At 38.6% G+C, this 142,456-nt stretch overlaps 1 protein-coding gene, 1 non-coding gene and 2 pseudogenes across 2 annotated transcripts; 1 reads left to right on the plus strand and 3 right to left on the minus strand.

The window, feature by feature from the left end:
- Positions 1–33,232: 33,232 nt before the first annotated feature.
- LOC130707132 (60S ribosomal protein L32-like) lies at positions 33,233–33,671 on the minus strand (annotated as a pseudogene).
- A 12,364-nt stretch (positions 33,672–46,035) lies between these two features.
- On the minus strand, positions 46,036–51,520 carry LOC130707425 (protein FAM170A-like; annotated as a pseudogene).
- A 5,114-nt stretch (positions 51,521–56,634) lies between these two features.
- On the minus strand, positions 56,635–107,629 carry LOC130707133 (peroxisomal multifunctional enzyme type 2-like). The gene is made up of 18 exons (XM_057540366.1): positions 107,521–107,629; positions 105,529–105,588; positions 104,227–104,248; positions 104,080–104,126; positions 102,479–102,563; positions 101,201–101,388; positions 94,659–94,750; positions 92,021–92,045; positions 90,306–90,434; positions 86,975–87,078; positions 85,296–85,532; positions 82,761–82,812; positions 76,566–76,637; positions 71,838–71,941; positions 67,465–67,530; positions 59,391–59,460; positions 58,582–58,688; positions 56,635–56,736 (listed from the first exon to the last, which is right to left on the minus strand). The coding sequence occupies exons 1-18, from the start codon at positions 107,603–107,605 to the stop codon at positions 56,635–56,637; spliced, it is 1,647 nt and encodes a 548-aa protein (XP_057396349.1). The 5' UTR covers positions 107,606–107,629.
- On the plus strand, positions 73,543–73,651 carry LOC130707428 (U6 spliceosomal RNA). Its single transcript, XR_009007323.1, has one exon. It is a non-coding gene; the product is annotated as a U6 spliceosomal RNA (small nuclear RNA).
- Positions 107,630–142,456: the final 34,827 nt, after the last annotated feature.

A 142,456-nucleotide genomic window follows, 5' to 3' on the forward strand; every position in this document is an offset into this window, starting at 1 on the left:
TCATGAGCTTGTTTCAAATATGGTGCGTGTGTGTGTGTGTGTGTGTGTGTGTGTGTGTGTATACCAGGTCCTGGTATAAAATGCATTTCATACTGTGAATCACTCACTGTCAAAAGAGGTTTAAAACATGAGTGCTTTACTTAATTATTTCCATCAAAAGCAAAGTGTAAACAAAATGTTTTCCCAAAAACATAATCATTTTAGAATAAATATAGCTATGGATATAAAACATTTGGCCACCAATTAATACTAAAGATATTTTCTGAAAGGAAGCATGTGAATCCATTTTACAAATGGAGACGTGAAAATACGTATGAATTAACTGTCAGAATTCCACTGTTTGTGACTTCTAATATATAATTCATATTAATTCTGCATTAGGTCCATTCTAGGTATAAGGCACTACCAGTGGGTAATCAAAGGCCCATTAGGTCAAGATCCCTGCACTCGGAGATTACAGAGATCATAGACAGGTGGGAAATAGTGTAAAACCTCGCTGCAAAGCATCCGTGTGGGTATGAGTGGTTTGTCTTAAATTTCGTCCTTTAAAAATAGGGTTATTTGGGGGCTTCCCTGGTGGTGCAGTGGTTAAGAATCCGCCTGCCAATGCAGGGGACACGGGTTCGAGCCCTGGTCCGGGAAGATCCCACATGCCATGGAGCAACTAAACCTGCGCGCCTAGAGCCCGGCTCTGCGACAAGAGAAGCCACCGCAATGAGAGGCCCGCGCACCGCAACAAAGACCTGATGCAGCCATAAATAAATAAATAGAAATAAAAATAGGGTTATTTCACATAACCAATCTCCACTTGGCTTCTGAAATACAGGAAGATCTGGCCCACTTCTGAAAGGCCTCTGCTCTCCAGTTTCTACTGCCCCCACCCCACTCTCATTTTATTCCTCTATCGCCTGCCTGAGTCCTGCAGGCATTGGAGTTTGCAATCCGCTTGATAAACACACAAAGTCCAAAAAGGAGGACTCTTATCAGATGCCTTTTTTTAAAGAAGGCCCTCTCAAGAACTTAAAATCATCCGACAGAGGGAAAGATGACTGACTTTTCAAAGGCAAGGGACTGACATCTCTACTCCTGCGGGGGTGATTCCAGCCCCCAGGCGGCTTTTCCGCCACGTTTAAAACACTTGACAGAGGCCTAGGGAGTCTATTAACAGGAAGAGTCGCAATCGATACGCACAGACGGGCGTTGGGATGAATTATACCTAGTTTTGCAACCCGCAGCCGAGCCGGGCCTCTCTCCTCTCAAGACCTGAAGCATTGAGAAGCTCCCACAGGGTTGGGGGCGGGTGGAGAAGTGGGCTGCACCAGGAGTTTCTGGCTCCCCACTCAAGGCTGGCCAGCCCCTCCTCACCATCCTCAGCCGATTAGGCGCCCGGAGAACAATCGTTGTCCGTCCTCCCACCCTCAACCCCACCGAGTCCAGTCGCTCGCTCCCCAAGCCGCCCCGCCACCGCTGCCCGCAGCCCAGATGCTGAGATCGCAGCTACAGCTTCGTGCGGATCCCGGACCGCTGGAGGACGCCGGCCCTCTAGCCTTCGCGTACTCACCTCCCCCCGCGCCGGTGACCAGTACCACCCGCCCGTCGAACCTCAACGGCGAGGCCATAAGTCCAGCCTGCAGCGACACACATACACGAGGAGAACTACTGGAGTTCAGACTGCGGGACAAGGAGGACAGGAGGACAGGCTGGGGCAGGACGGCAATGACCTGCCTGTTTCTGCGGAGGAGAGAGACGCCGAGTTTTCCAAGTGCGCCTGCGCAGCGATCCCTTGGAACTCTGGGAAATGTAGTCCAGCATGCCTCCAGTCGCGGCGAGAGCCTGCCCAAGAGGCTTGGCTTGAAAGGGCCACTTCTGCGGCCGGAAGTAACGGGAGCTGCTGGGACCTGTGTAGTAAAATGATTGACTCCCCTAACTTCATTCATACTTTCATCCATCGTTTTGTCATTCACTCAACAAGCGTTTTCTGGATTTAGGCGAGGATGCAACCCCTATCCTTAAGTAGCTTTCAGAAATAGCAAGGGGTAAAAAAGATTTCTTAGAATGTAATCCTTGGACCTCTTGGATGGAAACCACCTGGAAAAATGCAGAGTCCTGGGACCCCAGGCTGACCTCCTAAATGGACTGTTACCAAACTGGTCAACTGGACCCTCACTAAAGTCCTAGCCAGGCGCCGACACCCAGGGAGGTTCTTTTTCCGCTCAGATTCGCACAGCCAATAATGAAACCTATGCTGAGACTGGAACAGCACAAGCTTTCATTAATGGCCAAAGAATGGAGAAGCGCAAATTTAGTTCGCAAATCAACTTCACAACCCAATTGGGACAGAGACACCATATGTTTAGGAGGGCCGAGGTAAAAGGGAGGGAATTGGAAAGAGTGGGAGGCATACTCACGTCTTATCTGAGAACAGGGTTGTGGTTTGGACACAGAACTGATGCAACACTCTTTTTCAGTCCTTGTATGGGCTTTTCCAGTTGTTGTCAAGGCGATCGTCACCTGTCATGGTGCTGGTGGATGGGCCCTTTAGCATGCTAACGTATTACAATGAGCGTATAATGAGGATCAAGGTCTACTGGAAGTCAAATCTTCTGTCATCTTGGGTCTAGTTGTTCTAACCAGTCCTTGCTTTTCTCTTTGCAGCTTCCTCCTGAACTTAGATAAGAACAACTGGTTTCCATTCGAGGGAGGGGCAGGGGTATGATTCTGGGGCAACAGCCTTGGTAACAGAATCTCAGGGGACAAAAAAATGTCAACAGGTGCTCCTAAACGATTTTTGCTTTTGTATGGTGAGTACAGTCAAATGATGTAGGTTTTCTCAATTTTGACACTATTGAAATTTGGGGTCAATAATTTTTTTGTTATGTGGGGTTGTTCAGTGCATTGTAAGATGTCTAGAAACATCCCTGACCTCTACCCACTAGATGCCAGTAGCACCCACCCCCAAGTCACAAAAATCAAAATTGCCTCCAGACATTGCCAAATGTCCTCAGTTGGGGTGGGGTGGGGATAACCCCTGAAAGAGAACAACTAGTTTATACTAAGATAAACTAAGCCTCAGAAGTAACATTTTTGGAAACATAATTTTACTAGAATAAATTAAAAAAAGACATAGTGATGATAAGTACAAAAAGAGAATTATAAAGCTAGGATCAAACAAAAATCTTTGTATTTCCAGAGAGTAACCCAAAGCAGAGAATGGGGCTATACTCACAGATCTATCCTCACAACTTACTGGAATCCAAGTGCAGAAGCAGGAAAATATACCTGGAAGGTAAAGGTGATAAAGAAGATTGGGGCTCAGCTCTCTGAGAAGTCATCAGTTAGTGTCCTTCTGTTTATAAAAAAAAAATTTTTTTTTTCCACACACACACACTGTATTTTATTTTTACAAGAGATAAATAGACTGACACCAAGCATTGTACATGGATGACCACAACAAAAGCAACAATGATTGCAATTACCAAACACGAAACAAACTCACACTATGTCATAATATTGACATTCAGTCCAGTAATCCTCCACTGTAACAGCTCCTTTACTTTGCAGTGAAAATTGATTTGTATATTCTTTGCCTCTGAGTCCTTGTGGGATTTTTTTTTTTTTAATTCAGACAGAAAGTCACAAAAATTATACTCATCCTCATCAGTTCACTCAGTCCCATGTAATTAATTTTTTTTTTCATCTTGATCTTTTGTTAGCACTTTTATGAGTTCATCAGTTTTTCATTAGAGTTCTGAAAATGCTTATTCATTCAGTTCAGCAGTACAGTCAGTTACCAGAAACCTGTAGTTTTCAGAGTCTTTTCCATGAATTTCTTGAAGATGAAACCCTTTTATAGGAACATATTTGCAAAATCATCAGAGTACACCCAGAACTGTCTGTAAATGACAAAAGACTTAAAAATGACCATGGTTAAAGATTTGATGAAAGTTCATAATAATGCAGTTGACAAGAAAATTAGTTATTTCTGAGATATACATTTTAAAGTAATAACTAGGATTATTACTTATAACATTATACCAGAACATATAAGATTTTTAGAAGTTTCCTGTAATGTCTGAAACATTTATATTAACATATTTCCATACATATTTCCATACAAATACAAATATAAGATTTTTAGAAATTTCATGTAATCTCTGAAACATTTATATTAACATATTTCCGTACATATTTCCATACAAATACAAGATTTTTAGAAATTTCATGTAATGTCTGAAACATTTATATTAACATATTTCCATACAAATAACCCAATGAAAGTTTAGTATTAGTTGTTTTGTTTGTTTTTTTATACTGCAGGTTCTTATTAGGCATCAGTTTTATACACATCAGTGTATACATGTCAATCCCAATCGCCCAATTCAGCACACCACCATCCCCACCTCACCGCAGTTTTCCCCCCTTGGTGTCCATATGTCCATTCTCTACATCTGTGTCTCAACTTCTGCCCTGCAAACTGGCTCATCTGTACCATTTTTCTAGGTTCCACATACATGCATTAATATACGATATTTGCTTTTCTCTTTCTGACTTACTTCACTCTGTATGACAGTCTCTAGATCCATCCACGTCTCAACAAATGACTCAATTTCGTTCCTTTTTATGGCTGAGTAATATTCCATTGTATATATGTACCACATCTTCTTTAACCCATTCCTCTGTTGATGGGCATTTAGGTTGCTTCCATGACCTGGCTATTGTAAATAGTGTTGCAATGAACATTCGGGTGCATGTGTCTTTTTGAATTACGGTTTTCTCTGGGTATATGCCCAGTAGTGGGATTGCTGGGTCATATGGTAATTCTATTTTTAGTTTTTTAAGGAACCTCCATACTGTTCTCCATAGTGTTCTTCTGTTTATAAAAAAAAATTTTTTAATAGCCATCCTGAAACTCTGCCTGGGGTTCAGTTGATATACAGAAAGAAACTTCTTCCATGAATGTCAGACATTCCTTATGAGATCATTTTACTTCTTCCTGAAGTTTATCCTTTAGAAAAGAGCTTCCCAGATGAGGTGTCATGAATGGGTTACAGATGTGCATGAAATATTGATATCCTCAACGCTTAGTGTGGCTGTGGAGAACAGAATGGCTAGAACCCCCTGGCTGATCTCTGGCCTGTGACCATTCTTATCTAGAGCTGACCCTTGAACAACATGAGTTTGAACTGTGCAGGACCACTTATGGGTGAATTTTTTTTCAATAGTAAATGCTACAGTACTACAAGATCTGAGGTTGGTTGAATCCATGGTGTGGCACCATGGATATGAAGGACCAACTATAAATTATATGAGGACTTTCAACTGCACAGAGGGTCAGCGCCCCAACCCCTGTGCTGTTCAAGGGGTTGTTCAACCCCTGTGTTGTTCAGCGCCCCAACCCCTGTGTACTTCTGTCAGAATACTGCAGGAATATTTTATATGTGTGATGCGATTTGAAAATATTTAGGAGTTAAAGTATTAGTACTTCTTATAAGAATCTTCATTAGCTTGCTAGGGCTGCCATAACAAATACCACAGACTACTGGCTTAAAAAACCGAAATTTATTTTCTCACAGTTGGAGAGGTTGGAAGTTTAAGATCAAGGTGTCGATTGGTTTGGTTTCTTTTGAGGCCTCTCCTAATGACTGCAGATGGCTGCCTTTCACTGTGTCTTCACATGGTCTTTTCTTGCAGCAGATACCCTGGTGTCCCTTTGTACGTCCAAATTTCCTCTTCTTACATGACACCAGTTAGATTGGATTAGGGCCCACTCTAACAGCCTCATTTTAACTTAATCTTCATTTTAAAGGCCCTATCTCTAAATACACTCACATTTTCTGGTCCTAGGGGTCAGGGTTTCAACAGAAGAATTTTGAAGGAACACAATGCAGCACCAACAGAGATTACTGTTGATAAACTCTTCCTATTTTACTTGAAAATATCTTCATTTCACCCTCAGTATTAAATGATAATTCAGTTGGATATAAAACTGTCAATCATAAACTATGATCAAGTGGGATTTATTCCAGGGATGCAAGGATTTTTCAATATCCTCAAATCAATCAATGTGATACAATACATTAACAAATTGGAGAATAAAAACCATATGATCATCTCAGAAAAGCATAAAAGCAGAAAAATCTTTTGATAAAATTCAACATCCCTTTATGATAAAAACACTTCAGAAAGGGAGAAAAAAGGGAACACACCTCAACATAATAAAGGTCATATATGACAAACCCACAGCTAACATCATACTCAATGGTGAAAAGCTGAAAGCATTTCCTCTAAGATCAGGAAGAAGACAAGTATGACCATTCTCACCACTTTTACTGAACATAGTTTTGGAAGTCCTAGCCACAGCAATCAGAGAAGAAAAAGAAATAAAAGGAATCCAAATTGGAAAAGAAGAAGTAAAACTGTCACTGTTTGCAGATGGGATGATGCTATACGTAGAACATCCTAAAGACACTGCCAGAAAACTACTAGAGCTCATCAATGAATTTGGTAAAGTTGCTGGACACAAAACAAATACACTGAAATCTGTTGCATTTCTATACACTGACAACAAAATATCAGAAAGAGAAATTAAGGAAACAATCCCATTTACCATCACATCCAAAAGAAATACAGAGGAATAAACCTAAGGAGACAAAAGACCTGTACTCTGAAAACTATAAGATGCTGATGAAAGAAATTAAAGACCCCACAAACAGATGGAAAGATATACTCTGTTCTTGGATTGGAAGAATCAATATTGTTAAAATGACCATACTACCCAAGACAATCTATAGGTTCAATGCAATCCCTATCAAATTACCAATGGCATTTTTTCACAGAACTAGAACAAAACATTTCACAATTTGTACGGAGACACGAAAGACCCCGAAGAGCCAAAACAATCCTGAGAAAGAATGGAGCTGGAGGAATCATCCTCCCTGACCTCAGACCACACTACAAAGCTACAGTAATCAAAACAATAAGGTACAGGCAAAAAAGCAGACATAGAGATCAATGGAACAGGATAGAAAGCCCAGAAATAAACCCATGCATTTATGGTCAATTAATCTATGACAAAGGAGGCAAGAATACACATTGGAGAAAAGACAGTCTCTTCAGTCAGTGGTACTGGGAAAACTGGTCATGTAAAAGAATGAAATTAGAACATTCTCTGACACCATATACAAAAATAAACTCAAAATGGATCAAAGACCTAAATGAAAGACTGGATACTATAAAACTCCTAGAGGAAAACATAGGCAGAACACTCTGACATAAATTGCAGCAATACTTTTTTGGATCTGTCTCCTAGAATAATGGAAACAAAAACAGAAGTAAACAAATTAAACTTAAAAGTTTTTGCACAACAAAGGAAACCATAAACAAAACGAAAAGACAGCCTACAGACTGGGAGAAAACATTTGCAAAGGATGCTACTGACACAGGATTCATTTCCAAAATATATAAGTAGCTCATACAGCTCAATATCAAAAAAACAAACAACCCAAACAAAAAATGGAAAGAAGACCCAAATAGATATTTCTCCAAAGATGACATACAGATGGCCAACAGGCACATGAAAAGATGCTCAATATTGATAATTATTAGGGAAATGCAAATCAAAACTGCAATGAGGCATCACCTTACACCGGTCAGAATGGCCATCATTTAAAAGTCTACAAATAATAAATACTGGAGTGGGTGTGGAGAAAAAGGAACCCTCCTACACTGTTGGTGGGAATGTAAACTGGTGCAGCCACTGTGGAAAACAGTAGAGAGATTCCTTAAAAAAATAAAAGTTGAGTTACCATATGATCCTGCAATCCTACTCCTGGGCATATATCTGAAGAAAACTCTAATTCAAAAATATACATGTACCCCAATGTTCACAGCAGGACTATTTACAATAGCTAAGACATGGAAACAACCCAAATGTCCATCAATGGATAACTGGATAAAGAAGGTATGGTATATATATATATATATACAATGGAATATTACTCAACCAAAAAAGGAATGAAATAATGCCATTTGCAGCAACATGGATGGACCTAGAGAATATTATATTAAGTGAAGTAAGTCAGTCAGAGAAAGACAATTATCATATGATATGACTTATATGTGGAATCTAAAAAAATGATACAAATGAACTTACTTACAAAACAGAAATAGACTCACAGACATAGAAAGCAAACTTATGGTTACCAAACGGCATAGCAGGGGGCATGGGGGGAAGATAAATTAGGAGGTTGGGATTAACATATACACAATACTATATATAAAATAGATACACAATGAGGACCTACTGTATAGCACATGGAACTATATTCAATATCTTGTAACAACCTATAATGGAAAAGAATCTGAAAAAGAATAGATATATATACATATGTATAACTGAATCACTTTGCTGTACATCTGAAACTAACACAACATTGTAAATTAACTATACTTCAATTTTTAAAAATTGTTTAAAAAATGTCAGCTGGTGTTATATAAAGTCTAACGTATTATATATTATGCTAGATAATATGAATATTATGCATATTATACTATATTAAAAACTTTAAATTATCTTTCACATATACATATATATTTAACATATGCTGAATATACATATTTAAGTATACTCTAGAATATATTATATATAAAATAATATACATATGAATATATATGTGTGCATGTGTATGTGTGTGTGTGTGTGTGTGTGTGTATATATACATATATATATATATATATATATATATACACACACACATATATATTCCAGCATATAGTTTTAAATGGCCAGGCATTTGAAGAAACAAGACAATGTGAACAAAATCCAGGAGAAAACAAAGGTTATAAAACAGACACCAAGGGCTTCCAGATAATAGAGTTACTGACATAGATTTCAAAATAATTATTCTTATTTCGTTCAAGGTAATAAAAAATGATTGAAAATTTAAGCCATGAATGGAAAATTTTAAATGATCTAATGGATTTTTTAAAATAATAATAAAAATATAATGACTAGATAAAGAATTTCAAAAATGTATTTACTATCAAATTACACATGATAGAATTAGTGACCTGAGATAGGTCAGATAAAATACGTGAAATAAGCACATGGAAAAAATAAAAACATGAAATACTGGAAAAACTTAAAGGTCAAAGAGATGTGTAAGAATTCCAAAGTAGCGAAGAGAGAACATGAAGAAAACGCAATATTTGAGAAAATAATGACTGACAATTAACCAAAAGTGATGAAAAATATATAAAGCGTCTAATTTTAGAATATTCAGGTAAGATAACTACAAACAAAACTAAACCTGACTACATAATGGTAAAATTACAGAATATTGGAGAAAAGATGAAATCTTCTAGGTAGCCAGAAAGAAAATGTTCAAATGAACAAATGTTTAATTTACGTTTGGTTTTTTATTTCTCTATTTTTTCCAGTTTTCCAATTATTGAGAAATAATTGACATACATCATAGTATATAACTTTATGGTCTACAGCAGGATGGTTTGATTTTTTGATTTGCATATACTGTGAAGCAATTACCACAATAGGCTCAGCTCACATATAGATACAATAAAAAGAAAAAATAAGCAAAAAGGAAAAAAATGTTTCTCCTTGTTACGAGAACTCTCAGGGTTTACTCTCTTAACAACTTACCTATACAACACACAGCAGTGCTAGCTGTAGTCATCAAGTTGTACATTACATCCCTAATATTTATTTATCTAATAACTAGAAGTTTGTACCTTTTAACCACCTTCCTCCAGTTGCCCTTCCCCCCACCCTCAGCCTCTGGTAACCACAAGTCTGATCTCTTTTTCTATGAGTTTGACTTTTGTTTTTTAGATTCCACATATAAGTGAGATGACACAGTATTTGTCATTCTCTGTCTGATTTATTTCACTTAGCATAATGCCTTTAAGGTCCATACATTGTCAGAAATAGTAGAATTTCCTCATTTTTCTGACTGAATAATATTCCATTTTGTGTATAGATACAACAACTTTTTACTCATTTTATCTATCAATGTACACTTAGGTTGTTTCCATCTCTTGGCTATTGTAAATAATGCTGCTATGAATATGGGAGGGCAGATATCTTTTGAGTTAGAGTTTTCATTTTCTTTGTATATATTCCCAGAAGTATTAGAATTGCTGGGTAATATGGTAATCCATTTTTAATTTTTTGAGGATCCTCCATATTGTTTTGCAGTGGCTGTACCAATTTACAATCCCACCAAACCCATTCTCCTCATCCATACCAGCATTTGTTATCTCGTCTTTTTTATAATGGCCATTCTAACAAGTGCGAGGTGATGTCTCATTGCAGTTTTAATGCATTTCCTTAGTTACTAGTAATGTTCAGCATTTTTTTCCATGTGCCTGTTGGTCTTTCTTATATCTTCTTTGAAGAAATGTCTATGCAGGTTCTTTGCCCATTTTTTCATTGTTTGGTTTTTTTGCTGCTGATTTGTGTAAGTTCTTTATATATTTTGGATATTAATCTCTAATCAGTTATAGGGTTTCATATATTTTTCCCATTCCATAGGTTGTCTTTTCACTTTGTTGATTGTTTCTTTTGCTGTGCAGAAGCTTTTTAGTTTGATGTAGTCCCACTTGTTTATTTTTGATTTTGTTGCTTGTGCTTTAAGTATCATATTCAAAACATTACTACCAAGACCCATGTCAAGGAGCTTTATTCCAGGGATGGGGGGGAGGTGAAGTCAAGATGGCAGAGTAGGAGGATGCAGAGTTCACATCTTCTCACAATTAGGGCACCTACCAGGCTCTGGTGGGGGACCTTGGACACCTAAGGGGACGGGAGGAACCCCTGCACAACCAGGTAGGACGTGGGGGTTGGGAAGAGGGAAGCAAAAGTGGAGGCAGGATGGGACTGGTGCTCCTGAGGGGCGGCTGGGGGAGGGGAGGGGTTCCAACACCCAGAGGGGCCCACTCACCACTAAGGGATCAGCGGGGACAGGGAGATACCTTCGGGGGATCAGAGGGGAATGCGGCCAGCATTTTCCTGACCTGCTCGGGCCCCGGCAAGCCTACTGGGGTCCCGGGCCTGAACCTCCATCCTCCAGGGCCCCCTCCAGCCACACTGAGCCTAGGCCCAGTTGCCCCTGCCTAAGCCCCGCACCCCCATCTAACCCCCATGGGCCTTTTCCGGCATTTTTTTTTTTTTTTTTTTTTTGCTGTTGTGGTTCTGTTTTGCCTTCTTGTTGTTGTTTCATTTATATTATTATTTTTTCTAATATATTTTTTATTTTTCTAACTTTATTTTATTTTTTATTCTTTGTTACTGTTCTGCTCCTTTTAGTTTGTTGCCTTCTTTTTTTTTTTTTTTTGCTGCACCGTGCAGCTTGCAGGATCTTGGTTCCCAGGACAAGGGTCAGGCCTGAGATCCTGTGGTGGGAGTGCTGAGTCCAAACAGCTGGACTAACAAAGAACTTCAGACCCCAGGGAATATTAATTGGTGTGAGGACTCCCAGAGGTCCTGATTCTGGCACCAAGACCTGGCTCTACACAACTGTCAGCGTTGGACTGCGAACTCCAGTGTTGGACGCCTCAGGCCAAACAACCAGTAAGACAGGAACACAGCCCCACCCATCAAAAATGTGAGATGACAAAAAAATATGTTACAGAAGAAGGAGCAAGGTAAAAACCTAAAAGACCAAATAAATGAAGAGGAAATAGGCAATCTACCTGAAAAAGAATTCAGAGTAATAGTAGTAAAGATGATCCAAAATCTCAGAAATAGAATGGAGGCATGGATTGAGAAAATACAAGAAATGTTTAACAAGGACCTAGAAGAACTAAAGAACAAACAGTGATGAACAACACAATAACTGAAATGAAAAATACACTAGAAGGAATCAATAGCAGAATAACTGAAACAGAAGAATGAATAAGTGAGCTGGAAGATAGAATGGTGGAAATAACTGCTGAGGGGCAAAATAAAGAAAAAAGAATGAAAAGAAATGAGGACAGTCTCAGAGACCTCTGGGACTACATTAAATGAACCAACATTTAAATTATAGGGGTCCCAGAAGAAGAAGAGAAAGAGAAAGGGTCTGAGAAAATATTTGATGAGATTATAGTTGAAAACTTTCCTAACATGGGAAAGGAAATATCCACCCACGTCCAGGAAGCACAGAGAGTCCCATACAGGATAAACCCAAGGAGAAACACACAAAGACACATATTAATCAAACTAACAAAAATTAAATTCAAAGAAAAAATATTAAATGCAGCAAGGGAAAAGCAACAAATAACCTACAAGGGAATCCCCATAAGGTTATCAGTTGATTTTTCAGCAGAAACTCTGCAGGCCAGAAGGCAGTGGCATGATACATTTAAGGTGATGAAAAGGAAAAGCCAACAACCAAGATTACTCTACCCAGCAAGGATCTCATTCAGATTCAATGGAGAAATCCAAAGCTTTACAGACACGCAAAAGCTAAGAGAATTCAACACAACCAAACTAGCTTTACAACAAATGCTAAAGGAACTTCTCTAGGTGGGAAACACAAGAGAAGAAAAAAACCCACAAAAACAAACCCAAAACAATTAAGAAAATGGTAATAGGAACACATATATCAATAATTACCTTGAGTGCAAATGGATTAAATGCTCCAAACAAAAGACACAGACTGGCTGAATGGATACAAAAACAAGACCTGTATATACGCTGTCTACAAGAGACCCACTTCAGACCCAGAGACACATACAGACTGAAAGTGAGGGGATGGAAAAAGATATTCCATGAAAATGGAAATCAAAAGAAAGCTGGAGTAGCAATGCTCATATCAGATAAAATAGACTTTAAAATAAAGACTATTACAAGAGACAAAGAAGGATACTACATAATGATCAAGGGATCAATCCAAGAGGAAGAAATAATAATTGTAAATATTTATGCAGCCAACATAGAAGTACCTCAATACATAAGGCAAATGCTAACAGCCATAAAGGCAGAAATCAACAGTAACACAATAATAGCTGGGGGGGAACTTCCCTGGTGGTCCAGTGGTTAAGAATCTGCCTTCCAATGCAGGGGACGCAGGTTCGATCCCTGGTCAGGGAACTAAGATCCCACGTGTTGTGGGGCAACTAAGCCCATGTGCCGCAACTACAGAGCCCATACACTCTGGAACCCATGTGCCACAGCTAGAGAGACTGCGTGCCGCAACTACTGAGCCCACTTGCTCTGGAGCCCTGCACCACAACTAGAGAGAAGCCCGTGCACCGCAACAAAGATCCCGCATGCCACAACTAAGACCCAATGCAGCCGAAAATAAATAAATAAATATTTTAAAAATAATAATAATAATAGTGGGGGACATTAACACGCCACTTACACCAATGGACAGATCATCCAGACAGAAAATAAATAAGGAAACACAAGCTTTAAATGACACAATAGACCAGATAGATTTAATTGATATTTATAGGACATTCCACCCAGAAGCGGCAGAATACACTTTCTTCTCAAGTGCACAGGGAACATTCTCCAGGACAGATCACATCTTGGGTCACAAATCAAGGCTCAGTAAATTTAAGAAAACTGAAATCGTATCAAGCATCTTTTCTGACCACAATGCTATGAGATTAGAAATCAATTACAGGAAAAAAACTGTAAAAAACACAAACACATGATAGCTGAACAGCATGTTACTAAATAACCAAGAGATCCCCGAAGAAATCAAAGAGGAAATCAAAAAATACCTAGAAACAAATGACAACAAAAACACGATGACCAAAAACCTATGGGACTCAGCACAAGCAGTTCTAAAAGGGAAGTTTATAGCAATTCAATCTCACCTCAAGAAACTAGAAAAATCTCAAATAAACAATCTAACCTTACACCTAAAGCAACTAGAGAAAGAAGAACAAAAAAAAAAAAGCCCCAAAATTAGTAGGAGGAAAGAAATCATACAGATCAGAGCAGAAATAAACTAAATAGAAATTAAGAAAACAATAGCAATAAATAAATAAGGTCAGTAAAACTAAGAGCTGGTTCTTTGAGAAAATAAACAAAATTGATAAACCTTTAGCCAGACTCATCAAGAAAAAAAGAGAGAGGACTCAAATCAATAAAATTAGAAATGAAAAAGGAAAAATTACAACTGACACCACAGAAATACAAAGGATCAAAAGAGACTACTACAAGCAACTCTATGCCAATAAAATTGACAACCTGGAAGAAATGGACAAATTCTTGGAAAGGTACAGCTTTCCAAGACTGAACCAGGAAGAATTAGAAAATATAAACAGACAAATCACAATTAATGACATTGAAACTGTAATTAAAAATCTTCCAACAAACCAAAGTTCAGGACCAGATGGCTTCACAGGTGAATTCTATCAAACATTTAGAGAAGAGCTAACTCCTATCCTTGGCAAACTCTTCCAAAAAATTGCAGAGGGAGGAACACTCCCAAACTCATTCTACGAGGCCACCATCACCCTGATACCAAAACCAGACAAAGATATCACCAAAAAAGGAAATTATAGGTCAATATCAATGATGGACATAGACACAAAAACATTACAATTTGCATTTCTCTAATCATTAGTGTCAATGTTTTTCAAGTTGCCTAGGGCAAACAGGAATTCACTGAAGGGCAGAAAACTCATGTCAGTTTGCCATTCTGTGTTTTTTTTTATATGTTGATCTTGCTGTTCCCTGAACATATTGTTCCAGAAGGCAATATTAAAGAACAATCTCATAGGAGGTTGTAGCACTATATTTTCTTCATCGTGAATATGCTTTCAGGGTTCACACAGATGCAGGTTTTTTTGTTTAAACAGAAAAGAAGGAAATAATTAGTCCTTCCTAGATGCAGAATATAGGGATTTTGATCTGAAAAGAGTGTGAAGAAGTTATGGGGTATCACCTCACACTGGTCAGAATGGCCATCGTCAAAAAATCTATAAACAATGAATGCTGGAGAGGATGTGGAGAAAAGGGAACCTTCTTGCACTGTTGGTGGGAATGTAAATTGGTACAGCCACTATGGAGAACAGTATGGAGTTTCCTCAAAAAACTAAAAACAGAATTACCATATGACCCAGCAATCCCACTACTGGGCATATACCCAAGGAAAACCATAATTCAAAAAGACACATGCACCCCAATGTTCACTGCAGCACTATTTACAATAGCCAGGTCATGGAAGCCACCTAAATGTCCATCAACAGAGGAATGGGTTAAAGAAGATGTGATACATATATACATTGGAATATTACTCAGCCATAAAAAGGAATGAAATAGTGCCATTTGCAGAGACGTGGATAGACCTAGAGTCCGTCATACAGAGTGGGGTAAGTCAGAAAGAGAAAAATATCATATAATATCTCTTATATGAAGAATCTAGAAAAGTGGTACAGATGAACTTATTTGCAAAGCAGAAATAGAGACAGAGATGTGGAGAACAAACTTATGGATACCAAGGGGTTTGGGGGGGGTGGGATGAACTGGAGATTAGGACTGACATATATACACTACTGTGTACAAAATAGATAACTAATGAGAGCCTACTGTATAGCACTATAGCACTAGGGAACTCTACTCAGTGCTCTGTGGTGACCTAAACAGGAAGGAAATCTTAAAAAGAGGGGATATATGTATACGCATAACTGATTCACTTTGCTGTACAGCAGAAACTAACACAACATTGTAAAGCAAATATACTCCAATAAGAATTCATTTTAAAAAATAACACTTTTTTAAAAAAGAAAAACATTAAGAAAAGAAATAAGGAAAAGAGACTCTGCCAACCAAATGTAAATTGGAAGAAAATCACAACGTGCTGGAGCTAAAAGCAATCTTAGCAGTTGAAATACATGGCATTAATGTCCTCAATTCTTTACCCTGCCCTTATCCACATCCTTCACATACCACCTGGCAGTACCTTCTCCCAGGAAAGAGACAGAAGATACTTCCCTACCCCTTGCTTTCGGGTTTGCCACATGATCTGCCTGGGTTAATGGACTGTTAACAGAACACTGTTTGTGCTATTGTGCCTGCTCTCTTTCACACCTGTCAGAGCAGGAGAGTAAGCCTGGGCTAGCTGAGGAGGAGGATTAGAGACCTACAGGGCTGAGCCAGCCAGGGATGTACCCAGCCTAGAACAGGAGACCCTCAGGTGACCTATGGATTTGTGATCTAGGTAAATGCATGTTGCTGTGGGATACTGAGATTATGTGGTGGATCGTGCCATATATTAGTTGATGCCACACCCAACAGCGTCAACTCCTTCAATTTATAGAGGAGAAAACCAGACCCCCAAGTGGAAGCAGATGGATAGTAGTGGCAGGGCTGGAAGTTAGGCCCTGAAACAGAACCTTGACTATCTGAATATTTACTCCAGGCTCAGATATGCACTGGCCACATGGACATTGGAAAGCCAATTAGTTTGTCTGAATCTCAGTCTTTTGTTTGAAAATGAAGGTAACATGTACCCTAAATAAAAACTAGAAATTGTCTGGTCTAAATAAGGTATTCGATGTGAAGACACTTTGTGAAAAAGGGATAAAGACGCTCAAGTGGTTAGTGTTGAATGCATGCCAAGTGCGTGATGAAACTTTTGCTTACTTGATATTATTTTATCTCATTTAATCTTTTAAATACCTACCTATTAATAAGGTAGGTGTGCACTCATTTGTTGAAAATCAGGTGATTACCATGTGCTTACAGAGCCAGGTCCTGTGTACATGTAACGAATAAACAAATTCATGCTGAGGGAACTTAACTTACCCAAGTAACTTAACCTCAAAGAACCTGGCATGTTTTTATTGATCAGTAGGGAGCCTGATGATTGTAGCTCAGGAAAACTGTTAACTATTGCAAAATGACTTTCTGCTACTCGTCACCCAGAAACATGCTACAAAGTTATTCAAATTAGAGTGTCTGCTTTTAGAGCTTTGATCTGAGAATTTTATTAGAAACATCTGTTTTTACTATCCAAATGTCATGATATATATGCCATGCCACCTACCATTAACAGTCACTGGGGTCTCTAATCACAACATTCCATCTGCTCTGGAAGATGACTACCCCTCTCTCTGGGGCACTCCCAAGGGCATAAGGTGCATTTCAAATGTGCCACATGGCCTATATTTTGATTCAAACTACACCCAACATACCTTTAAAACTCAACAATATGTATCTTAGGTTTAACTTCTCGGCATGAGAAGGACTGACTCTCTTTTAAGGTATCCCATAACACTTTTCAAAATTAAATACATCAATATAGGCCCCTGCAAATGTGGGGGGAAAAACATAAGAGAAAAACAGATTTGATTTGCACCAACAAATATTATTTGGGAAAACAGGAGGTCAGTGCCCTAAATTACTGGGAATGCTTATTAGCAATAGAGAATCTTGCCCTGAGTGAGACTTAAGAAAAGCCACAAAAAGAATGAAAATTGTGTAAAGGCAAATAAACTTCTTTTCTCAGCTTCAAGAGTACTGAGCTCAAACTCCATTCCTGGCTTCCTAATTGCAATGTAGTTTAACATAGGAGAATGTTCTCTGAGGTGAAATCTCATGTAATTTCTTAGGGTCTTCAGGGATTTTAGTTAATCCAGATTAAAGTAAATCGATCAGAATATGAAAGGGTTAAGAAAATATGCTTTTATTCCACCTCAAAATCTCTTTCCCAATAAAACATATTTGATATAGATTCTACTAGCAGGTCTTAAAATTTACAATATTCCAAAGAAAATGAGGGATGATGCTGGAGGAGGGCAGTGGAACCCCGCCAGCATTTGAGAGGACTTCCCTCTGGGCAAGGTTTCATTCTGATTATTTTCATTGCACTGACTCACAAATTTCAGGACACAAAGAAATGAAGGGGCAAGGAGTAAGGGCTTCCTCTTCAACTTCCTGCAAAGCTTTAGTTTTGAATAGAAACACCTTGAAGTCATTATTGCTGAACAAAAATGTGTTGCGGACAAGAAGTCTGCAAACATTTCATATTCTTTTCCTTGTTGAAATATTTATAATGGGTATTGTGGAAAGAAGCACACATTTGGAAAGAATCTCTGAAAACTTGCTTAATTGTGATAGCTAAATAGCTTAATAGTAAATAACTAGTTTAATAGTAAATCTATTATGTGTATAAAACCACATAAATATAATAGTATATATAATGATATATAATAGTATAATAATAGTAGTGTAATATTAGTGTGTGTGTGTATATATATAGTATATAGGGACAGTATTCCTGTTCAGAAAGGGAATTTTAACTTAAAAGGTCTTCATTAACAGGCAAAATGCATGGAATTTTCAGCAGGCAAATATTAATACACATTGTGAAAGACAACTGTGACTTTGTGGTAGTATCCTACTTGCATTTTGTAAACTCTATGAAGTGCTTGCTTATCCCCTGCCTGCATTTCAAGCAACACTTACCAGTGACTGTACCAGATTTAAATCATAATTTACAGTCACCAATACAAAAGTGCTCCTGAAAAAAAATTATTCTAGTTTTTAGCATTACTGAGGTATAATTGAGAAATAAAACTAAGATATTTCAAGTGTACAATGGGATGATTTGATAAAAAATATTTATTTTAAATGGAACTCATCTATGGGTAGGAAAGTGAGTTTTGTATTTGTTATGTTTAATCTCTGCCCAAATCAACTTCCCTTTTATTTGAGGTTAAGGAACATAAAAAGTAGAGCTTGGGCTTTTATATCTTTTAAGTGGGTTTCTGCTTAAAGATACTAAAAGACAGCATCTACACTAAAATGCCTTCTTCAGTCGGCATGGTATTTATGTGGTGGCACAATATTTTGAAATATCAGCAGAAGTTCTCCTCTTTTAGTCTTTTTTTTTTTTTTTTTTGGTAAGACCGTGGCCTTTTCACCATTCACGCACCTAAACTGTGAGACATTCATAAAGAAAATAATTTTATAGCAAAAAGAAGCCATTTGGGATTCTAAAGGCAAAATCCTGAGTCTGAATAGATTTGAAGACAGAGAGTTAGAGATAGACTTCCTACCATGACACCATGACAGCCAAAGATTCTCCTGATTTGATGGTGGCAGGCAGGGGACAGGAAGGGCAGTAAAGAGCCCAAATGGAGAGGAACTAGGAAGTAGAACTTACAGTTCCCTAAGAAAGGTGAGTCCTGTTCCCTGGCCACAGTAAGCTGAATAATTGAAAACCAGATTGTTTGAGGATGGTGATAGATGCACCTGGAGATCATTAAATCTATTTCTAGTTACCATTAAAGGCAGGTGGGAAGGCAGCAAAGTATTCTAAGGAGCCTCTATTCCCGAGGCCAGCATGATATTGAGATCTACTTAGGTGAAACCTGAAGAAAGAAGCACACTAAGGCTTGGCTGTTAGCCTGCGCTGCTCCAGAAATAGTTCTCAGCTACAGAGACCACAGCAAATAAAAAAGGAGAGGACACAGGGTAGAAAGTGAAAGGTTTTCAGTTCTTCTTAAGGTTCTTGGCAACTGGTCTGCAATCCACAGAGACCCACCTTGGTGTGGGGTGGGTGGAGGGATAATTTAATGAGAAAGGGAGAAGCAGGCATGAATCCTCAAATAGTAAAGGAGATATTTGCATTTGAAAGTGATCGGTAGGGCAGCAAGCACAGAGCTGAAATAGGTGGAAGCACTCTAGGCTGGTGTGTGTTATGCCTCCCTTGAGGGTGACTTGGAGGCTCAAAAGAGCCTGACAACCAGGAATGTGTTGCTTACTTATGCTAATTATGAGCAAGAGCTCAGAGTTCACTGCCCCAGAGAAGCTGCTGAATAAATACAATTCATTGCCTCTCATAAAGCACAGCTGTGTGAAATACCCTGCAGAACCAGATAGAAGTTTGGGGAACTAAAAGGGAACAACTTTCTATTTTTCAATCTGGTCTTTGAAAATAGTTTTTATATTTAAAAAAGAATCCACTAAGTACTTTTCAAATGATGCCAATAAAATTTACCTGGGATTCTCTGTAAATATCAGACAACCTGTCCTTTTTTTTTTTTATGATAGAGACAAAATAAGCCAGACTATCTAATAAATGGTCAAAGAATTTGACAGCTCAGAGGCACTTCATGTTAGGAGCATGAAATATTGTACATGCTTTAAGAGGGGTGTGAATAGAGATTGATATTGCAAAAAAAAAATGGAATTGTCAGTGTCAAAAAACTGGGACAGTGTCAAAGAAAAACTGCATTGATGGGGTTAAATAGGCAAGGAAGACTTCATTCAAGACTATTGCTTAGGGACTTGCCTGGTGGTGCAGTGGTTAAGAATCCACCTGCCAATGCAGGGGACACAGGTTCGAGCCCTGGTCCGGGAAGATCCCACGTGCCGCGGAGCAACTAAGCCTGTGCGCCACAATTACTGAGCCTATGCTCTAGAGCGTATGAGCCACAACTAGTGAGCCCACGTGCCACAACTACTGAAGCCCAAGCACCTAGAGCCCGTGCTCCGCAACAAGAGAAGCCACCACAGTGAGAAGCCCACGCACCACAGTGAAGAGTAGCCCCCGCTCGCCACAACTAGAGAAAGCCCGTGTGCAGCAATGAAGACCCAATGCAGCCAAAACTAAAAATTAATTAAAAAAAAAAAAAAAGAGTATTGCTTAGGGGTCAAGACTACTGCAATCACGGAGAGAAATTGAACTCAGCTCCGGAAACAAAAGGCAGGAGAGAACATTAAGGCCACCTTGATCAGAAGGTAGAGTTGAGTTTGGAGAGAATTCGGAAATATGTTCCCCTCCTAGCAGAAGCACAGTCATAGGGAAATGGGAACTCGGGACTTGTAGTGTCCTATTCTGTTATTTGGGAAAAGAAAAAAGAGGATTTTCTCTGTCTCTGCCTGGACTCTTGGCAGTGGTGTGCTAGTAAAGGGTTAACAATTTTTTTTCTCCCTCCAGAAGAAAACAGAGCCTTTTTTTGTAGTGTTTGTTAATTTCCACGCTATAAATTTTCCCAAGATGACCTATTTCAAGCTATCAATTTAATGACACTGCAATGTGAATTTGGGAAGAAAGGCTCACAATCAGGTCTTCAGAGGTAGAATCAGCCAACTCAACCACATCACACTGCTTTTTAGCCATACACACTGGCAAAAAACGAGAAGCAACTAGAAATAATAATAATATATTCTAAGGATCCAACTCCTCATTAATGAGGTTTTACACACGTACATAAAGAGAAGACGTTTAGGGTAGGAATAGCTTAAGAATTATAACACAGACATTAATTTATAACACCTTACAAATTGCAGCTGATTTAATTCCCATTACTGAATTCTGATGAGAAAACCGAGGGTCTCAGCTTCACATAACTAGTAAATGGCCAAGCTGGGAATGGACCAGAGGACTAACTGCTTCCCAAACCCTCTCTCTCCATGAGCTCAACTCTGAACAACATTCACAAATCCTTTTCTCAAGACCTACATCCTCAAAAATATGTCTTACCTAGAGCCCACAATTCTTACAGGTAGATATATCCTTTAAGGATAAACACAACCCAGGATGCTAAAAATATGAAAATTTGTCTGTGAGGGACATCCTTATTCCATTAGCATCCCTTGCACATAAGTGGGACATATTCTGACGTGATCCAATGGAAGAAGAAAGGAGTAACTTTTTGATTTGGAAGGAGACAGTTACAGAAACTTCAGTAGTTTGAAGCCCTGTTGTGATAGATGGGAAAGCAAATGTTAAGTCTAAAATGAGAAGAGAGGCAAAAATAAAAGCCCCTGGAAACAATAATCGGCTGACTTATTCATCTTTGTATCCCTCCGGGTCAGAATGTGGCTGAACTCAGAGCAGGTGCTGGCTACTCGTTTGAAGAAAGGAGAGAGAATTGGAGGGAAAGCCAGATGGAAGGAAAGGTAGAAAGACACAAAGAAAAAAGGGAAGGAGAAAATTCAGGAGGGAGCGAGGGGGACCTGGTGGGTGTACTTTTAAAAATGTGAAGAGTGTCCAAAAATGGAGTAGAAAGGCTGTCGTCACAGCTGGGAAACGTGGCCTGACTTTGACATTCACCTGAGCACTGGTTTCTGCAGGCCCACAATTGACTAAATGTTATTTGTAATCTTCACCTTGCCCACCTTGTCACAACGTGGCACTCTCTTGGTCACACCCATTTATAGGACATAGTTATTAAATATTGTGCAAGACAAAGTGGGTTCTCATGTTATGTCTTTATATTTGTCTATTTAATAATAATTAAAATGAAGTCAATAAAATATGTACATATTTTTATTTTAAATTGCATAGACAATGTACATGTGTTTTTTTATTTTTCTATGAAAAATAAGGGAAATTGTCTTATTTAAAGCACATAGCAATGAGGAGTGAAATAAAAATGCTATAAAATACTCTCTTTTTATTCAGTTAAGTAAATGAACTTTCTACCTGGAAGATGATACTCTCCTTGGCATCACTGTCATAGATTAATGGCAGATTTTTGGATGCAACCATTGATAAAAGATTTTTTCTGGCTTTTAATAAAGTACTGTTCCATGAAGGATATTATAGTCTCCCAACATGGTTCTTTTGTAGAGTGGTTCAGTTTTTTTCCACTTGCATAATTTTCATTTGTTATCAGACAATAAAACATTTTGCTCAGAATATTTCTCCCCTCATCTTGCTTAATTGCAAATAAAATTAATGGGGATAGTATTGGGGGGCAGGGAAGAGAACCAGAATGTGAATACTCATATCATAATTCCTGTTACACACATACATCTTGAATGTGATTATCTAAACTGACTGAGATAGTCATCCCTGAAGGGGTCTTGCATGTCATAGATGTTGAACGTGGATTTGTGGGGAAAAAAAATGAACAGAAAATAGTTCTGTCTAGGAAGAGTTCTCCATTCACTAGACACCTCTGCCCTTCCCAAGTTATCGGCGCTACGTCACACTGTGTAGTCAGCCACGAGCATAGTCAACTATCAGAACTGGAAAAGAAACATTAATGAGCCAAATTCCTTTAGACTCACAGATGTTTGTTGCATACATTCTAGAATGGCAGTATTTTTTCCTCTTTTAACTGAATCTCCTAGGATGATAGAGTTCGTGCAAAGCTAGAGAAAAAAAAGAGCATTATTAAATTCACTCAGTAAACACTTTTCAATACCTACGATGTGCTGACACTAAATCACTAAAAATCCTTTTGAGAAGTAGGTAAAGAAGGATGCACCAGGCACTAGTCAGCCATTAGAGATGCTAGACAGGCAACGACGACTATCATACAGTATTGATAAGTACCAAGATGGGGATAAATGTTTGGGTATTAGCTATCGGCACAACACAGCATGACAGTGCATGCAGGGATAGGGGACAACTTTGGAAGTTTTTTGGATTTACTGATGCTGAGCTGAGTGAGTAGCAGTGAGCCCCTCAAAGGGAAGAGGGAAAGGGTGCTCCAGGCAGTGGTGGTTTAAACTAGTTATAAAGGAAACAGGCTGTAAAGTTATAAAGGGCAAAGGAGGATCAGAGTCTGAACTCCCTGGTTTAATAACTATTGGGTCTGGGCAGATGACTTTTCTTCTACGCATCTATCTACTCATAGGGAGCCTTAGAGAGAATGAGAGAGTAAAAAAGAAAAACAAAACAAAAAAGAGTACTTGGGGACTGCCCTTGTGGCACAATGGTTAAGAATCCGCCTGCCAGTGCAGGGGACATGGGTTCGATACCTGGTCTGGGAAGATACCACATGCCACGGAGCAACTAAGCCTGTGTGCCACAACTACTGAGCCTGCACTCTAGAGCCCACGTGCCACAACTGCTGAGCCCATGCACCACAACTACTGAAGCCTACGCACCTACAACCCGTGCTCTGCAACAAGAGAAGCCACCACAATGAAAAGCCCGCACACCACAATGAACAGTAGCCCCCGCTCTCCGCAACTAGAGAAAGCCCGCGCGCAGCAACGAAGACCCAACACAACCAAAAGTAAATAAATAAAATAAATAAACTTATTTTTTAAAAAGCACTTGGCAGCATGTAATTACTTAATAAATTGTAAAATCATCAGAGTACACCCAGAACTGTCTGTAAATGACAAAAGACTTAAAAATGACCATGGTTAAAGATTTGATGAAAGTTCATAATAACGCAGTTGACAAGAAAATTAGTTATTTCTGAGATATACATTTTAAAGTAATAACTAGGATTATTACTTATAACATTATACCAGAACATATAAGATTTTTAGACGTTTCCTGTAATGTCTGAAACATTTATATTAACATATTTCCATACATATTTCCATACAAATACAAATATAAGATTTTTAGAAATTTCATGTAATGTCTGAAACATTTATATTAACATATTTCCATACATATTTCCATACAAATACAAATATAAGATTTTTAGAAATTTCATGTAATGTCTGAAACATTTATATTAACATATTTCCATACATATTTCCATACAACTACAAATATAAGATTTTTAGAAATTTCATGTAATGTCTGAAACATTTATATTAACATATTTCCATACATATTTCCATACAAATACAAATATAAGATTTTTAGAAATTTCATGTAATGTCTGAAACATTTATATTAACCTATTTCCATACATATTTCCATACAAATACAAATATAAGATTTTTAGAAATTTCATGTAATGTCTGAAACATTTATATTAACATATTTCCATACATATTTCCATACACATATAAGATTTTTAGAAATTTCATGTAATGTCTGAAACATTTATATTAACATATTTCCATAAAAATAACCCAATGAAAGTTTAGTATTAGTTGTTTTGTTTGTTTTTTTATACTGCAGGTTCTTATTAGGCATCAGTTTTATACACATCAGTGTATACATGTCAATCCCAATCGCCCAAATCAGCACACCACCATCCCCACCTCATCGCAGTTTTCCCCCCTTGGTGTCCATATGTCCATTCTCTACATCTGTGTCTCAACTTCTGCCCTGCAAACTGGCTCATCTGTACCATTTTTCTAGGTTCCACATACATGCATTAATATACGATATTTGTTTTTCTCTTTCTGACTTACTTCACTCTTTCATCTTCAAGAAATTCATGGAAAAGACTCTGACAACTACAGGTTTCTGGTAACTGACTGTACTGCTGAACTGAATAAATAAGCATTTTCAGAACTCTAATGAAAAACTGATGAACTCATAAAAGTGATAAGAAAAGATCAAGATAAAAAAGAAATTAATTACATGGGACTGAGTGAACTGATGAGGATGAGTATAATTTTTGTGACTATCTGTCTGAATTAAAAAAAAAATCCCACAAGGACTCAGAGGCAAAGAATATACAAATCAATTTTCACTGCAAAGTAAAGGAGCTGTTACAGTGGAGGATTACTGGACTGAATGTCAATATTATGACATAGTATGAGTGTGTTTCATGTTTGGTAATTGCAATCATTGTTGCTTTTGTTGTGGTCATCCATGTACAATGCTTGGTGTCAGTCTATTTATCTCTTGTAAAAATAAAATACACTGTGTGTGTGTGGAAAAAAAAAAAAAAAAAAAAAAAGACCCTGCACTCCCAGTGCAGGGGGCCTGGGTTGGATCCCTGGTCAGGGAACTAGATCCCTGATGCCACAACTAAAACCCGGCACAGCCAAATAAATAAATAGTGGGAAAAAAAATTGAGGGACTTCCCTAGTGGTCCAGTGGTAAAGAGTCCACCTTACAATGCAGGGGATGAGGGTTTGATCCCTGGTCAGGGAACTAAGATCCCACTAAGATCCCAACTGAGCACCCGGGCCACAGCTACTGAACTCCGGCACCTCAGCTAGAGAGCCTGCGTGCTGCAAACTACACAGCCCACATGCCCTGGAGCCTGCGCCCCACAACTAGAGAGAGAAAACCCACATGCCACAACTAGAGAGAAGCCCATGCACAAAGAGCCCACAAACCTCAATGAAAGATCCTGCATGCCTCAACAAAGATCCTGCATGCCGAAACTAAGACCAGATGCAGCCAAAAATAAATAAAATAATAAAATAAATAAATAATTTTAAAAATTGGATCTACCAACATATTTTACTTGGATCGCCATTTGCTTCTTTAAAATTTTTATTTTAACATTTGATTTTGGAGAATTTTAAACCCAAAAAAGTAGCAAAATGTACTTCATGCCACTAAACTGTACACCTCAGAATACTTCAAATGGTAAATTTTATATGATGTATATTTTTCCACAATGAAAAAAAAAAGTAGATTGTATAACATGAACACCAGTTATCAACTCAGTCTTGTTTCTTCTCCCCCCAGATTCCCACTTCCTCCCATCTGGATTACTTTGTTTTTGTTTTTGTTTTGTTTTAAGTGATATTTTGGTGAAATCACATACAACTTTTTAAAAATAAACTTATTCATTTACTTTTGGTTGCATTGGGGCTTCATTGCTGCACACAGACAGGGCTTAGTTGCTCCGCAGCATGTGGGATCTTCCCGGACCAGGGCTCAAACCCGTGTCCCCTGCATTGGCAGACGGATTCTTGACCACTGCGCCACCAGCGGAGTCCCTGGATTATTTTGAAGCAAATCCCACATGGTCCCTCACCTGTAAATATTTGAGCATGCATTCTAGGAGATAAGGACTTTTTTTTTTTTAATCATTTCTTTTTAAAACACCCATAATAGCATTATTATACTTTAAAAAGTTATTATCATCAAATGTCCAGTATGTGTTCAAATGTCTAATTGTCTCATAAATGTTATAATTTGTTTTGTTATCTTTTGTTTTATTATTTTAGAGATGTTTTGAATAAAGATACTTAAATATCAAAAATAAATAAATAAATAAATAAATAAATTGTATTTTATCTGCAAAATTTTGGTGATGCATTCAGGTAACTGTATTTCTATAAATCTGGAGTGAAAAATTATCAACTTAGATAATGATCATTGAGGCAGAAAAGAGAGTTGAGGGTTAAAGGACTTTCTGCTAGAAATTACTAGTTGTTGCAGGTTGTAATTTCCAGAAGCAGATACCATGTAGAGTATGCGGTACAAGATGTTCATAAAGGATCAAAACCTATGAAAGAAATGGTGAAACAGGATAGAGAAGAGGAAGAAGTCAACTGTGAAGCAAGCACAAGGAAGCCCTGGCCACCCCAGCAGGGAGTCCTCAAGTGAGCAGCGCCTCTCGGAGTTATGTGCATGGGCCAAAACGGCCATGTCTTTATCCCTCTGCCTCACTCAGTTACAAGTGGGCTACCCCAGGAAAGTCGTGACCTCAGACAAGGCAGCTCTCAGCCACTGAGACAGACAAGTTCTCTGAAATTGGGCAGCAAGCCCTTCCTTGAAGGGGGATCTGGGAGGCACATCTCTGGATCTATTACAATAGTGTTCCCTAAAAGTATGTCCTCCTCCCCTTCCGGGTGAATGCCAGATGGTGCTTCTCAGCCCCTTACAGATGGGCTGGGCACCCCACTCTTTGTGGGCAATGGAGACCCTACTTGGGAGTCTTCTGTTTCTCTCCTCCTGCACCAAGGGGACTGCATGTTCCATACGGCAGAGCTGAAGGACAGAGAGCCTCCCTCCACCTGCACTGAAGAACAACTACATGGACATGATCCTGAAGAGTTCAACCTTCAGATGTAATGCAATGAGGAACTGTGATAAGCTCTTAAGGAAGATGGTGACATGATTAGATCTGCCTTTAGAAAGATCAGTTTGGGGCTTCCCTGGTGGCGCAGTGGTTGAGAGTCTGCCTGCCACTGCAGGGGACACGGGTTCGAGCCCTGGTCTGGGAAGATCTCACATGCCGCGGAGCAACTGGCCCGTGAGCCACAGTTACTGAGCCTGCGCGTCTGGAGCCTGTGCTCCGCAACAAGAGAGGCTGCGATAGTGAGAGGCCCGCGCACCGCGATGAAGAGTGGCCCCCACTTGCCGCAACTAGAGAAAGCCCTCGCACAGAAACGAAGACCCAACACAGTCAAAAATAAAAATAAATAAATAAATTAAAAAAAAAAGTTTAAAAAAGACAGATCAGTTTGGCTACAATATGAAAAAATTTTGAAAATCGATGAGGCTGGAGGCAGACAACTCATTAGCTACCACTTTTTGAGACAAACAGGACGACAAGGGAAAAGGATTTTTTTTTTTTTTTTTTTTTAAAGTCATTCCAGTGTTATTTTTTTTTTTTTTTTTAATTTTTTATTTATTTATTTATTTATTTATTTATTTATTTTTGGTTGTGCTGGGTCTTCGGTTCGTGCGAGGGCTTTCTCTAGTTGCGGCAAGTGGGGGCCACTCTTCATCGCGGTGCGGGGACCGCTCTTCATCGCGGTGCGCGGGCCTCTCACCATCGCGGCCCCTCCCGTTGCGGGGCACAGGCTCCAGACGCGCAGGCTCAGCAGCTGTGGCTCACGGGCCCGGCTGCTCCGCGGCATGTGGGATCTTCCCAGACCAGGGCTCGAACCCGTGTCTCCTGCATTAGCAGGCAGATTCTCAACCACTGCGCCACCAGGGAAGCCCGGGAAAAGGATTTACAGTCAAGGAAAGAAAGTAAAGCTACAGCTAAGGGGTTAACTGTACTATTTGATGACAGATTGGATGGAGGTCAGAATACATAGTCTGGGGTGTGAGGCTGGGGTCTTCTATTGTGTTTCCCAGAAGAGCGGCTTGATAGGACAACAATAGCAGCTAATATTTACTAAATGCATTTGGGCACCAGCCACTCTGCTCATCACTGCGCATGCATTGCCCTCTCTTCTCAGCGGTCACAGTTATCCTTTCTGCTCTGCTGGCAGAAAGCCAGCTCTATTTAGGAACTAGTTTTTTGTGTATCTTTAAGGGGCTTCCCTACCCCCAGGGGTAGATGCTCATCAGTCTATGCCAGCCATTATAATTTCATTTCCCTTATCAGTGATTTGTTACACATGGTCAAGTATTAGAAAAACAAGACAAAGAGGAAAGTCTAGTGAGAGGCCTCTGGGATTGTTTTCCTCATAATTAAAAAAGGAGAAATAAAATAGGGACTTGCTTGTTCCTGCCTTTGACACTGCCACGTGAGGCCTTTATGTTAAGACCTACTTGTATTCTTTTTGTGCCCAAAAGGGGAAAGTCAAGAGACTCCCAGAGAGAGTGACCAGGAGCCCTCACATCATGGAGCTGAGGAGGTAACCAACTCTGATAGCGCCGACCTTGGGACTTCCTGTTATGCGAGGTAGCGAATTATTCTCGCTGTTGAAGCCACTTTTCATTTATTCAGCGACTTGCACCTAAAGGATCCTCGCTGATACACCTGTTTTAGTGTTATTATCTATGTTTGAAGGAGGTAGGAGAAGGAGTGAGGGGGTAGCCCAAGATCCGCAGATCTACCAGCAGGAGTAGGAGATCCTCTCACGACCTTGGTGGTCACCCCCGTGGAAGTACTAGCAGCTTAAATGCCAGTATTTGGGAAAATAATCTGCTTTTTTCACTTTCTTTTTTCCTGAGACCCGACCTCAGGCTTTCACAGTCTCAAGTTTTCTTCTCATTTGTAAGACATCCTTTGTTTTTGGGGATTTTAAAGTCACAGCTTTTTTCCTCACTTCTTGCTCTGGCCCTTAAGTATTTCATTAGCTCCATTCACCACATTAGATGAAGAGTGTCTTTAGCTCCGAATGATTATTAGTGGCTGTTCAAGAACTGACAATAAAAAGTCAACATTTCGGACTTCCCTGGTGGCCCAGTGGTTGAGTCCGCCTGCCAATGCAAGGGACACAGGTTCAATCCCTGGTCCGGGAAGATGCCCCATGTCTCAGAGCAACTAAGCCCATGCGCCATAACTACTGAGCCTGCTCTCTAGAGCCCACGAGCCACAACTCCTGAGCCCATGTGCTGCAACTACTGAGGGCTGTGCACTTAGAACCTGTGCTCCGCAACAAGAGAAGCCACCACAATGAGAAGCCCGCGCACTGCAACAAAGAGTAGCCCCCGCTCGCCACAACTAGAAAAAGCCTGCACACAGCAACCAAGACCCAAAGCAACCAAAAAAGAAAAAAAAAAAAATTCAACCTTTCACTAGTGACTGGCGTGCAATGGTGTATAATTTTGTGACACCTAACAGGGTTCTATGCTCTGTAGATCACAGGACTGGGAATGGCTGTTACTATGGCTGCAGATTTTTCAAGGACGGTATTCTTTTGAACAGAAGACCCTGCAAACAAATTCTCAGATTCTGTCTTTTGTTTCCAGTCTCATTTGTGGCTCAGGTGAAACTATTTTTTCCATCAGGATAAAACTGTTTAGAAGTTTTTTTCCTTCAATAAATACAACCTTAAATAGTATATAACCTTTAGAAAATGCTCTCTTTTCATTTTAACTTTAGAGTAGTTATCTAATGAAGGCAAGATATTCCTGAAGGATAGGCAAAACTGGGAAAATTGTGTGTTCCAAACCAAAAAAGAAATCACAGAATGTTAACCAAATCTTAACTTGAACCAAATCTTATTTTGCTAAGTCTTCTTTTTTAGTTCTAAATTGAGTATTAAAGCATAGAGCGCAATGACATCAATACATTCTCTTAGCATAATGCTATGTATCCCAAAATGAAGCATGGTATTAAATACGAATTCCTCCACTTGGGGTTTGCATCCCATGTTTTCTCAAAGACTTTCCTCAAACACCCCCTCTCCTGCTTCAACCAATTCTCAGTTCTTGATGGAATATTACCATCAGCATACAAACAAGCACTAATACTGGTTTTTTTCAAATCAAATCAAATAAAACCTCCCATGACTTTGACCTGAATCATCTTCCCACCACTCTTCCATTCCTTCCCAATTCATTGTACGTTTTCTTGACAAATATAGAGTCATGTCAATATGATCTTCTACATCCAGTCCAATCAAGTTTCCACCCCTTCTATTCCAGAAAAAGATCTTGTCAGGGTCACACACACACAAATTTATCCAGTGGTCACCGTTCTTTCCTTAACCAGACCTTTCCATTGCTTTCAACATAACTGCTCACTTTTCTTCACAAAACTCTCTCATCTCTTAATGTCTAGGACCCCATGTGCTTGTAACTGAGTGCCTGCATTGTTAGCTGCTTCATCACAGTCTCCTTCGCTGGTCCTTTTCTCCTCCTCCACCACTAAATGTCCTGGGCTCTCTAGGTGACATTTTTTCAAGCCTATGGCTTTAAATAGAACTTGTCCGCTATCACTTCCACATCTGTACCTTAAGATTCAAACATGCCCTAGAACTCCAGAATCATATACCCAACACCCTGCTGGATATTTGTCCACAGGTTTTTTAAAAAGCATTTTAAAATTAACACAGCCAAAATAGTACTCTTGATTCTCCATAGAACTCAATTACCAAACTCTTTTCTCACATTAACTGTTCTGAATAAATAACACTATCCAATTTTTTAAGCCAAACTTTCAGGGATTTTTCCTTATTTCTCACTGTCCATCAGAATCCCCACTCCCAAATGTACACATATAAATTATCCACGTATCATGTAAAATTTGCCTTCAAAACATATCCTAAATTTATCTTCTTGTTTTCCATTTCTACTGTTTAAACCATCATTGCTCAGATTATTCACAGCACTTTAGCTAGTCTCCCTGCTTCCATTCTTCTCCCTACACAATAGTTTTCTGTTTGTTTTTCCTTATTAACTTTATTGAAGTGTGACTTACATGCAATAAAAAAGCACCTATTTTAAGTTTGCCGTTTGATGAGCTTGTCAAATGTATACACCCATATGATCATCAACCCCATCAGGATACAGAATATTTCCATCACCCCCCAAATTTTCCTTGTATCCATTTGCATTTTACCCACCCTCACCTCTGGCCTAGGCAACAACTGATATGTTATCCGTTGTTGCCTAGGCCAGAGATTACTATAGATTAGGTTTACCTCTTCTGTAATAGTATATACATGGGTTCATATGGTATGTGTTCTTTTGTGTCCTAGGTAGCTCAGCACATTTTTTGAGATTCGTCAATGCTGTGTGTCTAGTAGTTTGTTTCTTTTTATGGTTTGGCTATACCACAATTTGTTTAAGAAAATATCAAAGAAAATCTTTGTGATCTTAGAGGATGAAAGTACTAAATAGGCTATAATAAAAAATTAACACCATCAGTTCATCATGATGAACTGCCCAAAATTAATGTATTAAATAACTTAGAGCCCAGGGAGATGATGCTAGGAAATCTACCAAATAAACCATCTAGTCTAAAAATCATATAATCATGAGGAAGTATACTTATAAGCCCATTCTTCAATGGGGAAGTACTAAGGTTCAGTAATTAAACATAAGAAGTACATAAATAGTGAGTTTGGGGGAAAAGAGATTGTTTTCTGGGATAATCACACATAGGTGACAAGCTAAAAATGGCATAAAGTCCATTGAAATTGGTTACATAAAATTACAAGGTATCTGAGGCATCTGCATTCGAGACAATATTCTCCTCCAGTTAAGGTATGGAAAATTAGACATAGGGCATTTCCAAGTAATGTAGTCAATACTACTGTAGTATTAAGTGGACAGGAAGTCCTGCTTTTAAACTGAAATTGTTCCTATTAGCTTTAATAACTGATGTGAGCACTTTTAAAGTCTGGATAGCCATTAAGGATTCATTTCCACAATATGCCTCCATTTAATGTGAAATCAGATGGAAGGTGTCCCAAACAACTGTTCAGTTTCTTTTTTTTCAGTTATTCATTAATTAATTTTATTTTTTGTTCCACCTGTTGAATGTGCTCTTTAAAAAGACTTTGTATGTTCCATTGTTCAGTGAATTATTCTATAAATTTCAGGTATGTCCTGCTGGTTGATATTTTATTCACATCTTTTATATCCTTAGTAATTTTCTGCAGAAATTTCAACTATAATGTGGATTTGTCTCATTTTGTTTGCAGATTTTTTGCAGTTTTTGCTTCATAGATTTATGAATCTCTGGTACTAGGTTCACAGGGATTCAGAATTGACACTTTTATTTTTATGAAATTCCCCTTCTCATCTTTGTCAATATTCCTGGTTGTGAGGACTTCTCTGTATATTTTCCCATTCTCTTACTGTTGGACTATCTGTAACTCCATATTTAAAATGCACTTCCTCCAGATGATATAAAATTGGATTTAGCTCTTAAATCCAGTGTAATATTCTTTGGCTTTTTTTAAGAAAGTTTAGAGCATTTATAATTAATCTAATGATTTACATGGTTGTTTCTAAGTGTACCATCCAGCTATTTGTTTTCAATTTGTCCCATACGTATACTTTTTTGAGTTTTATGGTTTTATTAACACGAATACAATGTGCACACAAGCTGCCTCTTCATTTTCTTCGCTGTGCAGCCTGGCATTGGGATTGGTACTGACAGCCAGCTAGGCTGCTCTTTCCACAATGGCTCTGTGGTTCTTAGAGGAGACGATGTGAGAAATCACAGCCCAGTAATATATGTTCCAGATCAGCAGCATTTCAAGCTCCTTGACATTGTGGACAGAAACTTTCAGAAGTCACTGGTCAGCAAGTGCTTTGTTTTCTTGTTGTTCCAGTAACCAAAGTTGGACATCAAAATCTGGCCCCTGAATCTCCTGCACACCCTATTGTCATGCCCCTGGGCTTCTGCCAGTTCTTAATTATGACATATCGGTCTGACTGGTGCTGGATGGATTTGTTGGTTCTCTTTTTGAACTTTGGCTTCATGAGAGGTCTGAGGGTGGCCATGATGCTGAGGAGGACGTGTCCCATATATTTTTTGTTCTCCGTCCCTGCATTTTGTATGACTATTTAAATATTTTCAATATTCAGTTTTTCTTTACCATGGTCTTACTAGCTATAACTTTTACGTTTATGCAGTAGGAGCTCTAGGGTTTGCAATACGCATCTTATCACAGTCTTTCTTCAAGTAATATTATGCCTCTTGAGTTTTAATGTAAGAAATGTATAACAGTATATTTCTATTATGCCCTCCTCTTATTTATACTTTTATTGTCAAATAATCTACATCTTCATATGTCATAAACCCCACAAATATATTATTTTATAATTTAAACAATAAAATACACTTTAAAGAAATTTTAAAATGAAGGAATTTTTAAAAAATTTACCTACATAGTGACTATTCACAGTATTTTTTATTTCTTAGTAAAACTCTGGTTTACTCTTTCTTCAGCCTGAAGAAATTTACTATAAATTTTCTTCTTGTGCAGATCTTTGGGTGATGAGTTCTCCAAGGTTTTCTTTTCCTGAACATATTTTTATTTTAGCTTCATTTCTGAAGAATATTTTTTCTGGATATAGAATTTTAGGTTGACAGACCTTTTTTCAACATTTTAAAGATGTTGTTCCAAAATATTCTGGTTTGCATTGTTTCCGATAAAAAGTCAACAACTTTCTTATGGTTATTCCCCTGCATTTAATCTCTCTTTTCTCTGGCTGCTTTTAAAATTTTCTCTTTAACAATGATTTTATAAAATTTGAATTATGTGCCTTTGCTTTTCTTTTTCTTGATTAGAATTTTTTGAGCTTCTAGGACATGCAGCCTTATAATTTTGAACAAATTTGGAAAATATTAGCCATTATTTATTCAATTCCTGTAAACCTCCTTCCTGGAACTCTAATAACACTATTGTTAGAGTTCTTAGTACCATCCCATATTTCACCAAAGCTAAATATATCTGTATGGATAATTTCTATTGTTATGTCTTTAAGCTCACTGATATGTTTTCTGTGGTGTTTAATCTGCACATAACGTATTTTGGGTTCTAGACATTCTATTTTGTTCCTTTTAATATATGGAATTTCTTCCTCACTATGTTCATGTTTACATCAAACCTTGAATGATCTGGACATTTCCCTTTTCCCAGTGCTGAGGCACCTGAATTAAAGTTCAGGGGTCACCTAGGTAAAGTACAGGGGAATTACTGTTATACATTTGTCACAGTGAAAAATGATCTTTCATCATAGGCCTCTCTTCCAGTCAATGGGTTCATGGTCTGAGAATCAGATCACATCTGGAATCTAGGGGGAAAAAATTGTGGGCAGCTTTTTAATGGGCAGCTTCCCTCTGCCTCCTTATCATTTATTTTTATTTATTTTGATTGTACATATTATGCAAAATGCTTGCTTGCTGCATATTCAGATTTCTGTAAGGACTAACATATCCTGTTAACCATTTCTATATCTCACTGTGAGTCAAGCTTCCTCATCTGCCACACAGATCTTGTTGCTCGTTGTGATCATTGCACTTACCTTGCTTTTCATTGCTAAGCACTACCATCTCCGCTTTGTTATTTTGAGATGCAATCAAATTAATTGCTATCAGGATTCCCAGTCCTAAAACAGCATCTTTTACTGTCATTCATAGCCTAGAGAGAACAGCCATCCCTGAGCTCCTAAACAATTTTTGTTCCCCTTTCACCAGTTACTTGCTTAGTACTGTCACCTGGCATGTCCTCTAGGCCTTCGCATGAAATACTGTCAGCTGTTTATCCAGCTTTATGTAATATATCCTACCTACCTCTCTTTCGGAATCCTTTTTCCATCATCAGCCCTGATAACTCCGACATTCCTACCTAATTTATTTTGTGTCACTATTTTTTTTTTACATGTTTCTAATAGCTATCCTAGGAGAGAATAGCATGATCTCCCACTGTAGATGCCAGAGTGTTAAATTCTATTTCACAGGACTATCTCCCATATTGATAAACTCCCCCATCCCCAACTTTCTTTTTTGTTCTGTTCCCCCTCATTCAGCATCCTCAACATATACAATCCTGTGCATCTACTCTTGTCTCCTCATGCTATATTGGTACATATTAGCCAAATCCTGCAGCAACGGCAGCACATAGTTTTCCTCATTCCTTAGCAAGCCTAATAGTTCTCCATATGGATGTTCTGGGATTTGTGCTGGTACTATCTTAGATCGGGTTTCCTGAAAATGGGGCTTTTTAATGGGAAAGTTAATGGACAATGCTCTTAGGAAGTTCACCTGGAAGAATGTGAGAAAGGCAGAATCTGGCAGAAGGAGAAGCTGAATCACAATGTACAGTTGACCCTCGAACAATGAGAGAGTTGTTGAACAACCCTCCACACAGTTGAAGATCTGAGTATAACTTATAATTGGCCCTCCTTCTATGTGGTTCCTCCTTATACACAGTTCTGCATCCATGGATTCAGCAACTGCAGATCGTATAGTACTGTAGTACAGTAATGACCTATTTCTGGATCTCAGTGCTGGTTACACAGTATGTTTAGTGTAAGAAAATCCACTGAGTTTTAAATTAACAATAGATGGAAATTAATGCAGCATATTGTAATTCAGTGAGTTTTTTTTATGGGTTAGAGGTTTAGAAAACAGTTTTTAAAAATCTTTATTAAAAGATACTTTTCAGAGCCAATTGTTTTCAGAAAAAATAGTTTTCTTAAATGAAAATAAAGATGAAAAGACAAAACTTTAAATACTCTAAAAAATTTCCCCAGAGTTGGATTTTTTCAGTTTATATAATGCAATCTGCTTAAGCTGATCTATTCTAAACAGTCTTTCACCACTGTGACAGTCCAAAGTTAACAACTTTTATTTATATATGTAAGGTCCTTCCAGGGTACATTTGAATCATCAAAGACAGACAAAGATGTGTTTAATTTCATTTAAGTCTATTTGGTTAAATTTTCTCTCTTTGAACATCAGTAGAGCCATGTGTGATATCTAATGGAAAATATTTCAGATTATTTGCTTAAGCAGATGGTCATGTGTGAGTCTATCGTCTATTATTTATATTTTAAAGTCATTTAATTTTAGAACTATATAATTTTGTTCTCTATTTTCTTCCTTCCTTCTTAGGTGTACACCTAATACATAGATGGATTACAAAAGTATAGGAACTAGAATGTTTATAACATCACTGTTTATAATAGGCCAAAACTGCCAACTACACTATTAATGCTTATCAGCACTAGAAGGGATAAATAAACTGTGGTATATGTCCATAATCGTAGTATGTAACAATGAGAATAAAAATCAAAATCCACGTACAACAATATAAATGAAACTCACAGACATATCAATTGAAAGAAGTTCAATTATTCATGAAATACTCATGAATTCAAAGTTCAATAATTCATGGCTGAATAATATTCTGATGTGTGTGTGTGTGTATCAAAATTTGTTTATCCATTTAGCTGTCAACACTTAGGTTGTTTCCATGTCTTGATTATGAAGTAATGCTGCAATGACCATGACACTGCAGATGTCTCTTCAACATAATGATTTTGTTCTCTTTGGATATACACCCAGAAATGGAATGGCTGGATCATATGGCAGTTCTGTTTTTAATTACGTGAGGAAACTCCAAACTGTTTTTCATAGTGACTATATTAAAACACTTCCTGATGTGAAATTCCTATACACTAGCAATGAAAGATCAGAAAGAGAAATTAAGGAAACAATCCCATTTACCATTGCGACAAAAAGAATAAAATACCCAGGAATAAATACCTAAGGAGGCAAAAGACCTGTACTCAGAAAACTATAAGATACTGATGAAAGAAATCAAAAATGACACAAACAGAAGGAGAGATATACCATGTTCTTGGATAGGAAGAATCAATATTGTGATAATAACTATACTACTAAAAGCAATCTACAGATTCAATGCAATCCCTATCAAATTACCAGTGGCATTTTTCACAGAATTAGAACAAAAAATTTTACAATTTGTATGGAAACACAAAAGACCCTGAATAGCCAAAGCAATCTTGAAAAAGAAGAAACGGAGCTGGAGGAATCAGACTCCCTGACTTCAGACTATACTACAAAGCTACAGTAATCAAGAGAATATGGTACTGGCACAAAAACAGAAACATAGATCAATGGAACAAGATAGAAAGCCCAGAAATAAACCCACACACCTATGGTCAACTAATCTATGACAAAGGAGGCAAAGATATACAATGGAGAAAAGACAGTGTCTTCAATAAGTGGTGCTGGGAAAACTGGACAGCTACATGTAAAAGAATGAAATTACAACACTCCCTAACACCATACACAAAAATGAACTCAAAATGGATTCGAGACCTAAATGTAAGACCGCACACTATAAAACTCTTAGAGGAAAACATAGGAAGAACACTCTTTGACATAAATCACAGCAAGATCTTTTTTGATCCACCTCCTAGAGTAATGGAAATACAAACAAAAATAAACAAATGGGACCTAACGAAACTTCAAAGCTTTTGCACAGCAAAGGAAACCATAAACAAGACGAAAAGACAACCCTCAGAATGGGAGAAAATATTTGCAAACGAATCAACGGACAAAGGATTAATCTCCAAAATATATAAACAGCTCATGCAGCTCAATATTAAAGAAACAAACAACCCAATCCAAAAATGGGCAGAAGACCTAAATAGACATTTCTCCAAAGAACACATACAGATGGCCAAGAAGCACATGAAAAGATGCTCAACATCACTAATTATTAGAGAAATGCAAATCAAAACTACAATGAGGTATCACCTCACACCAGTTAGAATGGGCATCATCAGAAAATCTACAAACAACAAACGCTGGAGAGGGTGTGGAGAAAAGGGAACCCTCTTGCCCTGTTGGTGGGAATGTAAATTGATACAGCCACTATGGAGAACAATATGGAGGTTCCTTAAAAAACTAAAAATAGAATTACCATATGACCCGGCAATCCCACTACTGGGCATATACCCAGAGAAAACCGTAATTCAAAAAGACGCATGCACCCCAATGGTCATTGCAGCACTATTTACAATAGCCAGGTCATGGAAGCAACCCAGATGCCCATCGACAGATGAATGGATAAAGAAGATGTGGCACATATATACAATGGAATATTACTCAGCCATAAAAAGAAATGAAATGGAGGTATTTGTAATGAGGTGGATGGAGTTAGAGTCTGTCATACAGAGTGAAGTAAGTCAGAAAGAGAAAAACAAATACAGTATGCTAACACATATATATGGAATCTAAGGAAAAAAAAAAAAGGCCATGAAGAAGCTAGTGGCAAGACAGGAATAAAGACACAGACCTACTAGAGAATGGACTTGAGGATATGGGGAGCGGGTGGGTGAGATGTGACAGGGTGCGGGAGTGTCATGGACATATATACACTACCAAATGTAAAATAGGTAGCTAGTGGGAAGCAGCCACATAGCACAGGGAGATCAGCTCAGTGCTTTGTGACCACCTAGAGGGGTGGGATGGGGAGGGTGGGAGGGAGGGAGATGCAAGAGGGAAGAGATATGGGAACATATTGTATATGTATAACTGATTTACTTGGTTATAAAGCAGAAGCTAACACACCATTGTAAGGCAATTATACTTCAATAAAGATGTTAAAAAAAAAAAAAACCAAAAACACGCATGCACCCCAATGTTCATTGCAGCACTCTTTACAATAGCCAGGTCATGGAAGCAACCCAGATGCCCATCGATGGACGAATGCATAAAGAAGATGTGGTACATATATACAATGGAATATTACTCACCCATAAAAAGGAACGAAATTGAGTCATTTGTTGAGACGTGGAGGGATCTAGAGACTGTCATACAGAGTGAAGTAAGTCAGAAAGAGAAAAACAAATATCGTATATTAACGCATGTATGTGGAACCTAGAAAAATGGTACAGATGAGCCGGTTTGCAGGGCAGAAGTTGAGACACAGATGTAGAGAACAGACATATGGACACCAAGGGGGGAAAACTGTGGTGGGGTGGGGATGGTGGTGTGCTGAATTGGGCGATTGGGATTGACATGTATACACTGATTTGTATAAAATTGATGACTAATAAGAACCTGCAGTATAAAAAAACAAACAAAACAACTAATACTAAACTTCCATTGGGTTAACTGTATGGAAGTATGTTAATATAAATGTTTCAGACATTACGTGAAATTTCTAAAAATCTTGTATGTTCTGGTATAATGTCATAATTCATAATTCTAGTTATTACTTTAAAACTTATATCTCAGAAAAAACTAAATTTCCTTATCAATTGCACTATTATGAAGTTTCATCAAATCTTTAACCATGGTCCTTTTGAAGTCTTTTGTCAGTTACAGACACTTCTGGGTGTACTCTGATGCTTTTGCAAATATGTTCCTATAAAAGGGTTTCATCTCCAAGGAATTCATAGAAAAGACTCTGACAAGTACAGGTTTCTGATAACTGACTGTACTGCTGAACTGAATGAATAAGCATTTTCAGAACTCTAATGAAAAACTGATGAACTCATAAAAGTGTTAACAAAAGATCAAGATGAAAAAGAAAATTAATTACATGGGACTGAGTGAACTGATGAGGATGATTATAATTTTAGTGATTTTCTGCTTCAAATTAAAAAAAAAATCCCCACAAGGACTCAGAGGCAAAGAATATAGAAATCAATTTTCACTGCAAAGTAAAGGAGCTGTTACAGTGGAGGATTACTGGACTGAATGTCAATATTATGACATAGTATGAGTGTGTTTCGTGTTTGGTAATTGCAATCATTGTTGCTTTTGTTGTGGTCATCCATTTACAATGCTTGGTGTCAGTCTATTTATCTCTTGTCAAAATAAAATACAGTGTGCCTGTGTGAAAAAAAAAAAAAAAAGAGAGGCGAACTCATAGAAACCGAGAGTAGAAAAGTGGTTGCCAGTGGCTGGTGGTGGGGGAAATAGGGAGAGGTTGGTAAAAGTAAAAGGGTATAAATTTTCAGCTATGAGATGAATAAGGCCTGAGGATCTGATGTAAAACGTGGTGACTCTAGTTAATAGCACTGTATAGTGTAATTAAAATTTGCTGAGAGTAGAGCTTAAATGTTCTCCCACACACAGAAAAGGTAAATATGTGAGGTGATGGATATGGTAATTAACTCACTGGGGGAATCATTCCACAATGTATATGTATATCAAATCAGCACGTATGCTTTAAGTATCTTACGATTTTATTTGTCAACTAGACCTCCTTAAGGCTGAGGTGGAAAAAAAGAACAGACACACGGGAGGAAGCCACAGGTGAGTGGGGGAGGAGCCTTCCAGGCAGAGTCCAAAGGTGCTCTAGGTAGAGGCCTAGAGGGTTTTGAGATAAGACGTGAGAGATAACGAAGGCATCAGCCATGCAAAGAGCCAGGGCAGAGGGCCCTGGGCAGAGGGAACAGCGTGAGGTGTGTTCAAGGAACAGAGAAGGTCCAACCAGGAGAGCAGCGTGGGCAGCTCTTGGTGGGGATCCTCCTCTGCCCTCTCCCCTTGGGCGGAAAGACTCGCTCCCTCTCCAGAGTGTCCTCACTGACGGAGCTCCAGCCACATTAAATAACAGTTAGTCTAGTAAGAAAGACAGTAGTTTAATATCCCCAGCAACCGCTCAGTGCCTGGAGCTTAGCAGGTGTCTGTAAGATGAGTGTTTGTTGACTGACTGACTGATGGACTGACTGGTAGATGGCAGGCTACTTCTATCTGACTACAGACAGCCTACGAGGAATAATGTCTGGCTCTAGCTTTACTCTCTGCTCTTGATATTTTCCCTTGTGAGAGCCTATTCCCCTGAGGCAGAAAGCAGCCAAGACACCAGCATATTCCTCCCTTTGAGCGTCCTGCCCGTGGCTGGAGGAAAGGCAGCAGGTGTACGCACTCCTGTGTGGAGTTTCTCTCCTGCCCAAGCGGCAGTCATGACCCCACCTCAGTCCTGCCCTTGTTCCAGGGTTTTCTGCCTTTTCCGGTCCTACCAGCCCTCAAACCGCCAGCTCCTGCCCCTTCCCTGCCTCTTACTGGTGACCAGCTTTTACTGCACAGAGGAGGCCGAAGCCACTGGAGGGAAGCCCACAGCCCCTCTCCCGCCCCCTCCTCTGCGCTCTGCCTCAGTCCCCTCTCCCTCTGGTACCGGAGAGGGACCTCCGGCCCGGGTCCCCATCTCCTCTCTCAGTGCTTAACACACCAGCAACTCTCCCCTCTCCACTGCAACCTTCCACCGCCACACAAACATGGTCTTATTTCTTCTCTTTAAAGGACAACGACCCTCTCCTAGCCCACTTCCCTCCCAGCTGTTGCCCCATTTCTCCTCCCCTTTGCAGCCCCGTCCTCGAAAAGCTGCGTGTAATTCTGTGAGGGAACGAAACCGCCCGCCTCGGCCCGGCACGACGATGACCACTTGCCTGAGGCGTCTCACAACAGGAGGTCCCGACACGGAACACGGTGCTGCCGAGGAAAACTAACCAGCAGGACTCGGGAGGGGCCAGAAGACGGCGGAGACGACCAACCTCGCAGAGCCCTTCGCACTGGAATCCATCTTGGCTGAGAGATGCGCGCGCCACCCGGAAGGACCCTGAGGCCGACTACAGGCCAAGCGAGGTGATGGGCCGGAGGCAACCCGGAAACTAACCCCGTTACCGTGAAGCCCGAGACTGCGAGGCACGTGGCAGAGCAGTCCGCCTGGGTTCCCTAACCCTGCTGCTCTCCGCCCGGGCGCTCCTTCCCAATAAAGCCTCTTGCTGTGTCAGCAATTAAAAAAAAAAAAAAAAAAGTCACAAGACCTATATAAATTATTTAGAGTTAAGCATATGTAAAAGTAAATATAACAAACTGAGTATGACCAATTAAACTCTGCCCAACCCAAGGATTAAAAAAAGACTGTTCTTACTTTATGAGAACAGACCCTCTTCTTAAGTAGCAGATCAGAAAGTGAGAGTGAATCAAAGAAACACAGCATTTGAAAAGTCAGCTAGTCCAAGCCTCTTGATCACGCATACAGAAGCTGAAGCCCACATAGGTTGAGTTACTTGGTAAAGGGCCCAATGTCCTGACTCAAGGACTAGCATTTTTCACTAATTCATAAGACACAATCAAACTCAGTACCTTGGAAAGAGATGGGAAAAAATGAAGAAATCAATCATAGAGTTACTCATCTTTAAGTAGAGAAATAGCCATGACAAAATTACAGGTATTGAGGGAAAATTGAAGTGCAGAGTTTAAAATGTCAATAATCCACAGGGAAACGGGAGACTATTTAAAATATTAATATTAAATCCCTATCTAAAAGACATTAAAAGATCTCCAATCAAAATGTTAATTTTAGAATAGATATGGTATGATACAATTTATAAATCAAAAATACTTAGAAGAAACACAATCTGGTTAACAGGTTAAGTCACAAGGCAATTGCAGGAGAAAAAGAGTATCTTTCTCGAAATGTCCATCAATAGGGGAATAATTATATTATGATTTGTCACTAGAAGTAAATAAATAACATTGGCCTAAAAAATGGGATAGACCTACAGCAAAGATTTTTTTTTTTTTTAATTTTATAGCTACTTTATTTATTTATTTATTTATTTATTTATTTATTTATTTTTTTGGCTCTGTTGGGTCTTCGGTTCGTGCGAGGGCTTTCTCTGGTTACGGCAAGTGGGCGCCACTCTTCATCACGGTGCGGGGACCGCTCTTCATCGCGGTGCGCGGGCCTTTCACTATCGCGGCCCCTCCCGTTGCGGGGCACAGGCTCCAGACGCGCAGGCTCAGTAGTTGTGGCTCACGGGCCCAGCTGCTCCGTGGCATGTGGGATCTTCCCAGACCAGGGCTCGAACCCGTGTCCCCTGCATTAGCAGGCAGATTCTCAACCACTGCGCCACCAGGGAAGCCCTACAGCAAAGATTTATACTAAATCTCTATATTAAAGACATCAAAATATCTCCAATCAAAATGTTAATTTTAGAATGGACATGGTATGATATAATTTATAAATAAAAAATCTCTGTAAAGCTATAAATCACATATAAAGCACCTACATATGTAAATTCATGGACCAAAAGTCTTGAAATCAGACAGCTAGTGATCAATAATCTCTACAAAAGGAAATAGTCTTGACAGTGGGGTTGGGGGGTTATGAAGGGAGAATTTTATTGTACTTTTATACATTGTACCCTTTAACATAATTGTTTTTTTAATTAATTTATTGATTTTTGGCTGCTTTGGGTCTTTGTTGCTGCTAGCGGGCATTCTCTAGTTGCAGTGAGCGGGGGCTACTCTTCACTGTGGTGCACGGGCTTCCCATTGCAGTGGCTTCTCTTGTTGCAGAGCACAAGCTCTAGGCATGCAGGCTTCAGTAGTTATGGCACGGGGGCTCAGTAGTTTTGGCATGGGGGTTCTAGAGCGCAGGCTCAGTAGCTGTGGTGCACGGGCTTAGTTGCTCTGCGGCATGTGGGATCTTCCCAGACCAGGGCTCGAACCCATGTCCCCTGCATTTGCAGGCAGATTCTTAACCACTGCGCCACCAGGGAAGCCCAATAATTCAGTTTTTTTATAAAGAGAACATTCCTAATATTATTCCTAATTTTTAAAAATATATAGTTGGATAACACTATGAAAAATTAACTGATATATTTTTTATTATTTCTCTTTGCTCCCTGGATTTTTTTCCCCCATCCAGTCAGCTAGGCACTCTGAGTTCACTGCATTAGGAAGGTAAAGACTCAGCAGAAATGAGGGAGAAAAAAAGAAACTTCTCAGCTTTGGAATGTTAAAAACGGAGGCCACAGTAGAACAGGTGAGAATTCTGTGAACAAAATATAAATCTCATCTCAAATGTAAAAAGTATTCTCTGCACTAGGAGGCAGGAGAGGGAGGGAGGGAAGGACTGAAGGAGGGAGATCAGTGTGGCCAGGGACATGGAAACTGTGCTTGAGGACGACATGCCCAGGAAGAGAATCAGAATCTGGAGGAGATCCAGCCTGCACGTGATCATTGCCTCCAGCCAGCACCCCCATCTCAGGCCTCGGGCAATTCACAGAGTGAGTGGGAGTAAGTCAGGAGGGCCACGCACATAGTCTGTGTGGCAAGGGTTGTGGCCATTCCCTATTTGTGAGAAGTCCCCAGCAGTTTTCAGGCCTCCTTCTGGAAAATGCTGGTGGACGTCCCTAGTGCTTATGTGAAAGCTTGTTCACGAACCCTGAAAGATACAGATGTAGATGACTGATAGATAGATGCATAGATAGATAAATGTAATTAAATGAAACATCCAGGAAAGGTTTGGAAAATGCCCTTTATTGCCTATGATATTTAGACTGTCATATGATGTTAGACTGAGTGCTGGGCCCTTCATCCTCCTTCAGACCACTGGCACTCTGTCTGCTACTACTATCCCGAGGGTCCTTTCTTCTCCCTGGAAGGGATAAAACAAATGAGGCAGAACAGGAAGAGACAAGAAGCACTATAAGCTCTGCTGGTCGGGGTTACCCTCCAGCGTTGCCTTAAAGCTCAGAGCCACACACACCACAGTGAGCTTGGCTCCAGATCAACTACCGCACAACGAAGCTTCTGGAACATTTCCATATCTCGGGGGACCTCATTTCCACCTGACTCCCTTTCACATTTCCCTTTGTCCCAGAAGGCTAGGTACACTGGTCAGGGTGAGATCTCAGCTCAGGCCACAGGCTCTCAGACCTCAAACTTCTGGTCCTGCGGGGCCCCCTGTCCTCTCTTCAGACCACCCCTGGCTCTCTCTGCCGAGAAGGAGCTGCTGGCAGTACGTCCTCTTAAGAGCTGAGGTCCATCATGCAGACCCTGAGAAAACTCCTAGTCAAAACGCTCCACATTCTTGTTTAAGTCAACAGAGGTCAATTCCTTTGGAAGTGCTGGGTGTGTCCCAAGTTGATGCAACTGCAGAGCCATTAGATAAACCAGCACATCTCTGCGGCCCCTTCCCTTACACTCCTCGGGGCCCTCGTGACATAGGCTCAGAAGACTGTGCCAGCCTCAAGCCTTACCTCTTCCAACAGAAGGCCACACCGTCTTCTAGGATCTTGTCCCATGAATCTCAGTTGCTGTGTGGAAATCAAAAGAGAGAAAAACACTTCTTCGCTAAAGAGAATTTCCTGTGGAAGCTGAAAAGCTCAGGATCAATTCCCACTTACAGTCATGACTTTATTATTACATGACTGGGCCAGAAGCACGGGAGCCGGTTATCTCCCCTTCAGGTCCCCCTGAGGTGCTAAAGCCCCCAACTCTCCCTTTTGGAAGCATGAGTCTGGGGTGGAGAGATGGGACTGGCTCGGAGAAGGTACAGCTCCCTCCGCAGCCCCAGCCCCTGCTCACTTCCTCTCCTTCGGAGAATGTAACACGCAGCCTGGACATTGGCTCCACGGTCTCCTCGGGCTGAGGTCTTCCCCCGTGGGCTGCTCCTCCTCATTCTCCTTTGCTCCTTGCTTCTCCTCCTCCTCTCCTCCTCCTCCACCTCCTCCTCGGTGGTGCTCTCGGATTCCACATCGCCCATCATCTGGGCCATGGTGAGATGGAAGACATGGCAGCTGAAGCCCTCCTGGACGCCGTACCGCACGTGCTGCCGGAGGATCTCCAAGGTGGGGAACACCCGGCAGCAGGCCATGCACCTGAAGCCGGCCTCCATGGTCACCAGCCAGTCCGGTGTCTTGGCCCTGGGTCTCTCCTGGACTGCAGCTGACCCTGATGGGCTGTATGGCTCTGCCCTTTCCTCACACTCTTTCTCCGCCCCAGTGGGCTCACTGTCAGACAGGCGGTTTCTGGTGGACACAGCAGAGCGGGGAGAACCTACCCGCACATCCTCAGGAAGGGTCACTTCTTCTATCCTCAGCCGCTTTTCTAGCAACCCCAAGGGTTTCTCTGTCTCCCAGGAGACAGCTACACCCTTGATCGTTTTCACCCGCATGTAGTATATTTTCATGCCTCTTTCCTCTTTGTTTGTATACAGAGAGGTCTTACTGAATGAAGGGGATGAGAAGGCGACACACTGTGGTGGGGGAGCGGTCTCCCCTTGTTCCTGAACCCGGGCTAGGGCTGCTCTAGGCCGGGGAGTGTCTCGATGTAATCTCCAGATTCCTGGGAAAGGAAATTAAAAACATAATAACATGCGCGGGCCATGCTGGAAGCTGAGGGAGCAGGTGTGGTAGATGAGAGAGGGACATTTGCATGACGTAGCTGTGTCATGAGCTTGGTGTCTGTTGGCCGTAGGATGGAGTGGTGTATCTGGTGTCATCTGTGGGCTTTTCATCTGCGTGTGGGGGGATACTGGAGCGGTGTCTGTATACAGGGGTGTGGAGTATGGTGGTGAGGGCTGTGGTATGTGAGGGATGTGGGAGGATGCGTGTACTACGAGGAGTGTGAGTTTGGGAATATCGGTGGTGCATTACTTGTGGAATGGGGGTGTAGGAGAGGAGCACTGTGGATCACGTGCTTGGGGTTTACGTGTGCACTGAGAATGGCTGTGCCTGGAGAGCGGATGTATGTGTGAGCTGGGTGGACCTCAGCTGGATGGTCCTGCTCTCAGGCTGGAGGTCTATGATGAAGAACTCTGTCCTTCTCAGGAAGCAAAGGCAAAGGCAAACCCTACATTTTCCTCTGAAGATGCTTAATCTGGTCCCTCTGCCCTCCACCTCAAGCCCAGACCTTTCCGGCCCCTGCTCCTTAACTTCCCCACCATGGTGGTACCAGGATTCACACGCCCCCCGACTCAGCTGAGATCCACGCCCTCGTACAGCTCAGCCATCCTGCTCAGGCTCCTCCACAGAGCCCTCAGCGCCTCTGATGACCCTGGGTTTCCTCTCAGCCTCCCTGGGATCTGTGTGCCTCCTGCCTCCCAGCCAAGCAGCCCCTCACCTGAGGAGCCCCGCGCCCTTACCACCACGGATGAGCTTGCGTGGAGAAGAAGCACAGAAGTATTCAGAGGCAGAGGGGACCTCCCCTGCCCCTGGGCTGCAGCCTTGGGCCACCACAGGAGATCCAAGCTGAGGGGGATCCTCTTGTGACTTCGAGATTCCTGAGGGAGGAATGAAAGGCTCAGGGTGGGTTCCTCAATCCTCTGTCCACAAATATTTACTGACGGTCTGACATGTGTCAGGTGCAGTGAATACACACAGTTGAGAGTGTGGCTCCCAGTGGATACTCCAGTATTTAATTAAAATCAGTACTTATTCTGTCAGTGTCTTGTGGGTAATGTGGGCCTAGGTGGTGACTGTGAGTATGTGTGAAGAGTGAGTGATGTCTATCACTTAAGTCTGTGGTAAGTGTGGGGTTGGCGTGGGGAGCACAGTGCAGATGTGTGTATCTGTATCTGTGGCCTCTGTGTGCATGATTTCTGTTCACAAGTCAGGAATTCTGGGACATGTAACTTTTCCTCATCACACGGTGTGGCTTGTATTTATGGTGTGTGTTCATTCATTCATTCACCAAGGTTCAGTAAGCAGCTACTCCTATGTATCCGGCACTCTTCCATTGTTCTAGTCTCTGGTAAGGCTGCACATTCTAGTAGAGGAAGACAAACACTAAACAACAATACAATCAATATAACACATCAGCTGGCGGTAAGTATATAAGGGTTGCCAGACTTAGCAAACAAAAATACAGGGCACCCGGTTAAATTTCAATTTCAGATAAACCCAGAATAATTTTGTAGTGTAAGTATTCCCATGCAGTATTTGGTCTTACTTATTTTTCGTGTAAGTATGGCCCATACAATATTTGGGACATACTCATACTGAAAAATTACTTGTTGTTTATCTGGAATTCAAATTTAACTGGACAGCCCATATTTTATCTGGCAACCCTGACATGGGTTAGTGAGACTGTGCTTTACTGTGGTTTGTACAAAGCGGGTCTGGCATCACTAAAGAATGTGTTAGAAGTGTGGTGTGTATGACATGTGACTGGTTCTTACAGAGGTATTTAGAGATAGCTGAAGTTAGCTGTGTTTGCGAGAGTTGAGGAGATACATATATATATAGTGTGTGTGTCATATATATATAGTGTGTGTGTCTATATACATATCTCATCTCCAGCGTTTGGTGTTGGAGGAGAGGATTGTGACACAGGTGGGTTGTATGAGAACGTAGTTCAGGAGTGATGCGTGTATATACCTACATGTGCTGTGTGTGGTTTGATAAGGAAGTTATATGTGGGGTGTGTGATATATTTGCTGTATCAGAGTGTACATGGGTGTATGAGTTACTGCCTCATAAAACACCCCTAACAAGAATTCTGTACACACTCTTACATACACCGAGTGTCACCCAGGTCCAGGCAGGGTGACAAGAACTTTACCATGCAGACTTTATATCTGATGAGCACTCTACCCCCATTCATCCCGCTCTTCTCTCCACTACCACACACACACACACACACACTCACACTCACACACACACACACTGGAACATAGAGAAAAATATTCTGAATGGTGAGACAGGGGCAGTCATTGCCTTCCCCAGCCTGTCCCAGCCACTGCCTGAAAATCTGCCTGCTGTCTAGACCTCCACTCCCAGGGCCCATCCTAGTCTCCAGGACCCTAGGCCTGGTAGGAGCTACTGGGCTCTAATCTGGGGCAGAGGCCTCCAGCTGGAAGTCTGGGGTAGGCTCCACTCTGCCCCACTTCCTCACGTGACCACCCCTCTCCCAGGGCAAGCTACTCGCCTACGTTTAAGGCACGCAGGCACCAGGTGGCCCGTGGCTCTCAGAGCTCCCCGCAGGACCCTGAGGACATCTCTCACCCCCGCCCATGCGGGCTCAGTCTCTGGAAAGCCCTTCCCTTCCCTTGATCTCCTTTGAGAAATTCTTCCTGTCGAAGGAATAAAACCTCCTTGCTTTCAATGACACCATCCCTAGACAAACAATCTCCTTTCGAACTGCATTCCACTTCTCAAGATACTTTTCAACAAGGCCTTCAACTCATGGGGCTTCTCTTTCCACTTTGGGAAAAGGGGCCAAGCAGCTCATGGGTCTCTCTCAGCATCCTTGCATCCTTCACACCCCCCACCTCGTGACCCCAGGGGAAGATCAAAGAGAATAAGAGAGAACTCGGGGACTGAGAAAAGCTGCACCTCTAGGTCTGTGCAAGCAGGATGCAGCCTGCTGTGAGTCCGACAAAGCTCCAGGCCCGGCAGCCCCAGGAGAGGGTCCTCAGACCAGCGGAGCTGACCTCCCATCTCCCAGGGGCACCTGGCCGTTCTGTGCCGTCTCACACCACAGGGACCCTCTGCGTGGATACGGCAGCATCAGTGAGACAAGGTCTCTCGCACCCTGCTTCACAGGTGACACGTTCTCAGTACCCCCCTTCCTAGAGAAGGCTCAGTTTGGCAGAAACCCATGTTCCCCCCACAAGTTGCCCCCCACATACCTCCTCCCTTCTCGGCAGTTTCCTGGGACTCTTCACTTTCCAGATGTTTCCTCTTTTGTCGCCGTCTCATCGTACCAACTGGAAGATTCCCTTAGAAGATGCCTCACGTCCAACTCCTCCTCTTCCCTACAGGTTGGCCCTTCTTGGCTTTTGGGAAATCCGTTGAAATGATTCAATACAAATAAAAATAGTCAAGTCTCCTAAATGGCTGAACAACTTGGACCACTTAGTGAACAAGCAGTACTGCTTAGTGCTCACCAGGGCTGTTAAGTTTCAAAGGTTGCCAGGCCTACAGCAGAATTCTCTAACCTCAGTGATGACATCAGAGCATTCTGTGGACCTAGGTTCAACAGTCTCTGCAACAGCACAGACCCCATTTTCAAGAACAACTCCTTTTTCCCAGCAGAACCTTTCCCATGAATTCAACTCTCACATCTTTCAAATGTGGCAGGATACTTTGAGATGTTAATCTGTTCCTGTTCATTTTTTTCCTTTTCTTCCTTTATTTCACGTTTTCCCTTCTGCATTCAAGTGGGTAGCAGACCCTATGTTCACTGGCCAGTGGAAGAGCCCGGCAGGGCATAGCAGAAATAGCATGCTGATCATCTTGGCTTTTATTTCTAAAATCGCAAACTCCATGGAAAAGAGAGGATACTTGAGCAGAAACATAACAGAAGCAGGTTTTTGAAATTAGGTACTGTCTTGTTTCCCTACTGGAGTGTTGAAATGTGCTAATTAAGTCAGAGAGAGATGTCTGTAAATCCTGGAGGAGAAAAGGCCTCTCAAGTGTGGCTGGAGGGGTAAATGGAGCAAAAATTCCAAAAGGAGATGGCTGTAGTGTGCATACAAGCAGAATCATGGCAACCTGTCCCACGCATGGCACAGGAGCCACCAAACCTACAGGAGGCACGGCCCCCGAGCTGATGGGCATCTACACTTACAACTGTGGGCTCCAGTCAACAATGATCATGCTTCCACCCACTCTCTCAAAACCTTGGCCCTGTATGACTTCCAAATAGGGATGGCGGAAATCCAAACAGGACACCAGCAGGATCAAGGCTTCAAATACAAATTACATGGAGTTATAAAAAAATTTTCGTACTATTTCTTGCACACCTCTGCTTGTGGGCTGTAATTTATACCAGTTATAAGTGGCAATGCATCTGGATCCTCCTGATTCCACTCTAGAATTAGAGACACCTCATTTTGAGGTAGTGGCCAGGATGATCCAGTGGGAAGATTGGTGCACGGGATGAGGTAGCCTCCCAGAAGTCACTGCTTTCATTAGAAATACCACATGGACTGAGGCGGGTCCCAATTTGAAAAGGCACTGCAGAATGACTTAAAGTTTCAGGCACCGAGAGAGTGAAGAGAGGACAACTTCAGCCTTGTGAGGGTTTGCTGATGAGATTCAATCTTCCTGCTTCTTGGAAAATCTCTAGAAAAGAAGGGACAAGGAGGATTTTTTTTCTTAATTTTTTTGTGGTAGAAATTTTCAAACATACACAAAGTAAAGAGAATGATATAAAAGGAATGCAGCACCATTTACCCATCACCCAGTTTCAACAATTATCAAAAGTCTGCCATTCTTCTTCTGCTACACACACACACACACACAAACACACTCACTCACTTGCACACTTTCATTTCTTTGTGTATTTATTTTGGTTTAGGAGTTTGGGGAGGGTGGGGGAAGTGCTGTTTTTTATTGTAAATCTCAGACATTATGTCATTTCTCCTTACATGCCACAGTATTTACCTCCAACAGATAAAAACTTGTTTCTAACATAACATCATTCTCTCGCCCAACAAATTTAATCATCATTTCTTTTACCACAATAACTAAGCCATACTCAATTGCCTCCAAATGTGTTTAAATGTCTTTTTTATACATGATCTATTGAAATCAAGATCTAAAGAAGGTCCACGCCTTGCAATATGTCCATGTGTCTTTTAGTCTACAACAGTTCTCCCTCCCTTTGATTTGGCACCGATTTATTGAAGAAACTAAGTAATTTATCCTGTAGAATTTTCCACAGGAGTCTGTTGATTGTATTCCTGTGATGTCATTTAAGATGTTCCCTATTACCTCGATTTCCTTATAAACAGGTAGTTATAGCTAGAGAATTAATTAGATTTAGATTCGATTTCATGTTACTACAAGATTATTTTATAAGTGATGCTGTGTACCTTCCTATTGCTTTGCAACAGTAAGTACAAAAAGTTGTCCGGTTTTTAATGAAGTTAAGATTGATCAGTGAGCTCAGGTACTGTCAGCTTGGTCCCTCCATCCATAATGATGAGGAACCACAATGCTCCTCACCAACCATTCAACAAAGAGTATTAACAACCGGTGATAATCACCACTTCCTTAGGAGCTGAACTTTCATTAGAAGTTCTAATGCCGTCATTCCAAGGAGGATGATTCTTAAGGCATCTTTCTTAGACCCTGAATTTCTGAAAGAAATGAACCTCTCCTCAGAAAAGGAAAGATGATTCCAAACGTACCAGCTCAGGTTCTCCAACCTAGAGCCAATGGGTTCATCACAGCAAGCCCCAGCTAGGTTGGGACATACTTTTGTCATTCCTTCATTTCTCTGTCCATTCTTCATTATAGAAACCGTTATTTAGCCCCTACTATATGCCAGGCTCTCTAGATTCTGTACTTGAACATTTAAGAACAAAAAAGATGCAAAGAGTTTCTCTCAAGGAGCTTAATTCTAGAGGAGAAGATAGACCATTTTTTTTAAATAAGTAAAATACCTAGTAGGTTAGATATTTTCAAGTACCATGATGAAAAAGAAAACAAGCAACTGGATATGGGACTATAGGAAATAGGGCAATTTCTATGCTGAATGGGAGATCATGGAAGGCTTCACTAAAAGGGCCTCATCTCAGTAGTACCTGAGGGCAATAAGGGAGCTTAGAGCCAAGGTTACATTTTTCAGGCAAAAAGAGACTGGAGTCTGGGTCAGGGGTTGCCTGGCCTGTTTGAATACCAGGAAGAAAGCCAGTGTGGCTGAGGGAGGGAGAGAGTGGTAAGAGGGGAAGTCAGAGGGATAATGAGGAACCAAATTATATAGGGTTTTAGAGGCTACTGCTCAAACTTTGGCTTTTACTCTGAGTGACATGGGAAGCTTGGAGAGTTTTAAATGAGAAATTACATGTTAAAAGATCACTCTAATTGCTTTGTTAAGAACAGACTTTTAGGAGGCAAGGTCAGAATCAGAGAGAACAGTGGGCCTATTGCAATAAACCAGGAAAGAGATGAACCATAAAAGGAAAAATAGGTAAACTAGACATTATCAAAACTAAAATCATTTGCTACGTGAAAGATTCTTTTAAGAGTATAAGAAGTCAAGCTAGAGACTGGGAGAAAATATTTACAAACTACATAGCCAACAAAGAAGTAAGTCTATAACATATAAAGAACAGACATATGGACACCAAGGGGGGAAAACTGCGGTGGGGTGGGAATGGTGGTGTGCTGAATTGGGCGATTGGGATTGACATGTATACACTGATGTGTATAAAACTGATGCCTAATAAGAACCTGCAGTATAAAAAAACAAACAAAACAACTAATACTAAACTTTCATTGGGTTATTTGTATGGAAATATGTTAATATAAATGTTTCAGACATTACATGAAATTTCTAAAAATCTTATATTTGTATTTGTATGGAAATATGTATGGAAATATGTTAATATAAATGTTTCAGACATTACAGGAAACTTCTAAAAATCTTATATGTTCTGGTATAATGTTATAAGTAATAATCCTAGTTATTACTTTAAAATGTATATCTCAGAAATAACTAATTTTCTTGTCAACTGCATTATTATGAACTTTCATCAAATCTTTAACCATGGTCATTTTTAAGTCTTTTGTCATTTACAGACAGTTCTGGGTGTACTCTGATGCTTTTGCAAATATGTTCCTATAAAAGGGTTTCATCTTCAAGAAATTCATGGAAAAGACTCTGACAACTACAGGTTTCTGGTAACTGACTGTACTGCTGAACTGAATGAATAAGCATTTTCAGAACTCTAATGAAAAACTGATGAACTCATAAAAGTGCTAAGAAAAGATCAAGATAAAAAAGAAATTAATTACATGGGACTGAGTGAACTGATGAGGATGAGTATAATTTTTGTGACTATCTGTCTGAATTAAAAAAAAAATCCCACAAGGACTCAGAGGCAAAGAATATACAAATCAATTTTCACTGCAAAGTAAAGGAGCTGTTACAGTGGAGGATTACTGGACTGAATGTCAATATTATGACATAGTATGAGTGTGTTTCATGTTTGGTAACTGCAATCATTGTTGCTTTTGTTGTGGTCATCCATGTACAATGCTTGGTGTCAGTCTATTTATCTCTTGTAAAAATAAAATACAGTGTGTGTGTGTGGAAAAAAAAAAAAAAAAAAAAGAAACTAAAAATGCAACTACCATATGACCCAGCAATCCCACTACTGGGCATATACCCTGAGAAAACCATAATTCAGAAAGACAAATGTAGCACAATGTTTATTGCAGCACTGTTTACAATAGCCAGGACATGGAAGCAACCTAAGTGCCCTTCGACAGATGAATGGATAAAGAAGATGTGGCACATATATATAATGGAATATTACTCAGCCATAAAAAGAAACGAAATTGAGTTATTTTTACTGAGGTGGATGGACCTAGAGTCTGTCATACAGAGTGAAGTAAGTCAGAAAGAGAAAAACAAATACCGTATGCTAACACATTTATATGGAATCTAAAAAGAAAAAAAAATTGGTTCTGAAGAATCTAGCGGCAGGAGAGGAATAAAGATGCAGATGTAGAGAATGGACTTGAGGACATGGGGAGGGGGAAGGGTAGGCTGGGACGAAGTTAGAGAGTGGCATGGACATATATACACTACCAAATATAAAATAGATAGCTAGTGGGAAGCAGCCACATAGCACAGGGAGATCAGCTTGGTGCTTTGTGACCACCTAGAAGGCTGGGATAGGGAGGGTGGGAGGGAGACACAAGAGGGAGGGGATATGGGGATATATGTATACGTATAGCTGATTCACTTTGTTATACAGCAGCAACTAACACAACAATCAAAAGCAATTATACTCCAATAAAGATGTTAAAAAAAACAAAAAAAAAAGTTAGGGCCTAGGAAGGAAGCCTTGAGCCAGGCAGGCCTGGGTGTCTATCCCAGCTCCACCACTTTCTATGTGACCATGAGCAAGTTATTTAGGAGACCTGAACCTAGATTTTCCTAAATTAAATGTAGAGCTGTTACGCATAGTAGAAATAATGGGATAGCCTGCTTATAGGTACTCGACAACTTTAAGCTGTTATTATTGTTGGTGGTGGTATTTAAACTGCTCGACACAAACCATCAATGTAGTACAAATGATCAGGCCAAAAAGTGTCACCCTGGTCAATTGTATTAACAAAAATAATCTGTAAAAAACTTATAAAAGGCTGATTGCATGTCCTTTTAGTATTTTACTGGAGCACTGCTAACAGCCTCACCCCAAAATTACTTAACTCTATAGGGAGATATACTCTGTCTTGTTACTTACTATTAATTAAGCCCAGACTCTGTGACATAAGATGTTAATTTGTGTCACATTTTCATTTTATATCTGTCTGAGAGTCATGCCTTTAATTTTCTGAAGATTATATTCTGACAACAACTTGAATGATGGGTTGAGCCAAAAAGATATGGTTGGTTGGGTTTTCAGAAATGCTATGTAGACAGGCACCAATTTAGCTGAGAATAAAAAACAGAAAATAGCTTCTTTTCGGCCAGAACCTCCATCTTCCAGTAATTCGCCAAAATGACCAACACAAAGAGAAAGAGGAGGGGCACCCGCTACATGTTCTAGACTAGGCCTTTTAGAAAACATGGAGCTGCTCCTTTGGCCACATACATGCAAATCTACAAGAAAGGTGATATTGTAGATATCAAGGGAATGGGCACTGTTCAAAAAGGAATGCCCCACAAATGTTGCCATGGCGAAACTGGGAGAGTCTACAATGTTACCCAGCATGCTGTTGGCATCATTGTAAACATACAAGCTAAGGGCAAGATTCTTGCCAAGAGAATTAATGTGCGTATCGAGCATGTTACGCACTCTAAGAGCTGAGATAGCTTCCTGAAACGAGTGAAGGAAAATGATCAGAAAAAGAAGGAAGCCAAAGAGAAAGGTACTTGGGTTCAGCTGAAGCGCCAGCCTGCTCCCCCAGGGAAGCACACTTCGTGAGAACCAATGGAAAGAAGCCTGAACTGCTGGAGCCCATTCCCTATGAATTCATGGCATGATGGGGGTAAAGAAAATAAAAGACCTGGACTGTAAAAAAAAAAAAAAAAAAACAGAAAATAAAAAACAAGGTACGGAGGCATCTTATTTTCAATTAAAAGTTACCACTGATTTTTTAAAAAAAACCTTCTAAGTTTTATCTCATATCCATAATATTAACCAAAACAATGCTAGGATGGAACATAATTATAGGATACAGTGAAGAGGGTAACGAAACAATGTACCTCTAACTACATTATCCATACCTTGGTTTGGAAATGGATTCTATTTCCTTCCTTCCACATCTCAGTTTGTAGAGTTTGTCCTGGATATACTGGTTTTGCAAAACGAACCTTTCAAAAAAATGTGTTTTAGGGTTAAGAATGTTTTAATATGAAACTTTTCCACTTTGCGGGGGGGTGGTATTTGGGGGGAAGGTTGGAGAGCATAAAAGGAAGAAACAGAGACTGGACTATACTTAAATTCATAAAAATAGTAATATGATAAAATTAGTAGAGATATAGTTAGTAAAAGTTAATTCTTTGTCTTTCAAAATATAGAATCAATAAATAGTTTAATCTTGACAAATCAAAACACAGAAGAATAATCATATTAAGTAGAGTTATATAGGTAACCACCAGAACAACTTAAGAGAAGCAGTTAAAAGTAGCACTAATTGGGGGCTTCCCTGGTGGCGCAGTGGTTGAGAATCTGCCTGCTAATGCAGGAGACACGGGTTCGAGCCCTGGTCTGGGAAGATCCCACATGCCACGGAGCAGCTGGGCCCGTGAGCCACGGCTGCTGAGCCTGCGCGACTGGAGCCTGTGCCCCGCAACGGCAGGGGCCGCGATAGTGAAAGGCCCGCGCACCGCGATGAAGAGCGGTCCCCGCACCGCGATGAAGAGTGGCCCCCACTTGCTGCAACTAGAGAAAGCCCTCGCACGAACCGAAGACCCAGCACAGCCAAAAATAAATAAATAAATAAATAAATAAATAAAATTAAAAAAAAAAAAAAAGTAGCACTAATTAAGTCTGAGGAATAAGACCTGGGGTTGTTGTATAGGACAGAATAATTACATTTTTTATTTCCTAATTTTCTCTACTATTTTATTTGCTCTGTGTATATATTATTGGCTGGTTTTTTAAATAATTATAATAATAACTATAAAATAGTTATAATAATGAGAATAATCAGTGTTATCAAAGGCAAGACATCAGAAAATAAATTTCTACTGCTGCATGGAGCACAAACTGATAAAAGCTTTTGGAGCTATTTGACACTGCCTTAAAGTTTTGTTTTGTTTTGTTTTAAGTGTATGTCTTTCGATTTATGCAAAACTGTGCAGAGTCAGTTTTCTTTGCAATTTATAATGGATGAAAACTTGAAGCTAACTTAAAAGTGCAAAACTAGGGCTTCCCTGGTGGTGCAGTGGTTAAGAATCCGCCTGCCAATGCAGGGGACACGGGTTCGAGCCCTGGTCCAGGAATATCCCACATGCTGTGGAGCAACTAAGCCCGTGTGCCACAACTACTGGGCCTGTGCTCTAGAGCCCACGAGCCACAACTACTGAGCCCGCGTGCTATAACTACTGAAGCCCGCACACCTAGAGCCTGTGCTCCGCAGCAAGAGAAGCCACTGCAATGAGAAGCCCGCACACCACAATGAAGAATAGCCCCCACTCGCCACAACTAGAGAAAGCCTGCGCGCAGCAAGAAAGACTCAATACAGCCAAAAAATAAATAAATTTACAGTGACCACAAAAAAAAAAGTGCAAAACTAAAATCAATATGCAACCAACATACTGATATAGGTGCATGTTTATTAGAGTTCAAATGCAGCCACTTAACATTTTCAATTAAATTAAGGCAAATTATAAAACTGTAAAACATGAATAAATAAATTTTTACAGGTAAATCTTGAGTTTGTTAAGGCATATATGCTGATATATGTATGCTCCTAATTAATTTACAAAACAATCAAATCAATCTGTTAAAAGTATAACTGTATATAATATCCTTCATGATGCATGTGTAATAGAGGCATTTATAGCTACAAAAAGAAAACTTGCTGATTGCCAAGTCAATGAAACAATAAAAATAATAACTTCGGTATAGTACCTATTTTTAAATGAAGTCACTAAGACTCCTCTAAAACTAAAAAGGAACAAGTAGTTAAATTATTAATAATTTACACATACCTTAATTGCTTTGAATCTTGACACGTCATTATCTGCAAACTGCTGTAAAACATGCCTGGCAGAAAATCCAAATGTACATAATCCATGTAATATGGGCTTGTCAAAACCTAAAAATGAGAGAGAGAATTTAGTTAGATAAAGGCACATTTCATGTTTAAAAACCAAGAACAGTTCATTCAGGACTTCAAAAATACATTTTTAAACTGCATTAGACTGAATCATACCATCTATTTTAACACATTATTGACCAGGGGGATTTTTGCAGAAACTAACGCCTATGGTGTTAATACATCTCCAGTCAATAATGTGTTAAGAAACATGGAAAATATTTTATAAATAATACTTCCTGGGAAAAAAATTATGAAATAAACAAAAAAAGAAAAAAAAAAAGGAAGGAATGTCAGAGATCTGGGGACACAAATAATTATTTTGTTTCGCTTTGGTTGTAACCATGAAATCATCCACAGTGATTTCAATATCCATGTATGTAGATGATCCTTCTTCAACCTTTCAGTTCTTTGCTCTCCCCTCCAATGGCCTTGACCTTCATGATAACTCAGACACCCATCCCCATGGTCCTATCCTAGACCTTGCACTAGCAGGAGCTACCTTCCACCATAATCTGAATTTCACGTACACCATTTTCTGAACACTACTTCCCACCTTTCCATGTCTTTTGCATAAACATATTAGGAGAGGGCTATTTTTAAAATGTTACTCAAACTTCCAGTCATAAGTAGCGACGTCTTTAAGTATTATTTAGATAACTGAGCTAATATTTTCATTGGCTCACATTATTAGCAACTCACCTGCTAAGTTAGCAAAGTCAGGATCAATGTGTAAGGGATTCCAGTCTCCACTGAGGCGGTACAAAGCAGCCTGTGGAGAAAGAATTATAAAAGAAACTAGCACCCAGTGCCTTCTTAGAATACATTAAAATAAAAACAGGAAATATGGCTGATTATTGCATAAGAAATGCATTATAATGTACCTAATAGTAGCTTTGATTAAAAAATAACTATTTCTAACAAAAAAAGATTAAGTGTAAATCAAATGCTTTTTGTAACACCTGCCACTGAGATCATAAGGCGTGAGGACTGTCAAATAATAGGAAGGGGAACCAAGAACTACATCTGGGAACAACACTGGTTACCACTGCCGAAGGAGAAATTCACAAAAAGGAATCCATCAATCTACTCTCGTTAAAACACAATGAAGGGCTTCCCTAGTGGCGCACTGGTTAAGAATCCGCCTGCCAATGCAGGGGACACGGGTTTGATCCTTGGTCCGGGAAGATCTCACATGCCGTGGAGCAACTAAGCCCGTGCGCCACAACTACTGAGCTTGAACTCTAGAGCCCGCGAGCCACAACTACTGAAGCCCAAGCACCCCAACTACTGAAGCCCACATGCCCTAGAGCCCACGCTCCTCAACAAAGGGAAGCCACCACAATGAGAAGTCTGTGCACCACAACGAACAGTAGCCCCCGCTCGCCGCAACTAGAGAAAGCCCGCGCACAGCAACAAAGACCCAATGCAGCCAAAAATTAATTAATTAATTAATTAATTATTTAAAAATAAAATAAACTTTTTTTTTAAAAAACACAATGAAGATAAGGTGTAAATGTTTATAGCCTCTTCTAACCAAGCAAAATTTATGCCAACTTTCTTAATGGGGTGTTTTAAATTGAAGCCTGTAACCCAATACTAGATATATAAACATCACACACTTCTCACAAACTTTCATTCTACTGGGTACACTAAATCCTGAGATCAGCTCATCCTGCAAAAAAAAGACTAATAACTTGCCATTAAGATTATATTCCTGCTTACTCCAGATCCTCACATCACTTCTGTACTTAGATAAGGCAGAATTAGCAGAAAGATAGAGATAACAATAGGAAAAAAGTCACCATACTTCCCAGCATTTAAATTGTGCATTGGTCAATTGAGAGAGTACTTTTCAGTACTGAAGGGAAGAAATTCACAAAAGAGCTAACAGTAAGTATTTAATGTATCTGTGTATTAACTTTGGGTCTGCCTCTAGACATCTCTTTCTTATCAATTGCTAGGTTAAGCTTTCCAAGACTATTAAAATGTGTAGAGACTAGCCATGTCAGCATACCTGACTTTCTTAATGAGTTTTTGTTGTTTTTAATTATTGATTATTTTTTTTAACAAATTTTATTTATATTAAATAACATCTCCTATAACTCATAGGAAAATGTTGTTTACTTTTTAATATGTTTTGTACAATTTTAATAAGCTCTTTCTCTTTCCCATCACTCTATATGATAGTTTTCTAAATTATTCACTTTTTTAATGACTCAGTATTTTTTCCCTTTATATGACTTCTAAAAATAATTAAATAAAATCAACAATTATCAAAAAGATGTGACTTAAGATTCTGTATAAGATGGTAGAGGATTAAATGATAAATTTTAGAAAGCACTTTAAAAAAAATAAAACACTAGGCAAATATACATCATCATGTTGCATACAAATGGTAAAAGAATGACGAATTTCAGGGCCCAAAGCGGAAGGTGTCAAACACATAATAGATCATGGGCTTTGGCACCAGACAGACCTAGGTTCAAATCCAGCTCTGCCATTAGTGGGCAATTTTCTTTATCACCCTAAGCCTCAACCTTCTCATTTAAAAAACTGAGAGGCTAATCAAACTCTTACAGAGCATTATCCTTGATAAATATTCATACCTCAATAAATGTGAACTATTATGATGATTTAAAAGATTTCAGCAACAGTATAAGACAATCAAGTTTTTAAGATTAGTGTCAGTGTTCTTACCCCACAGATATCATTCCTATAAATGAAAAGAAACAACTTTTCTAGAGAAATCATATTAAAGGAATATGAAAATTTTCATATTATTTCAATGACAGCATTGCTTCCAACAGAAGGCAGAATTAGCAAAGACATAAAAGATCTATGATGAGAAATGACTAAAGTCAACTGACTGGATGTTTGACTAAATTCAATCATAATGCAAAATGACCATTCTCCAAACAATAAAGAACACTATCAAGGTTTATTTTCTGAATATCTTGAAGGACTTTCGTATTTCAGAAGAAAAGCAAAAAGCTTCGTGTTTTGGTGTTTCATTTCTGCCTAGATGTAAAAATCACTAAAATTCACACATACAAACTAAGAAAAATAGCTCTATATTGTCTTACTTGAGTATTAAATGTAAGTGGGAGGATCTTCCATATATGAGTAAATTAGTTCCTAGTTTTATTTATTTAAAGTGTACCATTAGGGACTTCCCTAGTCATCCAGTGGTTAAGAATCCGCCTTCCAGTGCAGGGGACATGGGTTTGATCCCTGGTCAGGGAACTAATACCCCACATGCCAAGGGGCAACTAGGCCCTTGCGCCACAACTACTGAGCGCACACCCTCTAGAGCCCGCGCACCACAACTAGAGAGCCCACGTGCCGTAACTAATGATCCCACACACCCTGGAGCCTGCGCACCAGAACTAGAGGGCCCACGTGCCTCAGTGAAAGAGTCCGCATGCCGCAACGAAGACCCTGTGTGCCACAACTAAGACCCAATGCAGCCAAATAAATAAATAATTTTTTTTTAAAGTGTACATTAAGTTAAACCAAATGCTAAATAAAAAAGGTCAGGAATTAGTTCTTCCCAAATCCTCACGTCCCCTAAAAAAGCAAACAGATCGACAAGAAAAACAAGTAAAACTACACAGATCCCAGGCCTACAGTGTAATTAGAAGAGAAAAACCACATACTTCAAATTCCTATAAGTAGAAAAAAAAACACCTATATCCAGCAGCACTGTCTTCTGAGCACCCTCTCAAAACTGCTAGAGAGAGTGGTAGGGGTGGGGAGGGGGAGTATAGCAGAAGCTCATGGAAGAGAAAAAAGGAAACAACGAAAAATCACTTCGAGACACAGACAGTCTACCTCGAGGACAAAAATACTGAGAAGAATCCTGGAAGATTAGAATACTGACTACTGAGAAAAGAATTAAAAGTGCGCGGGCCTCCAAACGGCAGTCCTAGAAAGGCAATACTTCTGAGGAAGAAGAGGATAAAACAAAGATGTCTCCTTCGAAGACGAATGGTGAAGAAAGAGAAGCAAGAGGGGAAATTTATGATCCTGCAGGATAAAGAGAACTAAAAAAAAATTTAATAAAACACTTCCCCACTATGCCTTACTCCAAAAAGCCATCCATTAAAGAAAAGGCACTTTGCTATATTGACAGATGACAATCTTGAATTTCTTTAAGAAAGAACCTTGTAAACTGTCCCAAACTACTAACTTTACCTACAAAATGCATATAGGTAAGTAATCTTCACCTGTACAAAGCTACAATAAGACTAAAAAAGAAAATAAGAACCAAAACATTATAATAAATAAAATTTTCCCAAACAAAACAACTAGCAAACAGAAGAAAACGATAACACAATACTCAAGCATTTGGGGATAGGAAATAAACATCTTGAATCTGAAATTCAAAAACCAAAAATATAAATGGACAACAAACATGAAGAAATGAAGTAAGAAATGATTAAACTTGGGAAAGAAATAAAAGAAAAATCAAAGTCATACCAGAAATTGAAGACTAAATTATAATGTTCCCAAAGGAGAACATATTCAAACAAAATTTTAATAAGGGGCATAGAAGAAAAAGAAGAAAAAAACCAAGAGAATGGAAATGAGATTAATAAAGAACTACAAAAGGACAGAAAATGGTTGGAAGAAAGATAGAAAAAGATCCAATGTACATAAAGAGTACCTGAAAAAATAAAAATAAAACAATGAATAAGAACTAATATTTAAAATTATAACCCTAGAAAACTTTTTGAAAATAAAAGATCTGAACACACATATTAAAAAGGCCCACCAGGTACATGGGAAAACTGACCTGGAATGAGCAACACTGAGACTTATCCTAGTAAAACTATTAGATTTTTAAAGATGAAGGAAAAAAAAATCCTAAAGCCCTTGAGGATAAAGATCAAGTAACTTAAAGGAAGATAATGACTGGCATCAGACTTCTAAACAGCAATATAGAAAGCCAGGCAACAATGGAACACCATTTTAAGAAACTCAAGATTTCATATCCAGCCAAGCTGTCCTTTGAGTATCCAGGGTATAGAAAAATAGTTTTAAATACATAGGAACCGGACTTCCCTGGTGGCGTAGTGGTTAAGAATCCGCCTGCCAGTGCAAGGGGACATGGGTTCAAGCCCTGGTCCAGGAAGATCCCACATGCCACAGAGCAACTAAGCCCATGTGCCACAACTACTGAGCCTGTGCTCTAGAGCCCATGAGCCACAACTACTGAGCCCATATGCCACAACTACTGAAGCCCGCACGCCTAGAGCCCGTGCTCCGAAACAAAGAGAAACCACCACAACGAGAAGCCCGCGCACCACAACGAAGAGTAGCCCCCGATTGCTACAACTAGAGAAAGCCTGCGCGCAGCGACGACAACCCAGCGCAGCCAAAAATAAATAAATAAATTTATTTAATAAATAAATAAATACATAGGAACCAAAGGAATACTATACACGAGGCCTTCTTGGGGAACCTACCACAGGAGGAGCTTTATCCAACCAGGAGATATGGGAGAACCTTTGGCAAAAGGATTGATATATATTCGATTGCAAATCTAAGACTAAAACAAAGGTGGGGAAGAGGGAAGAATAATATATAAATGTTAAATTGTTCTGAAAAAGTAAAATTAATGCATTCCCCAAAATGGGAACTGTAAGGGAAAGAGAAACAAGAAAATAAAATAGGCTCTTTAATTGTTAGAAACAAGTAGGAAACAAAGCACAGCAATAAAAACTGAGAAAACAAATAGTAATAAATGAGAAAATTGGGCACTATGGGCATATAAAAAGGTATAGGACTTCCACTTTCAGCCTAGATGGAATAAGTGGAATGAACTTACTCTTCCACTGTAAACAATTAGGAAAAAAAAATATTTTTAAGTGGGCGAGGGAGATACTGTTCTTAGACATTGGACAGTAGGCAGGACAGGATTATGATTCTTGATAGAAAAGAAACAAACAAGATGGACTCTACAATGGCCACAGCGCTCTGCCTGACAGCACTTTCTAGACTGCAGTGCAAAAAGGGAAACCGAAACATAGCAAAACAGTCTCAAAGAGTTAAAGAGATAAAGATCAGAGTTCTGGGAGAATGGGCAGCTGGAATGCAGACGTACTGAAAAGGAGGAAGCTACACAGGAAAGAGCTCCAGAAATTGAAATAGAAATCCCCTTGAGGGCCACAGAGAAAGGCCCTGGAAGATGAGACACCACCCGGAGAAGAAGCCGGGTGGAGATTAGAGGCACGCCAGCCAACAGGGAGCACTAAGACCCTGCACTTGTGAAAGAGCCATCCGGGACTTTCCTGCCCCACCCAGCCGCTGTCTGAGAACAGCCACATGAGTGACAGCCAACACCCTTTGTAGCACAAGGACCACCCAGGCGACCCAGAGTCATGCAAAATAATAAATCATTGTTTAAAAACAAAATTTTAAAAGTACTTAAAATACACATGGTAATATAATAAAGAATTATATTTTAATGGATAGTATAACCAATATTCCAAAGATTAACTTTATTTAAGAATGATGGTAGCTAAGATCCTAATTGTTAGAATAAGTAGTATGAGATATGTATCTAGGGAAACTAAAGATACTTGTTTTCATTCTCCTCAAATACAAAGCCTGACACCTGTTACCTATTTATACTTTGGTCTTTCTAGATTATTGGGGAAGAATTTTCTCTTTATTAATTATGAAAAACCATGAAGTATACCTGTAATATCATACCAGTTTGAAGATGAAGAAATTCTCCTAAAGACATGAAAAACAAAATATTCCAGAAGTGATATTGGTAGAGCTATGGTTGCCAGTTTCCCTACTGATTGAAAAGTTACTTATTTAATTTAAATACCTGGCACAAAGTTTATGCTATAACAACATAATCTGTTCCATTTCCACTTCTCCTTAAAGGTCTGTTCGTCCACAATCATCTCCCACCACTCTCCGGTGTGAATGCTCTAATTCTTACTCCCTGTACCTACATCATGCTCTTTTCTGCTATCATTACTAAGTTCTTATCCCCTTCCAGGCCATACTGCAAGCCTTATATCCCTGGCAAGAGAGAAGATCTATACACCATTTTAGTTCAGAAGCCCCATCTTTCCTACCAAACTCTTCTGTATGTCATTCTCTAATGAGTAGCCCATCTCAGAATGTCTACAGCGCTTACTCTATAATTCAAAGCCTTGTATTTAATCATTCGTTGCTTAGAATAGGTGCCCTAGAAATGAAGACATCTACGCCTTATATCTAAGTGTCCTTTCAGTTCCCTGACAATAGATCACACTTCTTCTACTTGATTTGTATCTCCTATAGCACAGATCCAATTTAAAACAGCCCACAAATCCCCTGAAATTTATGCAAAGTTTTATGCAAAATGTTTTTGAAGAAACAGTCGGTAGTTTTTATCATATTCTCGAGTGACCATATGATACAAATGGTCAGGAACCTCTGTCAAATGATGGGTGCCCATTATTTATACAAAAAAGATTTGTTAACTTATAAACTGTCCTTTGTCACACAGCAAAATACTCAAGTCTGCTAAAAGCTAACAAAAAGTTCTATTCATCTGAAAAAAGAAAACAAGAAAATCTTTCTGCTTACTGTATAAAGAAATTCAAGCCATGGAAACTATTCAGCTTTTCTTATCTACAGCAGATACATTTTATTATTTCAGTAACACAAGAATAATAATGGAGCATTTCTGGGTTTTCTGAACCATGAAACCATGAAGTCTTCTGTTCTTTAGTGTGCTAATAAAATTAATTTCACTATGAAGCTTTAATTAAACATAAATATGAATGCTCTCTTAAGAAACTGATAAGAAATAGGGATGAGAAGAACAATTAAAGGCAAAAACTAATCTGAGGTAGAAAGTATTGTTCTATCACCCAATTATATAGTGTATAAAAAAATACAATTAATATGTTCCAAACTTAATTCTTTCTGGCTCATGAAATTATATTCCTATTTGCCAGCATACATAAATCCTGCAGAAGTTCTCATATCAAGTATATCAAAATTAATATCAAAAAATAAGTGAATTTTACAAATAATGTGCTGTCATCACCTGCTCATTCACAGCATAACTTCAGAGCTTTACATATTCTGCTCTATATTTGCATGGTTAGTATTCTGGCCATCTTAGGGAAGAATCGTCAGGTCTCTCAAAAACAAAGTTGCTTTTCTCAACTTTATGGTCACCTTTTGCTTCTTAGATAAATCTTTGCATGCTTACAGAATTTGTTAACTGACAGGGCATTTTAACTCCTCCATCAGAAAACATATTATTTATGCCAAACAAATGAGATTAAATCATCTACTCCTTTCTCAGATGCTTTATTGTACCTGTCCACTAAAGTTAGCATAAAATAATCTCTCTCGAAGCAATGTAGCTCAGTTTTCTTTTCCAATAGAAGAAAGGATAACTGAAATTTGCCTTTTATTTTATCCTGCTCTCTAAGGCTTTAATGAAATTCTTCACTACTAAGCTAGGCAGTCTCCTTAAGGCAAGCAGTCCATTGCCAACAAAGCATGATGCTTTTTCAATTGACTAATGAAAAGCCATTTTACATTTTCTTTTGACACCTGGTGGGGAAAAAAACTGCTAAGTAAAAATTCAGAAAGAACGAATTTCAACTACAGAAATATGCCGTTATTTTTATTATGTAGAAGAACACAGCCACTACTTTTGGACTCAACAAAATTACAGGGTATCAGAGTTATAAATCAAAAAGTGTCAGGAGTCAGGTGGCTTTATCACTTTTCAAAAATACATTCTTACCTGATTAAGTGAGGTGGTATCTGTAAGTACAGCATCAGGAGGTCTATTAGGTATGGCTACAGCTACCTGAGATCAAAAAACATTACACGTTAAATTATAACAAAATAATTGTTATTCTCTTTACCCAAACTGATATTTGATAAACAACCATGTTTCAATATACAGTCATCCCTCAGTTTCCAAGGGTGATTGGTTCCAGGACCCCTTCATGGATACCATGATCTGCAGATGCTCAAATCCCTTATATAAAATGGTGTAGTATTTGCATATAATCTATGCACATCCTCCCATATACTTATAATACCTAATACAATGGAAATGCTGTGTAAATAGTTTGGGAACTTTCTGGAATTTTTTTTTTCTGAATATTTTTGATCCACGGTTGGTTCAATCTGCAGATGCCAAACCTGTGGATACAGAACCCACAGATATGGAGGGCTGACTGTAACAAAATCTGCAAGCTGGATAAAAAGTTTATTTTAATATTTTATTTTCAGCACATAATGACATTTAAAATTTCATAACTGCTAGCTTCATCTACATTATGATTTCCCTGAAATGACCTTGTTTAACGAAAGGAATTATATAACCAGATTCATTCTTTAGGCCACAAAGGAGAAAAAGGTAAAGACTCTTTTCCCAATGCAAAAGATGACAATAACTGTAAGAATTAGACCAACAATTCCCATCTATATTGATTTAATCTTTAAATGCACTTTACAAAGGGTGTGGATCTCTTTGCATTTATTTTCTTTTTAATTTTTATTGGAGTATAGTTGATTTACCATGTTGTGTTAATTTCAGGTGTACAGCAAAGTGAATCAGTTATACATATCTATATCTATATCTATATCTCCACTCTTTTTTAGATTCTTTTCCCATATAGGTCCTTACAGAGTATTGAGTAGAGTTCCCTGTGCTATACAGTTAAGTCCTTATTAGTTATCTATTTTATATATACTAGTATGTATATGTCAATCCCAATCTCCCAAATTATCACTCCCCCACCATTTTCCCCCTGGTAACTATAAGTTTGTTTTCTACATCCGTGACTCTATTTCTGTTTTGTAAAGAAGTTCATTTGTATGTTTTTTTTTCAGATTCTGCATATAAGTGATATCATATGATATTTGTCTTTATCTGACTTACTTCACTCAGTATGGCAGTCTCTAGGTCCATCCATGTTCCTGCAAATGGCATTATTTCATTCTTCTTTATGGCTGAGTAATATTCCATTGTATATATGTACCACTTCTTCTTTATCCATTCTTCTTTTTTTTTTTAAGTGCATAAATCTTTTTATTTATTAATAAATTTATTTATTTACTTTGGCTGTGTTGGATCTTTGTTGCTGTGTGCAAGCTTTCTCTAGTTGCAGTGAGCGGGGGCTCTCTTCATTGCAGTGCGCAGGCTTCTCATTGCGGTGTCTTTTCTTCTTGCGGAGCACAGGCTCTAGGCGCACAGGCTTCAGTAGTTGTAGCACGCGGGCTCAGTAGTTGCGGCTCGTGGGTGCTACAGCACAGACTCAGTAGTTGTGCCGCACGGGCTTAGCTGCTCCACGGCATGTGGGATCTTCCAGGACTGGGACTTGAACCTATGTCCCCTGAATTGGCAGGCAGATTCTTAACCACTGCACCACCAGGGAAGCCCCCATTCCTCTGCTGATGGACATTTAGGTTGCCTCCATGTCCTTGCTATTGTGAACAGTGCTGCTATGAACATTGGGGTGCGTGGTTTTCTCCAGATGTATGCCCAGTAGTGGGATTGCTGGATCATATGCTAACTCTATTTTTCATTTCTTAAGGAACCTCCATACTGTTCTCCGTAGTGGCTGTATCAATTTACATTCCCACCAACAGTGCAAAAGGGTTCCCTTTTCTCCACACCCTCTCCAGCATTTACTGTTTGTAGATTTTGTGATGATGGCCATTCTGACCAGTGTGAGGTGATATCTCATTGTAGTTTTGATTTGCATTTCTCTAATAATTAGTGATGTTGAGCATGTTTTCATGTGCTTTTTGGCCATCTGTATGTCTTCTTTGGAGAAACGTCTGTCTAGATCTTCCTCTTTGCATTTATATCCTAATTGGAGCAGTTGAGCTTCTTGGATGTGTAGATCAACGTTTTTCATCAATGCCATTGTTTCTTCAATTATTTTTTCTGCTTCTTTCTCTCTCCTCTCTTTCTGGTATGCCCATTACGTAAAAGCTGGTGTACTTAATGGTATTTCACATTTCTCTGAGCCTCTTCATTCTTCTTCTTCACCTTTTTTCTTTCTGTTCTTCAGACATAGATAGATTGATCGATCTTCAAGCTTTTTGATTTTAATTCTGCCACTTCAAATCTACTGTTGAGACCCTCTAGTAAATTCTTCATTTCAGTTATTGTACTTTCAGTTCCAGAACTACTTCTATTTGGTTCTTTTTTTATATAATTTCTATTTATTGATTTCTTTCTCTTTTTTTTTTTTTTTTTTGAGCCACACCACGCAGCTTGCAGGATCTTAGTTCCCCGACCAGGGACTGAACCCATGCTCCCTGCAGTGGAAGTGCGGAATGCTAACCACTGGACCACCAGGGAATTCCCCAATTTTTCTCTATTTGATGAGACATTGTCCTCATACTTTACTTCTTTACATACTTTACTTCTTTAAGCATGGTTTCCTTTACTTCTTTGACTATATTTACAATAAATGCTTTGAAGTCTTTTCCTATTAAGTCATCTCCAAAGCAATCTCTGTTGCCTGTTCTGTTTTGTTTTGTTTTTTTCCTATCTATGGGTCATACTCTTTTATTTCTTTCAGATCTTGTAATTTTTTGTTGATAACTGGATACTTTAGATAATATATTGCAGCAACTCTGGATACTGAGACCCCTTTCCCCTTCCAGGGCTTGTTGTTATTGTTAACTTGTTCATTTGTTTAGTGACTTGGCTAGACGATTTTAGTTAAGTGTATTTCCCCCACAGTGTGCAGACTCTGATGTTGCTCCTCAGAGGGTACAGCCTTGGGCGAGCACAGTCAGCCTGGGATGACAGTGGTTCTAGCAGGGCGCTCTGTGACCATCTCTCCCTGATCTCTCTGTTAAACTGTCTGTCCAGCTGTTCGGCTTCACAAATTGCCAGATGACTGACTGCTCTATTATTTTCAACAGTGCCCTGGGGCATAAATTGTTCCACAGTCTGATCCAATTAAAGTCAGGCCTTTTTGGAGGTGTAGTCTTTGAGGCCAGTCTTTGAGGTTTGTTATGATCCCATGACAACTCTTCTTAGCTGTCTCTTTCCATGGTTCTCTCTGGCAAACTTCTAGTTGGACTAGTTTAGTTTACTGCTTTCATGGAGCTACCAGCCTCCTCTTGATTATCACTAAAGTAACCTTGTTTTTGAAACCATCCTTACTTTTGAGCTTCCAAATACTTGGTACCAAAATGAGTCAGTTTCCATGGGAAGGGCTTCAGAGCTCTCTATCATTACAGCCTGCCTTGCCCCCCAGGCAAAACCTCTGCACCACTGCCACGGACATGAGGGCAAGGATAGTGGCCCACTTCTCTCCAAGTGACATCCTCAGTTTACAAGAAGAGTCCTAGGCAGAGGTCGGAGCTTCTGGTCTTCTCAGCTTGCCTCTAGCAGCAGGGGATCCCCACGCTATGAGCAGCCTGGGCAAGAGTTATCAGGGCCCTAGTGTTCTCAGCCTGCCACAGTGGAATACAGTCTCCACCCTACAAGTGGGGGCAGGGTGGAGGAAGACAGCCCCGTAACTCTCAGCCACTTTTACCTGGAATTGAGCTTCTGCAACACAAGCTGGGGCCAGGGAGCCGGGGTGGGGGTAATAGGAAAAATGAGTGAGCTGCTCCTCCTAGGAAGACATGTGCAGCCCTATTCTGGGAACTGAGGGCAGAGGTAAAAGCTAGGTTAAATTGATGTAAAATCCAATTTACAAAATATTTTTAGGAAAAAAAACATGTCTTTGGATAGAATTTGAGAACTAAAGAGTAACTAGAATTGTTTTATACAAGAGAAATGCTCAAGTCATTTAATGAATGATGATTTGCATTTATACCAGGATCACTTGTAAGTGTTAGGTTTTTCTAAAGAGTTTTGGATGCAGGCAAAGTTTGCATAAGAAAGTAAAGATATTCCCATAGTTACCTCAGCTACATTACACTTACGTCAGCCAGACTTTTCTATATATAACATATGTTATATATTAAAATATACAAATATAAACAGCATTTCAAATCCAAGGAACACATTCTGATTCAAAGAAGTGTGGATTACTGAAATCCTACTCTATGAAATTACATATATGGTAAGTTCAAAATACAGATAAGGATCCTTAACGACACATGTATCTCACTTATGAAGTTATAGCCTACCTTAGCTTTGTCTGACGTCCGTTTTCCACCAAAGCCTCCAGCGCCAACAACAAAGATGGAGAACTGATTATAACATATAAGTTCCTCCCCAGAATAAGAGTAGACTGAAAAGCAAATGAAAAAAAAAAGAGGTTATTACCAAAAGACATAACTAGTTACCCAATATGTGATCAACAATCCTTTTAAAAGTTTCAGAAACAAAATCCAATTACTAAAAGGCTTTGCAATTTAAAGACACCCAAGTTTGGGATACAGAGCACTCATTTTAATCATTCACTACCAGTCTCTGGAAGGCAGAGAGAAGAGGATCTTGACAAATCCTTTCTGGACTATGAAACAGCAGTTCATCTCACCTCTTCTTAAAGTGCCCCAACTGCCTTTCATATTTCAATTCTCTCCTTCTCAAACCTTTCAAACAATTCCACTATAAAATGCAGACTAACACACATGAAAAGATGCTCATCATCGCTAATTATTAGAGAAATGCAAATCAAAACTACAACGAGGTACCACCTCACACTGGTCAGAATGACCATCATTAAAAAGTCTACAAATAACAAATGCCGGAGAGGTTGTGGAGAAAAGGGAACCCTCCTACACTGTTGGTAGGAATGTAAATTGGTGCAGCCACTATGGAAAACAGTATGGAGGTTCCTCAAAAAACTAAAAATAGAATTGCCATTGGGCGATTGGGATTGACATGTATACACTGATGTGTATAAAATTGATGCCTAATAAGAACCTGCAGTATAAAACAACAAACAAAACAACTAATACTAAACTTTCATTGGGTTATTTGTATGGAAATATGTTAATATAAATGTTTCAGACATTACATGAAATTTCTAAAAATCTTATATTTGTATTTGTATGGAAATATGTATGGAAATATGTTAATATAAAGGTTTCAGACATTATATGAAATTTCTAAAAATCTTATATTTGTATTTGTATGGAAATATGTTAATATAAATGTTTCAGACATTACATGAAATTTCTAAAAATCTTATATGTTCTGGTATAATGTTATAAGTAATAATCCTAGTTACTACTTTAAAATGTATATCTCAGAAATAACTAATTTTCTTGTCAACTGCATTATTATGAACTTTCATCAAATCTTTAACCGTGGTCATTTTTAAGTCTTTTGTCATTTACAGAGAGTTCTGGGTGTACTCTGATGCTTTTGCAAATATGTTCCTATAAAAGGCTTTCATCTTCAAGAAATTCATGGAAAAGACTCTGACAAGTACAGGTTTCTGGTGACTGACTGTACTGCTGAACTGAATGAATAAGCATTTTCAGAACTCTAATGAAAAACTGATGAACTCATAAAAGTGCTAACAAAAGATCAAGATGAAAAAAAAGATTAATTACATGGGACTGAGTGAACTGATGAGGATGAGTATAATTTTTGTGACTTTCTGTCTGAATTTAAAAAAAAATCCCACAAGGACTCAGAGGCAAAGAATATACAAATCAATTTTCACTGCAAAGTAAAGGAGCTGTTACAGTGGAGGATTACTGGACTGAATGTCAATATTATGACATAGTATGAGTGTGTTTCATGTTTGGTAATTGCAATCATTGTTGCTTTTGTTGTGGTCATCCATGTACAATGCTTGGTGTCAGTCTACTTATCTCTTGTAAAAATAAAATACAGTGTGTGTGTGTGGAAAAAAAAAAAAAAAAAAAAAAAACCAAAGTGCTCGCTTTGGTAGCACATATACTAAAAAATTGGAATGATACAGAGAAGATTAGTATGGCCCCTGTGCAAGAATGACATGCAAATTTGTGAAGCATTCCATATTTTTGGACATGGGAGCAACCTAAGTGTCCATCGACAGATGAATGGATAAAGAAGATGTGGCACATATATACAATGGAATATTACTCAGCCATAAAAAGAAATGAAACTTAGTTATTTGTAGTGAGGTGGATGGACCTAGAGTCTGTCATACAGAGTGAAGTAAGTCAGAAAGAGAAAAACAAACACCGTATGCTAACACATATATATGGAATCTAAAAAAAAAAAAAAAAGTGGTTATGAAGAACCTAAGGGCAGGACAGGAATAAAGACACAGACATAGAGAATGGACTTGAGGACACGGGAAGGGGGAAGGGTAAGCTGGAATGAAGTGAGAGAGTGGCATGGACATATATACACTACCAAATGTAAAACAGATAGCTAGTGGGAAGCAGCCGCATAGCACAGGGAGATCAGCTCGGTGCTTTGTGACCACCTAGATGGGTGGGATAGGGAGGGTGGGAGGGAGACGCAAGAGGGAGGAGATATGGGGATATATGTATATGTATAGCTGATTCACTTTGTTATAAAGCAGAAACTAACACACCATTGTAAAGCAATTATACACCAATAAAGATGTTAAATAAATAAAAAAAAAAAAAAAAAAAAAAAAAAGATGCATGCACCCCTATGTTCATAGCAACACTATTTACAATACCCAAGACATGGAAACAACCTAAAAGTCCATCAACAGATGAATGGATAAAGAAGATGTGATACACAAACACACACACACTGGAATATTACTCAGCCATAAAAAAGACTGAAATAATGCCATTTGCAGCAACATGGATGCACCTAGAGATTATCATACCAAGAGAAGTCAGAAAGAGACAGACAAATACCATATGATATCACTTATATGTGGAATCTAAAATATGACACAAATGAACATATCTACGAAACAGAAACGGACTCAGAGATATAGAGAACAGACTTGTGGTTGCCTAGGGGAAGGGAAGGTGGTGGAGGGATGGATTGGGAGTTCGGGATTAGCAGATGGAAACTATTATATATAGGATGGATAAACAACAAGGTCCTACTGTATTGCACAGGGAACTATATTCAATATCCTGTGATAAGCCATAATGGAAAAGAATATGAAAAAGAATGTATATATGTATAACTAAATCACTTTGCTGTACAGCAGAATTTAACACAACATTGTAAATCCACTAAAATTCAATAATTCAATAAAATTAAAAAAATAAAATAAAATACAGATAACCACACTCCCAAATTTTCAAACATTCTGCTGAAGTCCTCAATAGAGCCTGGAATGTAAAAGAAGAAATAAGTGAGAATGAAGGTATATGCTTCAGGAGGGCAGGATCATGGCTTTTTTGCTCACCATCATATTCCCAGCAATTAGAATAGTAATTGGGACAGAAAAGGCACCTAATAAATATGTATTAAATTAATTAGTAAATCAATGAACAAACGATGTGACTGAGCAAGTTAGTGAATAAGTAAGCAAGTAATGAATGAAAGACAGCTGTCCCTCTTTCTACTGACTACTTTCCTGGTGACAGTTTGAGCATCACCTAAATCACCAGCACTATAAAACTAGGAATATGATTTTGAATTGTATAATAAGGAAAAATATAATTGTAACAAAAAATAAGGGAAGTCATGGTGATTTGCATTTAAAATAAGACTTTTATCCTTATTACACAGAAAATTGGATATCTAATTTCATCTATATTTTATCTACAAATTCTAATACATTATTACCCATTACCAAGCTATAGCTAAATAAATGGAGTAGATCAAGAAAGAATAGTAAAAATTAAAGCTAAGGTTACTGCAAAACTTTTTTGTGGTAGACATTTGGTAGAATGGTGAGAAGACTTAAAGAAAACCAGGAGAGTTCCAGCCAAATGTTAGCCAATATTTGGAATGGTAAGAAAATACCAAAACCTTAAAAAAGAAAGAAGAGGGGTAAGGAGGAAGAGGGAAAGAGAGAGAACAGACACATGTTCTATGTGTCTATGATGAAATACATAGTTTACTTTGTAAACTATGAGTTAACAAAAACAATGTAGTAGAAAAATATTTAAGAGCATTAAAAATGTTCTCAATATATTATTAAGTAAAAACAAGGCAAGTTCCAAAACAACATATTCAGTATAACCTCCTATGTATTTAGAACAAAAATGATAAAGCCTATATTCCAAATACCAGACAAAAACTTTCCACTGCTATTTCCAAAATTTTTTATAATGTTTATCTATTTCTATTGTGCTTAAACTTTAAATTTTTTTTTTTATTTTATTTTATTTTTTTTTATTTTTTTTTATGTGCTTAAACTTTAAAACAAATAAATTCTAAGCAATGTATCTTTGGCTTATGTTTAGTTACTAGTATTTCAACATTTATTAAACTACTATAATCTTTTTTTCCACTGCAAAAAAAATGTGGCTATGGTGTTTAAACCCCATTATAAGTTCAATAGGTTTGAATGTGCAAGGTTAAGAACCTAACTACCATTTATAAGAATGATTCAGGGGTCAAATACGTTTGAAGTTCCAAAGAGCTAACACAGAAAAGAGTATCTACAACATAGCCTAATTATCAACTGAGGGCAGTCTATGTATTCATTCCTGCCAAAAAACATACTCTAGGAAGCATAATTCTCCTCTACGTTTGCTATACCAGCCACATTTCTCACCTCTGTGCTTTGGTTATGTTGTTACAAATCTCCTGAAATGTCCCACTCTCTGGACCTCTACCCCAATCTACTCCACCCCCTCCTCCCTTATTTTCTAAAAAAGCTTATGAATTTTTAGAACACTAATCTTGCTTTCTCACAATTGGAAGATAAATAGAAACTTATTAATCAACTTCTGTGATAAAGTATTATGTTACATACAAAGCCTATGAATCTAACAATATTATTATAAGAACTAGAAATGAGTTACCATCCATAAGAATTATTAAACCGGATCCTTTATCCAGGACGTCAGCAACAATTGCTTCACATTTTAATTTTCCTAAAAATGGAAAGTAAATAAATAAATAATACATAAATAAATAAGGAGACTGTTTTAAAGACCATAAGTTATATGAAGACATGAGAGAAATTAACATAACTTCCACTGTAAGTTGAGCAAAGCTAAAAAATCATGATTTAGAATAATTTTCAATATAATGTTGAATCATAAACATTAAAAGCAATCAGAATACCTGAGTCACCAAATTTGAAACATCAATAATTCTGATAAATTAGGTTGTAAAAAGTAACAATTTTCAATCATTCAATGAACACTTGTTAAGCATACAGCCAACACCATCTACCCCATTCCTTCTCAAATCTCTATGGGCTTCAGTTAGACAGTGTTTCTTTCTAACTACTCTGTTCTTTTAGGGACTGTTCCATTATTTAACTGGTAATGTCTTGATGGATTAACAATTATTTGGGAGTGAACTCATAATCTTTTTCTCCAACCTGTTTTTCTCTTTTGTTCCCTATACGAATGAATGGTACTATCCACCCAACTGCCAAGCCAGAAACTTCAGCATGACCCTTGTCTCATAAAATAGTGTCTAAGTATGTGGCAAGACTTGAGTATGCAGAGACTGGGAGGAGCTAAATTATATGAAAAGTTTCTGACTTCGTCCTGAAGTCTATGATCAGCCATCTGGGGTTTTTAACAGGGAAGTGACAAATACACTTGCATTTTGGAAATAATATTCTGGCTGCAGTAAGATGAGCAGACCTGAAGGGAGCAAGAATGGAGGCAGAGGGCTTCCCTGGTGGCGCAGTGGTTGAGAATCTGCCTGCTAATGCAGGGGACACGGGTTCGAGCCCTGGTCTGGGAAGATCCCACATGCCGCGGAGCAACTAGGCCAGTGAGCCACAACTACTGAGCCTGCACGTCTGGAGCCTGTGCTCCACAAGAGGCCGCGATAGTGAGAGGCCCGCACACCGCAATGAAGGGTGGCCCCCGCTTGCCGCAACTAGAGAAAGCCCTCGCACAGAAACGAAGACCCAACACAGCCAAAAATAAATAAATAAATAAACTCCAATCTCTTTAAAAAAAGAATGGAGGAAGAGAGAACACTTAGAAAGTGAGAGATGATGGTGGTCGAAGTGAGGGGGACAGAAATAGGATTCTAAATGTATTGAAGGGAGAGAATCAAAGAACTTGGTACCTGCCTGCGTGTGAAAGATGGTAAAAGAAACGCTAAGGATAACTAGATTGCTGTCACTTTCACCTCCTAAATCTCTCTCTGCTTCTCCCACTTCTCTCCATCTCTCCACCACCACCTTAGCCTAAGCTACCATCATTTCATTTGAACTACCACAACAGACTTCTAACTAGGTACCTGCATGTCCACTCTGACCAACTTTAAAACATGCTCTCCTATTACGTCTGAAGTTATTTTTTCCCAAAGTCAACCTGATTACCAACCTGATTATGCCAAATCCTTCTATTTTAAGTTCTAATGGTATCACGTATGTTTCATCTGTAATGTTTATCACATATAGTTGCAAGTGTACATTTATTTGTGTGGCTTTTTGATTACTGGCTGCCCTCCCCACCAACTAGGTTATATGCTCCATGAGGGCAGAGTCCAGATTTGTTTCCATTCTCCATTTATTCACAACCCTAGCAGAAAGCCTAGAAGTTAGGAAGTAATCAAAAAATAATGGTCAAATTGCTGATGATCTCCTCAGGTGATCAACTCCACATCCAATCAAACACCAAGCCTACTCCCTACATATCTCTATAATTTCTCCACATATATCCATCCTCATGCTCACAATCCTATTCAATCAACCATGGTCTCTAACCTAGATTATTACAACAGTCTCTTAGAAAATCTCCTTCTCTCTATCTCATTCCCTTAAAATCCAAGCATTACAAACATGAGCCAAAGTTGATGCTTTCTAAAATCCACTTTTGATCATATAATTCTCTCCTTTCGGTCCTTCAGTGGTTATCTATTGTCTTTAAAATAAAAGCCAAACTTCTTCACTTGACCACACACTGCACACTGCCTCAGATTAAAAAAAAGGGCTGTGTGAAAACTTAGGCTGTGACACTAAACTGAAGACTCAAACTGAGATGGTGGAGCAGGAGGACACGGAACTCACCTCCCCACCAACAAACACATCAAAAATACATCTACATGTGGAACAATTCTCACCGAAAACTAAGTGCAGACTAACAGAAAGACCTGTACAACCAAGACTATAAGAAAGACCCACCGGTAATTGGGTAGAAAGGGAAGAAAAGCGATCAGGTCAGGACCTGTGTCCCTGAGAGGGGACTCAGAGGAAAAAGGAGATTACACAGGAAGAGACCTTCCCTGGGGAGTGAGCAGTTCAAGCCACGTATTGGGTGCCCCAGCCCTGGTGTCCAACAAGGGGAACACGAGTCCCCTTGGCTGGTTGGAGGGCCAGTGGGATTAACAGGAGGGCTGTGGGAAGCCTGGACTCCGGGAGCAGGTGAACACTTACGTGCCCCCGAGGCAGGGCAGAGAGGGCAGACTGAAACCACTTGGGTAGCTGACTGGTTTCCTACGACTGCCCTGGTCCCCAGCCTGAGCTGAGAGAACACACCAGCACCATGAGCCTCGTGTCGCAGCTTCACACTCTGGGCTGCCATGATTGAGGAAAAGGCTCAGCCATGAGACACTGAGGAGGTTCAAACCCTACGTGGCAACTGAGCAGCGAGGGGGCAGCAATTACTGGTGGCTGCACAGGGGCCCCAGATCTCTGACGGTGGCCATGCCAAACGAAACCCATGCTCCGGGAATATTACTCAGCCATAAAAAGAAACGAAATGGAGTTATTTGTAGTGAGGTGGATGGAGTTAGAGTCTGTCATACAGAGTGAAGTAAGTCAGAAAGAGAAAAACAAATACAGTATGCTAACACATATATATGGAATCTAAGGGGGAAAAAAAAGGGTCATGAAGAACCTAGTGGCAAGAGGGGAATAAAGACACAGACCTACTAAAGAATGGACTTGAGGATATGGGGAGGGCGAAGGGTAAGATGTGACAAAGTGAGAGAGTGGCATGGACATATATACACTACCAAACGTAAAATACATAGCTAGTGGGAAGTAACCGCATAGCACAGGGAGATAAGCTCTGTGTTTTGTGACCACCTAGAGGGGTGGGATAGGGAGGGTGGGAGGGAGGGAGATGCAAGAGGGAAGAGATATGGGAATATATGTATATGTATAACTGATTCACTTTGTTATAAAGCAGAAACTAACACACCATTGTAAAGCAATTATACTCCAATAAAGATGTTAAAACAAACAAACAAACAAAACAAAACCATGCTCCGACCGTCACTGATTACCTACACCCGCCCCTCTTGCTCCACCACTGCTCCCCTCTGGAGTAAGGGTGCCAATGCTGGGAGGGGGAGGAAGCACACACTTAAAGGAAACTTAGCCAGCTCAGACCCGACCCTCAGGGCTTCTGCTCCAGCAACTTGGGACCTGCCCCCGCACCAAATAGTGGGGTAACAGCCACTAAGCAGAGGGGAAGCTCTACCTAACATCTGGCTTGGCCCTACCCCTCCATCTCCAGCTCCACCCCCTACCAAGATGACAGCTGCCAGCACACCTTGAGAAAAGACATAAGTTGTGCTCACATCAAATCCAGCTCTCCCATCAATGCCACTGGGCACATGCAGACTGCATAGGGACATGCCCACAAAAGAACACCCCTTCAAGACCACCATAGGTAACTATTTCACCAAATTTCAATAGATAAAGAAATAGATAAGCAAAATGAAAAGACAGAGGAATCTGTTTCCACTGAAAGAGCAAGAGAAAACTCCTGAAAAAAACAACTAATGAAATAGAAATAAACAATTTACCAGATAAAGAATTCAAAGCATTAGTAATAAGAATGCTAACTGAATTATGGAAAAGAATAGCTGACTACAGTGAGAGTTTTAACAAGGAGCTAGAAAATTCTAAAAAGAACCAATCAGAACTGAAGAATACAACAACTGAAAAGAAAAACACACTAAAAGGAATTAACAGCACACTAGGTGATACAGAAGAACACATAAGTGATCTGGAAGATAGAAAATGGAAATCACCCAATCAGAACAGCAAAAAGAAAAAAGATGAGAACATTTTAAAGGATCTTTGGGGTAACATCATGCATACCAACTTTCCATTATAGGGGTCCCAGAAGGAGAAGAAAGGGAGAAGGGGGTAAAAATATATTTAATGAAAATTATGGCTGAAAATTTCCCAAGTCTGAAGAAGGAAACAGCCAGGTACAGGAAACACAGAGGGTCCCAAACAAGATGAATCCAAACAGACCCGCACCAAGACATATCATAATTAAAATGGCAAAACTTAAAGAGAGAATTCTAGAGGCAGCAAAAGAAAAACAAAGAGCATATACAAGGGAATGCCCATAAGGCTATCAGCTGATTGTTCTGCAGAAACTTTGCAGGCCAGAAGGGAGTGGCATGGTATATTTAAAGTGCTGAAAGGGAAAAACCTACAACTTAGGATACTCTGCCCAGCAAGATTATCCTTCAGAATTGAAGGGGAGATAAAGAACTTCTTGGATAAGCATCAATACTAAAGCAACCCTAAAAGAAATGTTAAAGGGTCTTCTCTAAGTGGAAAAGAAAAAGCTGTAACAAGAATTAAGTATCTATAGAAAAGAAAAAATCCCATTAGTAAAGGCAAATATATAGGGAAGGCTGAGGCTCAACCACTTAAATAAGCTAGTACAACGACTAAAACAAAAAAAATTGTAAAATCAAGTATAACTACAATAATCAGTAAAGGGATAAACATGAAGATGTAAACTATGACATGAAAAACACAAAGTATGGGGGCTTCCCTGGTGGCGCAGTGGTTGAGAATCTGCCTGCCAATGCAGGGGACACGGGTTCGAGCCCTGGTCTGGGAAGATCCCACATGCCGCGGAGCAGCTGGGCCCGTGAGCCACAATTACTGAGCCTGCGCGTCTGGAGCCTGTGCTCCGCAACAAGAGAGGCCGCGATAGTGAGAGGCCTGCGCACCGCGATGAAGAGTGGCCCCCGCTTGCCACAACTAGAGAAAGCCCTTGCACAGAAACGAAGACCCAACACAGCCATAAGAATTAATTAATTAAAAAAAAAAAAACACAAAGTACGGGGGAAGCGAGTAAAAAATGTAGAGCTTTTAAAATGTGTTTGAACTTAAGGGACTACCTGGTTTAAAACAAATAAACACAGTCATAGATCAACATCTATGAGCCCCATGGTAACCACAAATCAAAAATCTACAACAGATACCCAAAAACAAAAGAGAAAGGAACACAAGCAAAAGAAAAGCATGAAACCACAAAGGAAAAAACTAAAAGAAGAAAAAAAAAAAACAGGGAAGAACTACAAAAACAACCAGAAACAAGTAACACTAACACTGAAACAGAACTATTCAGCATTAAGCAATAAGAATTTTTTTTAATTAAAATCTCAAAAAAAATTAAAGTATAATTCTAGCTATTTGCTGACCTCTACATTATATAATGTGAAATGAAAAAGACTTTTTTTTTATTTTACCACCTTACATGGTCAGTATATAATTAATATTCTGACATCAGAGTAGCAACATAAAACAAACATATCAAAGTAAAGTGAAAAGATAACGAGAAGATTTACTGAACAAGTAAGATATTATTGAGAAAAATAAACTGATTATTAAGACAGCCTTGGTTTTACTTACTCTAAAAGAAAATAGAAAAAAGTTAATTACAAGACATTCTGTATCTTTTAACATTGTTTGCCTTATGAAAATCAGTACCAACACAAATACCTGAGAAAAGAATGAAGAATCATATTCATGGGAATCATAACTGATTATACACAATCACTAAGTTTAGGACACACACAGAATATGCTCCTTTCAATTGTTGACCAGATGTTTAGTATTTTGAAATAATTTATTAAATAAGACTATTCAAATAGGACAAAGTTTAAGGCAACCAAAATAGGTACTAGTTAACATCAATCTACTCTAATGGCTGACATGCACATAAATAACTTATAATATTGTTTATTTAGGTTGCTCTATGCCAGTTTAACACATTGACACAGTTTGGAAGGTTAGTCAGAAAATAAAACCATCAAGAACTCACCTGCTCTGGGAAGTGGTTTATATAACTCCAAGTACTGCTCCCCATGAAGAACCTACGTTAGGGTAAGCAAAATTTTATTAGTAGACTTTCTTTTTCCACAGCTTCTTCTGTGGATACCGCTAATCACAAGTGGCATTTCACTGTCCACACGTTCACGCGACTACTTCCCCCAAACTATCTGTCTCAATTTGGCTCCCACTTCTTAATTATATGATTCAGAAATAATCAGTCCCCCAATCTAAAGACTGTCAGCTCTCTAGAATAGAAAAGATACATTTGTGTTCTTTCTTGACATTCATAAATTTTTGTTGACTGATAACTGTGGATTATTTGCCAATGGAGACACTAAACTAGGCGCATTTCCAGTGCTCGTCACTGCGCCTGGAACATAGCAGGTATCCAATAAATATCTATTGAATAAAAATGAACAAATAGGTCAGTACTAGTAAAGTAATTTCAGGTCACACCTGCCAAATACAAATGACACAACCAAAACATTAATATAAATCTTACAACCACAGTCAAGTAAAAGCACTGCCAATGTCAACATTTCCTTAGTGTAAGAGTAAATACTAAAGACCCCGTGCAACATCAGAGCCACTTAACTTCAATGTATCAAAGCAAGAATATAAAAATATATGTAGGAATACAATAGGACAGTAAAAACAAAACCTGACCCATATATCCGAATGACCACACTCAACTGCTATGGGACAGTTTAATTCCCAGTCTTCCTCAGAACCCAGAAGGGAAAAAGAAAAGGGGTGAGGGTAGTGATGGGAGGACAAATGAAGGACTGCCTCACTATCATACGACCTGGAAGCTCAAGGTTAGGAAGACTGGGATTCAAATCCCAAGACGGCTATCATTCCCAGTGACAGATTTTGAACACTATTCATGATTTCCAACTCCTTCCAACTCTGAGGAAGAATTCTGAAACATTTACTTTAATTGTTTGTACTGACATTACCCAAACAGAAGAACTGTATGCAACAAATACCATGGGAGAGTGACTAAAACAACAAACTGCCTGGCATCTATTTCTTGCCTCCCTCCCAACTTCATCGAATACTTTAATAAAATAACCGTAGATTCTCATAGACTCAGAGCAGCAATGAGCTAATCGATCCTCCAGTAAATGGGTTCTCCAATCAGTCAAAATCACAGAAATCAGTTCAAAAGTCTACGATTCAACAGTTATCAACTGGACTCATGGCCTGACCCTCACTTCAAGAAATAAAATAACCCCAAAGCCTTCTCACAATTGTTTGCTCCTCCCTTCTTGAAACCATTTATTCACTTTGCTTTTCAAATACCACACTCTCCTGATACACCTCATACCTCACCAGCCACTCTTTCCCAGTCTCTCTTGCTCACTCCTCCTCATCTCTTCCACCTCTCACCTCTCACCAAACTCAGGCTTTTCTCTACTTACATTCACACATGGGTGATTTCACCCAGCCTCATGTCTTTAAATCTCACTTAAATGCTACGAATCCCAGTAGGGCCTCCCCCGCAAACTCTAAACTCACATATTTAACTGCCCACTGTATATCTCCACTTGAATGTAGAATAGGCATCTCAAATCTGTCCAAAACCAACTCCTGATCATCCCCACCTTAAAGTAACTGTATAGATCTATTTTATTATACATAGTAATATATCATATGTAACTACTATACATGTTAAATACATTGTACATAATTAATTCTAAATATATGGGTATATATGCATATATATCATCCCAGTTAACCAGACCAAAAACCTTCTTCCTTGACTCCTCTTTCTGTCCATGCATATCCAGACTAGTGCTGGAATTACCATAATCAACTCCAAACTGGTTTCCCTGCTTCCATGCTTGGCTCCCATAAATCTATTCTCCACAGAGGAGCAAAAATGAGCCTGTGAGTGAACATAGCCAGATCATACCACTCCTCAGTTCAAAGCACTACAAATGGCCTCCCATGTTAATCAGAGTATGAGGTAAAATTCTTATGATGACTACAAGGCCCTCTTCTCCTACCACTGCCCCCTTGCTCATTCTATAGCTGTATCAACCCCCTTGCTGTTCCAAAAACAAGGTAAGTATGCACCTGCCTCGGGGCCTTTTACACCTGTTCTCTCTGCTTCAAATATTCTTCACTCTTGCTCCTTCATCACTATCGTCAGGTAAGGATTATCATACCCACTTTATACATAAGGAAACTGAAGCTTAGAGAAGTTATTTACCCTTGGTCAAATAGCATGTAATGGCAGAGAGAGAATTAGTAACATTATGCCAGGGTTATGGACTGTACATAATTATTGTTGTCTTCTTTTTGCTTGCCTTTTCAACTAACTCTCTACCCTTTTTTTCTTTTTAAGAAAAATCAAAAGACATGCTAAACCTTTATCCTTGAATCAACCACTATAAACTATTGTATTAAGACACCATACACACACACACACACACACACACACACAGCATGTGACATTTACCAATCATATTTAAAGAAAGAGAAGAAGAGCAAAATAAAGGTTTCTTATTATGCATACCTTTGCCAAGTTGACTGAGAGCCCAGGAATCTCTGCTAATCCTCCACCCATTATAGATTTCTGAGCTAGAATAACTCCGAAGGTAGGCAAACAGGAGAAATCAGAACTCCCTTCATAAATAAATTTCAAATCTTTCGGTTCCTTGAGAGATGCTCCCACTCCAAGGGCATACATAATAGTGTCCAGTTCCGTATAAGAAGAAGAAAATGGAGGAAGTTTATGGCCAATAGCTCCAGCCTATGGAACAATTGCAGAAAGTTATTTTTTTCACTGATATTCTTGTCAAATCTTTAAATTTCTGACTTTTCAAAACTATTAACTGCTACATACTTAGCTTTGTGAATAGAATATCATTTTAGTAAATATGATAGGGTATAATAATTGTTTCACTACATTTTTTAAATAAAATCAATTATAATGTATGGAAAAAGACCTCATTTACAAATAAGTACTTTTTTCTTGCCTGCTTCTTGCTAACAGATAGTACATCTCATTTTCAACTTTCCTGTCTCTGATGATGGAAAAGCCTAGTAATACAGTGACTGTTAGCTACTCAAAATTACAAAAAATAAAAAACTTATTATAAACAGGGATAATGAATGGCTCTATAAGATCTATTTTATAAAAGTCAGTAGAAACAGATGAGCAAAACACTGCTTAATGCTTGTAAATCAGACTCCCTCATAATGGTTTTGGTTATAATTAGATTTTACTGTAAGCTCCTACCCAGGACTGTCCTTTATCTAATTGGATATTATATTTTTCTATTTAGTGATGACATGCCTAGCTAATTTGTGAAGCATATGTTAGGTTCTAAAAGAATCATGTCCAATTTTTGATCACTTTCATTCTAAAGCAAGAGTCAGCAAACAACAGCTGAGAATTAAGAATGGTTTTTACATTTTTTTAAGAGTGGTCTAAAAAAAGAAAAAGAAGATAATGTGTCAGAAACAGTACGTGGTCCATAAAGCCTAAAATATTTACCATCTGGCCCTTTACCAAAAAAGTTTGCCAACCCCTGCTCTAAAGTAAAATCACATTTATAAACTGATCATATTCTCAGGGTTACAATTAGATTGTTTATTTCATCACTATGTCTCCCCTGAGTCACAAAACACCACAAGTGAATATGTCAAATGACTTATTTCTTATTATTTATGCACTATAATTTTTTTTTAAAAAAAGAAGTACTGGCGATAGTTAATCAGCAAACTTCACAAGAGCTATAACCACAGCTCTATTAGAATTTCTGACACAATGGGAGACTTTTTACTTGCAGCCATGTTGAAATATTTCCAAAATACAACCTATCAATGCTTTTCCTTAAAAGAAATGACTCAAAAGAGGCACTAAGTTAAATATCCTTTTCTAAAGAGTTAGAAAGTGACTGAAGGACGATTATCAAAAATGCTCCAAAAAACAAAAAAAACACTTGTTTATTACACTGAAGAAGAGAAAGTAAAAGTTACATTTAATATTTTAGCTTTATGTTCATTCAAATTTTATAAACATTCAGTACATGTTCTATAAAATTTTATGGTCACTCACCTTTCCTATTTAACAATAAATTAATAGCTTGGAAAAGCATTTTTTGCATAAAAGAAAAGAAAAAAGAAAAAAGGAAAGAAAAGAAAAAGTCTCCAGAGAAGGCAAAGCGTTAGGCTTTCTCTTCCACTTACAAATCCTGATGTAGCTGTTGATGTCACATTACTGGTGTGATTTGCCGAAACTCCTCCATCTGAATCTATTTTATTTAGAGCTTCAATTATACCGCCAATTGATTCTAAAAAAAGGAATAAATAACAATAATAATGCTTTTTTCCATCAACAGACGAATGGATAAAGATGTGCTACATATATACAACAGAATATTACTCAGCCATAAAAAAAGAATGAAATAATGCCATTTGCAGTGACATGGATGGACCTAGAGATTGTCATACTGAGTGAAGTTAAGTCAGAAGGAGAAAGACAAATATCTATGATATCACTTATATGTAGAATCTAAAAAAATGGTAAAAATGAACTTATTTACATAACAGAAACAGAGTTATACATGTAGAAAACATACTTATGGTTACCAAGTGAGAGGGAGACAGGGAGGGATAAATTGGGAGACTGCGATTGACATATACACACTACTATATATAAAATAGATAACTAATAAGAACCTACTGTATAGCACAGGGAACTCTACTCAATACTCTATAATGACCTATATGGGAAAAGAATCTAAAAAACAGTGGATATACGTATACGTATAATGGATTCACTTTGCTATACAGCAGGAACTAACACAACATTGTAAATCAACTATACTCCAATAAAAATTAATTAAAAGAAAAATCAGTCCCACTAGGGTGTGGGAAGAGCATTTGCATATGTGAAATATCTAGCCAGTTATTTTACAGTGCTATTGAAATAGTGACCTACAGGACAAACTTCCAGATTTTTCCTATATAGTTGAACTATATTTCATTTCTACTGAAAAAAATTTAAAATCATGAATGATTCAAGTCCATCAACTTCAGGATAAGTAAGGATGAACGAATTGAATTTTCTCTTTAGGATCACTGGAATTTAAATAAGACAGAGTGCTTTGGTAAACCTATTACATAAAGATCATAAAAGCATCATCTTTCAAATATCCTAAAGAGCTAATATTCTCCTGGTGAAATCCAAATAAATGTAAGGTATTTCCAAAAAAAAAAAAGAAAGAAAGCTTTTGTTACAGACGTGACTAAGAAAAGCTACAATGCTTTAGACGATCATTCCTATAACATCCAGCAAGCCTGCTGCAGAACCTTCGCGGGCATTCATGAACTGACTGCATGATGTCAGGCTATTGCAGGAAAAAATCATGAAAGGCTCTGAATAGACCAAAGATAACAGGGTGTTTCCAACATACTCTCCCCACGTTATGATTCCAAAGAGGCTCTGAGCTTTGCAAATTCTTTGAGTGATTTTACAACTCTGTAAAGTCAGATCCTTGTCCACAGATGTGCAATTTCCATCTGGTGGAGGGACAACTAATTTTCCTTCTCTCCCCACCATCACCCCTCCTCCAGGATGTAACAATGTCAAGATTACCCCCCAGGTCTCTGTACAGGTAACTGCTCAGAAAATATTACTGAAAATTCTTCCAGAGAAAACCACCGTTATGACCAGTGACTACGGACAGAATTCAGAAGCTGCTATTCTGGGGTCTAAAAGGTTAATAAAGGAGATTCACGGAGTATCCACATATGCCATAAGGTTCCAAAAGCTCTGGGACCTTTCTAACAAACCTTAGATATACGGGCCTCCTTCTAAACTCAGACAAAAACTATAACTAAACTACAGAATGTGAGATGACCAGGGCTCTCTGCCATTCCTGGTGACACTAGGTAGGTTTCTTGCCTACCAATCCTCCTCTTACCACCCCATTTAGGCTGCTGCCTAGATGGGAGGCTATTTAACTGAAAGTAACCTCGGTACAGGCTGGCGGTACTGTACTCAAAGACAGACCACCGGAGTTAACTCTTGGCTCAAACACTGAGAAAGCTTGGGCCATTTACTCAGCTTTTCTGGGATTTAGTTCCATCATCTGTAAAATGAGAATGATAAAATGGGTGCCTGGAAAGTCGTGATTCTACAGAAAGTGTAAGATTTTTTTTCTAACTGTACTTCAAATACTAGGGGTATCTTTTCATTTATAACTATATAATTCATTGTTAGCTTTTTCTTTATATTAGTCTAATACTTTTAAGGTAATGAAATGGAATTCTGACCTCAGAGAAGAGTTTTTAAGATATTTCTTCCTTTTTCCTTTTCCTAATTTTCATTGATAGGTGACTGCTATTCGGAGACTAAATTTATCTCAAATACCTAAAAAAAGAATACAGAAAATGCTACCGCTAATGACATAACAATCATGTTATCCTCTGATTGAGAAAAGTACAATGAAAATTTCAGTGAGTGTACCAGCAGACAGGAAAGTAACATTGGGATTAAACAAAAAAAAAAAGAACAGTCATTTTTCAGATATATTCTTCTATCAAACATTAAATATAATACTAGGAAGGGAAAAAAAAAAGATTTTTCTGTAAAATAATCCTGATTCATGATCCTTCCCAGAAAGGTCCTTTAAATTTCATATACTATATACATATGTGAGTTATACTAGAAAAAATAATGTGACTTTTATTGGCCATCTCTTCCTGTGGCATATCATAGATGATTCAATAATTCAAGGTAACAAGCATTTACTAAATCCTTTCTATGAGTTCAGCACTATACTAGCACCAAATACAAAAGGACATACAAGATACATTCTCTGCCTCCAAAGGAACTTATTATGCAGCTAAGAAACCACACACTTATGAAACAAAAGCAGTGGAAAGCAGTCATGATTAGACGCTCAAGTTGTAAGAGTTCAGCTAAGAAAGAGATCAATGAAGCCCAGAATATCTGGGGAGGTTTTGTTGAACATCTGGGGCTTGAGTTTTTCTAAAGAAGCACCGAGATTAGCAGAGGTGATAAAAGGAATAAGAGGCATCTTAGAAAGGCAGAGAAACAGTAGCAAAAACAAAGTGCTAAAACAAAGCAAAATCTATTCACTAGAGAGAAAAGACCTAAGCCTAAATAATATAAGACTTAAATAAACTTTTGGGGAAATAAAGAAAAATCAGGTCAGATAAGGAGCATGTGATTAGATAAGGCAAGACTTTGAAACCAACCACCAGATGGGGAAAAGATGCATTGAGCACAAATGGGTAAACACCTCCTACCATCCTCTCAATCACACATATACCAAAAAATCAGGATCATAAGAAAACTGAAAAACTGACAGTGGGAGTAACATACATACCTTAAATTGGAGAGTTCTAATACCTACTGGAGCAGAAAATGTGCTGTAGATGATTTGAGCATCTAAGTTATCACAATTAAGAAGACAATTCCATAAGAGAAGAGAATGCTTTGTTGCCTCTGATTCCCCAACCAGGACCGAACTGACTTGGGACTCTTTACCTTGAATTCTCTGAGGCTTGGTGGCATTATCAAAGTCACAGATCTTCGTCCAGTTAGCCTTCACCGCCTCAGGAGTCATTGGCTGAGTCCTCTGTCTTACAATGGCTCCAAGGGTCCGCTCCCATCGTACTGGTTATAGAAACAAAACTAAGATACTGAACACATAGTTTAAGAGGGAGACAGAAAGCAGAATTCATGAGTCCCCTGAATTTTTTTTTTTTTAACTTCAAGAAAAATGGAATTTGGAAAAAAGATTCTAACTTCTAAAGATTTTTACTACAAATTTTTTTTAAAAGAATAACAAACCCATTAGGATGTCAAATTTCTTTTTCTAATATTTGAAGCTGAAGGGAAAACCTCTCCCTCCTCTGACTATGCCAGATACTACTAAAGGTAGGATGAAATGCTGAATCAGAAAGTTAAATTATATATAATCACACCAAAAGACTGTCTTCATCACCACAGATCACTTAGATAATACACTTTAAGGTAACAGAACAGAATAGAGCTTTGTTGAATAGCAAACTGAAAACGAGTGGTGATAACAGGCCAAAGACTCCAGATAATCAAATTAATATATCAGACAACCCCACATAGTTCTCCCGTTTCCTCCCTTTGCTCTTCCTCCTTGTCCATGGGAAGTCAACTAGATTGCCCAGATTCACAAAAATCACCATTGCTGCGTAAGTTCCATGAAGATAATTTTTAACATTGTGTCTTTTTTAAAAAGCCTGAGGAATAAACAGAACCTTATTTAAACAGAATGGTCAGACTTTGATGATTACTAAATTGAAGATTTGTCCTGGGGAATGACAGAAGCTTCTAGAGGTTTCTTATTGATAAAGTCCCATATACAGCTTTTATTGCAACAACTGATCTTCCTTTCTTAAAAGATGTCATAAGACACTTAAAAATGTTTGAATAAGTTACTTCATAACTTAGAGAACAGTCATTAATAATATTCTACAATATGTTGTAACAATGTCATCCAGTAATGGCAGCCTTTTAAATAATTCAATTAATTTTGATACCAGCATCCAACTGAAAACTTGAATTGGGATATTGGAATGTTCACAATTTTTTTTAAACACCATAAAGTAATTATCCAATTTGGAGCTCACAAGGTTTAAGAACTGGGGTAAAAGAGGACTTAAGCCAGATGAATTTACTGTTGGGCTGAAGGAGAATAATTTCTATAGATCAGCTGCAATTTCTCTTCTAGAAAGCTGTCCAGTGTGATTCCCCACTGTCTCCTTCTGATGTCTCATGCTCCAAGGAAGAAAAGAATCACTGAGAGAATTGGAGAACTTGCCTAGGACAGAGCTCTCCCCATCTTCAAAAAACACCCTCCCTCCCACTCACTACTCTGCTGAACAAGCATGTGGGGTGCCGGAGACATGGGAAGACAAACATCAATATAAAGAGAGACTGTGCTGCCTGAAGAAACAGCCAGTTCTGAATAGGACAGGACAAATATTGAATAAGCACTGCTAATAGGAAAAAAACTGAAAAGATCCTTGAAAATACCACAGGCCTGCAGGACAACTTCCATGTTTTAGAAGACCTGTTGCTATAACAATGTTTGAGTTTGATTATGCGTGCACTAAATACAATGGTTCGGCATTTGACAAGGTCTTTACCCAGCTCTACCTGGATATGCAGGTTTAAAGATATGGAAATAATGTATGGCAAACCAAAAACCAAAAGGGACTTACATTTTCCAATCCATCCTGCTCCAACCTACCAAAAAGAGGAGGAAGAAGTTATACCATCTAATGTGAAATTACTAATAGAATTTTCATGAAATTAACAAAACAGGCAGCTATCTTTTTACGAGTATCAGAATGCTAGATGACAATGGATGAAAATAATGCAGCTCTACAAAACTCCGTTGGCTGGCATGACTTTGCACTATTCATGTTATCAGAGTAGAAAAATAAAGCAACACGATATAGCAGAAATGCATGTAGTAGAAAAGCATGCCTTTGCACAGAAACCAAGGTGCGATACCAGTTCTTCTACAGACTAGCTGTCTGATTCCTGGTCAAATAATTTGACTTCCCTAAACTCAAGATTCCCCTTATATAAAATCAGGATAATAATACACTCTTCATGAAGTAACCATGAAGGTTAAACAATATAAATACCAAATTTGCCCAGCACATCACTTGAAATACATGTCCTTCTAGAAAGACTTAATGAATAAAAAAAAATAAAAAGCAAAGAAAAATAAAGCCAGGATTTGACTTAATGAACTACATATACTCATTTTAATGAAACACCTTTATATAGAAATATGGCAAATGACCAAATACATTAATCACCGTACAGAAAGATGGTATTTTTTCTAGAAGCCATTCAAGGAAATCCTCAGAAGAAAATGTCTGATGTAAGAAAATCTGTTTGTCATATCTTCAAACACCACAACTACAGTGTTCCACATGCATATAACAGAAGAAACTGTACCAGCAGACAGCACACTTCTCAGTGGCTCTACGCTCAAGGGTATGGCTTTTTAAAAATCACTCATTCCTTTACGTATATTAACAGGATGATCGGCCTTGATGCTGTCAGAGTAGTTAAAGTGGCAGTGGTACTGGTAACAGGCAAGAAAAATATCATCTTTTATCATATTTGGGGAGTGAAGCAACAAGCTGCAAACTCCTCGCAGGTGCTAGAAACGACAGCTCCAGTCGATCCAAAAAATCTCTATCTGCCACTCTAGATATCTATCAAAACTTGGCAAACAAAGTGTCAATTTACATTCAAGGTTTAAGTCAGGATATTACACACCGCTCTTACTGTATTTTGCACTCAATCTCACACAGCAAATGTCCCTTACTAAAACTGTTCACAGTATAGTAAAATAAAAGAACAACATACAAAACTTCATCTACAGCATTATCCTAGTTATCTGTGCATGTCTGGGTATGTGTGTAAATTGTATACCTAAAATAAAAAGACTACTCGTGTAAAATGCACATCTAATAAAAGACTGGAAAAGAATATCCATAAAAATATTAATAGGAGTTATCTCTCGATAGTGGTAATGTGGGTGATTTTTATTTTCCTCTATAAACTCCCCTATATATTTGAAGTTTTCTACAAAAAGCATATATTATTTTTGTTCACAGAATTAATAACAAATATAAATGTAAAAGACAAAGAATTTTTGTTTAATTCCTTAATGAGATAAAAGACAGGCAGACCAAATTTGGAGCTCCACATGGCTTGATATTATTAAATTTCTCTTCTCTAAATCTAGAGTTGTAAAGTTCTTTCCACCTCTAATTTTCCACAATTCACAATCAACGACTGTGATTAAGAAAGCAGAGGTGCCTATCTCTGCATAGACATGTGTAGATTGTTTTTCATTTACTAAACAGCTTTTTATTCAAATAAATCAGGCTAATATATCATTCACTTCAAACTGAGCCAGGTAATTTTGCTACCAAGAAATATCTTTGGATGTCATGTATTCTGCATGCAACAGGTTTATTATTATATTACCACAGAGAATCAAATAAAGGGGGGTGGTCTAAACTATAACAGTTTATGCTAGAAAAGAAAAAAGAGATCAAACTCAAATGAGGGCCAAAAAATATATAAAACAGCATAAGGAAATCTAAAGGGACTTTGATTATAGAGTGAAAACTGAACCTCACTGGATGGTAGGATTATGTGTGGTTTTTATTTTTATAGCAAACATGTAAAGCTTTGCGATAGGGAAACATAGCAAAGTTTATTTTTAAAGTTAATACAAATAGTAAGTTGTGTTTACTGATCTATCATACCCAGACTGAATTCCTGCTATACTGATATAATAGTTAAAATTGAGGGGTGACTGCTAGGTATGGTAAGAGTTTAAAAATATGATCTCCAGTTCTCACAACAAAACCCCAAGAAAACTAAAACTCAGGGAGGTTAATCTGTACAATATTCCAGCGAGCCAGCAATTACCAGAGCAAGAAATCAAAACCTGGCCTGGCTGACTTTAAACCACCACCTCTGTCCCTTCACTTTACTACTCAGCATCTCTAACCAAATGAGACTTTCTGTATCTGACTAAACACATCAAACCAGCCAGTCACATTTTCATTTGACAAGAATATCAGAAATGAAGAACTAGGGAAGAACAATTTACAAAGTTGCTGTTACTTTCTCAAAAAAGGACATTAGTCATACTTGTTCCTTAACTGTAACACATACATAATATTAAAAAATATACAAGTGATACCAACTGATACAGATTTTTACAAATGTGAACAATTGGAAAATACTAATTTTTGAATCATTTTTTATATTTAATTACACAAATATTGCTTTGGGAGAAAGTGCAAAGGTGCAGAATACCTCAAACAAGCCACCATTTTCCTCACAACTCTCATGGCAAAGCCAAAGGACCAGGGGTGCCACGTAATCTGGCTTCAGAGCTTCCAGAAGATCTGAAATAAATAGCCAAAAAAAAAAAAAAAAAAACTATCAATAAGAATATATACATATTCAATCAATCATTTTACTTTCTGAAAATTCCTCACTTATAAAATTATAGGTTCAGAGACTTTTTAAATAAATAAGAAAAAAATTAGATATACATAAATAATTAGTATTAACATCCAAGGCTTTTAGAAGAATCTTTTCATCCCAATGGATATATTCAGGCTTCTAACATAGAAGGCATCAGATATACCTTTCCAAGATGGGTAACGTACTGTTTAGAAGACAAGTTAAAGCTGCCTTGGCAAAGACTGGTGAGCAAAGGCATACATAGCATAATGAACTTAGGTATCATTCTTTCCCAAAACTATTTTGCTCTCCCAGAAGCTAGAAAACTACAAAACAGCCTTGACAACTGTAATGGCAGTAAGATGATGGAAAATGGACCTTGCAACCGTGACTGATGAGTCACAAAGTGTAAGAAATATTTTCCTGTTGCATACCTTCTGTGAGCAACTTAACAGAGCAGAAAGGTACTACACAAGGAGCATGAACACCTAGATTTTACTGCTGGCCCTGCCATGTAGGCAATTTAGGGCATTGAGCACAGCGCTCAACTCTCTTGGACGTGTGTCTGCATCTGTAAGATGGTAATTAAAATGCGTTACCTGCCTATTCTACTAAGTTGTTGCAAGGCTCAAATGAGACACGATTTGTAAATACATCTTATAATCTTTAAAGAATCAAATAAATGTAAATTTTAACTGTGAAGGGACAAAATACAGTTTTATATTTTAAAGTGACAAAGATGACATTTACAGTCCCTGTAAATTAAAGAGCAGCTCTAAGAACCTTTCACTTTACAGTATTCCTGACCCCAGAAACTGTGAGATAATATATACTTGTTGTTTTAATCCACAAAATTTGAAGTAATCTATTACACAGCAGTAAATAACTAATACAGCTTGGGAAGTTAGTTCATGGGTATTCATCCTAAGATTATGTTTCATTTCATGTAAGAAACATGTAAGTCACATACATGACTTTCCATTTTTCAAATATATTTCAAAGGGGGAAATGAAATTGCAAATGTCTCCGCACATTACTCATAACACCTGGTTCTTTAACAAATAATTCCTTTGACAGCCTGTAAGTTAATATTTCAGAGGAAAAGAGGAAAAACGCTGAGGCAAAATAAATTTTCGGCTTTTTCTAAACTATAAAAAAGTAATAAATACCAAAATTTAAAATAACAGGAATTCAGAATCTGAAGGGCTTTTAAAAATGATCTGTAACAACTCTCTTCCTTTACAGAAGAGAAAGCAGGTCCAGAAACATTAAATTATTTGTCTAAAGTAGATCTTATTCTCCAAACATCTTTCACTAGGGTTTGGTGGGCATAAAAGATACTACATTAAACAGTGACCTAACATCTCTAGAGGTCAAAATTAATGGAAGCTACATTCCCAAAGGAAAGCAAATTTAAAAGCTAAAGTTTTCAATATTTTCTTGGAAACTTGCTGCTTCCTCAAGAAAGTCTACAGCCAATGGCAAAAAGTGACTAAGGTAGGAGTCTAGCACAGAAATGATAAGCATAAAATTCTAAATAGTGGTTATCTCTTGGCATGAAGCAGAGGAACAGAATAGAAGGTATAAAGTTAGATGCAAGTAATGTTCCAATTCTTGGGTTGAGCAGTGAGTTCATGACTATGCATTACATTTTGATGCTTTACTTCTTGCCAGTAACCTACACTGTTGTGCATATATATGTAGCATTATACTTAAATAATCCAGTTCTTTAACAAGAATTCCTTCAATAAGACATGAGAGTATAAAGAGTTTTTAAAATAAGGGACGTTTTTAAATGGCCCTGTTGACAAAAGAAAAGGAAAAAAAAAATTAGATCTCAGGTACAAATAGCTATTCTACACTAAAGCAAACTGGTTAGGCACAGCTCTTAGGAAAAGCTAGCAAGTACATACTTGGTATTACAAATCCCAAGTTCTAAAATGAATGTTAGCTCAAACGTGGGAAGTAAAATGGTACTGTGAATAAGCATTTGTATGCCATGAAGCAGCTAATTCTAAAGTAATTTCACTCATCAATTGTTTTGTACTGTTTCACAGAAACTACTTTTGAAGTATTATAGATATTTTCTTTTTAGAAATATGTTAAAACCAGGAGTATCAAAAACCATAGTTTTCCACCAGTCAAGTATTCTATTTCTTATATAACTAAATAAATAAGCATTGGCTCTCAATCATACATGCAAATTTTTAAATTTAAAACTTTATATTTCATGTTTTCAAAGAACAAAGTTGGAAGACTCACATTACCTGATTTCAAGACTTACTATAAAAGTATAGTAATCAAAACATCATGGTATTGGTAAAAGGACAGGCCCACAGATCAATACAACAGAACAGACAATCCAGAAATAGACCCACACATACCTACGTGGTCAACTGATTTTCCACAAAAGTGCAAAGGCAATCCAAATCAAGAATGAGAAATAGTCTTCAGGACAAATGAACTCGCAGTTTCTTCAACAAATAATTGGCACTTTTTCAAAAAGGAGAATGAACTATCATATGTTAAATAAAACTTAAGAGATACAGTAACAAAACGACTGTGAACCTTGTTTAGATCATTGTGGAATAAATTAACTCTAAAACGATATTTTTTAGATAACGAGGAAGTTTTCATATAAATTTGGTATTAGACAATGGTAATGAATTATTTTATTTGGTGTGATGTTGGCATTGTGGTTATAATGTCCATATCTGTTAGAGACACATTTCCAAGTATTTATTAGGTGAAATGCAACATCTAAGATTTGCTTTGAAATGTTACAGAGAAAAAGGGAGAGGGTAACAAAATAAATAAATCAATAAGATAAAATCATTTTGAAATATGCCCAGAGCATTCTGTTCTCCTTAACAAAGGCCTATCCTCAAGGGAAGCTACCAGAGCCTTATTTGACCTAAGGGAAGAGCAATTAGACTAGTGGAACCCCTCTAGCCTTCCTGTCTCAAATAAGGGGAGAAAAAAAAAAAGGCTAAAAAACTCTACTGAAGCTCAGAGTCCAGAGACTTTGACCTGCTAAAAAACTTGATTTAATCATAAGATTATAGAACACTTCCCCTCGCCATAATTTACAGCCACTTCAACAGGCCTCCAGTATAACAACAGTGGATTACAACTGAGAGAGCTGCAAACACAAAGAGTACCTAGGGAAACCCAAAGACAACAGGGGACACAAAAACAACGACAAAGAGGAAAATGTAGCCTCTGACACCAACAGCTACAGCAACCAATAAACGCAACCTAACTCCTAGCCAGATAAACATGAAACCTCACAATAAAGCTCTGTATATCACACTTTCTACTACCCCAATACATCATGTTCAGTTTTCAACAAAAATTTCAAGGCATGCTAAAAGACAAGAAAAGTACAGGCTGAGGAGACAAAACAAGCCTCAGAACCAGCTTGAAATATAGCAGAGATTTTGGAATTTTCAAACTAGGAGTTTAAAATAACTGTGATTAACATGCTAAGGGCTCTAATGGAGAAAAGTGGACAACTTACAAGAACAGATGACTACTGTAAGCAGACAGAAGGAAATGCTAAAAAATTCAAAAGGAAATGCTAAAAAACAAAAACAATATAACATTTTGAAATGAAAAAAGAAAAATCAGTAAGCTTGATTTGAATATATGTCAATAGAAACTTCCCAAACTGAAATGAAATGCAAAGAGAAAAAAGGACAAAAAGATAAAAGGGAATAGAATATCCAAGAACTGTGGTATAATTACAAAAGATACATTGAGACTTCCCTGGTGGCGCAGCGGTTAAGACTCCACGCTCCCAATGCAGGAGGCCCGGGTTCAATCCCTGGCCAGGGAACTACATCCCGCAACTAAGAGTTTGCATGCCACAACTAAGGAGCCCACGTGCTGCAACTAAGGAGCTTGCGAGCCACAACTAAGGAGCCTGTGAGCTGCAACTAAAGAGGCCCACCTGCTGCAACTAAGACCCGGCCCAACCAAATAAATTAAACGATTAATTAATTAAAATAAAAAGATAGAACAGGCACATAATGGGAATACCAGAAGTAGAAGAAAAAAAGAAAACAACAGAAGAAATTTTTTTTTTTAATTTTTTTTTTTTTTTTTTTTTTTTTTTTATTTATGGCTGTGTTGGGTCTTCATTTCTGTGCGAGGGCTTTCTCCAGTTGAGGCAAGTGGGGGCCACTCTTCATCGCGGTGCGCGGGCCTCTCACTATCGCGGCCCCTCCCATTGCAGAGCACAGGCTCCAGACGCACAGGCTCAGCAATTGTGGCTCACGGGCTTAGTCGCTCTGCGGCATGTGGGATCTTCCCAGACCAGGGCTCGAACCCGTGTCTCCTGCATTGGCAGGCAGATTCTCAACCACTGCGCCACCAGGGAAGCCCAGAAGAAGAAATATTTTAAGCAGTGATGGCTGAGAATTTTCCAAAGTTAATCACAGATACCAACCGCAGATCCAGGAAGCTCAGAAGACATCAAGTAGAATATTGCCAAAAATCTACACCTATTATTATGCATACTATATTCAAACTGTGGAAAAAACAAGGAGAAAACCTTGGAGGAACACAGAGGGGAAAAAATACCTTATGCATAAAGAAACAAGGAAAGAATTATGTCAGACTTTCCTTCAGAAACCATGTAAGCAAAAGAAGAGTGGAGTGAAAGATTTCAGGTGTTGAAAGAAAAAAATTACCCACCCAGAATTCTGTACCCGGTGAAATTATCCTTCAAAAGTGAAAGAGACTAAAGAGAATAAAAAAACAAGCTAAAGACTGGGAAAAAATATTTGCAAAACACATATCTGATAAAGAACTTGTTTCCAAAATATTCATGGAACTCTTAAAACTCAACAACAAGAAAACAAAGAACCCCCCCCCCCAAAAAAAGAAGAAGAAAACAAAGAACCCAATTTAAAAATGAGCAAAAAATAAGAACAGACACATCACCAAGGAAGACAAATAAATGGCAAATAAGCACAGGAAAAAAATGCACAACATCATAAGTCATTAGGGAACTGCAAATTAAAACAATGAAATACCCTATACACCTATTAAAAGAACTAAAATGCAAAAGACTAACAATAATAAATGCTGGCAAAGATGTGGAGCAACCAGAACTCTCACTCACTGCTAGTAGGATTGAAAAACGATACAGCCATTTTTGAAGACAGTTTGGAAATTTTTACAAAGCTAAAGACACTCTTACCATACAATCCAGCAATTATCCTCTTTAATATTTACCCAAATGAGTTGAAAACTTACGTCCACACAAAAACCTGCACGTGAATGTTTATAGCAGCTTCACTCACAACTGTCAAAAACTGGAAACAATCAAAATGTTCCACGATAGGTGAATGAAAAAACAAATTGTGGCACCTACATACCATGTAATATTATGTAGGGATAAAAAGAAATGAGCTTCAATCCTCCCAGACATTTGGGAAAAAGAGGAGAGGATGAAGAGATGGAACACAGGGGATTTTTAGAGTGAAACCATTCTGTATGATCTAGAATCGTGGGTACGTAACATCATGCATTTGTGAAAACGCATAAAATCATACAACCTAAAGAGTGAGCCCTAAAGTAAACTATTAACTATAGTTAATGATAATCAATCAGGGACTTCTCTGGTGGTCCAGTGATAAAGAATCTGCCTTCCAATGCAGGGATGTGGGTTCGATCCCTGGTCAGGGAACTACGATCCCACATGCCGAGGGTCAACTAAGCCCAGGTGCCACAACGACCGAGCTCACGTGCCTCAACAAGAGAGCCAGCGTGTCACAAAATATAGAGCCCACGCACCCTGAAGCCCATGCGCCGCAACTAGAGAGAGAAAACCCACGTGCCACAACTTGAGAAAAGCCCACGCACCACAACGAAAGATCCCACATGCCTCAACGACCCGATGCAGCCAAATAAATAAATAAATAAATAAATAAAAATTGATCAATACTGGTTCATCAATTGTAATAAATGTAGCACACTGATGTAAAACTGTGTGGGAGGAAGAGTATATGGGCACTCTCTTTACTACGTGCTCAATTCTTCTATAAACCTAAAACTGCCCTAAAAAACATAATCTATTAATTGTTTTAAATAATTATTATTATAAACCAGTAAGAATGGTATTACCTCATTCTGTAAAGAAAAAATGTATGTATGTCTACCTACACAAAGAGAAAAAGTTTAGCTCAGTGTGGCAGAATTATGGGTCACATTTTGTTTGTTTGTGCTTTCCTCAATTTTCTATAATGAACATAAACTACACATTATGCTTTTTTAAATTGTAAGGAAATTATTTTAGCTACTCAAAAAATTAAACACTTTTACAAAGCTCACGCCACACAGGTATGTGAGGAACAGCATTAAAAAAAAACTAAACTACTTACCATCAGGCAAAATGTTCTGGGTCAACCGTGATCCAGCAGTAGGGGCAATAGTGTTACAATGAATGTTGCTTTTCTCGCCTTCAACTGCAAGACAATTTGAAAGGCCCAGAAGACCCAGCTTTGCAGCACAATAATTTGCCTGGCCAAAGTTGCCATATATTCCTGAAGCCGATGAAGTCATGATGATCCTAAAAGGAAAATCAATCTCTCAACATCATCTTTTCTATATTTTGATACTGTTGCAACTCTAAGCATTTTTTTTTCTTTTTCATTACTATTATACCTGTCAAAAGCAACTCTGTATACTGCCATTAGGTTCTTAAAGTCATGATTCATATATCTAAATTAATATAAATAATAAAAGTAATCTCTCAAAATTCAACTGTGAGATTTTATTGTTTTAGAAAGAATCCCTGGTCAGGATCAAATGAATTCAAGTGTAAGAATGTATATTCATTATGTACTGAAAACAATAAGTATTTATAAACATAAAATAAACTGCCAATTTACAAGTTAAAATTTTAGTAAGAAATATTAGATCATGAAGTTCTAATTCTTTAGTCCTCAGAACTTTGCTCCTTTCCCTTTCTGGATAATATTAAATGCCTCATATTAAATAATACCATCTCATAATCTGACCTAATCTCACTTACTCTACTTAGTAGAACAAGTAAATCCTATCATTGACTTTCAGAAACTGCTAGTATCAAGATATACTAGAACTCTCCAATAAGAACAGATATCACACGCAATTTACTTCTAGTAGATGTGTGTGAACCCTGAGTTAACAGGAATAACTTTTATGTTAGAGAGCATGGGGCCACTTACTAGGTCTGCCACGTCTGAGTCACACAGACGCAACTATAAGAGTCTTACCGTTCCTAGTTTACAAAGACTAACTCATGTCTGACCAGTGTCAGCCAGTAGAAAACAGCCACTCATCTCTCCCCAGTTGGTCACTGGGCACAAAAAATGATATTTTGGTTAGAGAATAAAGTACTGCTGAATCCTCAATGTTTGTACTGCTAAAATATCAGAGAATAGCAGGAGAATCATTAATAATGAAAAGTAGGAGGTGAAAAGAAATACTAAGTTGTCCACCTCGCTAATCTATGACTGACACCAATGTAACGGGGAGGCATCTTCCAAAACTACGTTTAAAAAGCCTGTGCATATCTGAAGGTGTATTTTTCAACGTCAAAGCAATTCTTTTCCTCTGGACATAAGAACCCACACACGGCATCTCCAAACCCCCTTGACAGCCACATACAACTCTACCTTCCAAATTTCTGTTTCTTCATGTGATCCCACGCTGCCCGGGTCACCAGGAATGAGCCCCGCAAATGAACTCTCTGGATGATATCTAAAACAAGAAATTTTTTTCAGGAATATTGTCAAATTTAGACAGACCTATCTCAGAATCAACATAAGCAAAGACTTACTTATACAAAGATGTTCATTTTATACCTAGCATTCAAAATCAGCTATTGTCACATTGCACTCTGAGTAATCATTTCTGCTTTAGTTCCAGTTACATAACCAATCAATAATTCATACCTATTTTGCCTATAATTTATGATTAGATTATTATCTAATATATCTAACTTTATCATAAATATAATGCCACCTAAATACGATGCCTATGCATATCTAAGTGCAATGCCATCTTTAATTTTTGCCTATTTTATATAAAAATTCATAATACAAATAACCAAGAATTTTACATATATAATTGGGACTCAACACAAACGTTAGTTAAAGCATAATCAAAAACCACTCAGTTCTTCATCAAGAAATGTTTATAAAATGTTCAGTATATCCCTAAATCCCTATTTTTAACAGGATTTGCAAATGAGTTAGAGAGAGCTGGGGGTCGGGGCGTGGAGGTGTAGGAAAGAGGGGGAGGGAAAGAGGGAAAAAGAGAGACAGAGAAGCCTGCTTTCTGAAATGTCAATCTAATGAACAGACAACTTGGAGGATGATGCAGATAAACAAACAATTCCAGATTTAATCTTACTCTGATGAAACCAGAAGAGGACACACTCCAGCCCCATCAGAGCTCAAAGCAAAGCACCCACTTAAGTCCCCTCTGCCAACAAATTCTATCTTTCTCAGCTCCTTTTTTTCTCCAGTTATTACAAGGGAATTGGAAGCTAAAAGCCGTCTTTGCTTAATTCTAAGTCAGAAAGATATCTTGCTTCTTCCAAAAGAACTTCTGGCAATATTTCCCAGAAACACACTCTATAAACAATGATGTAATTCATCTCAGTTACCATGCCTGCCACCGTCTCAGCCACCAATGCTTGTTTTAGTTCTGATAGCCAATGAAAGTAAGGGCAAAAAAGAGCAAACAGGATAAAAAAATTTTATAACTGTGACTGTTCATCATCTAAACTCAATCTTTCCAACATGACATTCCTAATGGAAATTTTTCCTACTTATTAGAAGTTTCAAAATTATATCTAGGTTTTTCCCACCCAGTTCTCAGATCTCCATCGTTTTTAGTTTTTGTTTTTTAGCATTTCCTTTTGATTTTTTTAGCATTTCCTTCTGTCTGCTTACAGTAGTCATAGCCTACTCTTGCTCTTGAAATAAGAATCACACAGCCAGACAAGCATGCAAAAGGCTGTTAGAAACAACTAATACTGCAAGAAAACGCTGACAATCTCTCAAAGAGAAAAAGGGAAACGAACGAAAGTCACAAAAGCCTTTTCTTCCAACTGTTCATTTTCAGTTGTAAAGCTTACTCATCATCAGTTATATTAGCAGAAGCAAAAATAGGTAGAAGCAAGTTTTTCCTTAAGTGTGTAAATGTATCAAATATTAGAAGGCTAAATGGATAAGTATGTTCCAGAGAACGTATATTTAAAATAACTTACCCCAGTCTTCATCACTTATTCTACCAAAGGAACGGTCCCTCAAAATTCTAAAAAATTGATATTATATATGTTGAGAAGAGAAAGTCAACACTTAAAAAAAGTTTGCATGTACATTACTTTATTGGAAATTTAAAAAGAAATACTCACCCAGCATTGTTGATCACAACATCTACAATATAAAAATATTCAAGTCACAAATATAAAAGCAAGCATATTAATTTGCCTTTGCTTACAACACATTTCTTTCAAAAGCGTTCCCTGCCTCCCCCCTGCCCATGGAAAAGTAGATATAATAGGTAACAAGTGCTAGCAGAACAAAATTTTATACCTATAGTAAAAACAAATCGGATTCACAAAAGCACAATAAGTACCCCATTATATCAGTGCTTTCCTCTCAAGTCTACATACCTAAATGTTTCCACCTCTACCTCCTGCCAAATTTCTGTGAGCTTATTTACAGAATTAGCAGTCACACAACTCTTAGGTTCTTAGAATTCAGTGGTAATCGTAAACCATCCCTCAATTAACTTCAAAATTCACTGGGAAAGTTAAAAGTTTAAAAGATTTTTCCTTGCCACTCAAAAGTCAAAAGCCCAGAAAGGAAACCATTAGAGTTAGAAACTGATGGCCTGTCTTCATACATAATTGCATTCTCACTATAAAATAGAAGGGATTGTTTCTTAAGGTTCAACCACCATCTTGTGGCTATTTTCACCTTATGACTTCAGAACTTTGTGGTCTCTATCCCTGTGTCAGACACTATGTGAACATGTCTCTCACAAGCTCAACCAAATATAGCTAGAAAAATATATATGCTAGACCAAAAAAAGGGGGGGGGGGGAACATATTCAAACTACAAAAATTAACATTTTTCAGATTATAAACATGTTGGGCTTATCTGCAGTAGTTTCCCTCTAGTAATTCAATAACCTTTTACTAACAATGTATGGGACTAAGTCAGGAAAATTAAACAATATATTTGAAATGCTTGAAATGCTTCTTAAAAATGAAGATTTTTATTTTATATAATTCATCTTAATTAATTTGCAAGATACTGAATCATTTTCATCTGAATCATTATAATTATCTAAAATATTCCACTGGGTCCTCTATTGCCAAAATACTGATTTATTTTTTATTTTCTAAATATATTTGGGGTATGATTAAATTATTATAAAAAGGAAACTTAGAGAATACTTACAAGTTTTTTTAAAGGCTCTTAAAGTACAAAAAAATATAAAACAAACTCAACACATACATGCATAAAAACTGTCACCTCAAGCCCTTTGTGGAATAAGATTAGGGTATGTAAAAAAATTAAAATTTAAAACAAATCTAAAAATTTGATTACCAAAAAAGAGTTTTTAATAAACAAAAGTGAAATAAAAAATATTTCATTAGAAAGGTAGAAGCTGCTCTGTTAGTACCATAAATGCAAAGAAACATTACCTATTCTTCCAAAAGCATCCAGTGCTGTCTTCACAACCTTCTCTCCTGCTTCCACTGAATCTGAGGGAAAGGGAAATTAGGACAAAACTTCAGTAATATCCCTTACAAACGACTTCTAAATTCTGTGGCTCAGAGCACATGACAGATACTATTCATTCAACAGAACTCATTTCCAAGGAAAATACATTTATATTGCAGGCACGTAACAAACTAAAATATAAATGATAACATGTTACAAAAGAAATTTAGTCCCTAAGGCAATCCTTTAACCTACCAAAAAAAAAAAAAAAAAGAGAGAGGGGGTAAATGAGAAGTACTTGACAAATAATATCCAAGACACCATGGTCGAACAGAACTTTCTGTGAAGATGGAAATGCTCTATTTCTGCACTAACATGGTAACCACAAACCACATGTGGCTCCTGAAGTGTGGCTAGTACGACAAATGGAATAATCTATTTTATTTCATTTCTGTTGAATTTTAAATAGCCACATAAGCACTTCCCCTTAAGGATGCAAATGAGACTTTGAGAGGGAGGGAAGGAGAAGCGTGTTTAATTTGAAAAAGCATGTTCAATTCTGTATCACTACATTTGGAAAACAAACCTACTGTTTTTGTATTACTAACTAAAAAAGTAAAGCTCAATGAAATATTATGGATTTGTTATTTTCTGCTAATCAGCCCAGGAGAAGGGCTCATATCCCCAGAGCTGTGCGTCAAATGGTCAGCTGTCAACTCAACATCACCATTGCCTCTTTCTACTTCCTCTGCAATCACAGGCGGAGCCAGGTCCCTTCCCTAGGACCCATAAGCTCCTGAGTTAGATCTGCCAAAAGGAGATACTCGCTTAAAGGGAGGAAAAGTAGGAAGAGACTGTAAACGCAGGCAATCTTGTGAGCAGGCTGCAGATGTGAGACTGACAGCACATCTAGGTGAGCTCTTGAAAACCACCTGCCACAGGCTGAGATGGTCATCGACAGTTTCCCTGACATGCACCTGCCCAGACCTTCCAATGGTAAGTCTCTAATTCTTTGTATAAAACCCTTCACACTTGGAAAACCGAGAGGGGCTTCTGTTTTCTTGACTGAATCCTGATTGATACAGGTTGAATATCAAAACTGAGGGGCAGGGAAGAGAGTCTGAAATCTTTATCTTTACAAAATAGGTTTTAAAACCCCAGAAATTTTTTTAAGTTGAAAACATTTTTCTAGACTCTCAATGTGGAAATAAGATACTAAAATGTCTGTCTCATTATTCCCTTGAACTCTCAAAACAAATCATATCCTACTTCCTTTCCTCTAAAATTTCAGAATAAAGTCACTGGCAATCTAATTTTCTCCCTGGTCCATAAAAACAATCTAATTTGCAGAAAAGTCAGTAAGCACTAGCTTTTTAAAGTAAATCTACTCAAGAGGATTCCTTACAAATACTATTAGAATCAATACATCAAACATAAAGGTTGTATTTGCTGTCTTTATTTCTAATGCCTAACTTTGACTCTTACGTTTTCATAAAGATAAGAAAGTTGCATACAGCAATGATCACCTGTGCAGAATGTAATATGAAGGCTGGGTGCAGAAAGGGGGCACTTCACTTCTTACACTATATTACTTTAAGAAATGTTTTTTAAAAGCAATTTTAAAACGAAGAATTTAATGTTACTCTGTAGAAATACATAAGACCTTTTAGCTAAGGCAGGTCTTTTAAGAAAAGACCATATTCATATTCACATCTACAGTAATGTACTGATTATATCATGCGCTCATTATTAAAAATATTAAATAGACAACTGAATAAAAGTTAGACTCATGAAATAATCTACATCAAAAGTTTAAAAAATACGTCACTAAACATCTTTGGCAGACTTAGGTAAAATCTAATTTCATAATTATACTGGAATGCCAAGATATTTGCTCAATACTTATTAACATGAGAAACAGCATCAGTTGAGGAAATATAAAACAAGCAGTATAGTTCTCTCAAATACTGTACCATAGTTGGCCACTGCTTTTCCGCCTTTCCTTCTTATTTCTTCAACAACCTTATCAGCAGCTAAGGAGCCTTTACCAACTCCCATGAAGTCCCCTCCTAGATCATTCACTGCAATGCAAAAATAAACTAATAAGAATTCAGTTCTAGGGCTTCCCTGGTGGCGCAGTGGTTGAGAGTCTGCCTGCTAATGGAGGGGACACGGGTTCGAGCCCTGGTCTGGGAGGATCCCACATGCCGCGAAGCAGCTGGGCCCGTGAGCCACAACTGCTGAGCCTGCGCGTCTGGAGCCTGTGCCCCGCAACGGGAGGGGCCGCGATAGTGAGAGGCCCGCGCACCGCGATGAAGAGCGGTCCCCGCACCGCGATGAAGAGTGGCCCCCACTTGCCGCAACTAGAGAAAGCCCTCGCACGAACCGAGGACCCAACACAGCCAAAATAAATAAATAAATAAATAAATAAAGTAGCTATAAAAAATTAAAAAAAAAAAAAAAAGAATTCAGTTCTAGATCTTAAAAATATGAGTTGGAAATGAAATTATATTATTAGTGTATTTCTTCAGTCATCTTCCTAATTCCCTACTACTATATTCCCATCTTACTGAACACACCATGACATACGTACTTTCAAAACATGCCTCTTTGTTTTTAAATATAGATATGAAAAAAATATATATATATATAGATCTGAAGCAGAAAAATATTTAAACACAGGTTCATGTCATGAAATTTTTAACTGTGCAATGCTTCTCCTTTTTTAGAAAGAAAAAGACCATGATTCAACCCACTTTTAGCAAAAAGAAAGAAAAGAAAAAAACCTAAAGATCACTTTTAAGATTAAATACACAGGAAAACAGTATGGACATTCTTCAAAAAATTACAACTAGAACTGCCACACGATCCAGCAATCCCACTTCCAGGTATTTATTCAAAAGAATTGAAATCAGGAACCAAAGAGATAACAGCACTCCAAATGTTCAATGCAGCACTATTCACAATAGCCAAGATGTAGAAATAATCTAAATATCAACTGACAGATAAAAATGGATAAAGAAAATGTGGTACATAAATACAATGTACTATTATTCAGCCTTTAAAAAAAGAAGGAAATTTTGCAATATGTAACGACATGGATGAGCTTTGAAGATAATATGGTAACCCAGTCACAGAAGGCCAAACGCTGCATGATTCCACTTACATCAAAGTACCTAAAATAGTCAAACTCATAGAATCAGAGAGTAGAATGGTGGTTGCAAAGATTAGGGGGAGGAGAAAATGGGGAGTTGCTAATCGGTGGGCATAAAGTTTCAATAATGCAAGATGAATAAGTTCTATAGATCTTATCTGCCATACAACATAGTGCCTGCAGCTCATAATACTGTATTGTACACTTAAAAATTTGTTAAATGCTCATATTAAATGTTCTTACCATAATTAAAAAGAAAGGTTAAATACACAATGTGAAATATCTTCTCCATGTCAAGAAGGCCTTTGTTTACAGGAATGGTGATAAAGAACAAGCACGGGGCTTCCCTGGTGGCGCAGTGCTTGAGAGTCTGCCTGTCGATGCAGGGGACATGGGTTCGAACCCTGGTCCGGGAAGATCCCACATGCCGCGGAGCAACTGGGCCCGTGAGCCACAGCTACTGAGCCTCCGCGTCTGGAGCCTGTGCTCCGCAACGAGAGGCCGTGACAGTGAGAGGCCCGCGCACCGCGATGAAGAGTGGCCCCCGCTCGCCGCAACTGGAGAAAGCCCTCGCACAGAAACGAAGACCCAACACAGCCAAAAATAAATAAATAAATAAATTTATAAAAAAAAAAAAAAAAGAACAAGCACAATATTGAACTCTTGGAGAAGCACACGTGAATTTTTATAAAACATAGTGTGTCATGGTCTACCAAAAAAAGAAATAAAAACTATTTATTGAAAGAGGTCAAAAATTACATACACAACTAATATGTGTTCAGTCACTAATTTATAGCATATACGTAATTTATATGTTTAACAACTGACCACACTTACCACATAACATCTCCCTATATCCAATTATATAGATACAAACATTAATTGCACATTTACTATTTGCAAGGAAATCTACAGAAATCTACAGATGTATAAGAATGGTGCCTATCCTCAGAGTTTATAATCTACTGAAAGTTAAGTATGTGGTAACTACACTAATGCACTAATTGCATCATAAAGTTTATAAAAGCCAACATAACTAAATAATATGATAACGAAGGTAATTTATACAATAATTTAATTATTTACAAAATAACATGCAAAAACAAATGAAAAGATATATAGATCAATGCCAAATAACTTGGCAAAAACAGAATTTAAAACAAATACCTGGGACAAAGAATTAATTTGCATTGCAAAGTGATCATTTTTGTAGGGTTATTGCACACTGTGCAGAATATAACAATTTAAAAATTACTAATTAATAAATGGCACAGAGGTATATACTAAAATTTAAAGTCTCTTAATATTACCAAATGGATAATTACCATACCTGGGGAAAAAAGAAAAACCCACAAGATCTTTTTTTCTTTTCAAGAATGGTTCTCTTTTGGTGGGGGCTGGAGTGAGGGCTGCAAGTGGGGTTGGGTGGTAAAGGGAGATACAGGGATGATACCGAGCAAAGCTAGCCTAATGTGCTTTTACTCTTAAAGGAAATGAGTTTTTCAAAATGTGGACTGGGATATATTTTTTCTAACAATATAGTCTTAACAGCCTTACTGCAAATAAAAAATGCCACAAAGACACAAAATAATGGGGAAAAGGCTTACATTATCCCTCAAGAGATTAAAAAAAAAAGTGTTAAGCTTCTCAAGACTAAATTCCTATTAATTATTCATTTCTGTACAATTACTCAAATGACAGGAAACAGTTTTTAAAGATCAAGATTTTAAAACATGCGGCTAACAGTCTATTAAGACCCTTTTTAACTAAGCAAGGGAAAGTTCAAGAGCAAACTGGCAAAGGCCATACTTAAGTAAAGAAAGAATTGTTCAATTGTGAAATGAAACACTACCCCCAAGTGGAAACTGTTCAAAGTGCAACCAAGTGCAAGCAAAGGTGAGAACTGAAGACTGTATAAATAATTATTGAGATCAATGATGTGCAGTGAAACAGTTTCAGAATAGATTTATTCAAGACAAGTCTCTACCTTAGAGAGTACAAACTTAACACTGACCCCACTCAGTTATCCCACTATCACCAGAGCTAAATCACAGGGATTTCAGGCTTAACTAGAAAAGCACTGGTTACACGCTGAAGGGCTTGGATAGCAACAATCTTAACAGATTGTATAGAAAGAGAAATGCATCCACACTATGTGACACTGTTCAGCTTAATTATATGACTAAAATTCTAATCACAATAATATTTTAAAATACCATTACCGCCTTATACTGGTATGTATATACTTTACATTTTCAAAGACCCATCTATGTACATTGCTGCATTTGATCTCCATACAGCTTTTTAGGAGTCTGGCAGGAACAGTTGTTCCTATTTTCACAGAAGAGCAAAGTTTAGGAAAGGTTATGTAACTTGTTCCAGGCTCCAAAGCTTGTCCAGGCTCCAAGGCTGTATGAAATGGCAAAATTCAGACTAGAACCTGGACCTACCACAATACCACTCTGCTCCTCTAATGCTGTAAACAAGTTTCTTTTATCCTAATTATTTCCACTAAAAAAAAAAAAAAAAAAAACACATGTGCTTGGGGAGAATATAGAAGGAACAGTAAATCAGCCACCCCAGTCAAACAAATAGCTTTAAATTAGGGAGTAAAAATGGTTAAGATTATGATAGTTAAGGACAGAGTCTTTTCAGCTAAAACCATCAAAATATCCCCCAAAGTGATATATTTGTAAATCCTCCATATAAAATCCAGTTTATAGCTCTGAAGAGTTTTGTTTTTTTTTTTAAGATGTAAAATCTTTTTCCTATTTCTGTCATTTTAAATAAATCAATGACTTGGATAGTCTACTAAAGACTACATAAGGTTTTTTACTAAAAATCCACCCCAAGATTTTACTAAATACCTGCAATATGCTAACCACTAGAGCAGGGATATAAGAATCCAGAGAATTCTAAAACACACTTGGAGCCTGTAAAAGTACTCTATTAATAGGTAAATGGATACCTAAATACAAAGTATCAAGTTATCAGCTATCCAAGCCTGAAAACAGAACCATGTTTGTGACAAGGCCTGTTTCCCCATATCCTCCCAACACTGGACATCATCATTCTTTTCAGTATAACAATTAAATGATTACAAGTTGTAGCTCATTATTTAATTTACATTTCTTTGAGCACTAGTAAGGTAACATTATTTTCATGGGCTTATTGGTCATTTATACTTCTTATTGTTTTGCCTGCTTAAATCACGTTTCATTTGGGGTGTTTTTCTTTCTTACAGATGTGTACGTGTCCCTTACTTATAAAAGATTTTAATTCTTTATATGTGTTGCAGATCATAAGTTCCTTTATTGAAATGTTGAAAGAGAAACAGAGGTAACATTGGAGCATTAATATTATTTGATGAGCATTACATACATTGTTTTCCAGTGTTTTGTTACATAAACCAGATTGAGAAATCTGGATTCGTCTTTAGCAATCCTATTTGTGTACAGGACTTTGCTCTCAGAAGTTGGTTTTCTTGTTCTTTCTTGCTATCCTTCAGCCCTGACTATTGGCTCCAAAGACTAGAGCAAGAAACATGCTTTGGGTCTCCTGATATCAGGGCTGCTAAACCAGCTGAGGGAATATACGTCACTTATAGTTTGATAGGAAAAAAAAAAAAAGCAAATCAAATTGATTATCATCTTCCTCAAACTGTCCCACCTTCTCAACATCAGTTTGCTGGGTGAGTTATTTCCCAGGTACTCTTTCCTTTCTCCCATTTCTGAACAGCACATGTCACTGAGTCCTCAAGGCTTGACATCAATTTCATTATGATTCTTCAAATGTTCACTCTGTTCCCACTCTGTATCCAGCACTGTGCTAGGTGCTTTAAGCTCGCAAGGTAGACAGTTTGTGCACTGAGGAGTTTCCAGTTCTTTCGAGGAATCGTTTACTGCCATTTCTTTCCTATTCTATAATTTCATGCCCAGATTACTACAGTTGCCTTCCCGGTGGTCTTCTGCCTCCAATCTTAATCTTTCCAGGCAATCAGCAGACTGTTGCTGGGTAATGGCCCAAAGGCAGCCTTTATACTACGTCATCCCCTTGCTCAAAATCTGCAGTGGAACCCTAATTATTCACTGCCTAACTTTCAAGATCCCTTAAAGTCTGCCCTCACTTTACTGTTTCACTTTACTATAAGTAGTTCGTCCTTTTTGCTGTAGCTCAGTGCGGGAAATTGCTTATATAGCAGTTTCTAACTTGCCCCTTAATTATCAAGAGTAATAATGTTATAATGCTTTGTATTTGAAGAGTGCTTTATCACTGTGCTTACACATATTCGTGTTCATATATTTATTCAATCCAAGGGTTTGACACCAGCTGAGTCATATCCACTACCAATGACATATCTATAAACGACTTTTATTTCCAAAGTAAAATGGTGCTTCCAAATTTACAAAATCAAAATAACTTGCATATGTATTGATTCTGTGAGTGACATCCTTTACAATGAGTAATCTGAGAAGCATATAAAAAGATGACATGGGCAATATTATACTACAAGTGTACTTATTTTTTGGAGAGGTTATTTACTTTTTTTTTTTTTAATGCTTTCAAGAAATTCAAACCCTGCAGATTCAAAAAGTCGTTTTAATCCTTGTCTTACCCCAGAGGTAACTGCTATTAACCATCTCTTGGATGTTCTTCCAGACATTTCTGTTTTCTATGCTTGATGCCTTTCCTCCTATTTTGATAAAGTTTCCGATAGCAAACAATAGCATTAAGAATCATTTCATTGATTTTAGAGCTGTGGGCCCAATGGGGATTTCTTCCTGTATTCTGTTCATGTCCTGACTGCTACCAAAAAGTATTTAAGGTGGCTTAAATGTGCAAGGGCTATTAAAAAACGGAAAAATTAAGAAAACGTTACATCAGAGAAAGAGAAGCCTACTCAAACCATATGCTAATGGTAGTTACTCTATTTGGGGACAGTGTCAGGTTTACCCTCAAGCTTCTTGACAGCCGAAGAAAAGGCGGAAAACACAGAGCTGTCATACTATTTTCACGTTTGGTAGAAAGATGCAATCGCCCTAGTTCATCAGAGTCTTTTCCAGAATGGCGCTAAATGTATCTAAATATTTGAAGACCTCCAAAATGTTATGACAGTTTAGAAAGCAACGTCTTAAATTAGGGCTCTTTAATTTAAGGGACTTAATCTGTCTCAACAAGAAGGCATCAAAGGTCTCCTTAAAGGGAGAAGAAACTGAAAATGAGAGACTGAGTCCCCTCCAGAGTTCAGATCTGGGACCCTATCTCCTGTTTATATGCACTCACCACCTGGGTAATCTAATCCAGTCTCCTGGCTTTGAATACCACCTAGAAACTGAAAATAGATTTACACAGCTTCAACCTGTCCCCCCAACTACAGAGTCCTATGTCCCACTGCCTACCTACTATCCCCATCTGAAAGTCTACTGGGAATGTCCCCTCTCTGCGAATCCGGCCCTCCTCCAGTCTTTCCTATCTCAGTAAACCACCACTTAATCCTTCTCTCTCCCTTTCAACCCACATCAGCAAATAAGCAAATCCTGCCATACCTACCTTCAAAATATATCCAGAATTTAACTTCTTTGCACCACCTCCATCCCTACCACCTGTCTGAATCACCCCCATCTCTTATGTAGATTACTGCAATAACCTGACAGATCTCTCTGCTTCCTCTTCTTTTTTTTAACGAAAAATCACAAGTGTGGACAAGAATTGTTAATAGGATAATAGACCCCAATATGCCCAACGTACTTCTCCACTTCCATGTCTGCTCCCCTAGAACCTATTCCTCACACAGCACTCAGAATGATCCACTTAAACCTTAAATGAGGTCATGTTGCTCCTCCACGCTCTCCAATGGCTTCCCATCTCAATCAGGGTAAAAGCCAGTCCTTACTCTGAACTAAATGGTCCTACATGACCTGACCTCCTGTGATCTCTCATCTCTCACTTTGTTCCCCTAGATGACTTCACGCCAGCCTGGGATGCCCCCTAAGCTCACTTTGACATAATCTTGAGCACAGTGCCCAGCACACGGTAGGCAGTCACTATTATTGGCTTTTTACCCCCTTTACAAAAGGTTTTAATTCTTGATGTCATTTAATCCCCATCATAATCCTGGAAGTTATTAGGTAAGGTGGCTACTAATATTCAGAGGTCATGTAATTAGACAGCAGAAACAGGATTTATAGCCTGACCTAACTTCAAAGACAATTCACTTTCCCCACTGCAGTTCACCTTCTGGCTGTCAGGATCACACAGCGGTTAAAAACACAGGCTCTGGCATCAGACCACAGGAACTTGTAACTCATCTTTACCAGTGATTATGCAACTGCAGTACAGAAAAGAAATCATGTCGATCTTACTTCAAAAGATTGCAGTTTCAATTACCCAAAAATGCTACTCCTCCAGTTCAAGAATAGAAAGCATTCTGCCTTTCTTACTGTCCAAAAAGAGGTTCTCCTTGCTGGAACACTTCCATCTTCTTTGTGTTCACGCCCTCAAGACAAAACTTAATATTCAGAGAACTCGATACAGCTCACCTACTGAGGAAATCTCAAACCTATTCCATTCCCAACATTTCCTTCAGATATGTGCGAACATTTCTTGAAAGATGTAACGTGTACGAAACCAAATGTCCCTTGTTGTAATTATCAGCCACAGGCTTAGCAGTTCTTATACCCAGATTTAAATCTCCCATAATGCTTTATATTACGGAATATAAAACATAGCAATCATATTTACATGAAGAGAATATCTTAAGTGATACCCTTAACTTTGGGCTTGGCCAGGTGATTTCCTTTGGCCAATGAAAGGTGAGTAGAAATGACATGCCACTTCTAAACAGAAGCTTTATGAGACACCAAGGGGATCCATTTTTATTTTCCCTCTGCTGGAAGAACAGCCATGATGAAAGTTGCTCCTTCAGCTGGGATCCTGAAATTAGTACGACACATAAAGCAGAGACACAGCTGACCAGAAGCTGAAAGGTCAGATAGGTATGAAATTACCCTTTTTTTAAAAAATAAATTTATTTATTTTATTTATTTATTTTTATTTTTGGCTGTGTTAGGTCTTCCTTCCTATGCGTGGGCTTCCTCTAGTTGCGGCGAGCGGGGGCTACTCTTTGTTGAGGTGTGTGGGCTTCTCATTGCAGTGGCTTCTCTTGTTGCGGAGCACGGACTCTAGGCAAGTGGGCTTCAGTAGTTGCGGCACACGGGCTCAGTAGTTGTGGCTCGTGGGCTCTAGAGCATAGGCTCAGTATTTGTGGCGCACGGGCTCAGTCGCTCCGCGGCATGTGGGATCTTCCCGGACCAGGGCTCGAACCTGTAACCCCTGCATTGGCAGGTGGATTCTTAACCTCTGCACCACCAGGGAAGTCCTGAAATTATCCTTTATTATTATAAACCATTGAGATTTGTCTGTTAACTCAGCATAACCTAGCAAAAGTTGACTTATATGAGAAACAAGGTACTCCATTTCTTAAGGTCTTACTTCTTACTGGCCTCTGAGCTAGTCATAGGATTAACTGATTAGTAATTTTTCCACAAACAAGATACTCTGATGTCATAAATCCTAGGTTTGCTTACTCCTCTTTACTATGTTTTGCTTACCCAGGTAAAAATATTCTGAGCAGAACAAAATTAACACAGGAGAAATGTTAGCGCACATGATACAACCTGGACTCAGGGCATCTGTGTTTTAAAAAAGTTAAAGCAGAGGGTAGTGGTGGTTAAGGAAGAACAAAACCCATTGGTAGCCCAGAAAGTTCACAGCTAGGTCACAGGCTAAAAAGTGGTAGAAAATATCAGTGAAAAGTTCTACATTTTCACAGAAACTAAACTAAACTAAATCTGGCTCTCCAGCCTAGTTTGGTAAATATTTTTCCCAAAACACTAATTTTCTGCCTTTTTGGACTCTCACAAGCACTTGCTGCGATACCATCCCTGAGGCAATGACAAAATAAACAGATACACTGTCCCTGTTTACCTTTTTCTTAGAACTGAAAAACTCCAATCTGAGTTCAACAAATTCAAAGGTAATAAATAAATATAGGAAAACTGATCCACATAAACACATACTGCTGCAAAAGGTTTTACAAAACAAGTTTATAAACTAAGATTATAACTTAGTCACAACAAAAAAAGCAGAAATTTATTCAACCAATCTCAAAGACACACCAACCACTCCCCAGCCCGCCCCACCCCCAGAAAAGGGCTACAGCAAACAATAAAGGAAGGAATGAACAAAGTCCCTTCTTTACAAAAGGCAACATTCTCGGAACTTTAAGAGATACAAAAGATAAAATGAGATACTTGCACTTACCGAATTGAGTGGAAAAGATGTAAATAAATAAAAAGTTTTAAGTATTAATAAATAAATAACAATATATTTTTTTTAAAGAAAAAAAAAAAGTAACAACATGTGCCTTTAGGCCCTGACATGAAATATTTTGGGGAAAATCTGGCAAAAAAGGCCTGAACTATACATGCCCTGACCAAATACCACAATACAAAATTTGTCCTTGCCCCAAGAAGTAGACTGGATTAACAGACAGTGGCTATGACCTTAAACAAGGAACATCCAAAGTCGCTGTGTCCCTTTCATAAAGATATATGCTAGGTCCGGGCAGCCGAAGAGTGTGGTTAGCAAGATGAACAAAGGTGCGCAGATGAGAGCAGCAATTAACCAAAAGTTGATAGAAACTGGAGAAAGAGAAGGCCTCAAAGAGTTGCTGAGAGCTAAATTAATTGAATGTGGCTGGAAGGATCAGTTGAAGGCACACTGTAAAGGTAATTAAAGAAAAAGGACTAGAACAGTTACTGTTGATGACTTGGTGGCTGAAATCACACCAAAAGGCAGAGCCCTGGTACCTGACAGTGTAAAGAAGGAGCTCCTACAAAGAATAAGAACATTCCTTGCTCAGCATGCCAGCCTTTAAGATTGAATTAGATTGTGCTGTTTTGTGGTTTTATTTCTGAAAGTAAAACTTGCCATAAATTAGGAATTGATTTCCCAAAATAAAATCCTTTTTTGTATGATGGTATACAGTTTTCAGTAATGATGTATACAACTGTATTGATATTTTTCCCGAAATGTGTTATTTTATTAAATATCTCATGAATGAAAAAAAAAAAAAGATATATGCTGAGGAAGAAAAGTATATTCAATATCCTGCTTAGGTCTTCTTTGTTTAGAAAACATGGCTGCTTCTTCAGTCTTTTATTACACATCTCCGTAAACAAATTGGGATAAATTTGGCTCTCTGTATTCCCTGATAAGATGTAGGAAAACTGGGATTGGGAGGACAATGATGTGGGCCAACAATTTTAGCCCAGGAAAGATATTAATAAATATTGGGCCATACATCTGCCCTATGTACCTACCTGGCACTCATTTAGATATTCCCCACAAAGACTTGGCTGTAGACAAATCCACTCCTAGGTCCATACCAACTGCCAAGTACATCAGGCAAACCACTGAGATTACTAAAACCTCCCACTTTTGGTGTATTCTTCAATACACCATCTTCCAACTGATCCCCCCATAATAAAACTCATGCAAGTGCCCCTTTAATTTAAAAACTTTTTAACTGTTATAAAAGCTTCCATTTGAAAAATTTTTATGAAAGAGATTAAAAAGAAAACACTTTGGATTCCCTGATTCCAAACATTTAGTTATGAAAATGCACTTATTTCTTACCTTATCAATATATTTAGACTTACAAGGATTCATCTTGCACCAGTCTTCTACATCGAAAAATTACAGCCCACAATAGACCAAATTCAAGAATTTCCTTTTATATAATGAATGTCAGCTCATCTTTCTCAGTTCTATTAAGTTGCAAATTCTGTGAAACTAGTTCACTTTAAAAAGTAAGTTACAAAGTTAGCCTCAATGGGGAAAAAAATTTTGCTGGCAGAAGAAAAAATTAGTGATGAAATTTGACCTTGACAAATTATTTCATGTGAATACAAAGGCCTCTGGCTTGTGAAGACTGTATTTTAGTTCCCAGCTACTGAATGAAAAGAAAAATGTATCAACTTACCAACAACTGATGCACCTCTTTCTGCAAAAGCCAGGGCATAGGCTCGGCCCAATCCTATTGAAAAAAAAGAAAAAAATCAGAAGGTTGAGCAAATGTTAGCATAATTTTTCTGGTCCACTCAACTCAATCCCTATTGCAAAGTAACTGGTGAACAATTAATTACATTACAAAGGTAGAGCTTTCATTGGTACTCTCAGCCTCTACTTCACCTACTTCTACTTTCAGGGGTTGGAAAGCTTCAAACTGTATTTTCCACCTATTCTACCAACCATTTCCTATCATTCTACCTAGCTCTAGGATGGATGCTAGATGTGAATTGGGTTCCACCATTAAACACATTTGCATGAAATGTGGAAGGAGGGAATGAGGCAGAAGCCACCTTACTGTGACTTTTGGATGTTACTGTTGGTTAAGAAGCTGATTTCTTGAGGCTTTCTAGGTATTAAGCAGGTATAGTGGCAGCTTCTAGATCCAGCTCCCTAATTTCTGGATGGCGGCTTCCATTCTCTAGATCCCTGGGGCCAGTGGCTATTTGGGCTGTGGCAGTTCCAATGGTAGCCTCAGAGGTAGTGGCTCCCCTAATGGACCAGTTTTATACTGTTCCATAAGGAATTCCAAGAGGAACTGCCTAAAACCCAACTGCTTAAATTAAGTCCTTTCCTGTTTCAAATATCTAGTGGTTTCTATATCCTGCTCTGAACCTTGACTACATAATCACCACACACAGGAAATATTTAATTCAGACTCAAAGGTATGAGGTGTAAATTTATACATCCAAAAATGGATACGTGCCCATATAAATTGTATAGGCAGAGAATATCTCAGGAAGACTATATAAGAGACTGGCAATTAGTGGTTACCTCTGGGGAACAGAATTGTGTAACTAGCAACAAGGAGTGGAAAGCTTACTTCTGCATTGTTTAAATTATTTTAACATGCACACGTTTTTTTGTTTTTTTGTTTTTTTTCTTTTTGCATGGAAATTTACTGTGCCCAGTTTTACAGAACATCCCTTACAATTGCCCAGGCCCAGGTCCTTCCCCCCAGATAAGCCTTTGATAACATTCTCCATGTCTCCCGTTGTTACTGGTCAGCAGAAGGGTTTCACTTCTTCTGGTGTCAATGTGGATCATCTGAATTTCCCTGAGCAGGTTGGACACCTGAGGGGTGACCAGCACCACCAGCCTCCTGGTGGCCCTGTGGTCCCGCAATGATTGCCCCAGCACCAAGGCCCCCTGGCAGTAGACGTCATTGGTAGCCAGCGTGACAAACGCCTGGTCAGACACCGGCATGGTTTGAGGCCCAGCGCGCCCTGGGCACCGGGCGGCCAAGTGCGCCTCGGTGCGGGGGCGGCCTCGAGCAGGGCCTGGCGGAGGCGTCGTCTCCAGGCGACCCGCGCGGACTTCCAGGCCTCCGGCGCTCCGGCAGCCTCTGCCCGGGCCGGCGCCCCTGCCCTGCGCCCACCACGCGTCCCCGGCGCCCCAGCGCCTCGGCCCGGCCGGCGGGGCTGCGCTCCGGAACCACAGCCCCGCCCCCGCTCTGCCGCCCCGGGCGCCGGTCCACGCGGCCGCCGCAGCCCCGCGCCAGGCCGGCGCCGCCTCGTGCCCCTGACGCCCCGTGCACACGTTTTTTAAAATGTAATTGAGAAATTTAATTGGTAGTTTAAATTTAATTTGAATTAATTGATAAACATGTAAACAAATATTGAGATGGCTAAATTATCAGGCTCTTCTAAAAAGAACCCAAACTATAAAGTTTTCCAAAACTAAAAGATCACCAAATAATTTATTTTAAAATTTAATCCACTCTGAATGGATGAGAGAGAACCCACCCAATATAATAACTCAAGTCTCCTCATATTTTATCAGATCTAGGCTGAAGCACTTGCTCTAAACATGAGGTTTTCAGAGAAATCAAATACTCATAACCAGAACGCAAAAAAAAAAAAAAAAATGGTAACAAAGAAAATCATCAGATGAAAGGAATGGGGTATGTCTCTCGTAGAGATTGATCTAAGTTAATCAGAGAATTATCTCAAAACCAAGCTATACAATTCTCTGAAAAGATATGTCAGTAATCTACTTTTACCATAAAGGCCCATGCAAACTGTACACAAATCTGTATATAAAGTTAAAAGTGACATTCTCCTCCCTGTTTCCCTGTAATACCACTCGTCCATTAACAGGTTCGTTAAGTGTCCTCCAACGTTTTTATATCTGTGCTTACATAAACATTATTTAAATACTTTATGTGTCTTTGTCTCCCCAACTAAACTAGAAGGTCCTTGTAGGTTGAGATTATGTCGTTCTTTTACATTTCCCACAATGCCCAGCACATCTTTACAGTCAAAATGCACAAAAAGGTAAAGCCAAGAGCCTCTATTTTCTCTTAATCCTCTTTTAAATCCTGTCTTAACTTTCTCCCACACCGAAGTTCATTGTCAACCGTCCTCTCTCCCCCATTTCTCTTCTGACCTTAACTTCTTTAGCACTGTCAAATATCAGTTGATTCTTTTCTCACAGTGCTTGTTCAGTGCTCTCTTCAGTGGGTTAGACTTCTCTCTGCTTCAAGCTGACAGAGCCTCTGAGATTAGCTTCCTGGACTATTTCACCTTCTAGCTTTACCAATCAAAGGAAGTCAAATGACTTCGAAACCTCTCCTGACTCCAGAATCTCCAACTACTCACACACTTCTCACTATCTCCAGAGCTACAGCTTGCTATTTTATAACCATCTCAAATTCACAATGGCCAGACTCCCTTCTTCCACGGCCCACCTCCACCACTCTCACAACTACATCCCCAGCAACTACTACAATCAGCTAATAAATACGAATTCCCGTTATACCACCCATCACGGCAAAATTGTTTCCCTTAATCCTAGACAATTCTAAACCTCTCCTTCCAGGTCTCCCATTAAACTATTCAATAGTCCAAGCTAAACAACAGCACCTGAATAGTGCAAAGATATTTCTATTCATCTCTAGAACATGCGTGGGTTGGAGTCAGACTAATTCCCAGACACAGGCCTGGCAGGCATTCACGGACACCCTCCTGGGATGTTTAGCAGTGCCTCAATTCTACAGATATGTATCCTTAAATGAGAACCCCAAGACCTCAAGGACAACAGTCTTCATGAGAGGACTGGAATTAGATCTCAATCTCTCTTTCATAATGATGGCCCAGTGTAGACCTAATGACAGTCTCAACTTTACCACAAAATTATATCTGCCCCAGATCAGTATTCAAATCTAATGGCTAGTAATTGTATCATAATCCAGGCTCTTTAAAATACGGATCAGTTCATGAACAGGAGGTGCTAAATTCAGAACTGTCTAGTCACAACCCATTAATACTTCACAAAATCAATTTAGTGGGTTGTAATCTGCATTTACTTAATGAAACAGAATAGAAACGTTCAAAGTGCACTGCATTTACTATGTACCGTGTCATGAGCTTGTTTCAAATATGGTGTGTGTGTGTGTGTGTGTGCATACCAGGTCCTGGTATAAAATGTATTTCATACTGTGAATCACTCACTGTCAAAAGAGGTTTAAAACATGAGTGCTTTACTTAATTATTTCCATCAAAAGCAAAGTGTAAACAAAATGTTTTCCCAAAAACATAATCATTTTAGAATAAATATAGCTACGGATAGAAAACATTTGGCCACCAATTAATACTAAAGATATTTTCTGAAAGGAAGCATGTGAATCCATTTTATAAATGGAGACGTGAAAATACGTATGAATTAACTGTCAGAATTCCACTGTTTGTGACTTTTAATATATAATTCAAATTAATTCTGCATTAGGTCCATTCTAGGTATAAGGCACTACCAGTGGGTAATCAAAGGCCCATTAGGTCAAGATCCCTGCACTTGGAGATTACAGAGATCATGGACAGGTGGGAAATAGTGTAAAACCTCACTGCAAAGCATCCGTGTGGGTATGAGTGCTTTGTCTTAAATTTTGTCCTTTAAAAATAGGGTTATTTGGGGACTTCCCTGGTGGTGCGGTGGTTAAGAATCCACCTGCCAATGCAGGGGACACGGGTTCGAGCCCTGGTCCGGGAAGATCCCACATGCCGTGGAGCAACTAAACCTGCGCGCCTAGAGCCCGGCTCTGCGACAAGAGAAGCCACCGCAATGAGAGGCCCGCGCACGGCAACAAAGACCTGATGCAGACATAAATAAATAAATAGAAATAAAAATAGGGTTATTTCACATAACCAATCTCCACTTGGCTTCTGAAATACAGGAAGATCTGGCCCACTTCAGAAAGGCCTCTGCTCTCCAGTTCCTACTGCCCCCACCCCACTCTCATTTTATTCCTCTATCACCTGCCTGAGTCCTGCAGGCATTGGAGTTTGCAATCCGCTTGATAAACACACAAAGTCCAAAAAGGAGGACTCTTATCAGATGCCTTTTTTTAAAGAAGGCCCTCTCAAGAACTTAAAATCATCCGACAGAGGGAAAGATGATTGACTTTTCAAAGGCAAGGGGCTGACATCTCTACTACTGCGGGGGTGATTCCAGCCCCCAGACGGCTTTTCCGCCACGTTTAAAACACTTGACAGAGGCCTAGGGAGTCTATTAACAGGAAGAGTCGCAATCGATACGCACAGACGGGCGTCGGGATGAATTTTACCTAGTTTTGCAACCCGCAGCCGAGCCGGGCCTCTCTCCTCTCAAGACCTGAAGCCTTGAGAAGCTCCCACAGGGTTGGGGGCGGGTGGAGAAGTGGGCTGCACCAGGAGTTTCTGGCTCCCCACTCAAGGCTGGCCAGCCCCTCCTCACCATCCTCAGCCGATTAGGCGCCCGGAGAACAATCGTTGTCCGTCCTCCCACCCTCAACCCCACCGAGTCCAGTCGCTCGCTCCCCAAGCCGCCCCGCCACCGCTGCCCGCAGCCCAGATGCTGAGATCGCAGCTACAGCTGCGTGCGGATCCCGGACCGCTGGAGGACGCCGGCCCTCTAGCCTTCGCGTACTCACCTCCCCCCCGCGCCGGTGACCAGTACCACCCGCCCGTCGAACCTCAACGGCGACGCCATAAGTCCAGCCTGCAGCGACACACATACACTAGCAGAACTACTGGAGTTCAGACTGCGGGACAAGGAGGACAGGAGGACAGGCTGGGGCAGGACGGCAACGACCTGCCAGTTTCTGCGGAGGAGAGAGACGCCCGAGTTTTCCAAGTGCGCCTGCGCAGCGATCCCTTGGAACTCTGGGAAATGTAGTCCAGCATGCCTCCAGTCGCGGCGAGAGCCTGCCCAAGAGGCTTGGCTTGAAAGGGCCAGTTCTGCGGCCGGAAGTAACGGGAGCTGCTGGGACCTGTGTAGTAAAATGATTGACTCCCCTAACTTCATTCATACTTTCATCCATCGTTTTGTCATTCACTCAACAAGCGTTTTCTGGATTTAGGCGAGGATGCAGCCCCTATCCTTAAGTAGCTTTCAGAAATAGCAAGGGGTAAAAAAGATTTCCTAGAATGTAATCGTTGGACCTCTTGGATGGAAACCACCTGGAAAAATGCAGAGTCCTGGGACCCCAGGCTGACCTCCTAAATGGAACTGTTACCAAACTGGTCAACTGGACCCTCACTAAAGTCCTAGCCAGGCGCCGACACCCAGGGAGGTTCTTTTTCCGCTCAGATTCGCACAGCCAATAATGAAACCTATGCTGAGACTGGAACAGCACAAGCTTTCATTAATGGCCAAAGAATGCAGAAGCGCAAATTTAGTTCTCAAATCAACTTCACAACCGAATTGGGACAGAGACACCATATGTTTAGGAGGGCCGAGGTAAAAGGGAGGGAATTGGAAAGAGTGGGAGGCATATTCACGTCTTATCTGAGAACAGGGTTGTGGTTTGGACACAGAACTGATGCAACACTCTTTTTCAGTCCTTGTATGGGCTTTTCCAGTTGTTGTCAAGGCGATCATCACCTGTCATGGTGCCGGTGGATGGGCCCTTTAGCATGCTAACGTATTACAATGAGCGTATAATGAGGATCAAGGTCTACTGGAAGTCAAATCTTCTGTCATCTTGGGTCTAGTTGTTCTAACCAGTCCTTGCTTTTCTCTTTGCAGCTTCCTCCTGAACTTAGATAAGAACAACTGGTTTCCATTCGAGGGAGGGGCAGGGGTATGATTCTGGGGCAACAGCCTTGGTAACAGAATCTCAGGGGACAAAAAAATGTCAACAGGTGCTCCTAAACGATTTTTGCTTTTGTATGGTGAGTACAGTCAAATGATGTAGGTTTTCTCAATTTTGACACTATTGAAATTTGGGGTCAATAATTTTTTTGTTATGTGGGGTTGTTCAGTGCATTGTAAGATGTCTAGAAACATCCCTGACCTCTACCCACTAGATGCCAGTAGCACCCACCCCCAAGTCACAAAAATCAAAATTGCCTCCAGACATTGCCAAATGTCCTCAGTTGGGGTGGGGTGGGGATAACCCCTGAAAGAGAACAACTAGTTTATACTAAGATAAACTAAGCCTCAGAAGTAACATTTTTGGAAACATAATTTTACTAGAATAAATAAACTTTAATGTTTATTTTCCAAGGTGAAAATAATGCTTTCTAAATAGTTACTAAATAGCTTCAGTGGTGTCCAATTTTCAAGCGTGAAATTTCATTTTGGGTATTGTCATGCACTTTAACACAACTGAATTGAACATATGAATCCTCATGTGGTGTCTCATAAGTCAATATCTTAGGCAAAGAGGAATCTGAAACTTTTTGAATAATGGCTATGCTTGGTTTCCGATTAAGTCTCCATTTGTTCACACTCTCAATATACTATCTCTGTCCAAAAGACATAGTGATGATATGGGCTTCCCTAGTGGCGCAGTGGTTAAGAATCTGCATGCCAATGCAGGGGACACAGGTTCAAGCCCTGGTCCGGGAAGATCCCACAGGATGTGGAGTAACTAGGCCCGTGCGCCACAACTACTGATCCTGCGCTCTAGAGCCCACGAGCCACAACTACTGAGCCCACGTGCCGCAACTACTGAAGCCCTGGCACCTAGAGCCCGTGTTCCACAACAAGAGAAGCCACCACAATGAGAAGCCCGTGCATTGCAACAAAGAGTAACCCCCACTCGCCGCAACTAGAGAAAGCCCACGTGCAGCAATGAAGACCCAACGCAGCCAAAAATAAAATAAATTTTTAAAAATAATAAATTAAAAAAAGACATAGTGATGATAAGTACAAAAAGAGAATTATAAAGCTAGGATCAAACAAAAATCTTTGTATTTCCAGAGAGTAACCCAAAGCAGAGAATGGGGCTATACTCACAGATCTATCCTCACAACTTACTGGAATCCAAGTGCAGAAGCAGGAAAATATACCTGGAAGGTAAAGGTGATAAAGAAGATTGGGGCTCAGCTCTCTGAGAAGTCATCAGTTAGTGTCCTTCTGTTTATAAAAAAAAATTTTTTATTTTTTTTTCCACACACACACACTGTATTTTATTTTTACAAGAGATAAATAGACTGACACCAAGCATTGTACATGGATGACCACAACAAAAGCAACAATCATTGCAATTACCAAACATGAAACACACTCATACTATGTCATAATATTGACATTCAGTCCAGTAATCCTCCACTGTAACAGCTCCTTTACTTTGCAGTGAAAATTGATTTGTATATTCTTTGCCTCTGAGTCCTTGTGGGATTTTTTTTTTAATTCAGACAGATAGTCACAAAAATTATACTCATCCTCATCAGTTCACTCAGTCCCATGTAATTAATTTCTTTTTTATCTTGATCTTTTCTTAGCACTTTTATGAGTTCATCAGTTTTTCATTAGAGTTCTGAAAATGCTTATTCATTCAGTTCAGCAGTACAGTCAGTTACCAGAAACCTGTACTTGTCAGAGTCTTTTCCATGAATTTCTTGAAGATGAAACCCTTTTATAGGAACATATTTGCAAAATCATCAGAGTACACCCAGAACTGTCTGTAAATGACAAAAGACTTCAAAAGGACCATGGTTAAAGATTTGATGAAAGTTCATAATAATGCAGTTGACAAGAAAATTAGTTATTTCTGAGATATACATTTTAAAGTAATAACTAGGATTATTACTTATAACATTATACCAGAACATATAAGATTTTTAGAAGTTTCCTGTAATGTCTGAAACATTTATATTAACATATTTCCATACATATTTCCATACAAATACAAATATAAGATTTTTAGAAACTTCATGTAATGTCTGAAACATTTATATTAACATATTTCCGTACATATTTCCATACAAATACAAGATTTTTAGAAATTTCATGTAATGTCTGAAACATTTATATTAACATATTTCCATACAAATAACCCAATGAAAGTTTAGTATTAGTTGTTTTGTTTGTTTTTTTATACTGCAGGTTCTTATTAGGCATCAGTTTTATACACATCAGTGTATACATGTCAATCCCTATCGCCCAATTCAGCACACCACCATCCCCACCTCACCGCAGTTTTCCCCCCTTGGTGTCCATATGTCCATTCTCTACATCTGTGTCTCAACTTCTGCCCTGCAAACTGGCTCATCTGTACCATTTTTCTAGGTTCCACATACATGCATTAATATACCATATTTGCTTTTCTCTTTCTGACTTACTTCACTCTGTATGACAGTCTCTAGATCCATCCACGTCTCAAGAAATGACTCAATTTCGTTCCTTTTTATGGCTGAGTAATATTCCATTGTATATATGTACCACAACTTCTTTATCCATTTGTCTGTTGATGGGCATTTAGGTTGCTTCCATGACCTGGCTATTGTAAATAGTGCTGCAATGAACATTCGGGTGCATGTGTCTTTTTTTTTTTTTTTAATTTTTTTATGTGGGATCTTCCCGGACCAGGGCTCGAACCCGTGTCCCCTGCATTAGCAGGCGGACCCTTAACCACTGCGCCACCAGGGAAGCCCCGACATGTGTCTTTTTGAATTACGGTTTTCTCTGGGTATATGCCCAGTAGTGGGATTGCTGGGTCATATGGTAATTCTATTTTTAGTTTTTTAAGGAACCTCCATACTGTTCTCCATAGTGTCCTTCTGTTTATAAAAAAAAATTTTTTAATAGCCATCCTGAAACTCTGCCTGGGGTTCAGTTGATATACAGAAAGAAACTTCCTCCATGAATGTCAGACATTCCTTATGAGATCATTTTACTTCTTCCTGAAGTTTATCCTTTAGAAAAGAGCTTCCCAGATGAGGTGTCATGAATGGGTTACAGATGTGCATGAAATATTGATATCCTCAACGCTTAGTGTGGCTGTGGAGAACAGAATGGCTAGAACCCCCTGGCTGATCTCTGGCCTGTGACCATTCTTATCTAGAGCTGACCCTTGAACAACATGAGTTTGAACTGTGCAGGACCACTTATGGGTGAATTTTTTTTCAATAGTAAATGCTACAGTACTACAAGATCTGAGGTTGGTTGAATCCATGGTGTGGCACCATGGATATGAAGGACCAACTATAAATTATATGAGGACTTTCAACTGCACAGAGGGTCAGCGCCCCAACCCCTGTGCTGTTCAAGGGGTTGTTCAACCCCTGTGCTGTTCAGCACCCCAACCCCTGTGTACTTCTGTCAGAATACTGCAGGAATATTTTATATGTGTGATGCGATTTGAAAATATTTAGGAGTTAAAGTATTAGTACTTCTTATAAGAATCTTCATTAGCTTGCTAGGGCTGCCATAACAAATACCACAGACTACTGGCTTAAAAAACCGAAATTTATTTTCTCACAGTTGGAGAGGTTGGAAGTTTAAGATCAAGGTGTCGATTGGTTTGGTTTCTTTTGAGGCCTCTCCTAATGACTGCAGATGGCTGCCTTTCACTGTGTCTTCACATGGTCTTTTCTTGCAGCAGATACCCTGGTGTCCCTTTGTACATCCAAATTTCCTCTTCTTACATGACACCAGTTAGATTGGATTAGGGCCCACTCTAACAGCCTCATTTTGACTTAATCTTCATTTTAAAGGCCCTATCTCTAAATACACTCACATTTTCTGGTCCTAGGGGTCAGGGTTTCAACAGAAGAATTTTGAGGGAACACAATGCAGCACCAACAGAGATTACTGTTGATAAACTCTTACTATTTTACTTGAAAATATCTTCATTTCACCCTCAGTATTAAATGATAATTCAGTTGGATATAAAACTGTCAATCATAAACTATGATCAAGTGGGATTTATTCCAGGGATGCAAGGATTTTTCAATATCCTCAAATCAATCAATGTGATACAACACATTAACAAATTGGAGAATTAAAACCATATGATCATCTCAGAAAAGCATAAAAGCAGAAAAATCTTTTGATAAAATTCAACATCCATTCATGATAAAAACACTTCAGAAAGGGAGAAAAAAGGGAACACACCTCAACATAATAAAGGTCATATATGACAAACCCACAGCTAACATCATACTCAATGGTGAAAAGCTGAAAGCATTTCCTCTAAGATCAGGAAGAAGACAAGTATGACCATTCTCACCACTTTTACTGAACATAGTTTTGGAAGTCCTAGCCACAGCAATCAGAGAAGAAAAAGAAATAAAAGGAATCCAAATTGGAAAAGAAGAAGTAAAACTGTCACTGTTTGCAGATGGGATGATGCTATACGTAGAACATCCTAAAGACACTGCCAGAAAACTACTAGAGCTCATCAATGAATTTGGTAAAGTTGCTGGACACAAAACAAATACACTGAAATCTGTTGCATTTCTATACACTGACAACAAAATATCAGAAAGAGAAATTAAGGAAACAATCCCATTTACCATCACATCCAAAAGAAATACAGAGGAATAAACCTAAGGAGACAAAAGACCTGTACTCTGAAAACTGTAAGATGCTGATGAAAGAAATTAAAGACCCCACAAACAGATGGAAAGATATACTCTGTTCTTGGATTGGACGAATCAATATTGTTAAAATGACCATACTACCCAAGACAATCTATAGGGTCAATGCAATCCCTATCAAATTACCAATGGCATTTTTTCACAGAACTAGAACAAAACATTTCACAATTTGTACGGAGACACGAAAGACCCCGAAGAGCCAAAACAATCCTGAGAAAGAATGGAGCTGGAGGAATCATCCTCCCTGAACTCAGACCACACTACAAAGCTACAGTAATCAAAACAATAAGGTACTGGCACAAAAGCAGACATAGAGATCAATGGAACAGGATAGAAAGCCCAGAAATAAACCCATGCATTTATGGTCAATTAATCTATGACAAAGGAGGCAAGAATACACATTGGAGAAAAGACAGTCTCTTCAGTCAGTGGTACTGGGAAAACTGGTCATGTAAAAGAATGAAATTAGAACATTCTCTGACACCATATACAAAAATAAACTCAAAATGGATCAAAGACCTAAATGAAAGACTGGATACTATAAAACTCCTAGAGGAAAACATAGGCAGAACACTCTGACATAAATTGCAGCAATACTTTTTTGGATCTATCTCCTAGAATAATGGAAACAAAAACAGAAGTAAACAAATTAAACTTAAAAGTTTTTGCACAACAAAGGAAACCATAAACAAAACGAAAAGACAGCCTACAGACTGGGAGAAAACATTTGCAAAGGATGCTACTGACACAGGATTCATTTCCAAAATATATAAGTAGCTCATACAGCTCAATATCAAAAAAACAAACAACCCAAACAAAAAATGGAAAGAAGACCCAAATAGATATTTCTCCAAAGATGACATACAGATGGCCAACAGGCACGTGAAAAGATGCTCAATATTGATAATTATTAGGGAAATGCAAATCAAAACTGCAATGAGGCATCACCTTACACCGGTCAGAATGGCCATCATTTAAAAGTCTACAAATAATAAATACTGGAGTGGGTGTGGAGAAAAAGGAACCCTCCTACACTGTTGGTGGGAATGTAAACTGGTGCAGCCACTGTGGAAAACAGTAGAGAGATTCCTTAAAAAAATAAAAGTTGAGTTACCATATGATCCTGCAATCCTACTCCTGGGCATATATCTGAAGAAAACTCTAATTCAAAAATATACATGTACCCCAATGTTCACAGCAGGACTATTTACAATAGCTAAGACATGGAAACAACCCAAATGTCCATCAATGGATAACTGGATAAAGAAGGTATGGTATATATATATATACAATGGAATATTACTCAACCAAAAAAGGAATGAAATAATGCCATTTGCAGCAACATGGATGGACCTAGAGAATATCATATTAAGTGAAGTAAGTCAGTCAGAGAAAGACAATTATCATATGATATGACTTATATGTGGAATCTAAAAAAATGATACAAATGAACTTACTTACAAAACAGAAATAGACTCACAGACATAGAAAGCAAACTTATGGTTACCAAACGGCATAGCAGAGGGCATGGGGGGAAGATAAATTAGGAGGTTGGGATTAACATATACACAATACTATATATAAAATAGATACACAATGAGGACCTACTGTATAGCACATGGAACTATATTCAATATCTTGTAACAACCTATAATGGAAAAGAATCTGAAAAAGAATAGATATATATACATATGTACAACTGAATCACTTTGCTGTACATCTGAAACTAACACAACATTGTAAATTAACTATACTTCAATTTTTAAAAATTGTTTAAAAAATGTCAGCTGGTGTTATATAAAGTCTAGCGTACTATATATTATGCTAGATAATATGAATATTATGCATATTATACTATATTAAAAACTTTAAATTATCTTTCACATATACATATATATTTAACATATGCTGAATATACATATTTAAGTATACTCTAGAATATATTATATATAAAATAATATACATATGAATATATATGTGTGCATGTGTATGTGTGTGTGTGTGTGTGTATATACATATATATATATATATATATATACACACACATATATATTCCAGCATATAGTTTTTTGTTTTTTTTTTTTTTTTTTTTTTTTTTTCCACACACACACACACTGTATTTTATTTTTACAAGAGATAGATAGACTGACACCAAGCATTGTACATGGATGACCACAACAAAAGCAACAATGATTGCAATTACCAAACACAGCATATAGTTTTAAATGGCCAGGCATTTGAAGAAACAAGACAATGTGAACAAAATCCAGGAGAAAACAAAGGTTATAAAACAGACACCAAGGGCTTCCAGATAATAGAGTTACTGACATAGATTTCAAAATAATTATTCTTATTTCGTTCAAGGTAATAAAAAATGATTGAAAATTTAAGCCATGAATGGAAAATTTTAAATGATCTAATGGATTTTTTAAAATAATAATAAAAATATAATGACTAGATAAAGAATTTCAAAAATGTATTTACTATCAAATTACACATGATAGAATTAGTGACCTGAGATAGGTCAGATAAAATACGTGAAATAAGCACATGGAAAAAATAAAAACATGAAATACTGGAAAAACTTAAAGGTCAAAGAGATGTGTAAGAATTCCAAAGTAGCGAAGAGAGAACATGAAGAAAAAGCAATATTTGAGTAAATAATGACTGACAATTAACCAAAACTGATGAAAAATATATAAAGCGTCTAATTTTAGAATATTCAGGTAAGATAAATACAAACAAAACTAAACCTGACTACATAATGGTAAAATTACAGAATATTGGAGAAAAGATGAAATCTTCTAGGTAGCCAGAAAGAAAATGTTCAAATGAACAAAAGTTTAATTTACGTTTGGTTTTTTATTTCTCTATTTTTTCCAGTTTTCCAATTATTGAGAAATAATTCACATACATCATAGTATATAACTTTATGGTCTACAGCAGGATGGTTTGATTTTTTGATTTGCATATACTGTGAAGCAATTACCACAATAGGCTCAGCTCACATATAGATACAATAAAAAGAAAAAATAAGCAAAAAGGAAAAAAATGTTTCTCCTTGTTACGAGAACTCTCAGGGTTTACTCTCTTAACAACTTACCTATACAACACACAGCAGTGCTAGCTGTAGTCATCAAGTTGTACATTACATCCCTAATATTTATTTATCTAATAACTAGAAGTTTGTACCTTTTAACCACCTTCCTCCAGTTGCCCTTCCCCCCACCCTCAGCCTCTGGTAACCACAAGTCTGATCTCTTTTTCTATGAGTTTGACTTTTGTTTTTTAGATTCCACATATAAGTGAGATGACACAGTATTTGTCATTCTCTGTCTGATTTATTTCACTTAGCATAATGCCTTTAAGGTCCATACATTGTCAGAAATAGTAGAATTTCCTCATTTTTCTGACTGAATAATATTCCATTTTGTGTATAGATACAACAACTTCTTTACTTATTTTATCTATCAATGTACACTTAGGTTGTTTCCATCTCTTGGCTATTGTAAATAATGCTGCTATGAATATGGGAGGGCAGATATCTTTTGAGTTAGAGTTTTCATTTTCTTTGTATATATTCCCAGAAGTATTAGAATTGCTGGGTAATATGGTAATCCATTTTTAATTTTTTGAGGATCCTCCATATTGTTTTGCAGTGGCTGTACCAATTTACAATCCCACCAAACCCATTCTCCTCATCCATACCAGCATTTGTTATCTCGTCTTTTTTATAATGGCCATTCTAACAAGTGCGAGGTGATGTCTCATTGCAGTTTTAATGCATTTCCTTAGTTACTAGTAATGTTCAGCATTTTTTTCCATGTGCCTGTTGGTCTTTCTTATATCTTCTTTGAAGAAATGTCTATGCAGGTTCTTTGCCCATTTTTTCATTGTTTGGTTTTTTTGCTGCTGATTTGTGTAAGTTCTTTATATATTTTGGATATTAATCTCTAATCAGTTATAGGGTTTCATATATTTTTCCCATTCCATAGGTTGTCTTTTCACTTCGTTGATTGTTTCTTTTGCTGTGCAGAAGCTTTTTAGTTTGATGTAGTCCCACTTGTTTATTTTTGATTTTGTTGCTTGTGCTTTAAGTATCATATTCAAAACATTACTACCAAGACCCATGCCAAGGAGCTTTATTCTAGGGATGGGGGGGGAGGTGAAGTCAAGATGGCAGAGTAGGAGGATGCAGAGTTCACATCTCCTCACAATTAGGGCACCTACCAGGCTCTGGTGGGGGACCTTGGACACCTAAGGGGACGGGAGGAACCCCTGCACAACCAGGTAGGACGTGGGGCGTTGGGAAGAGGGAAGCAAAAGTGGAGGCAGGATGGGACTGGTGCTCCTGAGGGGCGGCTGGGGGAGGGGAGGGGTTCCAACACCCAGAGGGGCCCACTCACCACTAAGGGATCAGCGGGGATAGGGAGATACCTTCGGGGGATCAGAGGGGAATGTGGCCAGCATTTCCCCCACTTGCTCAGGCCCCAGCAAGCTTGCTGGGGTCCCAGGCCTGAACCTCCACCCTCTGGGGCCCCCTCCAGTCACGCATGTCCTGGGGGCATGGGAGGGAGGGGGGGAGCAGAAGTAGAGGCGAGAGAGAACCAGTACCCCAAGGGGCAGCTGGGGGAGGGGAGGGGTTCCCATGCTCGGAGGGGACCACTCATGGTGAAGGGATCAGTGGGGATGGGGAGAGAACTTTGGGGGATCAGGGAATCAGAGGGGAATGCAGCCAGCATTTTCCTGACCTGCTCGGGCCCCGGCAAGCCTGCTGGGGTCCCGGGCCTGAGCCTCCATCCTCCAGGGCCCCCTCCAGCCACACTGAGCCTAGGCCCAGTTGCCCCTGCCTAAGCCCCGCACCCCCATGGGCCTTTTCCGGCATTTTTTTTTTTTTTTTTTTGCTGTTGTGGTTCTGTTTTGCCTTCTTGTTGTTGTTTCATTCATATTATTATTTTTTCTAATATATTTTTTATTTTTCTAACTTTATTTTATTTTTTATTCTTTGTTACTGTTCTGCTCCTTTTAGTTTGTTGCCTTCTTTTTTTTTTTTTTTTTTTTTTTTTTTGCTGCACCGTGCAGCTTGCAGGATCTTGGTTCCCAGGACAAGGGTCAGGCCTGAGATTCTGTGGTGGGAGTGCTGAGTCCAAACAGCTGGACTAACAAAGAACTTCAGACCCCAGGGAATATTAATTGGTGTGAGGACTCCCAGAGGTCCTCATTCTGGCACCAAGACCTGGCTCTACACAACTGTCAGCATTGGACTGCGAACTCCAGTGTTGGACGCCTCAGGCCAAACAACCAGTAAGACAGGAACACAGCCCCACCCATCAAAAAAAGTGAGATGACAAAAAAATATGTTACAGAAGAAGAAGCAAGGTAAAAACCTAAAAGACCAAATAAATGAAGAGGAAATAGGCAATCTACCTGAAAAAGAATTCAGAGTAATAGTAGTAAAGATGATCCAAAATCTCAGAAATAGAATGGAGGCATGGATTGAGAAAATACAAGAAATGTTTAACAAGGACCTAGAAGAACTAAAGAACAAACAGTGATGAACAACACAATAACTGAAATGAAAAATACACCAGAAGGAATCAATAGCAGAATAACTGAAACAGAAGAATGAATAAGTGAGCTGGAAGATAGAATGGTGGAAATAACTGCTGAGGGGCAAAATAAAGAAAAAAGAATGAAAAGAAATGAGGACAGTCTCAGAGACCTCTGGGACTACATTAAATGAACCAACATTTAAATTATAGGGGTCCCAGAAGAAGAAGAGAAAGAGAAAGGGTCTGAGAAAATATTTGATGAGATTATAGTTGAAAACTTTCCAAACATGGGAAAGGAAATATCCACCCAAGTCCAGGAAGCACAGAGAGTCCTATACAGGATAAACCCAAGGAGAAACACACGAAGACACATATTAATCAAACTAACAAAAATTAAATTCAAAGAAAAAATATTACATGCAGCAAGGGAAAAGCAACAAATAACCTACAAGGGAATCCCCCTAAGGTTATCAGTTGATTTTTCAGCAGAAACTCTGCAGGCCAGAAGGCAGTGGCATGATACATTTAAGGTGATGAAAAGGAAAAGCCAACAACCAAGATTACTCTACCCAGCAAGGATCTCATTCAGATTCGATGGAGAAATCCAAAGCTTTACAGACACGCAAAAGCTAAGAGAATTCAACACAACCAAACTAGCTTTACAACAAATGCTAAAGGAACTTCTCTAGGTGGGAAACACAAGAGAAGAAAAAAACCCACAAAAACAAACCCAAAACAATTAAGAAAATGGTAATAGGAACACATATATCAATAATTACCTTGAGTGCAAATGGATTAAATGCTCCAAACAAAAGACACAGACTGGCTGAATGGATACAAAAACAAGACCTGTATATACACTGTCTACAAGAGACCCACTTCAGACCCAGAGACACATACAGACTGAAAGTGAGGGGATGGAAAAAGATATTCCATGCAAATGGAAATCAAAAGAAAGCTGGAGTAGCAATGCTCATATCAGATAAAATAGACTTTAAAATAAAGACTGTTACAAGAGACAAAGAAGGATACTACATAATGATCAAGGGATCAATCCAAGAGGAAGAAATAATAATTGTAAATATTTATGCAGCCAACATAGAAGTACCTCAATACATAAGGCAAATGCTAACAGCCATAAAGGCAGAAATCAACAGTAACACAATAATAGCTGGGGGGGAACTTCCCTGGTGGTCCAGTGGTTAAGAATCTGCCTTCCAATGCAGGGGACGCAGGTTCGATCCCTGGTCAGGGAACTAAGATCCCACATGTTGTGGGGCAACTAAGCCCATGTGCCGCAACTACAGAGCCCATACACTCTGGAGCCCATGTGCCACAGCTAGAGAGACTGCGTGCCGCAACTACTGAGCCCACATGCTCTGGAGCCCTGCACCACAACTAGAGAGAAGCCCGTGCACCGCAACAAAGATCCCGCATGCCACAACTAAGACCCAATGCAGCCGAAAATAAATAAATAAATATTTTAAAAATAATAATAATAATAGTGGGGGACATTAACACGCCACTTACACCAATGGACAGATCATCCAGACAGAAAATAAATAAGGAAACACAAGCTTTAAATGACACAATAGACCAGATAGATTTAATTGATATTTATAGGACATTCCACCCAGAAGCGGCAGAATACACTTTCTTCTCAAGTGCACAGGGAACATTCTCCAGGACAGATCACATCTTGGGTCACAAATCAAGGCTCAGTAAATTTAAGAAAACTGAAATCGTATCAAGCATCTTTTCTGACCACAACGCTATGAGATTAGAAATCAATTACAGGAAAAAAACTGTAAAAAACACAAACACATGATAGCTGAACAGCATGTTACTAAATAACCAAGAGATCCCTGAAGAAATCAAAGAGGAAATCAAAAAATACCTAGAAACAAATGACAACAAAAACACGATGACCAAAAACCTATGGGAGAGAGATTAACCAAGATGGCGGAGTAGAAGGACGAGCTCTCACTCCCTCTTGCGAGAGCACCAGAATCACAACTGGCTGCTGGACAATCATTGACAGGAAGACCCTGGACTTCACCAAGGAGGACACCCCACGTCCAAGGACAGAGGAGAAGCCACAGTGAGACGGTAGGAGGGGCGCAATCAGAGTAAAATCAAATCCCATAACTGCTGGGTGGGTGACTCACAGACTGGCGAACATTTATACCACAGAAGTCCACCCACTGGAGTGAAGGTTCTGAGCCCCACCTCAGGCTTCCCAACCTGGGGGTCCGGCAAAGGGAGGAGGAATTCCTAGAGAATCAGACTTTGAAGTCTAGTGGGAATTGATTGCAGGACTGTGACAGGACTGGGGGAAACAGAGACCCCACTCTTGGAGGGCACACACAAAGTAATGTGTGCATCGGGACCCAGGGGTAGGAGCAGTGACCCTGGGGGAGACTGAACCAGACGTACCTGCTGGTGTTGGGGGGTCTCCTGCAGAGGCGAGTGGTGGCTCTGTTTCACCGTGGGGATAAGGACACTGGCAGCAGAGGTCCTGGGAAGTTCTCCTTGGCGTGAGCCCTCCCAGAGTCTGCCATTAACCCCACCAAAGAGCACGGGTAGGCTCCAGTGTTGGGTTGCCTCAGGCAAAACAACCAACAGGGAGGGAACCCAGCCCCACCCATCAACAGTCAAGTGGATTAAGGTTTTACTGGGCTCTGATCGCCACAGCAACAGGGAGGGAACCCAGCCCCACCCATCAACAGTCAAGTGGATTAAGGTTTTACTGAGCTCTGACCGCCACAGCAACAGTCAGCTCTACCCACCACCAGAGCCTCCCATCAAGCCTCTTAGATAGCCTCAACCACCAGAGGGCAGACAACAGAAGCAAGAAAATCTACAATCCTGCAGCCTGTGGACCAAAAACCACAGTTACAGAAAGACAGAGAAGATGAAAAGGCAGAGGGCTATGTACCAGATGAAGGAACAAGAAAAAAACCCAGAAAAACAACTAAATGAAGTGGAGATAGGCAACCTTCCAGAAAAAGAATTCAGAATAATGATAGTGAAGATGATCCAGGACCTCGGAATAAGAATGGAGGCAAAGATTGAGAAGATGCAAGAAATGATTAACAAAGACCTAGAAGAATTAAAGAACAAACAAACAGAGATGACCAATACAATAACTGAAATGAAAGCTACACTAGAAGGAATCAATAGCAGAATAACTGAGGCAGAAGAACGGATAAGTGACCTGGAAGACAGAATGGTGGAATTCACTGCTGCGGAACAGACTAAAGAAAAAAGAATAAAAAGAAATGAAGACAGCCTAAGAGACCTCTGGGACAACATTAAACGCAACAACATTCGCATTATAGGGGTCCCAGAAGGAGAAGAGAGAGAGAAAGGACCAGAGAAAATATTTGAAGAGATTATAATCGAAAACTTCCCTAACATGGGAAAGGAAATAGCCACCCAAGTCCAGGAAGCGCAGAGAGTCCCATACAGAATAAACCCAAGGAGAAACACGCCGAGACACATAGTAATCAAAGTGGCAAAAATTAAAGACAAAGAAAAATTATTGAAAGCAGCAAGGGAAAAACGACAAATAACATACAAGGGAACCCCCATAAGGTTAACAGCTGATTTCTCAGCAGAAACTCTGCAAGCCAGAAGGGAGTGGCATGAAATACTTAAAGTGATGAAAGGGAAGAACCTACAACCAAGATTACTCTACCCAGCAAGGATCTCATTTAGATTTGATGGAGAAATCAAAAGCTTTACAGACAAGCAAAAGCTAAGAGAATTCAGCACCACCAAACCAGCTCTACAACAAATGCTAAAGGAACTTCTCTAAGTGGGAAACACAAGAGAAGAAAAGGACCTACAAAAACAAACCCAAAACAATTAAGAAAATGGTCATAGGAACATACATATCGATAATTACCTTAAACGTGAATGGATTAAATGCCCCAACCAAAAGACATAGACTGGCTGAATGGATACAAAAACAAGACCCATATATATGCTGTCTACAAGAGACCCACTTCAGACCTAGGGACACATACAGACTGAAAGTGAGGGGATGGAAAAAGATATTCCATGCAAATGGAAATCAAAAGAAAGCTGGAGTAGCTATACTCATATCAGATAAAATAGACTTTAAAATAAAGAATGTTACAAGAGACAAGGAAGGACACTACATAATGATCCAGGGATCAATCCAAGAAGAAGATATAACAATTATAAATATATATGCACCCAACATAGGAGCACCTCAATACATAAGGCAACTGCTAACAGCTATAAAAGAGGAAATCGACAGTAACACAATAATAGTGGGGGACTTTAACACCTCACTTACACCAATGGACAGATCATCCAAAATGAAAATAAATAAGGAAACAGAAGCTTTAAATGACACAATAGACCAGATAGATTTAATTGATATATATAGGACATTCCATCCAAAAACGGCAGATTACACGTTCTTCTCAAGTGCACACGGAACATTCTCCAGGATAGATCACATCTTGGGTCACAAATCAAGCCTCAGTAAATTTAAGAAAATTGAAATCATATCAAGCATCTTTTCTGACCACAACGCTATGAGATTAGAAATGAATTACAGGGAAAAAAACGTAAAAAAGACAAACACATGGAGGCTAAACAATACGTTACTAAATAACCAAGAGATCACTGAAGAAATCAAACAGGAAATAAAAAAATACCTAGAGACAAATGACAATGAAAACACGACGACCCAAAACCTATGGGATGCAGCAAAAGCGGTTCTAAGAGGGAAGTTTATAGCTATACAAGCCTACCTAAAGAAACAAGAAAAATCTCAAGTAAACAATCTAACTTTACACCTAAAGAAACTAGAGAAAGAAGAACAAACAAAACCCAAAGTTAGCAGAAGGAAAGAAATCATAAAGATCAGAGCAGAAATAAATGAAATGGAAACAAAGAAAACAATAGCAAAGATCAATAAAACTAAAAGTTGGTTCTTTGAGAAGATAAACAAAATTGATAAGCCATTAGCCAGACTCATCAAGAAAAAGAGGGAGAGGACTCAAATCAATAAAATCAGAAATGAAAAAGGAGAAGTTACAACAGACACCGCAGAAATACAAAACATCCTAAGAGACTACTACAAGCAACTTTATGCCAATAAAATGGACAACCTGGAAGAAATGGACAAATTCTTAGAAAGGTATAACCTTCCAAGACTGAATCAGGAAGAAACAGACAATATCAACAGACCAATCACAAGTAATGAAATTGAAACTGTGATTAAAAATCTTCCAACAAACAAAAGTCCAGGACCAGATGGCTTCACAGGTGAATTCTATCAAACATTTAGAGAAGAGCTAACACCCATCCTTCTCAAACTCTTCCAAAAAATTGCAGAGGAAGGAACTCTCCCAAACTCATTCTATGAGGCCACCATCACCCTGATACCAAAACCAGACAAAGACACTACAAAAAAAGAAAATTACAGACCAATATCACGGATGAATATAGATGCAAAAATCCTCAACAAAATACTAGCAAACAGAATCCAACAACACATTAAAAGGATCATACACCACGATCAAGTGGGATTTATCCCAGGGATGCAAGGATTCTTCAATATACACAAATCAATCAATGTGATACACCATATTAACAAATTGAAGAAGAAAAACCATATGATCATCTCAATAGATGCAGAAAAAGCTTTTGACAAAATTCAACACCCATTTCTGATAAAAACTCTCCAGAAAGTGGGCATAGAGGGAACCTACCTCAACATAATAAAGGCCATATATGACAAACCCACAGCAAACATCATTCTCAATGGTGAAAAACTGAAAGCATTTCCTCTAAGATCAGGAACGAGACAAGGATGTCCACTCTCACCACTATTATTCAACATAGTTCTGGAAGTCCTAGCCACGGCAATCAGAGAAGAAAAAGAAATAAAAGGAATCCAAATTGGAAAAGAAGAAGTAAAACTGTCACTGTTTGCGGATGACATGATACTATACATAGAGAATCCTAAAACTGCCACCAGAAAACTGCTAGAGCTAATTAATGAATATGGTAAAGTTGCAGGTTACAAAATTAATGCACAGAAATCTCTTGCATTCCTATACACTAATGATGAAAAATCTGAAAGAGAAATTATGGAAACACTCCCATTTACCATTGCAACAAAAAGAATAAAATACCTAGGAATAAACCTACCTAGGGAGACAAAAGACCTGTATGCAGAAAACTATAAGACACTGATGAAAGAAATTAAAGATGATACCAACAGATGGAGAGATATACCATGTTCTTGGATTGGAAGAATCAACATTGTGAAAATGAGTATACTACCCAAAGCAATCTACAGATTCAATGCAATCCCTATCAAATTACCAATGGCATTTTTTACGGAGCTAGAACAAATCATCTTAAAATTTGTATGGAGACACAAAAGACCCCGAATAGCCAAAGCAGTCTTGAGGCAAAAAAATGGAGCTGGAGGAATCAGACTCCCTGACTTCAGACTATACTACAAAGCTACAGTAATCAAGACAATATGGTACTGGCACAAAAACAGAAACATAGATCAATGGAACAAGATAGAAAGCCCAGAGATTAACCCACGCACCTATGGTCAACTAATCTATGACAAAGGAGGCAAAGATATACAATGGAGAAAAGACAGTCTCTTCAATAAGTGGTGCTGGGAAAACTGGACAGCCACATGTAAAAGAATGAAATTAGAATACTCCCTAACACCATACACAAAAATAAACTCAAAATGGATTAGAGACCTAAATATAAGACTGGACACTATAAAACTCTTAGAGGAAAACATAGGAAGAACACTCTTTGACATAAATCACAGCAAGATCTTTTTCGATCCACCTCCTAGAGTAATGGAAATAAAAACAAAAATAAACAAGTGGGACCTAATGAAACTTCAAAGCTTTTGCACAGCAAAGGAAACCATAAACAAGACGAAAAGACAACCCTCAGAATGGGAGAAAATATTTGCAAATGAATCAACGGACAAAGGATTAATCTCCAAAATATATAAACAGCTCATTCAGCTCAATATCAAAGAAACAAACACCCCAATCCAAAAATGGGCAGAAGACCTAAATAGACATTTCTCCAAAGAAGACATACAGACGGCCACGAAGCACATGAAAAGATGCTCAACATCACTAATTATTAGAGAAATGCAAATCAAAACTACAATGAGGTATCACCTCACTCCTGTTAGAATGGGCATCATCAGAAAATCTACAAACAACAAATGCTG

This window comes from Balaenoptera acutorostrata, chromosome 2 (genome assembly GCF_949987535.1).
Source record: "Balaenoptera acutorostrata chromosome 2, mBalAcu1.1, whole genome shotgun sequence".
Taxonomy (NCBI): Eukaryota; Metazoa; Chordata; class Mammalia; order Artiodactyla; family Balaenopteridae; genus Balaenoptera; species Balaenoptera acutorostrata.

Bases quoted from the DNA above. Each gene is read 5' to 3' on its own strand.
- LOC130707133 (XM_057540366.1), bottom strand. From the start codon at position 107,605: ATGGGAGTTGGTAAAGGCTCCTTAGCTGCTGATAAGGTTGTTGAAGAA. The intron at 58,689-59,390 runs GTGAGTTGCTAA...TCTCATTTTTAG, and splicing joins TGACTTTGCTAACTTAGCAG to GTTTTGACAAGCCCATATTA. The intron at 56,737-58,581 runs GTATGTGTAAAT...TTTTTTTGAAAG, and splicing joins CAAGATTCAAAGCAATTAAG to GTTCGTTTTGCAAAACCAGT.